This window comes from Candoia aspera, chromosome 4 (genome assembly GCF_035149785.1).
Source record: "Candoia aspera isolate rCanAsp1 chromosome 4, rCanAsp1.hap2, whole genome shotgun sequence".
Taxonomy (NCBI): domain Eukaryota; kingdom Metazoa; phylum Chordata; class Lepidosauria; order Squamata; family Boidae; genus Candoia; species Candoia aspera.
Genome location: NC_086156.1, coordinates 102,642,661 through 102,756,033, shown reverse-complemented (window position 1 = coordinate 102,756,033; position 113,373 = coordinate 102,642,661). Strand labels below are relative to the sequence as shown.

At 42.8% G+C, this 113,373-nt stretch overlaps 4 protein-coding genes across 4 annotated transcripts; 2 read left to right on the top strand and 2 right to left on the bottom strand.

Moving 5' to 3' along the window:
- Window positions 1-5,005: 5,005 nt before the first annotated feature.
- TRIM72 (tripartite motif containing 72) lies at window positions 5,006-15,247 on the top strand. The gene is made up of 7 exons (XM_063301410.1): window positions 5,006-5,108; window positions 8,421-8,848; window positions 10,761-10,856; window positions 11,780-12,010; window positions 12,591-12,613; window positions 13,687-13,805; window positions 14,284-15,247. The coding sequence occupies exons 2-7, from the start codon at window positions 8,444-8,446 to the stop codon at window positions 14,853-14,855; spliced, it is 1,446 nt and encodes a 481-aa protein (XP_063157480.1). The 5' UTR covers window positions 5,006-5,108; window positions 8,421-8,443; the 3' UTR covers window positions 14,856-15,247.
- A 6,047-nt stretch (window positions 15,248-21,294) lies between these two features.
- LOC134496783 (integrin alpha-M-like) lies at window positions 21,295-59,217 on the top strand. The gene is made up of 30 exons (XM_063302495.1): window positions 21,295-21,346; window positions 28,511-28,625; window positions 30,289-30,401; window positions 30,885-30,949; window positions 32,434-32,548; window positions 33,007-33,137; window positions 35,236-35,381; window positions 37,331-37,484; window positions 38,537-38,687; window positions 40,886-40,971; window positions 41,500-41,629; window positions 42,582-42,724; window positions 43,341-43,484; window positions 44,530-44,736; window positions 44,811-44,941; window positions 46,022-46,179; window positions 46,685-46,845; window positions 47,007-47,138; window positions 48,436-48,509; window positions 49,837-49,978; window positions 50,090-50,203; window positions 50,847-50,926; window positions 51,649-51,732; window positions 54,238-54,316; window positions 54,971-55,078; window positions 56,468-56,551; window positions 56,721-56,834; window positions 57,893-57,985; window positions 58,139-58,249; window positions 58,669-59,217. The coding sequence occupies exons 1-30, from the start codon at window positions 21,295-21,297 to the stop codon at window positions 58,783-58,785; spliced, it is 3,534 nt and encodes a 1,177-aa protein (XP_063158565.1). The 3' UTR covers window positions 58,786-59,217.
- A 5,831-nt stretch (window positions 59,218-65,048) lies between these two features.
- Window positions 65,049-67,340, bottom strand: LOC134495772 (cytochrome c oxidase subunit 6A, mitochondrial). Its single transcript, XM_063301423.1, has 3 exons — window positions 67,027-67,340; window positions 65,912-66,054; window positions 65,049-65,272 (listed from the first exon to the last, which is right to left on the bottom strand). Exons 1-3 carry the CDS (start codon window positions 67,112-67,114, stop codon window positions 65,177-65,179), a joined length of 327 nt encoding a protein of 108 aa, XP_063157493.1. The 5' UTR covers window positions 67,115-67,340; the 3' UTR covers window positions 65,049-65,176.
- A 2,807-nt stretch (window positions 67,341-70,147) lies between these two features.
- Window positions 70,148-107,039, bottom strand: LOC134496782 (integrin alpha-D-like). The gene is made up of 30 exons (XM_063302494.1): window positions 107,003-107,039; window positions 105,122-105,227; window positions 104,052-104,155; window positions 103,574-103,638; window positions 100,210-100,324; window positions 98,163-98,293; window positions 96,613-96,746; window positions 96,282-96,435; window positions 93,497-93,647; window positions 92,242-92,315; window positions 91,255-91,387; window positions 90,068-90,216; window positions 88,519-88,653; window positions 87,521-87,736; window positions 85,150-85,280; window positions 84,074-84,231; window positions 82,920-83,071; window positions 82,152-82,283; window positions 80,663-80,736; window positions 78,040-78,184; window positions 77,826-77,939; window positions 77,651-77,730; window positions 76,284-76,367; window positions 76,073-76,151; window positions 73,947-74,054; window positions 73,243-73,323; window positions 72,670-72,786; window positions 72,390-72,482; window positions 72,102-72,212; window positions 70,148-71,383 (listed from the first exon to the last, which is right to left on the bottom strand). Exons 1-30 carry the CDS (start codon window positions 107,037-107,039, stop codon window positions 71,285-71,287), a joined length of 3,462 nt encoding a protein of 1,153 aa, XP_063158564.1. The 3' UTR covers window positions 70,148-71,284.
- Between the last annotated feature and the right edge of the window lie 6,334 nt (window positions 107,040-113,373).

The window sequence follows — 113,373 nt, the reverse complement described above, 5'->3', positions numbered from 1 at the left end:
TGCCACATGCCCTGTTAAGGCACCATGCCCCATCAAGCTGGGAAAAGGGCAGAGGCCTGGCCTAGGAGGCTTACTAGACTGGGGCTGGTTACCAGCAAGTCAGACCCAGAACCCCAACTAACACCAACCATTTCTATATTCAGGATGCTAATTGCTTTGTAGCTACATCATGTGCTACTTGTTCTAATTGGACACAAGGTTATGATGGTAATCTTGCAGACTGAGCTCCTCGCATAGAATTCCATGCCATTTAGCTGGAGGCAACCTGAAGCACGGGGATTGTAGGGTGGAAATCTCTTCCCTGGTGTGGATGGACATAGAGCTGTTGCCCAGCAGTCAGATGCATTCATGTTCCCCTCAGGAAGGTATTACTGCCCACCTGTGCTAGACAGCCAGGTAGGCAAAAGGAGAACCAACACTGGTTCCTTTCTTCCCAGCTTCCAGTGTGTACTGAGGGCCCAGGTAGTCATAAGAAAATTATTGTTTAATGCTTGCCTGCTAGCAGACAATATTAGGTGCTTGTGGTTTCAAGAGGATGTGGGCTGAACAGGTGACTGGCAGCAGGTGGAAGAGTCTGCTGTAGTTGGAAAAAGGGAAGAGTGGCTTTGAGGTATTCAGAAACCACAGAAGGACCCAGTTACAGCACCGCCAGCTGACCTGGCAGTAACCTAAGGGCTAATTAACATAGTAAAACACGCACCCCTAAGGGGGGTCCTAGAAAACATAGAACATGCTAAGGGATATTATGGGATAGCATGCAGTATGTAGAGCTCATGTGCTAAAAGAATTAGCCAATAAAGACATTTTGCCTTTGTTTCCTTGCTAGAAAATGTATAAAAGGGAAGTCAGGTGTGGTGTTTGCCGTGCACAGAAATAAAAGAGAACAAAGGACCTTCCCTCCTCGTTATGGTTTATTGGGTGACAACTCGCGCTGTGTCACGGGCCTTTTTGACCAACAGTACGTTCTAGGCTTGTGTGCCAACCCAATAAATAAGCACCAAGCACTTGCCCAACCTGGGTAGGGGAACAGGAATAATGTCTCCCTGGCAATGGGAGATTCCTTTTTTTTTTTTTTTACAATTTTTTGGGTGTTGTAATTGTCCAGCTAAGGCCACTAGGATACTGATCACAAAAAAGAGAGCTCTTGCCTTTGATGGGAAAAAGGAAACCAAATGGGACAAGAAAAAAAATCTTACTCATAGTTTAGCCTCTAATACAGGGTTTCTCAACCTTGGCCATGCTGGCTGGGGAATTCTGGGAGGTGAAGTCCACACATCTTAAAGTGGCCAAGGTTGAGAAAGTCTGCTCTGATGCTTCAGTTGTTCCACCTTACAGTAGATCCTTACCAGCATTTGGGTGGGAGTGTGCAGAAAGGGTTATCAGCTTTCCCGAAGCACCTGAAGCCTTTTAGTGGCCAACAAGATTTGCAGAAGTCTTTTCCACTTTGACTGGAGGGGGATCTTTTACTTGAAGACTTGATGTAGATCTGGTCCCTGGATTTGAGATAGTGCAAGGCTGGTCTGAAGCTGATGTCAAGTTGCCACTTCATGGCAGCGGTTCATAGTGAAGTCATCTTGAGGTGCTGATCTATCTCGGAAGCCACAGGGTGTCTGGAGAGCGCCAATCCATCTGGGAAGCCGTCGGGTGGGGATGCAGGAATTCTCACTGGTCTGCCCATCAGGATCTTGTGATGTCTGGCCATTTTGGACTGTTCATCCTGGAATAATACAATAATAAGCTTCCATCTTCCCTTTCCCTCCTTATGCCCAAGTTTGTGGGCAAAGGTGCAAAATGTAGAAGCGGGGCCTTAGAAATCACTGGGCATCTCTGGTAGCATCCAGAACACCTTCCTGATAGTGACCACAAAGGGAAGAGGGAAAAGGAAAGAGGGAAAACCTCTAGGAGACCTTTGCTAAAGTGGCATTCTTAGCAGGTCACCCTGAAGACATTAGAAAACTGAAATTCCATCCAGAATTGCAGGAGAAAAGAGAATTAGGGGGAAGCCATGGAGGTCCTATTAAAGAAGCAGGGAATGGCTCAGAGACAAGATATGGAACAAATGGGAAGATAAACATTTGGGAAGCTTGAAGTGCTAACTGACACTGGTATTTAGGAGGCAAAGCCCAGTTTTGTTTACTTTGGTCTCTTCTTTGCACTTAACAAAGGTGGAAATGTGATATTAGAGCTGAGATGGAAACGTGGAAACGTGATATTAGAGCTGAGATGCTGTTATTTTCATCAGCACTGGTGTATGAAAACATATCTTCATTTGTGAGTTTAAATATAATAACCATGACCCTGTGGCTGCAGTAGAAGATACTTACTTTCTGAAACCTTGGTTAAAAATTAGTTTCAGATTTTATTACCTTTTGCTATACCTGTAATGCCCTTTCCTTTTTGCTAGCTTAGTTGAGTTTGTTAGTTTGTTTTGAAATAGAGGCCCTAATAGAGCCATGAGCAATGCCTCCAGCTTCCCCCCCCCCTTTTTTTTTCTTATTTATTTTGAAACTTGGGTTTGGGTAGCCAATGTAAACATTTCTTGAGGGCTTTAATCTAGCAAGATAGGTTTTAAATGCTGCAGAACCTGTTTTATCTGTAGACCTGTCACAACATGGTTTCAGACAACTCAGTTTACGTTTTCAGCTAGAGCATTGGCTACAGGGGCTGAGACTTAGGGAAACCCAGGGTTATGAGGTGGAGGTTCCCAGAGTCTAAAAATATTGTATTAAACAGATTGTGTATGGGCAGTTTTTCTAGCAGTTTTTAGGTCCATTTATTACTGTTAAAGAGTTCTACTTAGGAGATAAGGAGATAGCCAACTTGTTTGTTCTGGTAGTTCACTACAATTGGCTTAATGTTATCCCCCTATTAATGTTCCTTGCTTGTAGCTAATTCATGATGTCCATCAGCAGAGAAGAGAAGGGAAGGAGATGTGTAGCCTCAGGAAACGGGTTTTGTTTTGTTTTGCATTATGAATTAGCCACCAGATGCCACTGTAGGATCCTTTAAGTCAGTGTTTCTCAGCCTTGGCCACTTGGAGATGTGTGGACTTCAACTCCCAGAATTCTCCATGCTGGCTGGGGAATTCTGGGAGTTGAAGTCCACCCATCTTCAAGTGGCCAAGGCTGAGAAGCACTGCTTTAAGTGAACAGCAAAGCTTTCTCACCAAGTTGGAAAATGAGGCATCAAAGTGGAGTAATACCAGCTCATCCATCATGCTAGGCTGTAAAATCCTTTATTTCTATTGGTTTGGTATGAAGGCAGCCATGGTAGTTCATTATCCCTAATTTACAGTTTAGTCGTTTGTGTGAACCAGGCCCCTGTGATTTGTCCCAAAAATCATGGTATGTTAAACTGTGGCTTAGTACATGTGTCCCCAGCATCCATGGGAGGAGGAGAGGATTAGACTACTCTACAAAATTATTATTTAAGCTATTGCCCCTTAGGTATAATACAACAATTCCCCGAATTTTCAGCCACCATGGTTGGGCAAAGTGGATTTAAATCTAAGTTTATGAAGTGACTTTTCCAACAGTTAATATATTAGCCCTCAAAATGCAACTATGGTAGCTCCTTGAGAGCTTTTGGAACTGACTTTGAACCTATAGTCATGTCATAGTGGATTGCACAAAAATTGAGTATTCGAACCTCTCCCCAAAGTTCTATTTTTACTCTCAGGAAAGTGGGGATAGACATTTCTAGCACCTGGATAGCAGGCATCCAGAACCCATTGCAATGACATCAGGATAATAACACATACATGATGATATCGTAATGGAAATGCTGCAATCTCAATGTCTGATGCCAGTACCCAAGTCCCAGCACGGGTGGATGACACCATCATGCATGTTCTGTTATTTGCCCCATCTGTGGACGCTGATGGTTGGGAACTAGGGCCTGGCTCATCCAGAGCTACTGGAAAATGGAAGTGATTTAATCTCGAAACCGCTTCTTCTTCTGAGCAGCTGAATTACAGGCCCAGTTTTCAGAAAAAGCAGCAGCAAATGATGCAATTCAATAAATTTATTCACTATAATGTATAAACCTGACTGTGTATTACTATGTGGTCCCTTGTCCAGTGTATGGGCCGGTGATTATTTGAATCCTAAAAAGGAAAGGATACTGTGTGTGGCACTGTTTTGAAGTGTAAAGAAAAGGGATTGGTCACCCAACAACCAGGTAAGACAACTTCTCCCACTATGCCTCTATTTCAGATTCATTCACCCTGTCAAGAAATAACCTGAATTCTGCAAGCCTGTCAAAGTTTCTCTCTACCACGTCTTGTCCTAAACAAAATCAAGGCAGGGATATTTGGAGTTTCTTTCTCACGTTTTCTCAGGGCTGCGTAATTTTTTCTGAAACGCCTCCCTTGACAGTACATCCATCCCTTCCCCATTCCCAAGGCCTGGCCTACACCCCATCACAGTAGGTGCGGATTCAGTCGTTGTCTCCCCCTTCTACAGTTATCGTGCAAGTCAACCTCTTCATCGTTTCTTGTAAACCAAGTCCATTCATCTGCCACCCAGCTGAATTGTTCATCCCATCCTTAGCCACCTACTCAATTTTCTCCAATTATTACCCCCCCACCCCCCATGCAGCTATGAGCTAGTAGTCCCTCTGCAGTATCATTGGCTGGGAAATTGGATACTCTAGAGCTTCCTTCCCCCAGCTGCTCCAAACACTCAAAAATTCAAAGGCTGTCTTCCAGTGGAAAGGAGTCAGGATTTTCACAGTACAAAGCAAAAGATTAATTCCTAGAGGGCTCTAAAGATTAATTCCTAGAGGGCTCTATCTCTTGAGCAGATAACAGGCTGCACCCCAAACCCTAAGCGTTCCAAAAGTGTGTCTGGTGGGGGTAAGGAATGACCTTATCATACTAACAGTCACCTCTACCCTCTCTTATCCAGAGATGCACATAGAAAATTGGATGCCATCCCAGACTTCCCAGAATTATGATGTATCGTTGGGCTATATATAGGAAGACCTGGGGCGGGACCAAGAACCATTCACTTGCCTTCTGCATCTGTCCTGGGATGGTCACTGATCTTTCAATTCTGCCAACTTGCTCTCTGAACACTGTTGCCTCCCTTGAATCATCTTCTGCTCTAGTAAGGATGTTTTCTTTCTTTCTTTCTTTCTTTCTTTCTTTCTTTCTTTCTTTCTTTCGATATTGTACCTTCTGAGAGCCACTTCTGCCTTATGGTATGGTACTGGTCCTGAATTCTTATTCTGTGTTAGGCACAAAGATGGCTGGGTGACTCTGGGCCTCTCACTCTCTGCTCGAGGAAGAAGGCAGTGGTGAACCACTTCTGAAAATGTTGTCTAAAAACTGCAGGGATTTGTCCATGTAGTCACCAGGAGTCAAGGCTGACTTGAAGGCTAAATTAAAAAAAAAAATTAAAGGTGTACCTTTTCCAGATGCTTGAGGGAAGGATAGCCAGGAGGTCATATTTTGCAGAGAATAGCCATTGTTATAGTCCAGGAGAGCAGATGAGAGGAAGGTCTATCAAGAACCGTAGTTACGGTCAGTAGGTCTGTTCTTTGTAGATAGCAAGGTCTGTTAAGCATGAAGGCCATTGCTGAATGTCTGGCTTGTTTCTGTTATGAGCATGCACGCTATATTCTTTGGGCAGGGCAGTGACAAGCAACCAAGCTGGAGTGAATGCTATAGCTTGCAAAGAAACTGGGAGAGACTTGGGGACTTCCAAATGGGACTATACCTAGAATGATTAATTGTAAGACATTGTGTAGCTATTCTATCTTTCCCTCCTTGATTGTTCATCCAATTTGCCACTTACCTTTAAGTGCAAAAAATGCTGTGGTTTGACTGTAAGAGCTATTCTGTGGTTGGAGTAACTTACTGGTTTAAGGTTGGATCTGATGTTTGATCATTGAGAAACTGAGAAAAGGTTTTGGTGATCTCTTAATTTTGTGAAGCTGTAGAAATAAATTAGTATGTTATAAGACTTCTGAGCATATGCCTATTTGTATATAAAGATTAGACAAGTAAGAAAAGGGTTGACTTCACTTATTGGAGGCAGAATGGTGGATTTGGGACTTCGGTCCAGTCTGATTGGAGTACGTCTGAGGCCTGGCTTACAGATGATCCTAAACCATAATGTGGTCTATTTTGACTCAGTGCTGTGTCAATCCAATCATTACAGTTAATTCATGGTTTGCAGGATGTTGAAATCAACCCAACCCTATCTTAATCAACAAAGCATGGTTTATTATGATATTCAAACCAAGCCTATTGTATTGTCAACAAACCTTGGTTTAGGACAATGTGTGAACTCAGTTTGTTATGTGGCTTGTGTTACAAAACTTTGAGTCCCACAGGGTTTTTCCTTGACTACAAAAATAGAATTCACTGTCCTCTCATTTTATTTTTGTTTAAAATGCATTTTTAACTCAAATACACTGAGAAAATGCAACTGAACTGAAATGTATGTGATGTGGCTCAGCATAATGCAAGTATAGGTGAATCATAATTATACATAGTATGTCACAACCCAAATGATTTTCAAATCTCTGGATGGAGGGTAAGGACTCCCATGCAGATGTGAACTAGACATAAAGTGGGTTGCAATTTTCTTCCTTTTTTAAAATGAGTTTTTAACCAGAGAGACAATCAGAAAAGATTATGATTGAAAAGATTATCCTTTTCAATAAATGGCATGAAAGGCAACATTTTCAGAAAGAACATCTTAACATATGCCCAATATTCTGCACTAATCAAAATTCCATTTGCTATATAAATTTTAAATATCTGTTCTAAATGTGAAATATTAATATTGCATATTAATATACTGTAGAAAGAGTAAGACAGACGTATTTTAAAATATGTTGCAAATTGGGTTTAAGGAGTGTGATAAAGTGATTAGAATGTTTAATCATATCTAAATATAAGTTCAAATCCTGATATAAATCCTCGTTCAAACATGGGGATGTTTGAGTTATCCTCATGTCTCAGCCTAAACTATTTCACAGTGTTCTAGGTAGGGTAAAATGTGGAGCGACCATGCCTGCTTCCCTGATTTTCATTGAGGAACAGCAGGATAGAAAGAGAGAAAGACAGACAGACAGAAAGGAAATCAGGAAAGATAGAAGATTATCTCGCATAAATGCTTTGGTTTGAATTTACAGTATCATGCAGTACAAGGCACTACAAAGCTCAGCATACCTCTGTGTATAGGTGCAGATTACATTAAAATGCATTCCTATGCTGCTGAGAATGAGCAGAAAGAAGGAGGCAGGCATCTCTCCTGACCATGGAGCTGTTTTTCAGCTGTTACCTTCTGAACTATTTATAGACCATCTGCCACCCTCCCTGCAGACAGCTGCTGCTTTGCAGACTCAACATTCCTTTCTTGCTTAAGGCAAACCTAAGTCAGTCCTTGGTGCGATGAAAGCAGCCGCTGCACAAAGGGGAAGTGGCTATTGTGAAAGCAAGTAAAGTACATCTCCCCAAAGTCAGGGGGCCGGGCACACTGGAGCGACTCCTTCTGCGTGGCAGTTTTCACTCTAGCAGAGTGGGAAGCGTAATTTTGCATTGGTCAATAGCTCAATGGCCACTGAAGAAGGCTTGCACCACCACCCTTGTCTCACAACAAGAATGGCACATCACGGGGGTCCCATCCATCAGCCAAAGGAGAAGCAGCTGCCACAGAGCTTACATCTTGCCAGAAAGAACACTCTGCTGGAACAGTTGTGAGTTGACCTCTGATTGTAAGAGCAGGAAGGGAAAGCACATTCTGGCTTATCTACTGATTGGGTGCAAAGGGCTGTTGTGGTGCATTGTTACAACATTTTATAAGCTTATAAGTATATTGTTTATTAAAAACCAATATACTGCATACATTTTCAAATGACTGTTGGATGGCAGCCTCAAAGAGGTGCTGAAAGCAACTCTTTCCCGTCCTCTAATGGACATCTGGATGTTTGCAAACCAGCTTTGATAGCCCTACTCCTTCTGGTTGCGCATGTATCTCTTTCCTCAAAGCAAACCTCCTCTCCTCCTTGCACCTCCACAGGGCCAAATATTACACAGGTTGGGTGGGGGTTGAGCTGCACATTATTATAATGTTCTGTATCTTCCTTGGTAGGGGGCAGCACAGTCAACATTGGCTGATCTCAAAAAGCTAAGCAGGGTCAGACCTGGCTTTTAATAAGTATGGTAAATGCCAGAAGATTGCAGGACTCTAGGCTAGACTGGGAAGTCAAAACAACATCTGGAAGAAAGCTATGGCAAACTTACTTCCCTACTGTTGACAAGAAAACGACATGGAAGTGTCCATGGAGTCATCAGGAACTGAGCTCTTTATTCACATTTCCTATGTTTGGTGCTGGTTTAATAGGTGCAGAAATAGGATGCTAAGCAAATCAGATTCTGGGTTCCCACTGTCATTCTTGGTTGCCAGGTCCCCACCTCTCCATCATCAGCATGTCCAGCTCCCAGCAACACCTCATGCAGGGCATGCACCAGGACCTCAGCTGCCCCATCTGTCTCAAGCTCTTCCAGTCCCCTGTGACCACAGAGTGTGGGCACACCTTCTGCCAGGCCTGCTTGTCCCGTGTGGCCAGTGAAGAGGATGGGGGCAAGGTTGCTCCCTCCTGTCCCACCTGCCAAGCCCTCACCAAGGTGGAGCAACTGCGGATCAACCAGCAGATGGAGCATTTAGTGGAGTCCTTCAGGCAGGTGCCCCGTGACCACTGCGAAGAACACCTTGACCCGCTCAGTGTCTACTGCGAACAGGACCGGCAGGTGATCTGTGGAGTTTGTGCCTCACTAGGCAAGCACAAGGGGCACAACATCATTACTGCTGCTGAGGCCCACCAGAGGATGAAGGTAAGGGGTTGAGATATAACAAAGCCCTTGGAGCTTGGCATCTTGTTCTCCCCATTCCTCTGCCTGCCCTGTATCAGTCCAACAGGCACCCCTGACTTGTATTAAGTCAGACCATCGGTCAACCCAACAAGAACAGTCCACAGTGGGACTGCAGGCAAGGATCTTCCCAGTCTGAGAAATGCCACAGATTGAACCTAGTACCATTCCTGCAAAACTTACTCTCTCCCTTGAGGCTAAGGTCTTTGTCCTGAAGTATGGATGGGCATGTTATTTAGGGCCACAACTAGATGGGGCAAGTGGAGCATGTGCCCCGGGTGCCACACTGGGGTGTGTGTGCCAAAATGGGCACGAGGGGGGCACCAAAATGGGTGCGGAATCCATGTTTGCCCTGGGTGACACAGACCCTAGTTGTGGGCCTGATGTTATTTATTGACTCTACCAAATTATGAAATTATGTGGAAATGTATGGGGTTATGTGTAAGCTGCACCGGCTGCCAATAAGCTCCCGGTGCAACTAAGGCGTTGGTTGTCACCTGTGAAGCCCTGTATGTTACTGTATGTGGCCAGCTAATTGAGGGACCACCTCTCTCCAGTTGTCTTTTACCTGCCCCATTAGATCTGGCAGGAGGGGCATGTTCCAGGTCCCATCAATTACAGAATGCCATCTAGAGGGACCCAGGAAGCAGGCTTTTTCAGTCATTGGCCTACTGTAGAGGATAAAGAGGATGGCCTCAAAGGATAGAGGGAAGTTCCACTACCAAGGCAACCATCAGATGTACAAAACTTGAGCACAGTTCCAGAAAGGGGTTTGCAAAAAAAAGGGAGGAAAGGAAGGACATTCAGATGTGAATGAAAGAGTCTGTTACTATAGTTGTTCTAATTAAAAGTACAGTAGCTTTAGGTCTGAACGTTGTCTGTTTCTTAGTCTGGTCTACCTGATAGAGGTGATACCCCTCCTTTGGAACACCTTCTGTCATGAGTGCCGATGAGCTGAAGACATCAGCACATCGGCACACATGACAAAGACAAGGAAGCAGAAGGAAGGGATATAAAATAAGCATAGCACGCAAAGCCATCACGACACAAAGAGAAGGAAAAGAAGACAAAGACAAGGCGAATCACGAGGCACACCCAAGCTATTAGCAGGAGCGCCACGGAGATCGCCCAGCGGACAGCAATCATCGGCTGAAGGAGGAGACCGATGATGGGCGATCCCGGGGCACCCGCAGGGGCCCCGCAACCCTACACCTACCGGCACGAAAGAATGCAGGACAAAGGGCGGGTGACGTAACCTAAGGAGAGGGGGCGCTGACCGGCGCGGGGTATTTAAACCCCGCACCGGCGCGCTCCCTTCACTCTCAGCTTTTTTCTACAACTGACACTACGTGATGAATAAAACAGAACCTGCTTCAACTGAATCAGTGTCTGTGCTTTACTCAGCGGTAGGCAGTGCATGACACCTTCCCTTCCGAGATCAGATTGGCCCCAACCCTGCCTGCCTTCCAGAAAGCTCTTTAGACCTGGTTGTTCGCCCAGGCCCAGAGGTTGGGAATTTAGTAGAACTTGTATGGCTTATTATTGTTTTGGAGGTATTGCCCTCAGTGGCCATTTTTTCATTTTGCTTATGACTGGTTGGTTTTATTATTGTTATTTACACCATTGTTTTAAACTTGTTTGCTACTCTGAGTTGCCTTGGCAAGATAGGCAGCCATATAAATCTGAATGGATGGATGGATGGATGGATGGATGGATGAAACTACTGTCTCCCTGAGCCTTCAGGATAGAAAAGGGGATTACCAATCCCACTGAATATTTGCTTCAGATCCCATGCCAAATGAAGTATATTCTCTCCTGCTCTTGCTCTGATTTCTATGTTTTGTCTCTCCTTCCCCACCACTTGGCATAATTGCAGAAACAGCTTCCTCAGCAGCAGGTCCAGCTCCAGGAAGCGCAAGTGCGCAAGGAGAAGACAATTGCCCTGCTGAATCGGCAAATAGCAGAAGTGGAGGTACAAGGCCTGGATGTCTGTCGGTGTGTGTGAGAGACTCAGGTGGGTTGGTAGGTAGAAAGACTGCAACAGGCTCATGGTGTTGATAACATATAAGATCTATAAAGATGCAACATTAAAACATTGGCCCACCAGTTGCATTGTTCCATGCTAAGTAGGCACACGCCTACCTTGTGTGTGTGTGAGCATATACAAACACCACACACAAACATACAGAGAGTATTTCACACAGGTATCCTACAAACTTATATTTACCAGTCTGATATGTCTGTGTGTATGTTTGTATATATACTGTATGTATCTCACACATGTATGCACATGCACACAAAGTGTTTCACACACATGCTCTGCAAGCTTATAGTGTTTACCAGATTAATTGCACTTTTCTTAATATTATTTAGGAACTGTAGCTCAGTATAAACCAGCAGCAGTCCTGTATTTCCCAGAATCCTTGGTAAGAAGAAATTACTATAAGCCAAATTAAATCGGTGGTATAGACATGCCCTTTAGGAGGGCATATGCATGTTTTAGAAAGATAGATAAAATCCTGTGAAACATCTTTCACCATGTATTGGGCCCCAGAAAAACCTACTCAGTGTTCTTAATATTTATTGCTAACCTGAAAATTAGAGAATTAAGAGATGTTAAGGATATTTACATTTTCAGGGCTGTTGCTTGTCCTGAAGAAACGGCTTCTCTAAAGATTCCAGTCTTGCAGTCAGATGGGGAACCATTAGCTATCTAGCATACAGCTAAAAATACAAAAATGACTGGGCTGCTATAAAAGACAAATAGAAGACTGAGGATGAGGGAAAGTAACATAAAATGGGGGAGCTTTTGGTGGAAATGAAATGCTGGAGACCAGGAACAAGCTGTCCAGACACGACACCAGAACCGTTCTCTCTTATCCTTCTCATTGCTAGGAAACAGTATCCCGGTTCAAACGCCAAGTATCAGAGCAGCTGGGGATAATGAGGTCCTACCTGGGCGCGCTGGAGACTTCCCTGGGCCAGGAGGCTGAGCGGGTGCAACACCAGGCCACTGAGGCCTTGCAAAACGAGCGCAAAACCATGACTCGTTACCTGGACCAGCTCAAGCAGATGGAGACGGTGCTGGGGGAAGTGCAAGATGAACCACAGACCGAGTTCCTGAGGGTGAGGCACCTCCATCTCCATCTTTTTGGTCCTTCCCAGTCTTGGTGAAACTAAAAACTGCATCAAAGCCTATCATGCTTCGGCATTATATGTTCAACCTTATCCGATGTGCATATGCAATGTATTTCACGCTGTTACCAGAGGTGCCTAAAACAAATTCCAACCCAAGTTTGGTACAGCTGCTCTTCTCTTTGTCCACTTCCATTCAATCCATTCAGTCTAAATCAAGACTTCATCTTCAACAGATAAAGAGGTATTTCTTTATAACATCCATAAAAGAGGTATTTCTTTATAACATCCATAAAAGAGGTATTTCTTTATAACATCCATAAAAGAGGTATTTCTTTATAACATTCATAAAAGAGGTATTTCTTTATAACATCCATAGTCCTTTCAGTTTTATATTATCTGCAGACTGGAAGAACAATATTTCTTTCTTTTTTTAAAATCTCTAATTATGCTGGTAGAAATTCTGGAAGTTGTAATTCAACAATCTAGAGGGCACCAGTTGTCAAAATCTGCTGTGCAAGGGAAAACTACCTGAACTTTGCTAACTTCTGCTTTCTTTTTTCCTCCACAGAAATACTGTCTAGTCGCCAGCAGGTAAGCAACTGTCTATTTAAAACAACCAACCAGTCAACCCTCTTCTCTGAATTTTGCACATCTGGGTACCTCCTTACCAGAGCCACCTTCTTATATGCAAACCAAAAGTGTCCACAGGGGGACAAGAGGGGCAAATAATGACACATATGTGACAATATGACACAAATGACGCTGCCTATGTACTTGCATCAGACATTGGGATGGGTGTACACAATTTCATCGTTTGTGTAGTGATTGACACCTCATCGTTTTGACATCATTGTTACTTGTTGAGGATGCTGCTGATGCAACCTGTAGCTCACTTGCATTTTTTATGGCCTCGAACACTTAATTCCTATATAGTCCTGAAACTACAGAAACAGAGCCTTACTATAATATCAACAAGTAACTAGGTTGGTCTGTTTTCAAGAAAAGCAAGAGGACTGTGCTCCAAATTAAGGTCACCTTCCTGCTGTTCACCAAAAAACCCCAACCCTCCTTACTGTGAAACTAAATAAATGCAGAGGTTTTCTTAATATGTTTTACTCTCCTTCATTTGATACCTGATCTCCCAGAGTTTGGTTTGTATTATAACTGTTTTATTTGGCTTTCATTACTTTGCTGTGATATGTGGGATTAGCTAGGGATTAGCTAGATTACCTAGATGTCTTTGGGATATTCCATTACATTTCTCACTTTCCCATCCAGCTCTCATTCCATTTCCCTGGAGCCCATTCATTTTCCATTTGGCTGTCCTTGGTTCTGTCTTCACACTTTCCCATTTCACGGATCCTTATCTAACTGTTAGTTGTACAACTGGAAACCTGTTCTTTCTCTCACTCTGTGTAATCTTGTAAACAGGCCTTCCCACTCTACAGTAGCTCTGTAGGTAGCAGCACCTGGAGAATGCTTTCTTTATGCCCATCATCCAACCTTTCCCTACCTCATCCTGTTCTCTCCAGATATGTTGGATTATAACTGCCACAATTCCCAGAAAACATGGGAATTGTCTTCAAATGTATTTTGAAGGCTCTTCGTTTGGGAATGTCAGCTGTGATAACGTGTCTTCTCCCCTCCTTTCCTTCTCACCGTAGACTGCAGAAGATTCTGGGGGAGTCTCCACCCATTGCCCGCATGGACATCCAGCTTCCCATAATTTCCGATGAGTTTAAGTTCCAAGTGTGGAGGAAAATGTACCATGCACTAATGCCAGGTAGAGACCACAGCTTGCAGGAAAAGGCTGTGTGTGTGTGAGTGTCTGTTTTTAAGAAGTCAGCACTTTGTAGCCTTTTGAATTCACAAGTTGATGTAGGAGCTGCAGTCTATATATTGCCACTACTCAGTTTCTCTGTTGCTTGACTTTGTCCTTCCTAAAAAGGAGTTAATAGCTTGTTGGGAAGGTTTAATTCAAAAATAAGAGAGAGTGAGGCAAATGTTTTACATTGCCTGTAAGATCGGGCAGCTTAATTCAGAAAAGCAACTTCTGATGATTTCACTATGAAATATCTTAGTGTGTAAGCACCTCCTAAGATTCTGAATATTCTTAGGCCATTGTTTGTAAGCAGTGAGTATGGAAAGACCATCCACTGATTAAACCCTCTCCACAAAAGAAAAAAAAAGGGGGGGGGAGAGAAAGCAATCCTTATTTTCACATTGTTGATAATCTTGCCTTCTTTCTGTCCTCCCGCAAGCTTTGGAGAACCTGACCTTTGACCCAGCCACTGCACAAGCCAACCTTGTGGTGTCAGAAGATGGAAAAAGAGTGGAATGTGTAGAACATAAGCAAGCAGTGAGCCCGGATGACCCACAGCGGTTTGACAAGTCCAACTGCCTGGTCTCATGCCAGAGCTTCTCGCAGGGAGAGCACTACTGGGAGGTGACAGTAGGCGACAAGCCCCGTTGGTCCCTGGGCCTCATCTCAGCTGAAGCTGGACGCAAGGGCCGCTTGCATGCAACCCCGTCCAACGGCTTCTGGCTGGTGGGTTGCAAGGAAGGCAAGAACTACGAGGCCTATGTGGAGCACAAGGAACCCCGGTCTCTGAAGCTGGAGGGAAAGCCCAGCCAGATTGGCATCTACCTCAGCTTCGATGATGGCATCCTTGCCTTCTATGATGCCAGTGATGAAGACAACCTGGTCCAGATCTTTGCTTTCCATGAGCGCTTTACAGGCACGGTCTACCCCTTATTTGATGTTTGCTGGCATGATAAGGGCAAGAACAGCCAGCCTTTCATCATCTACACCCCAGAGCCACAAGAGCGATAACTAACCATGGGCAGAAGTGATGTTGTATCTTCTAGACCAGCCTTCTAGATCAGGCATCCTCCTGATAGCACTGTCCAGCATCTTAGAATTCTAGGCATTATGATCCCAGGGCCTCTGGAGGACACCAGATGAGGGAAGGCTGCTATAAACTCACCCATTACCTGCTCCTTTATAACAGTGCCTGGCAAGGTGTGCAGAGAAGCTATTTCTTACCAAATGTCCCCATCCCCCACCAATTATTGGCCATTTTAACTCCACTGCACACAGACTCCTAAGTCATAGCCACATCCAATTTGACTGAAGAAATGTCCCTGGGCTCACTACAAGTCTGCCATCAAAAACCTGGAATCTTGATTATTTTCTTGGTTTAAAAATAAAGGTTTATTATCCTTGTTGCTTGTTCAATAAAATTAAAGCACCCAAATAATGTCTGCAGAGTTTGGAAGAAGAGGGGAAGACTGGGGCTGGCCAACTTCCAAGAGGATAGAGCAGTGTTTCTCAACCTTGGCCACTTGAAGACATGTAGACTTCAGCTCCCAGAATTCCCCAGCCAGCATGGTACAGCTAAACCTCAAAGAATCCACTGATTGCAGTTTACAATCTAGCTGCTACTAGATCGGGAATCACTTTTAATCACACATTTAACTTTGCTATAGGACCATTGTTAGAGATTTGGAGTAATTTATGCAAGATACTGTAGTTCTCATCAAGCAAGCTCATCAGGTTGTTTGCCCTATATCCAGCCTTTGGTTTTAAGGCAGATGAGAACATTCTGGGAATTCTGGGAGTTGAAGTCCACACGTCTTCAAGTGGCCAAGGTTAAGAAACACTGGGTTAGAGAATGGAGGCTTTGCTAGCCTAAATAGCTCTCTACCTATAGCTGCTTTATCTGTCCCATTATGTGGTCCTTATTCTTCTGTCATTAAAGTCCCCAAAAACTGTCAGTTAAGGTCAGAATATTCTAAATGGCATAAATGCCAATTTTTCATTTTTTTTTAAAAGCAGAAAAGGTTACCTTTCATAATATCAAACACGGGTGTTGCTTGATAAACATATATCTGAGGACAAGGCTGGGTTCAAAGATGGACCATGGTTTCTTTACATAGCTAGGGTTGCCAATAAACGCTCAGAAACTACCAGGCCGAATGGATTCAGAGCAACCTGCCAAATTTCATCTGTTCTCAGATGAACTGCAATCAGTGGATTCTTTGAAGTTTAGCTGTACTGTCTTAGCTGTGGGTTTAGAGCAGTGTTTCTCGACCTCAGCAACTTTAAGCTGGCTGGGGAATTCTGGGAGTTGAAGTCCAAACAGCTTAAAGTTGTTGAGGTTGAGAAACACTGGTTTAGAGGAAGATGTGCCCTCCTCTGCTCAGAGTCTTTGATATTTAGGCAAGATAATGCTGTTCTCCGTGGGGAATATTTATTTACTTTCTAGATTTATAAGGCCATCCAACCCAAAACAATGTGACTTTGGGCAGTGTACAACAACAAAAAACGGACAATAAACTGAGAAAAAAACCCTCATGACGTTAAAACATACACATAAGATAAATATGAAATACAGAATATATAACGGCTACCAAGCGCCATAATAACAACAACCAAATGGGGACTCCACTCAGCTCCATCATGCAGTCTAGTTTTCAAGCAGGGACTTTGATATTTAAAGGAGCTGCATTTCTCAATGTGAGGCAGAGAATCCACAGAGTGGTCTGGTCCTCCACTGAAGAGCCTCCCCACATGTGGAAAAAAAGAAAGACTGTTCCCCCCCCATTCTGCAAGGGTCATTTGCTCTCACAGTGTCCTGGTTTTTGATTCTCTGCTGACTTTGGCTTTGCAATTATCAAAAAGTCAGCATATATTTATTCTTGAGGATTTCCTCTTTATTGTCACTCTTTGAACTTCTGGGACACAGAGAAATTTCTGTTTTTGTATTTCTATTTCAAGAATTCTCTCTGGATTGGGCTGTTTAAAAATCATAAGCACAATGATAATAGAAGTCACAATAATTATTCACAAAATAGGACATATTCCCTAGCATATTCACACCTTCTGTTCAATAAGTATGTAAGACCAACCATTTTAGTACTGGTCAAATATTAAAACAAATCATCCTGTATTACAGTGTTATTTACCTTTTTAATCATCTAAACACAAAACAAAGAAGGATATAATCCATATACAATAATGGTTAGGAACCAAAAGCCAACATTTGACTTTCTTTAAAGGGTTAGAAGTAGCACTTCTCCAGCCTCGGAGAAAAGTCTGCAGGAAGCAAAACGTGTTCTCCCTTTTTGAGAATAGACCTATCAGTGACTAATGCCCATGAGAACTCATTAGCATTTTCCACATTCAGAAGCAGTGTCATTCTGACATGCTGGTGAGACAGCAGCAGGAGTCTTGCTGTCATCTCTATGACCTACTTCATTTGGCAAAGGAACTGAGATTTTGTATCCTCTCTACCCCCCTCTACACTGCTGATCTTTCTATTCACCAACATGGACATTGTGGGCTGCCTTTTACTTTACCAACTACATCACCCAAACCACTGGCATAGGGCAAGAGGAATAATGTATCATCAGAATCCCTGCAGGAACACAAGTTTCCCTCTGCACTCATGATGTTATCTAGCCTGGTAATGAAATGTCTTCAGGAAAACAAGCAAGTTCAGAGAACACCAAGAACCCAATAATTCCACCCTGAGCGACATACTTACAGGACTTCAAGTTATAATACCACAACTTTTGGATAGGTGGAATCCATGACAGTTAAAGTAGAATAAAATCTATGTAATTGTGTGATCAGCATTGACAGAGACAGAGATTAATGGGCATATTCTGTGTGTGCATTATGTAAATGAGAACAATATTCAGATTACCTTCAGGAACCAATGTTTAACCACTAGAAATAGGAAGCCTGAGTATTTTGAAAGAAGAGCTGTGACCAAACCATTTCCTGAATAGGTTCTATTTTGTTTCTGCCAAGATCCACACCTTCTATTTTACAGAGAAAGCATATAGATTTTAAAAAGCTGAAGGCAGGATGATGATGGAAGTGGTATTTGATCTTTGTATCTCTAGTGACATCCTGCTTTGAGGGTCTGTTTTCACATCTTCTTTTATTCAGAAGAGACAGTGGGATTAAAAAAAAGTCTTCTTCCTAAAACCTTGGTTCCATCATACTTAAAAAAGTAAAACTAGGACAAACCCTTGTGTGGTTCACAAATAAAAAGAGGTGCATATTTGCTAGCTGTCACTGAATGAACAAGCAGTGTTGATATCTTTGTTAGAATCAGAGATAGACCAGGGTTTCTCAACCAGGGTTCCGTGGGACTCTTGAGTTCCATGAGAGGTCATTAGGGGTTCCCTGGGAGATCACAATTTATTTTAAAAATTGTTTCAAATTCGGACAACTTCACATTAAAGAGGTAAGTTTCATTCTTTATTTTTAGTTTAAGACCACTGTGAATGCATATACACATGCCTACATGTGAATATAATGATTTCATAACTTCTGGCCTTCTAGGCATGGTGATACTCCAAAACTTTAATCACACACAATGTCTGCGTTCACAGAAGGACACACTTAATAAGTTGAACAATATACTAGCTAATTGACCTGGGTTTGGGCAAAATGCTAAGCTGCAGATGAAACTAACTGCACAAATTAAGCTTGCTAGATTGCAGGAATGCAGCTGCCAATCTGGTTAAGCATGACATGTGAATATAACCATGATGTACCTTGTGGCAACAAAGCAACATTGGAAGCCTTCCCCTGCCGCCACCCTCCCCGCTATCATTTTGCTCATGGATTAGTTATTCACAATTAATTGAGAAACAGTCTTTCACAATTTTGGGTTGGCTAGCCTGAAAATCATTTAGGGAAGGAAACAAACCAGGGAACACCCACACACAAAGCCAGCTAAAGCGGTGGGTGGATGGATGGAGGAATGGGGCTGATAGCTTGTTGTTTTTTAACCACTTGAATGGCAAGATTTAGATGAGGGTAGATTAGATATTGCAAAAAAACATAAATAGAATCTTGATGGATTAGACCCAAAGCCCATCTAGTCTAACATTCTTTCTCCCATAGAGATTAGCCAGATGTGTCTCTAAGCCAGGGTTTCTCAACCTTGGCCACTTGAAGACATATGGACTTCAACTCCCAGAATTCCCCAGCCAACCATGCTGGCTGGGGAATTCTGGGAGTTGAAGTCCACATGTCTTTAAGTTGCTAAGGCTGAGAAACCTTGCTCTAAGCTAACATGGCTAATCTAGAATACACACACACACACACACACACACACACAAATGTATGTATAAATATGGTGCTTATTTTTTTGGCCTGCCTCAAGAATCCAAATGCCATTAACCAGCCCTTCCAATCTCATTTTGAAGCCATTTAAGAATGTGGCCCTTGATTTGTTTATTTCCTGTATTTCTATATTGCCACAACTGTACATCTCTTGGATCCAATCAAATGGTAAACGCGATAAAAACCAGAAATGTGTCTCATAAAAGTCAGTAAAATTTAAAATGGCCCATTGCTGGTCTCCAAAGGCCTGTTGGAGAAGCCATGTTGAAACTGCCTTTTAAAAGGTGACTGATGTAGGGGATAACCAAGTTTCAGCCAACATAGTTCAGAGGGTTGATATCATGCGGAGGGAATTAGCTAGAAAACTTCGCATTAGTTAGTGATTGTATATGTGTCATGCAGGATTCATCTAAAAGTCAAGCTAAACCCATCATTGGGAGTGGGAAATGGCTGATTCTGAGATGCCTGGAAGCAAAGTATTTACATCTCTAGCACAAACCATGATTCACCTTCAGAGAATATGCATGAATCATTATGTTCTGTAAACAATATTTGTAGGCAAGAAAAATGGTTTGAGTCACATGCGCTTTGTATGATCAAAATCCTACCCCCATGTTTGGGAATTTGGGGTTCACCCAAGGGACTCCACATGGATGTGCCTTGGCTTGGAAGCAGTTTCCAATGCAAGCTAATATGTTCCCTCGCATCAACAGGTAATCAAACCTTCTTTTCTTCTCCTATTGGTGTATAACCTTGGAATCTTCCAAATGGCGTGGGGACCTTCTTGGGCAGCACCAAGTACACAACAGAACAAGAAAACTGATTTATGGCTCATTTTATACAATTAATCCCATTTGCCCATTGAGTGCTATGCTATTTGAATAACTTCCTTTCCCTGGGATCATACAACTGTCCCAAGTCAGCTTGGAGGAGATTATCATGGTCCCCTCAACACATCTGTAAGGCTTTTAGATATGACAACAAAAAGTTGGGCCAGAAAGCCTGCAGGGGATCAGCAAAAGTCTCCAAGTCTGGAGGGTGGGAGGTAAAAAAAGTGAAGTTGCTGGCCATGACCATGAGATCAATGCAATGTGTAACAGTGCAACATATACTGATGATGTTACCTAACCTGGTAGTGAAATGTCTGCAGGAAAACAATCAAGCTTAGAGGACAGTAAGAACTCAACACTTCAGCCTACATGTAGTCTCTACTATTGAATTAGTACTACTAATTTCTCCAAAATAGCCTGCAATGTGCTAGGGCAGTGTTTTGCAACCTCAAGCTGGCTGGGGGAATTCTGGGAGTTGAAGTCCACACATTTTAAAGTAGCTGAGGTTGAGAAGCTAGGGTCAGGCTGTATGTGCTAATATCCAAAAAGAAACCTATTCTAGGCAAAATAGAGCTTCTCATCTGGGAAGTTGGAAAGTGCATAACAATCTCTTTGACAGAACAAGAACCCAAATTCAGTATGCATTTTTTTCTCCTGTTTAAACTGGACCAAATTCCCATTTCCCAGTGAACAGTCCAGCTAGATAAGAGACCTGCATGATTCTACCCTCCCCCCCATCTGAAAATTTAGAGAAGGTGTATAGAGGGTCCTGTCCCCTCCCTCAAGAGAATAGGGTGTGGGCCTTTCCCCACAGTAGGACTATTGTGGATTGTGCGGCCTAAAAATGTATGCTTGGTTCTGGCCCTTCTTTTTCAATGAGATTTTGGCCCATAGTGAGAATTTGTGGGTGACCATCCAATGATGGCTGGGTTTTTTTTGTATTGTTTTTAATGTGGGCTTCACCACAGTGTGTTTGATCTGCTCTTTATTGCAGTGTTTTTGTTGTGCACTGCCCAGGGTCTACACTGGGGGAGCATGAAAATCCTGTGAAATAATGAACAGTGTGAAATAAATAAGAAAATGCCATAGGCTATACTTGAATGTCAGTGTTCTGCAACAACTCCAGATCTATCATACCATGAAATATCTTAATAAACATTAAGAAGCGATAGTATGGTGATTGGTTCAGGATTTCTCCTAAATTTTTTTCTCCTCTGTTTCAGAAGCCAACCTAAGATGAGCTGATGCAAAGAGCCATCCATGGAAAGAAAGACAAAATAGAAGGGTGAAGGTAGATGGGAGCTGGCGGTGGTGTGGAGTGCGCTCAGCGCAAAGCAGAGGGAGGAAGTGAGGGAGCTGCAATTGCTTATCCTCTTGATCTGCACCTTTGCCACACTCTTCTTTTGCCTGGCTGACTCTCTTCTGTCCTTGCAAAACACAGCGAGGACTTGTTTCTTCATTAGACATGGGCATTTCTCCACTCCCGTTGCGTAAAGCATAAAAGGGCAAGAAATTGTAGCCCAGGAATAGAGTTAGGACCATGAATATTTCAGTTCTCCATGAAAGGACTCTGCACAAAAGTCCCCATTCTAAGATATCTTACTTTCCATGTAGCTCCTCATCTTAAAAACGACGAAAAGCCACCGTTTTCCACTAATAGGCTATCTCTTATTATATGGAATAAGAATAAGTGATTGCCGTAAACTAACAATATATATACATACATACATACATACATACATACATACATACATTAGACATTTAACTAAATCTAAGCAAAAATGGTTTCCATATATACTGTATGTCATGCAGCAAGGCAGGTATAAACAGAGCAGTGTTTTTCACACTTGGCAACTTTATAATAGCATGCTGGCTGCGGAATAATGTGAGTTGAAGTCCACACATCTTAAAATTGCCGAGTATGAAAAACACTGAAGGAGAGTATGTCTCTAAAGTTTATGTTAATAAATACTGTAAATCTGTTGGAGCACAAAGGAGAAGGGACCGGTTAATATTATATTTTAGATTTGTACACTCCATGGATGTAATGGTATGTGGGAATGACCTTGGGAGACAGGAGGAAGAGCCACAGACTAGACAAAAGTCAAATAAAAGGCAGTTGAGCCCGCAGAAGCAATAGGGATGTGACAAAGTCTCAGAAGGTACCCCCCCCCCATTTCTTGGACTGTAAAGGCAAGGGGGGAAAGATGTACTTTCGGACTTGCAAGATACTGTTAATGTAACCTTACAATAAAGTTAGAGCTAGCACTTCTGGGTGTGCTTCTTGTATAGACTACCTTGCAAGGCTGACAATGGAGCATGAATCAGCCTTGGGGTGGGCAACTAATATCCTATGGACCATATGCAACCCCAAGCCCACTATTGCAGAACATCCTGGACCAGACCACCAACAGTTGGCAGCAGTTCCATCATTTGGTGTTTCTCTTTGGAGCAAAGTGCCAATACAGTATAGGAGCGTTAAGCCTATACGTAACACTCAGTCTGCCCTTTATTCATCCCAGCCAGGGCTGCAACGGGGGGGGGGGGGGCAAGCGGGGCATGTGCCCCAGGTACCGCGCTGGGGGGGCGCCAAGATGAGCACTGGGGGGGCACCAAAATTGGCATGGAATCCATGTTTGCCCTGGGTGACACAGACCCTAGTTGTGGGCCTGATCCCAGCAACTGAGAGAAGGGCTTTGAGGCCCCCGTCTCAATAATACTTGTCTGCAAAGAACTGTCCCAAAGTCTGCCCTCTGATAGAAAATAAGTTTACTCTTACCATGAGCTATAAAATGCCACAATACATATTGAATGTGCAAAGAGATAATGCCAGAAATGGAGATAAGTTTGATGACTCATTTCCTTGAAAAATTAGTATTGGTGCTTTAATATTCTATTTTGGCCTCTCCACCCCAGCCACACGTACCACACTTCCCCCTATGTTTCCCCTTCTCCCAGCAGCCCTGTACAAACCAGAAACATTAAGCCATGGCTGAAACACCCACTTCTTCTGGACAGCAAATGCCTCTCCCCGTTCTCTAACCTTTCTGAGGCGTTGAGGTCGACAGCTGAGGATGGACCCTGTACTACTGCTGTTCTGCTTCGCTGCCGTCACCGGCAAGTGCCTTCTTGTTTTTATTACAGTTATTGCTGATGTTATGATTCTTATGTTCATGTATTATTTGTTCCTCTCTACATTTTTTCTCTTCCTTGCGTTATGCCGATGCTAGATTAGAGGGAACTTGATGAGAGCCGTTCATTGGTTTGCTGGTAAATAGAAACCCAAACCAATACAGAAAAAGAAGGTCTGGGGGATGCAGGATACGATGTTTTGCTTTTGATGGTGGTGGGGAAGTTACCTAAAATACAGCATGGTGAGTATTCAGTGCAGAATTGGGACTGCTTGCTTCAGCCAGCAAGTTTCTATGCAAAAGTTAATATCACTGAGTTCTGTATACTGTATGTAAAATATGCATTGGTGATTTTTACCATTTATTTATTTATTGGAGTAATTTGTATTTGTTACAAATAGGGAAACCTGAGGGGTATTGGGTGCCAATCGGGAAGTCGCTTCAGTGCCTCTAACTCTCCCAGCTTATAAATACTGATGCACTGACTGAGAAGGAAAAAAGGGAGGATATAACTGAAGCAAATCCTATAATTGGCATGATTTGCATAAGGACATCATGGCACAACAACAACACAACAACGCGGTGGCGCTGCGGGTTAAACCGCTGAGCTGCCGATCGGAAGGTCGGCGGTTCGAAACCGCGCGGCGGGGTGAGCTCCCGTTGCTAGTCCCAGCTCCTGCTCACCTAGCAGTTCGAAAACATGCAAATGTGAGTAGATCAATAGGTACCGCTTCGGCGGGAAGGTAACGGCGTTCCATGTCGTCATGCTGGCCACATGACCCGGAAGTGTCTGCGGACAATGCCGGCTCTAAGGCTTAGAAACGGAGATGAGCACCGCCCCCTAGAGTCAGACACGACTGGACTTTACGTCAAAGGAAACCTTTACCTTTACTTATCATGGCACATATGGTGTCTCTGTGGCTTGTACCAGATATCTACGGTAGTGTTCTCACATTATGATAAGCCACAATATGGTTTGTAAACCATGGCTTATGACTTTGCAAACCTGGCCAATTGTAGCTGAGTCAATGAGTCAATGAACAGCGTTTGAGCAATCCTTGGCTTAAAATGATGTGCAAAACCAATTGTAGACTCACTTCCTCCTTTCTGATGAATCTATTTTTGTATCTCTGATCTTTTCTCCAAATAGCATATCAGTTGCTTGGGCAGCTTCCCTGAACCTTCTTTCCTTTTTCCATTTCCTTAAACTGGATATACAATAGAGGACTGTCCTATGTAAATTAAGACATCTGTGCCTCTTCAGTTCATGGGAATTCCACTGGTCAGCCATGTGTATGAGCCATTGATGGGTCCCTCCTGGGTGAGCATGTCCAATCTCCTTTTATGGCCATCTAAGCTATGGCCATCACGTGATCTTTTCTGGACTTGAGTTCCATAAATGAATTACACAAAGTCTGAAAAAGTTAAAGTGCTGTCTTCGATCTGCTCTTTCTGACCAATTCTAGTGGAGAACCTTTCTCAGGGAGAGAACTTATCTCCTTGATGGAAGCAATGGGAGTTGAAGGTCATCTTGCACTAAACTGATGCCCTCAAAACTTCTATAATCCCTAACCATCATAGTTGCATTACAATATTAACCAGTTTGGACAAGAGGTGGCATTTCATAAGTTGACAAAGCAATCTTATTCCAGTGTGCATCCAGCCCTTAGTTTAGTTTGTTTAGTTTTATGGGTGAGTGCCAGTTTGGTGTAGGCACAAAGCCAGGTCCTTGGGCCAGTCCTAGAAAAGGGTAATGGCAAATCACCTTCAAAAATGTTGCTAAGAAAATAGCATGGATTTGTCCAGGTAGTCACCAGGAGTCAAGACTAATTCAAAGGAAGGAAGGAAGGAAGGAAGGAAGGAAGGAAGGAAGGAAGGAAGGAAGGAAGGAAGGAAGGAAGGAAGGAAGGAAGGAAGGAAGGAAGGAGGGAGGGAGGGAGGGAGGGAGGGAGGGAGGGAGGGAGGGAGGGAGGGAGGGAGGGAGGGAGGGAGGGAGGGAGGGAGGGGTGTTTTATGGGTATCCACAATGTTTGCTGTTGACTTTCTTTTGATATTTTAATGTTATAGAATTTTTTTTAAAAATTGTTTACTTTTGCCTTGTTGTAACCCACCCAGAGTCTGCTAGGGATAGTAGACTAGGCTATACATATTGTGAAATAAATAAATAATACATAAATTGCAAGTCAAGGCCCAGCTACATCTCTGTGCAGATCACAATACAGTTACAGGAAGTCCTCACTTAATAACTACCCTGTTTAATGACTGTTTGAAGTTACAATGGCACTGAAAAAATAACTTGATGACCAGTCCTCGTACTTATGACCATCACAGCACATGGGCACATGATCACCATTTGCACACTTCACAGCTGGCTTCTGACAAGCAGAGTCAGTGGAGAAGCCCGCAGTAAAATCGCAAGTTGCGGTCACATAATGTCTTGCTTAACAACCTGCAGTGACTTGCTTAATGACCAAATGGGAAGTGATGTTATAAGTCTGTCACAGTCATGTGATATCTTGCTTAATGTCTGTGTTGCTTAGCAGTGGAGTTGCCAGTCTCAGTAGTGGTTGCTGAGCGAGGACTACCCTGTATTTCCCGAAGTGCACTTCACACCATCCTCATTCTTTTTCAAATGACAGCTTCTGGGCTTTTCAACTTTAACAGCCCATGATTTTCACACTGTTGTCTTTCCACATGTCTCAGCAAAGTAACACATTATTAAACTTATATTTGCCTATCGTTCCCTTGACTTATATGCTTAGAACAATTGCAACTACCATACATTTTATACCAGAAAAAAGGAGGACATGTTGTACTATCATCATGGGGTCTTCAAGAGTAGGCTTATACTATGCAATCACCCAGTATTTTTCCACTGATTCTTCGCCGTTTCTAATTTCCATGAAGCATCCTCTTAAGCAGCCTCTCATCAGGTTTTCTTTTCTTGCTCAAAAGTGTGCAACTTTGGGGGCCCAAGGACATACTTTTAACTGGTGTGCTGGAGGCTAACTCCAAAACGTAAGCAGAGCCAACTCAAAGAATAGGGCTAAACAAAATTTAAAGTAAAGTTGTCCTTGGCTGAACTCCAAACGTAAGGGCCAACTTTAAAAAAAAATTACCTGGAGCAGCATTCTGAAAATCCCCCCGAATTATTAGAGGGGCAATAGAATTCCTAAACATCCAAGAAATTTAAATAGGGAGGAGGCTACCAAGTGACAGTCAGTGATGGGCTGTGGGCATTCTGCTCTGTTGGACATGGGTTGTATATTAAGCCATGACATGCATGCTGAGTTCAGTTTCAAACCTCTTCTGGACAATCTGACAGTGTGGCTTGTGAAATGCCTGCAGCTGCTTATTGACTCACCTGGCAATCCCCACAAGTCATTCCATCAACAAACAGCATTGGTGCTGCTGGCAGGAAGATTTCATGGGACTCGTTATTTGCAGACGTTGCCCTTGTGGATCGAGGGAGTTAGAAACCCTTGCCCATGTCCTCATACTGTGTCCTTTTTATGATGCCGCAAAACTTACTTTGATCTCCCCAATCATCTCCAAATTTGAGCGTCATACTGATAGATTTTAAGTTCATTTCTTTTTAAGGGATGCTGACTCTACATTCACACACCAGGTGGCCAAATATTTTTATCAAATTATATAATTGCGCAAAACTTTTAATTAGATATATCGTTTCACCATCTTATTGTTTTCCTTTTTCTGGACAATGAATTGTTGGATTAAACTACTTTCTTTCATTGCAAAGGCTGGTCAAAGACCATAATAAAGACATTCATTCATTCATTCATTCATTCATTCATTCATTCATTCATTCATTCATTCATTCCAAAAGCAGTGGTGAAAACATTGTGTCATTAAATTTTGATTTAGTTTCAATGATACAACATTAATTAAATACCCTTGATAAAATCATTCCCCATGCCTTAATTTCATTCCTGTGACAGCAAAAATGAAAAACCAATCACAGTTTTTGAGAGGGTAATAGGTGCATGTGTTGGATGTCTGGTAGTTAACATCGGTCCTACACCAAAGGGGCAATGAGAGATTTTGCTGGCCCATCTTTGAGTCTGATCAGGGAGAAGAGAATGTAGCCATGCATCTCAGTTGGGCTCTTGGGCCCGAGTTAACCAGAGCACAGCAGATGATGGGTGATGGGAGAATATGAATATATAGAAATAGAGATTGATGTATATATATGACAGCCAGTGTGGTATAGAATGGACTAGAATGAAAGAGACCCAGGTTCTAGTCCTCCTTAGGCATGGAAGCCAGCTACTATAGGTGACGTTGGGCCAGTCTTTCTCTTTCAGCCTTAGACTGAGGAGTAGAAAATATCTATCTACTACAGATAGTCCTTGTTGCGACCACAACTGGGACCAGCAACTTGGTTGTTAAATGAAGTAGTCACTAAGTGAAACCGCAACTGCACTTACAATCTTACTTTAATTTTCCTTTGCTTTACAGACTTGTGAAGGTGATGAAATTTACAGAAATTCAAGGAATGGTCACAAAGTTACTTTTTCATCACCGTCATAACTGTGAACAGTCACTGTACAAGGCAGTCGCTAAAAAAGGACTACCTGTAGTCTGCACTGAGCCATATTCTATTTCTGATCTACCCAATAGCCAAAGTTCTTGTTATGTAAAACATTGAAAGTGTGTGTGTGTGTGTATAAAATTAAAAAACACTCCGTAAATAGGAAAGCAGAAGCCAGCTCTATTTTCCTGTAGTCATAATGATGACACAATTCAAAGGAATTTAAAAGTCAGTCTTGCTACATATTCAGAGTGATTCTTTTCTTCCTTTTTTTTAAACAGCTCCCCACGATCCCCAGAAAGGTTTTTCTTCTCACATACATAGCTGCTTAGAACTCCAAATTGCCTCAAACAGAAACATGAAAAAAAAAACCCAAACCAAACCGTCTTTCTTGTGCTTCTGGTGTAATGTGGTTATAGCATTTTTTCCTGGAGATTATCATGACGCTCTGTTTCCCTTCCTGACCAGAGTTCATGAGTAAATGACAAAAGGACCCTAGAAGTCAGACAGGAATAGACACAATGCCTTCCTAATAAAGCTGCCATTTTGATTGCTAGTGCCCGGTGGGGATGCTCAGCTGCAAGGCTTCTATTGCACTCTTATGCAGCCATCAAACGTACTGAAGCTCTGATTCCTTTCAGTGGTGGTTGCATTGCACAGAGTTGAACGAGGCTCGTTACAAGCAGCCCCACACATAACATGGCTGGTTGCAAACGGGCCTGAACCCAAAGAAATGGATGTTAGCACTTAACCTGCCCACCTTGGGGTCCCTCCCTTCTTGCTGTAGAAAATGCCTCAAGAAACTCTTTATTTTGTTTCATCCTGCAGTGCTGAGCCCGTGCCACGGATTCAGTGTGGATACCGAACGTCCAGTCGTATTCCGGGAAACGGTGAAGAGCTTTGGATACAGCGTAGTGCAGTTTGGAAGCGGTGCCAATGCTGGGTATGTGACCCCACTGTCTAGAACCACGGACAGCTGCTGTCTTTGTGTCACCCTGTCCTCCGAGGGTCAGGGGTGGGTGAGCGCTGTTCTGTTCAGAGCCACATGCCCACCAAAGAAACCCACCATCAGCCACTTCGACTGCCTGGAGTGGGTGGAGCTAAAGCAAATGCCAGCCAACATTAGGGGCACTTCCTTTTTCTAGCTCTCCTTCCAGCGCTCTGGGCCTTTCCCCGTTACTGGGTTAAAGGGCAATCTGCCTGTCTTGAGTTCTGGATAACAATCAGCATGAAGTTCACCGTCCCATTGCCTATCCCTATCTGCCCTCAGTTACACCTGTTCCCAGTCACTGTCAAAGGGCAGTAACCTGATTTGGGAGGTGCCAGCCCTTGCCACCAAGGAGTTAGGTTTTCCCCTCTGGCTTTTGCCCACCCTTTTCAACGTGTCACCAGCCAGCAGGGGGAAAAACCACCAATCAGGACGCAGCAGGAATGGGGAGGGTCTGACTTCAGGACTCTGGCTGGCTCCTGTAGGCTGGTTCATCTGCTCTTCCTCCCATGATTTGTTTGGGCAACTGCTCCTTTAAGATTTTGGGAAATAAGGGAGTTACCAGGGCAGAGATAGTCCCAGGGATGTGAGAGGCAGCCTCTGCCATCACTGCAGCTAAGTCCTGAAGAGAAGAACTGCAACAGGTTAGCTGCTGTGCAAAGGGAAGTGGGGGTGACATTGACTGAAACTTACCAATACAGGGAAGCTGGCAAGTGATCCCAAACACACACCCTCTTTTTCCTGAAAAAAAAAAATACTGGAGATATTACAGGTAGTCCTCACTTAACAATCATTCTTTTAGTGATGGTTCAGACTTACAATGGTGCTGAAAAAAACGACTTATGTCCAGTTCTCACACTTATGACTGTTGCAGCATCCCCACAGTCACATGATCATGATTTGGGCACTTGGCAACCAGTTTGCATTTATGGCTGCCACAGCATCCCATGGTCATGTGATTGCCATTTTCAACCTTCCCAGCTGGCTTCTGGCAAGCAAAATCAGTGGGGAACTGCGTGATTCGCTTAACAACCACATGGTTGGCTTAATGCCCATGGTGATTTGCTTAATGACTGCCACAAAAAAGGTTGTAAAGTCAGGCCAGATTCACTTAATGGCCACTTCACTTAGCAACCAAAATTTTGGTCCCAATTGTGGTTATTAAGCGAGGACTACCTGTAAATGAATGCTACTTTATACTGGTGTAGGCTGTCACGGACAATATCTGTCGGGCAGTGTTGGGCTTCAGGGTTTAGTGACTGTGGTCTAGAGAACAGATATCCCAACATTTCACTGGCAGCTGTGGCTGGCATCTTCGGAGGCAAAGCAACCTGCAACATAGTCCACAGGCAACTGAACAGGGACTGCCTGGGCTCCTGTTTTCTGATTGGCCTTTAGCTGAGCTGGTTTCCGATTGGTGCAGGTTGGTGAGGGCGGGTCTCTGGTCCTTCGATCATGCCAGCTTCTGATTGTCGTTTTCTGGAGTGCTGATTCCTGATTGGTTCTTGGTTTGTGCTGAGTTCTGGTTGGTTAGTCTGAGCAGCTGAGTCTGGATTGGGTCCTTCTCCAGGCAAGATTTGCCAGGCTACTTTGTCAGTATTTCTCCTCTTTTTTACAGGGTGTTAGTAGGTGCTCCACTTCAGAAGGGGGATGTGAACGAAACAGGGAAAATCTACAAATGCCAGGTGGTATCAAGCAAATCAGGCGGATGCCAGGAGGTAGTTTTCCAAAGTAAGCACAGCACTAAGACCCTTGGATGCCTTTATTTCTGCAAATCTATATTTTGAAGTTTCTTCAATTTCACGAAAAATGGGTGCCCTGGTTACTGCCCCAGAAAGCTTGCATTTACTTAAAAAGTAGACCACCTATTGTAAATGCAGAGTTAATGTTTCTCAGGTATAAAAATTAAAACTTGAATTTCAGAATTACTTGGGAGGTAAATGTTTTAACCAAACAAATCAGTGTTTAATGGCTGGGATGTGATTGTTTTTCCTCATAAAAAAGGATGCCCCTGGCTGCTTTCACATGACCTGCCTGCCTGCCTGCCTGTCTGCATAATTATTGTGAGCTGCCCAAGTCGTTTGAGGACAGGCAGCATCAAACAGGAAGAGAGAGAGAGAGAGAAAGCAAAGTACAATTATAGTGGAAAGTGCAGAGCAAATGCTCTGCTGTTTGTATGTTTTATTTGCTTTAGTATCTTTTTTGCCTTCTCAGGACCCACTGATGCGGTCAACATGTCTCTTGGTTTATCTGCTTCGGCTCATGATTCTCAAGTGTTGGTAAGCAGGTGTTTTTGCCATTAGGTTGGTAGCAATGAGATGGGTCTTTTGGTAGCCGGTAGCAGCACTGCTGACCTTAGGATGTTTCAAAAAGCTAACAGCAGGATTCTGGGTCCTTGGATGGGAGACCACCAGGAATCCCAGGTGCAATCTAATCTGAAAAATTGGAAAAATAGAATCCTGGCTGAAGGCAATGGCCTTCCACTTCCATCTTGTGGCCAAGAAAACTACACAAAGATGTCCATGTAGTCACAAGGAATCTACTTCGACTCAAAGGAGACTTTACCTTTGTCTTTTCAAAAAGATAAACACCCTTTTCAAAAATTGGATTTGTTCTTGGTTATGTACAAATATATGTGTATCATGAATTATAAAGCTGAGGTGGAAGAAAAGTTTATTCCAGCCCTGTGTCTCTAGCTGATAGCAGGTTTAGAAGCAGAGTCTGCCACGGGAGCTGGCTGACCGTGGAAAAGGAAGGTGGCAATAGGAGAAGAACATCTTGAGAATCATATCTGAGCTGGGACTGGAAAATCCCCCTGGGAGTTCCTCTTCCTCATTCCCTAATTGGTCCTTTCCTATAATGTCTTTCTGATAATTTCTGTCCCATGCGGTTAATTTCCAGATTTTTAACAATATACCAAGTCCTAGTTACAAAGAGAGAGTATCTGGCAGGGGCATCGGCAGGGAGTGGTTCCAGCAAGTCAAGGTGGTGGCCACATCCTTGCGATCAAACCCCGGCCTCTTTTCATGTGCATTGCAATGCATGTTAAAAAGATCAGGGCTTTGATTGCAAGGTTGTGGCCACCACCTCGACTTTTTGGACCCCCCCTGGAGGCCTCCCTGGTACCTGAGCATGTGCAAAACGTTTTATTTTTAAACCAGGTGAATTATCAGTGACTGTAATGGAGAGGAGGAATAACCTTGAGGAACAGGAGGAAGATCTACAATCAAGACAACAGTCAGATAAAAGAAATTTGTGTCTGGGGCAGAAGTGTAATTTGAGAAAGCATCTCAGACATGACTCTCCCTAGTACTCTCGAAGATAAGGGGGGTAACACATTCAGACTTGCAAAATTCTGCTACTATAACCTTATAATAAAAGTAGTATTGGTTTGCGTGTCTTTGGTTTCCAAATTTGGTCTACCTTGGAGGGCTAACATCAGTCTTGCAAGTCGGAATGCGCTTCCCTCCTTTATCTTCATGAGAACTAGGAAGGGTCTTGTCTGAGACGCTTTCTCAGGTTACAGTTCTGGCCCAGACTCAGACTTCTTTTATCTGACTGTTATCTTAGTTGCGGCTCTTCCTCCTGTTCTTCAGGGTTATTCCTCTGCCCATTACACTGACACAGCCCTGGCGTACATGAATTTTAGGATCAGGAGTCCAATGGCTCCATAAAGGTTTGAACAACAATGTATTTTAAACATGTTGACCTTGCCAGATTTTCTGTGCCTGGTCACTGTAAGCTGCTCTCCTTGATCCCACAGGTGTGTGGGCCCAGAGTGCACCAAACCTGTGGGGAAAACATATATCTCAAAGGTTACTGCTTCCTCTTGGACCAGAATTTGAGGCAAATCCAACGCTTTCCTGATCAACTGCCAGGTGAGATCCAGATGCAGGAAAAAAAAATGACAAAAGTTAGAGATCAACTATGCGATGGTAGGACAAAAGGAAGGGATCCTTGCTGGCTGGGGAATTCTGGGAGTTGAAGTCCACACAGCTTAAAGCTGCCATGGTTGAGAAACACTGTTCTAATGTATAATACCTTTACATTCTAAGTATATGAATGAATGGGGCTTCTTCTGAAATAAGTGTGAGCAGGATTCTTGCAGGGCTGCACACACAGGGATGAAGACCAACTCATTTCAAAGAAGAACGCAGGCCAATTAAATGTGGGTCATCGTACCTCACATGTACATACTCTCACACACAATCATGCACTGAGATTAGAAAGTGGTTCACTTTTACACAATCAGTTAATACTAGGATTAAGTCGTCTGCTTGACTATGTGCTGTTCTCTCTTTTTCATTTCCTTCTCCATCGGCCTGGCTTTCTCTAGAATGTGCCAGACGTCCTGCTGACATTGTTTTTCTGATTGACGGTTCAGGTAGCATAAGAACCTATCAGTTCTCACAAATGAAGACATTTATTTCTGAGGTCATGAAGCGTTTCCGAAATACAAACACTCAGGTAACTTCAAGAGATCAGACATTGGATGAAATGATAATGTTCAGAGTGGAAATATTGAGTCCCTCGCTAAAATCTACAGTAGTAATATAATCATTATTAAATTTCTTAGTGTATCAAAATATGCTCCTTCTAGGTATGAGCCCTTTGATACTCAGTCTGTGGCATTTTTCCATACTGTGTTTGCTAATCTCCTATAATTTGTATGGGAAACATTTGATATTATGTCCACTTTCATATCTTCCAACAAAAGGAGAATGCTTATGTGCAGTTAAGCCATGAAACTATTTGATTTGTTAAAACAAAACAGCTGAAAAAATCTTGTAGGGGACTGTTTCTGAGCAGGCTGGTCCCATTAGAAAAGTGACAGAGATGTACGGTCACCAAATTCAATTAATCATAGATAGTATGTGCAGCTATTTGAACCACATATTCCTGCACCAATTTATGTGACTCACACCACTCCATTCTCCATCTCCCCCGTCTCTTTTGTATTTTAACTGATTTTAACTTTTAAAAGAAGCAATATTTTCATATATGAATTAAGACTCTTCTGTTTTTGTTTAATGAGTTCATTAGATGTAAGAGTAAATAAAGATATTTTGAAAGAATTTGGGCTGTTGTGAGGAATATGCTAGGCATCTCTTAGATAAAGTCGCTTAGATTCACTCCAGGCTGGACTCTGGCCTTGAGGCAGGTCCATTCGTTCAGTACCATTGTAACTTCAAATGGTCACTGAATGAATGGACATTAAGCAAGAACTATCTGTATCATTAGTACATTGATGATACCCATTTTGAAATCTCAGCCTAAGGCCAACTAAATGATGCAGTGGGGGTTCTGCCATGGTGTCTGGAGGTTGTGGGGCCTGGATGGGGAAGAAAAGGCTTCAGCTCAAGCCTAGCAAGATGAAGTGGCTTTGGTTTTAGGGCATCCCAGATCTTAATCTTCCATTTAGTTATAGATAGGGTTGCACTACCCCAAACAGTTGCACAATTTAAGGGTCCTCCTGGACTTGTGGCTCCTGTTTCAGGAACAGGTGGTAGCCATGCTATGAGGGCCTTTGCACAACTTCATCTTGTGCCCTAATTGCACTCCTTCCTGAATCAGGAGGCACTGCTCACGGTCACTCATGTCTCGGCCACCTCCCAGGTGGATTACTGTACTGCGCTCTACATGGGGCTGCCCTTGAAGAAAATCCAGAAGTTAATTCAAAGTGCTGGTTGTCACCTAACAAGCCCTCCATAGCATGAGGCTGGGTAATTTGCAGGACCACCTCTCCCCAGTTGTTTCTACCTGTTCCATTAGGACTGGCAGGACAGGCACGCTGTGGGTCCCCTCAATTAAAGACTGTCATCTTGCAGGACACTGCCTCAAGATGTTACTGGGCCTGCCTTTTGGAAAATCTAATCTACCCCCTGAGATTAGATTGGCCTCAACCCTGCCAGCTTTCCAAAAAGCTCTGAAGAGCTGGATGTGTTCCCAAGCATGGGGGTGGGAAGGTTACTTGAATCCCATGGGGTGTTCTTAGTTTATCAGATTGCATTTTCCCTTGGTGCTCATTACAGGTCATTATTAAATTAGAATTTCTTAAGCACAAGCCACTGCAGGATATAAAGAAATCTTTATTAATACAAAGCGATCAGGTCCAGTCCAAAGACCACTCTGCCCAAAAGCCTGCCAATGCAGATACAAAAAGCCCCTTGGCCCCTCCTAAATTTCTACAAGCTTACTACCCACCTACCAGCAGCTCCACGCTTCTTCTAATGGTTCTTGATGACACAGTCCTTTTGGCCTTGAAGGTAAAGCACTGCCTAGCTAAGCTATTCAACTGCATTCCTAACTGCTAACCTAAGCGTGCTTGCGATCTAAACTACTACAATTCCCATCCATGCGCTGGCAGGATGCCACATCCTGACAACAGGTTTCCTATATCGGTTGATTTTTTTTTTTTGGCTGCTATTTTGTATGATGTTTTTAATGTGTCATTAGCTGCCCAGAGTTCTATGGCAAGATGGGCAGCCATATAAATTGAACAAATAAAAAAAATAGTTTTTTTTAAAAAAAGAGGGATAATTCCTTTCTTCCCCGCCCCCTCTAGTTTGCCTTGTCCCAGTACTCAAGTAGGTATAAAGAACAGTTTGACTTTCTTCGTTTCAAAAATACCAAAGATTCTGATGAATTGATTAGACCCATCAGGCAGCTGTTTGGAGCTACTTTCACAGCGACGTATATCCAGAAGGTGGTGTAAGTATTCATTGTTTGGTTCTTTTTAATTTCACACTACAATGTGGTGCTGGCTTCCACTCCAGCCACTTAGCCTAGAATGCTCATCTTTTACTTGCATTTAAAAGGGGATCCATGTGGGGATGTCTGCAGGGTATGGTTAAAAAAACACAGACAGAGCTTTGATCGCACCATCTTGACTTTTTTTTTATCAAACCCTGCAGATACCTCCACTCACTTCCCAGAGTTTCCTGGGTTTTGGACCTCATTTGAGGTTATTTTCCCCTCAATTTTAAAAATACAATTTCACTGTCATTTATAATTTGGAAATGAATTTAAAAGCAGCTCCCATTATTTTCTTTATAACTGGGAAGAAGTATTCAACTATCTTCTATACTGAGATATTCCTATGTTTAACAATACTGGACCAGTAAAGGAATGAAATTATTTAATTTGTATTTCCTAGGAATATGTAGAGATAATCTGATCATCTTGGATAGCTTGATCTAGATTTTTTGAAATGAATTAATTTCCTCTTGATCACTCCAGTGGTCATCAAATACAATTTAATCCAGGATCAGAAGCAGATCCTGAAAAGTCAGAGTGGTACCTAGAATGAGAAAAACATACATCTAAAATGGATATACAGGTAGTCCTCGCTTAGCAACCACAATTGGAACCAGCAACTCCATTGCTAAGTGAGACATCATGTGACCGCAATGGATTTATGACCTCACTTCCACTGTGGTCGTTAAGCAAATCATCACAATTGTTAAGCGAGACATCATGTGACAGTGACTTGCGATTTTATTGCTGGCTTCCTCATTGACTCTGCTTGTTGGAAGCCACTTGTGAAGCACACAAATGGCAATCCTGTGACCACAGAATGCTGTGATGGTTGTAAATGTGAGGACTTTTTCAGCGCTGTCGTAACTTTGAACAGTTGCTAAATAGGCGGTCAGTAAGCAAGGTCTGTAAGGGACGCGGTGGCGCTGCGGGTTAAACCACTGAGTTGCTGAGCTTGCCGATCGGAAGGTCAGCGGTTCGAATCCGCGTGACGGGGTGAGCTCCCGTTGCTAGTCCCAGCTCCTGCCAACCTAGCAGTTCAAAAACATGCAAATGTGAGTAGATTAATAGGCACCGCTTCGGTGGGCAGGTAACGACGTTCCGTGTAGTCATGCCGGCCATGTGACCACGGAAGTGTCTACGGACAAACGCTGGCTCTTCGGCTTTGAAACGGAGATGAGCACCGCCCCCTAGAGTCGAACACGACTGGACTTAATGTCAAGGGAAACCTTTACCTTTACTAAGCAAGGTCTACCTGTAACTCATTTTGTTTGCTTTTTGCCAAAACAGGCTGTGATTTGCAAAAAACCTAGCTCATAATGAATGAATCAGACCTGATGATTTGCATAGAAAGTATGCTGGGCCTTGTTCCTTTAAAATCTCAGGAAGCAGGTGACACCTGGAGTGCCTTTGCACAAGTCCACCTGCTACCCCAATTATGACTATCCCTGGATCATGAGGCCTTCACTGCATGGCTCAGGACCTTAATATCTTCAGGACAGCCAATTCTCAGAGGCATCTGATCATCAACAATATCTGGAAAGGAAAGTTCCCTTTGGATTCCTACTCTAAACGAGTGTTCCCATCAGGGCCAGGAAGGTGGGCCGTTTCCATGGCTGTCCCCGTTCTGTGGAACAGCATCCTCCCTGCCTCCTTCTCCTTCCCATTCTGTTTTAAACAGCAAAAGTTGTTATTCGCTTTCCCTTTATTTTTGTCCCATTAACAGAGAAATGGAGCAAACCTCCACTCATCCCTAATTTTTATTCTTAAATCATTTGTACTAAAGATTTGTTAATTTCTCTATAAGATTTTCATTTATTTCTTTACATAGCATTCATCTGTAGATCATGTTTTCAGAAACTGGACAGGTTCAATTTATTATTATGTTTCTCATTTTTCTTTAGGCGTGAAATGTTTCTCCCAGAAAGAGGATCCCGCAGTGATGCATCTAAAATTCTCATTGTGATAACCGATGGGGAGAAAATAGATGATCCTCTGGAATATGACGATGTGATTCCAGAAGCACAAAGTGCTAACATTATCCGGTTTGCCATTGGGGTGAGAACTTTAGCAGAACATTACCAGGAAATAAGAGCATACTATTTTCTTCTGATTGCTCTGACATATAGAGTTGCCAATATGAACACAGGGTAAAGAGGGAAATGTATTGTTTCTTCTCAGTCTATCAACAAAAGGCCTTTCTTCAAAATGTGTTTTTTGAAGTTTGCACATATAGCGTTCAGGACAGTTAACCAAAAGTTAAAACAACCATATAATGAAAACACAATTTGAACCCTAATTTAAGAACATAAAGACAGCCAAGATGCCCCCAGTTCCAACTAAAGTCCACGTAGATGTCAATAGTCTTACTTTATTTGTGTGCTGAGAAATGGTAAGAAAAAGGTTGGGTTCTTGGTATTCTCTGAGCTTGGTTGTTTTCCCGCAGATGCTTCATTACCAGAGTAGGTAACATCATCGGTGCATGGTGATGTTACCTAGTCCGGCAATGAAATGGATATACCTTGATGATGTTACCAACCCTGTCATGAAATATCTACAAGAAAACAATCAAGTTCAGAGAACACCAAGAATCCAACAGGTCAGCTTGGAGCTACACATATTCTCTACTATTGGATAAAAGAAAAAAAGTTGGCCTGATCTCATTGGATAGGGAGTTTCAAATTCTGGGAAGTCTATCTCTAGTTTCCATACCAGATAGACCACTGAAAATGACAGACCCAAGAGACAGACTTCCTCTGGAGGTCTTAATATCTGTAAGACTTGTAAGGGCAGATATAGTCTTTTAGACCCTCTGAGAAATTATCTTTGTAGGGTTTGTTTCAGATATTAGGAGAGGAAGGTGATAGAAGGAGATGATACTGGAGGGGTAGAATAAATTGGGGTGGGGGGGAGAGTTCATCCTCAACCCAGATTACAAGCTAAGGTAGGAAAGAATTAAGGACAAAATGGTTCCTCTACAAATGGAGGGAAAGTTCACTAACATGTAGAATTCTTATTCTGAGCAGGGTAACTGGCCATTGGCCTTCTCTTTTCAATACATTCTCTGTTTTCATCCCCCTCACACACACCATCTCTGGCATTCCACCTAGGTTGGGCAAGCTTTCTCACAAGGATCTGCAAGGCAAGAACTCACTGATATTGCCTCAAAACCCTCTGTGGATCACATTTTCTCCGTGATCAACTTTGATGCTCTCAAGGACATCCAGAGCAAACTTCAGGATAAAATTTTTGCCATAGAAGGTATTACATCCACTGGGTTGCCTTGAAATAATGCTAAGATCTGGGGCTCATAGAGTATTTAGAATACTGGACTTCAGTATCATACATGATTGTCACCTTAGTCAAAATGGCGAGGAGAGACATGATGACTGCTAGATTTTGGATCCTGATACTCCAGCTGCCATGAGGGACTTCCAGGACTGCCTTTTATGAGAAATTTTCAGCAGTATAGGGAGCAGCAAAGACATACGTCTCTATCATCTCTGTCTGTCTGTCTATCTATCATCTATCTATCTATCTATCTCTATCTATCTCTGTCTATATATCTATATATCTATATCTATATCTATATCTATATCTATCTATCATCTATCTTGATTCTGCCAGTTGGAAATATGCTTGTCTGCTGTAACTAGAAGAATATCCATAATAAATATTGACCTGGATCCAGATTTAGCTGTATTTTGAGTAAAACCCCATTGAAACCAATGGGACATAAATTGGCTGTGAATGAATGGAATCCATCTAAATGGATCTGCTTTCAATATGCCTAATTTTGGCTCTTGCCTATTAGATTGATTTTGAAAAATTCTGTACATTTTTCTCAGCCTTTTGAAAGTACCTGTTGGAATCTTTTGCTACATCAGAATGTTTCTCAGGATATTTTTGGATATGGATATACAGTATCAGAATGCAGAATTACCCTGTTATGGACAAATTTCCATTGCCTGAGGGGTACAGATGAAATAATAAACAACTAAATTGTTTAGTTGGCCAAAGTTCCAGGAAATCAAGCCAGACTGCTCACTTGAGGGAATGATATTAAAGGCAAAACTGAAATACTTTGGCCACATAATGAGAAGACAGGACATCCTGGAGAAGATGCTGATGCTAGGGAGAGTGGAGAGGGCAAAAGGAAGAGGAGCCGACCAAGGGCAAGGTGGATGGATGATATTCTAGAGGTGACGGACTCGTCCCTGGGGGAGCTGGGGGTGTTGACGACCGACAGGAAGCTCTGGCGTGGGCTGGTCCATGAAGTCACAAAGAGTCGGAAGCGACTAAATGAATAAACAACAACAATATGCAAGTTAATTGGGAGGTCCACACATTGGGACATCTAGCCCTTTGCAAACAACATACTGCTTTGCAATATGTACCTGGTTTATCTTTCAACCACTGAAAGCAATGTTCTGTTAGATCCATTTTCTTGGACAGCCAAGATTATAAGGTGGCAAAGGGAGACAACATTTGCAAAAATAAGAAGCTTATTTAATCTAGCCTCAGTTTGTGAGTATGCCATGACAGGGTGTTTTTTTCAGATTTCTATAGTAACACCTTCTGAGTAGGAAAAAACCCAGATCTTATGTCTGCAGTCTCCTCTCACACTTCATCTTAAGAATTTGTCCATGTAGATTTCATTTCATCCCCCTTCCAATACCATTTTTTGCCTGATTAAGAGATCTAGGAAGCTCAAAAGCTTGCACATTTTAATGGCCTCTGCATTGGCCTAATTTTCCCCAGTCAAGACACTCCAGCCATTCTTTCTGCATTATAACTTAATACTGAGGCTTAACCTTAAATCAACCAGTCATATAGCTGTGTAAGGGACTTCATTTAGGACATTATCTCAGACAACTTATTATCTTCCAGCCATTATTTCCCTCCCAAGATTGTGAGCTTGTAGGTAGAGACATAGTAGATACTCTTGGAGGAACAAAGTAGAATAATGTAATAAATGCTAAAATCAAAGCTGTGCTTCGTTTCCCTTCCTGTCTTCTTCCATGAAGATCAAAGTGGAGGACCTATCCTGATGTATATTCCTTATGCAAGTCACTTAAGCCTTACCAATAATGTGCAAGCAGTTCATTCTGATGTACAGTTTTTGACACCTGAAAGTCTGACATGATTAGGATGTTAACCTTCTTTTCCTTGTTTTTGGGAAGAAGTTGTAAAGGGTGGATGAGCAGAACTAAGATGACAGACTATCCTTCTGCTCAGCCTGCCATTGTTCTACCATCATCACCTCCCCAAAGCCATTAGGTTGCAGCAAGAGACATCAGAGCGTGTTAGGTATTTCTTTCAGTCAACTTGATGCCATCTTCTGCCCCAGTGGAACCTCCCTTGTTCTGGTATGGTCCACCCTCTGGTCCAGTAGATGCATCGCAGGGACGGAACCTGGCTGAAAAAACTTGGTCTTTCTTTCCATCTTCCTTCTGCAGGTACTCAGTCCCAAGGCACTGGCAGCATCTCTGAGTTCTTCCATTTAGAGATGTCCCAGGAAGGATTCAGTGCCTTACAGACCCCAGTGAGTCATTCTTACCTTTTCCAATGCAAACTAGATTTTGATAAGTAACAGGTCAGGCTGATGCAGAAACATAAAATAGTGACTTAGGAAAAAATGTCAGAATTAAATGCCTGTGGGGATCAAGATTAGTGGGCTGCCTTGGACAAATCATTGGTAGAATGGGCTGTCACATGCTGGCTGGAGAATTCTGGGAAATGAAGTCCACCCATCTTAAAGTGCCTGAGGTTGAGAAACACTGGCTTAGTCTACGTTGACTTCAGTGTCTGAAAGGAAAGAGTGCAGAGTTGTTCCTTGGGACTCCTGATTCCTATAGATGTAGATAGTTTGATCTGGCTAATCCAGAGTACAGGATTTTTTTGAATGCCTGATTGGTCCCAAACATGGTTATTACAGGTGGGCTGTAGAAAAGAAAACTTTCAAAATGCCTTAGTGTCATATGAAAGGAGGAAGACAGCAATCTGCATCTGATGGATATTTTTTTCAGTTGATTGACATCATCTCTGCTTTGCTGGTTCTTTTGTGGTTTAGGGTGGCTCCGTATTGGGAGCAGTAGGAAGCTATGACTGGGCTGGAGGAGTCTTCCTTTACCAGAGCCGTGGTGATCCAACTTTTATCAATATCTCCAGCTCCACTAATGATTGGAAATCTGCTTATCTTGGTAAGATTCCAAAGCGAATGATTGCTCCAGTCCTACTTTTGGTGGAAAGCTGTGGGCAGCTGCTAGAGAGTCTGTCTCTAGCTTCTTTGGAAGACTGCAAAATGCAAAAATTGTGTCTCTGGTTATTTTCCAAAGTACAACTTGATTAGCAGATCACAGGAATGTGGAAGCATGTCTATAGGTTATATGCTACTAATGGTCCTGCCGTAATGTGAAGCCACCTCTTACAAAGGGTATCATGAAGAAGCAGGGGGGAAAGCAGAAACTGGTGCTTGGATTCTGCGGCAAGACATTTTGAAATGTTAACTGGGACAATGGAGTTGAGCCACATTTGCTCAAAATGTCTTGGACTAGTACAGAACTTGTTCTGCCAAAAATTGTCATTGTCGTCATCATCATCATCATCATCATCATCCCTTGAACTCCACCATCAGTCTGCTGTTTTCCTATCCTTTTCACATGCCCACTGACTAGATCCCAAGTGGCTTTAATCTCTGACCTGGCATGTAATGGTGGCCAGTACTAGATAGCCAACTGCTCCATTGTCCATCAACAGCCAATCCATTCCAAAATCTAAAGAACTATTTTTCCATTTTGCAGAATTGTAGGCCCACCATATCTGGGCTGCCAGACTCTGAATGATCACTGCTGTCATCTAAGAGTCATCCAGAGCTTTGCAAGTCAAGTATGGTAGGCCTAGTGAAAGCACGAATCCCAACTCCTCTGTAATTTGAGGGTGTAAGAAAGGAAGACCTAGAAATCGTTCTTACTGCCAGGGACATTTGCTTGTGGCACACGATGGGTTACATCATGCAGGCTAAACATACCCCAGAAGCATCTGCATCACACTTGCTGGTTGAGAATGCCTTTCATAAAATTGTAAGTAAGTTGTGTGCCCTTTAGAGAAACTGTGTTTCATCCTCTTAGTCGATTGTTCTTGTGTCCTCCCCAGGTTATTCAATTCAGGAAGTTCAAGTCAATGGACAGAGAAGCTACGTGGTGGGAGCCCCACGTTACCAACATGTAGGCAAAGTTGCCTGGTTCAGCAAGGAGAAAGGGCAGTGGATGAAGAAGTCAGAGCTGTCTTTAAAGAAGGTGAAAGGGCTTCTGATGACCTGCAGAATTGTTTTAGCATGTTAGTGTGTTTTGATTAGGTGTATGGTCCATCAACCAGAGAAGACTTCTCCCGTTGAAATACATTCCTCAATTCCAGCAAAATATTAAACATTTCAGGCATTTGAATAAATAAACTCATCCTAAAGCGTTATGGATACCTATTAAACCTCAACTGTTTGAGTCTCTCCAGATTTAAGGAGAAGTTTGATCCGCTGAATATATAACCATTCATGAAATCAGAGAGCTGCTATTTAAATCCAGTACAAATGTCATACGGTAGCTCCCAATAAGGGATCCTGAGACATTGAGCAATGAATCTGAGTATTCTTGAGTGGAAGTCCCAACAATTCTTTCTGTCCAAAGAGTTTAAATGCTTAAATGGATCAGCAACTCTGCTAGGTCTGGCTGCAGCATCTGGCTGATAGGTCCTTAGCTCAGTAGAAAGCGGTTTCCTTTCTGTCTCTGGCAATGGAGGCTTTGTTAGAACATCCAGTGGGTAAGGGAAAAAAAGGGAGGGGGCATCAGGCAGCGACATTGGGCAGACCGGGGGATCCTAGGCAAAGGACCATCATCTTTAAAAAATGGAAACTTTAAGTCCCCCCAGATTGGCTCGTATTTTGGGGCTACCCTGTGTGCTGTGGACTTGGACAGAGACAGCAACACTGACTTGGTCCTCATTGGTGCACCTATGTATTATGACGGCACTGCAGGAGGAAGAGTCTATGTTTGCCAAAGGCAGGTAGGTAAAAGACTGGGCTGGGAGCTGGGCTGGGCTGGGCTGGGCTGGGCTGGGCTGGGCTGGGCTGGGCTGGGCTGGGCTGGGCTTTCTACTCAATAGTTTTGGATGTGTTGCTTCAGAGTCTTGGGACCTTCAAGAATAATATAAGCAGGACTTGCATCAATTTTAAAAAGCATACTTCATTCATTCATTCATTCATTCATTCATTCATTGTGCTTTCCTTACAAGCAGCTAGGCTCAGCCTAGCTATTATAAAACTTGAGACCGAGTACCAGTGTTTAGCCCAAGGTCATTTCAAAATACTAGCCAGAACTGAAAAATAGAACTGCCCCAGATGTTGGAAAGTCAAAGGGAGTTGAGAGAGGATTGTGGACATGAACTGAACAATAGAGCGGTCCAGCTGTGCGGTGATGTCCCATTGTCCTGGATATTTGTGTTTCTGGCTGGGTAGGAAGCTAATAACATGAACCGTGGGCAGAGAACCAGGCAAGGTTAGGACCTCACAACACAAGCTGAGTTCTGCCAAGCATTGCAGGAGGGAGAGTAGGAGTGGCTGCAAGATATGGTCAAAAAAGTCAAGATGGCAGCTGCAACAGTACAAAAGAAGCTCCACTTATTGTTTATGTGCATTGTGAACCTTTGATTGCACCACTGCAGCCACACCCTGACCACACCCTGGGGGAGATGAACAGAAATAAACGCTGGGCTGTTACTATTTTCTTCTATGCATTTCCCCAAATTTGACAACAGGGAAAAGGGAACTGTGAGACTTAGCAAGGCCAAGGGGGCACAGAATGCGGAAGAACTGACTGGGAGCCGCCCGGCAAGAGGACCAGATAATGTTAGTGGGAGCCGTGAAGCTCTCTTTTTGTCAAGAGGCCAGTTTTCAAAGTGAAAAGGGGAGGGGACTAACCGAAATCAGAATGCCCATGTTCAGTGAAGCAAACAGACTACCACCACGTGCCTGGTTTCCTCCAGACAAAGTGGCTTAGAGAGAATGCTTTCAGCACAATTCTTGAGCCTCTCCCCCCACCCCATTTCCCAGGGAGAAACATTTTTCTGTGGCAAGGAATTGCAAGGGGAACCTCATCACCCCTTGGGACGCTTTGGAACCAGCATAGCGGAAACAGGAGAAATAACCGGGGATCAGTGGACGGATGTAGCTGTTGGAGCACCGATGGAGGATGACAATCAAGGAGCTGTGTACATCTTCAAGGGGAAGAGGAGATCTGTCAATGAAGCTTTTAGCCAGGTGAGCCTCCAGCTGCCCATCCCTTCCGCCCCTCCGCCTCTCTGTCTTCTTAAGTCGATTTCTCTTCTTCACAGCGCATCAGAGCATCTCTCCTTGCCAACAGGCTGCAGTACTTCGGCCAAGCTCTTGATGCGGGGTCAGATCTTACAGGAGATGGGCTCCCAGATGTAGCTGTTGGGGCTGAGGGACAAGTGGCTGTCTTAAGGTAAGGCTAGTTTTTACGGGGTTTTATTTAAAGCAGTGCTTCCCAAACCTGGGGAAGTTACCCCAAATCGGGTAAAAGTAGTTTTTCTTCAGGTGATGACACATGAACCCTTTACCCAATCACAGCAGGGTCATTTAAATTGACTTAAAGAGTGCCACATGTACTAAAAAGTATTCAAAAATCTCCCAAAGTATTCCTATTAAGACGAAAATCGATGAAATTACCAGTGATAATTTGTTGAAATGACATAAAGATCATTCAAGTGATATTGTTTTTATAATACAGGTAGTCCTTGAGTTACAACCATTCATTCAGTGACCGTTCAAAGTTACAACGGTGCTGAAGGAAGGGACATGAGATGGCTTGGGGTAATGAAGGAAAAAGTTTGGGAAGCACTGATTTAAAGGCTATCTGCATGAATGCACCCTTTCTAAAGTATAGAAGTGACAATTGTCCATTTCTAATGAAGAGGGAGAAAAATAGACCTGTAAATTGAAGGAACTCTTTTAAAGTGGTCCCTTAATTTATCGAATCAAAGGAAAGGAAAGCAGTTGGGCCAGGCATAACTAGGAAAGACAAGAAAGTTTAGGATTGATCCCAAACGTTTTGCTACCTAAGGTGAAAAAGTAGTGCAACTCGTACATATACGTATATGAAAACACACAAAGACATGTGCAAGGCCAATTCACCAGGAAGTTTTGCTATGTAAATTGGCATTCAGGTCAAAGAAGTACAGGGACATTCAGGCTGGGTTATGGTTCATAAGATAAAAGTGCTACCTAGTTCTCTCTGAGGCTGTTGCCCTTCAAGATTTGCTCTGTTAGGTACTTTGGACTCTTGCATAGATTTGTCTTAGCAGGGAAAGTGGAAAATTGCATTTCCCTGCCTTTTGAGTGCAAGGAAAATGCAGTATCTTAAAAATAGATGCATCTCCTTGAGTCTGTGTTGTTTGTGTCTGTGTCTGAAATACTTTGAGTGTCTAAATGACAATTTCTGGCAAGTGGATGAACCCTCTCAGAATGGGTCCAGAATGATTGCCTAAAGCCCACTCCAGTGTGTGCCTATTTATGTCTACAATAGATCACGACCTGTGGTCAGTGTGGTGAGCGGAATGACCTTTACCCCACCTGTCATCCCTATGTCTGCTTTTGAGTGTCAAGGCCAGGAAATCATGAATAAGGAAGTCAGCCAGGCAACCATCAGCTTTGAAATCCAGCGAGACCCACGGTTTACCTTAGGTAGGTCCACAGATCTTCAAAGGTATAATGCTGGCTCATGGACAGCTTCCCATTAAGATTATTTCTTCCCCACAGCTTATCAGGGTCATTCTAAGGTGCACTTCTGGTTTGTGTGAGTCAATAGCAAAGCTTCAGAGATCTCACCAGCACCTCATAAGTTCAGAGGGTTTCACTCTACTGGAATATTGTTCACTGTCTTCTGCAGTGTTCTTCCATAAATAAATTAATGTGGAAAGTTTATCAGGGTATAATTTCAGTGCAGTCCTTCATTAAACCTAGCATCCCTAAAGACAATGTCCTCAGAGAAATCCAAGACAATAGCCGGGACTTCCTAGCTGCAGTGCCATTAATGCTGCAAGCATTTGTTTTACAGTTCCTTAAGGCCGTGAGCACCAGAAATTCACCAGGATTTTGTGGTCTAAGTCTCTTGGGAGGGGAGCTGTACTATATATCATGACCCTTCATAGAATCCAGGTCTTCTGGGTTTTATTGTCATCTCCTTCAGGCCCTGACATTTTGAGCACCATTTGGTACACTTTGACTTTGGACCCTGGTCGACAGAAAGTACGAGCCATTTTCGACCAAGGTTTGGGCTCTTCTACCATCACAGAAGAGATGAAGATCGGTATGAGACCACACTCCAAGACCTACCGCATAAAATTACCAGTAAGAGCAGAGCTTTTGCAGGGGGTGGGATGGGCAAGATAAAAATCAGCTCCAGTTTTTTTTTAAAAAAATGTCTAATCTTTCATGTGAAATACAAGATGCTGTCATGAAATCAAGCGGTTCTTCTTTCGTTGCTTTTCCCTGCTTCTTCATGAGGAAAGACTTGCACAGAAGACAGCCTCACGCCCATAATTCTCCAGCTGAATTTTACCCTGATAGGAGAGCCCATCCCCCATGCCAACAACCTGCGAGCCATCCTACAGGAAGATGAACCTAATCGGCTTAAGGCATCAGTAAGTCCATGCTCAGCATGCATCTGTGTCACCGGGCTGACGTCATCTGGCTGAACAGATGCATATGAAAAAAGCAGGGAGTTGAAGCTTAATATATGGATGTAGCGAGTATAGAAGATGGCCTTGAAGGACAGAGGAAAGATATGCATCCAAGGGAATGATCAAATAAACGAGGCTTGAGCCCAGGCCAAGAAACACTTTACAAAAACACCAAGACAGCCCCCTCCACTAATTGTCATGAAGATAAAATAGGGAGGAAGGGAAGCACATTCAAACTTGCAAGATTGTGTTACTATAGCTGTTCTCATAAAAGTAGCTTTAGGTCTGCACTATGTCTGTTTCTTAGACTGGTCTACCTTATAGAGCTGACAACAGGGAGCTGGATTCTGGCAAGTCCTTGCACTTGCTTGTGCAAATCCCTTCCATCAAAAATGGTGTTGCTGGAAGTTCTTCCTCAGCAACACAAAGTCATCCTGTGGAAGGGCTCTCTGGTTATAAACACTCAGATAGTCAATTAACTGAGTTTAGTTTAACATTTATTTATTCATTCATTCATTCATTCATTCATTCAACATATTTGTATAGCCGCCCATCTCACAAAATGTGACTCTGGGCAGCCTACAATGAAAAAATAAAAAAACAATAATATTAAAAAATCAACCATTTAAAAATATTCATATTATAATTAAAAGGCAAGGAGAGAGCAACAGATGTTAACAACAGTGGAGCCACCTCAACAACTCACCATTCTCTCGGGGCCTCCAAGCTTGATGACATAGCCAAGTTTTGAGGGACATGCAAAAAGTTAATAGGGATGGAGCCAGCCTCACCTTGGGGTGGGGGTGATGTTTCATAAGGCAGTTGCCAGGGCAGAAAAGGCCCATCTCCGGGGTCCTGCCAGATGTAGCTCTTTAGCAGATGGGACCCGCAACATACCTCTTCTGCCGGATCTGATGGGATGTGCAGATGTAACTGGGAAGAGGTGGTCCCTCAGATGACATTGATGCAAGTCCACCATGAAATCCAGTTGATTGGCAGGTGCGACCCAGTGGGTTCTGTCTCTGAAGGTTTGGGTTCAAGATTTTCAGAATTAAATTGGGAGCCATTGCTCTGCCTAAACCAAACTTCTACAGGAGGTGATATAAATTTGATGATAAATATGATATCAACATCTACAAAGGAAGACTGATAATTAAAAGGAATATTGTATTGATTCAACCTCTAGTATCTTCTCACTAGTCTCACCTGTTCATGGAGGCTGATATTTTCTCTCCACCCTCCCCTCATCTCCTCATAGCTGCACTTTGAAAAGAACTGCGGTCAAGATGGAATCTGTAAAGACCAATTAAAAACATCCTTCAATTTATCAGGGTACAGTATGCTTTTCATCTTTATAGCAACCGCACATCAACAGAGTTCACTCATGCGTACTGAAAATTGTCCAGAGCCAATGAACTCCTGGTGTTTAGGTGTTGAATATTCAGAAGATTGTAGGGCTGAACTCTCACTGCATTACCAGAATACTATGTTTGGAAGTTCTCCAATGTGGTGTTGTCCTATCTCATGTTTCTCATGCTGGCTGGGGAATTCTGGGAGTTGAAGTCCACACAGTTTAAAGTTGCTGAGGTTGAGAAACACTGTCCTACCTGATGGGACAGCAAAACAAGTAGTACAAATCCAGACTAATAGGTTAATTAAGGAAGGACTACAAGATCTGGCCTGCAAAAGTCAGGGCAATCATTAGATGGCAGCCAAGACTCTGAACTACCACCTAATAATAATTGTCCAGGTTTTTGTAGTCCAGATCTGGTAATCCTAGTTAAGGATGAAATATCAAAATAAGGTAAGGTTCAAAATTTTGAGGGAGAGTTAGGGTTAGGGTTTTAGGGTTAGGGTTAGGGTTAGGGTGGGGACTTTTCTGCAGGAACGTCCAATCCCTCTTGCAGTCATGTTAGCTTCAAGTGGTGAAATGCTGCCCAGATTCAGCTGGTGCTCATAAATACTTCCTACATGATTCAGCATGGTGGCACTGGCATTATCAGAACCTGGAGGTCTCTTTGTCTTATTATTATTGTTGTTGTTGTTGTTGTTGTTGTCATCATCATCATCATCATCTTATCCCACCTTTTTTATACAGAGCTCAAGCTGGCAAACATACCTAATACTCCTGCGTCCAAACACAGCAACCCTGTGAGGCAGGTTGGGCTGAGAGATAGTGATTGGCCCAGAGCCTGATTTCATGCCTAAGGGACACCTAGAACTCACAGTCTCCTGGTTTCTTGTCCAGCACCTTAACCACTATTCCAAATGGCTGTCATCCAGCCACCAGTCCCTGAGCCAGCCTCTCAGGCAAGGCATAGGCCCCAAGATCAACAGTCTTATCCTCTGACACTGCAGTCATGACAAGTGTTAGACAACGGTTGGGCACCTCATTGGAGCCAGCTCTTCATAAAATCTCTTCAAGCTTTATTGGACAAAGTCTGAGCACCCTTCAACTGCTACACTAAGTGTAGAACATATTAAGCCATAATAAAGGAGCTGAACATGTAAACCACATTCACAATGCTTTTTCTTCTTTGGAGACTCTCCGTATATTTAAGCTAGGTTTCTTCAGGTTAGAGTGGCTTCCAAATGGGATTGTACTTCAAGCCTTCTTGTATTGGAGATAAACAAAAGACCGTTTTCCTCTTTCCTTCAGCCTGAACGAGTTGATAGTTGGCCTGACCCCTGAACTCAATGCAACTGTTTTCATCCGGAATGATGGAGAGGATTCTTACAGCACCAATCTGACGTTCTTCTACCCATCTGCACTGTCCTACCGCAAATTTACACTAGTGCAGGTATGAGGATTAGAGGGAAATCAGAGACATCAGAGTGGAAGGGGTGGGCATGAGCAAAGAGGGTGCTGTCTATCACCTGTAGTACTGATTATCATGTTCTATTCTCCTCAGTCCAACAGGAAATATGTGGTCATTAAATGCACCTCTGTACCTGCTGCAGAGGAGGTCACTGTGAGGAACACCACCTGTGACATCAATCATCCCATCTTCCGGAGCATGGCTGAGGTACCGTCTGTCCATCTGTGACACCAGAATGGTTGACAGTCTCCATCCAAAGACATTCTTATGGTGCTGGCAATGCCCGTCTAATGCATGGAGCCTTTTGCCCAGTTGAACTGGTTGGCTTTACCTATGGAATCAAGAGTTAGTAGCAACTCGAGGCATTATAACACCTGAAGAGGAACACCAAATGTACATTAGAACTCTCTATAAAAAGAGTCCATAATGGCCATTTTGTGAGAGCGTCCATAGCTTGTTCTCAAAATCCCTTATCTGCTCCCTCACCCCAGAGAGTTAGGAACCCCTGCCTGGGCTTGTCACAAAACAACATTAAGATGAGAATGCCTTGCTTCTGTTCTAGTTGTGAGTTCAAGGATTCTTTCACAACAAATAATTGTGTACAAATTTGGCCCTAAAACCTATCTTGTACAAAGGTTTAAAAGTCATCATTCCCACCCCAAAACTCTGAGAATTGTAGCTCTTCAATAAACGACTGAGAAGCTTCCAAGTTTCTCATCACCCAAGTCTCTGGGGAGAAGTAATTTCAGTTATGCTTATTAATGAAGTATAAAACTCAGTTGAATTTATAACACAGCTCTGCTTTAAGCATCCTGGCCCCTCTTATTCTTTTGTGTCTCCTTCTGTTCAGGTGATCTTCATTGTCTCCTTTTCTGTTTCCCAAGATGCAAATCTAGGAAGTGTAGTACGGATCAATGCCACAGCTGCCAGGTAAAGCTTCCTGTGACTTAAAGGCAAATGCTCTCCTATGTAAATCAGATGAGCAGCCATGATGTCTGTTGTCATTTTTCCACTAGCAACTTATAGAATTTTCTAGAGTCATCCCACAACTGTTGTGCCCATAAACAATAATAGCAGTAACATAAGAACATAGTAAGTTCATAAGAGGAGCTTCAGTGGATCAGTGTATAAGCTCATCTAGTTCAATATTTTATGTCACACAGTGATCAGCTGAATGTATTTGGGAAGCTGACAGACCTAGACAGGAGATTGGGTGCACCTTCTGTTGTCACTTCCCAGCAACCAATATTTAAGACCTCTGCCTATGACTCAGAAGGAGGTCAATAGCCATCAGTATTCATAGCCATTGAGAGCCTGGTTCTCCATCAACCTACTGAGCCTTTTTTTCAAACCATCTAAATTGGCCACCATTATCACAACCCATAGCAGCAAATTCCATGGCCATGACTCTTAAATCCCATTGACTTCAATGTGTCTGCTTTAAATATAACATCTGGAAACATCTTGTTGTGCAAATGTGCCTTAAACAAATACAGCTTCACTGGAAAGAGGTTCTCAATTTTTATACAGATGATGCTGAATGGAATATGACAGGGGGAGGGAGGGGACAACACATCGCTCAGTAGTTGTACTTAAGAGAGTGGCATGTGTGATATGTTTGTTACTCTGCCCATCTTTCCTTTTTTCCCCAGTGAAAATGGTGGCACCATCACACAGGACATGGTTCATCAGGTGGAGCTGCCTGTCAAATATGCAATCTATGTTTTCATCAATACGTAAGTAGCTACAAGTATTTGAGAACAAAGGCCTCCCACTGCCTAAGCTTTTCTCAAGTTGCTCTGAAGTGTTAGAAGGATTGTTTATCCAGCCAATGTTATTTTCAAAAGTCTGTTGTCTTCACGTTGTTCTTCCCAGGTAAACTTCCTCCATGAAGAAAGGATTCCAGCAAAAATGGCTTTCCTGTTATTTCATGTTTCATCTGTAAATTTAATTTTTATTAAATCTAATTCAGTTTATTAAATCTAATTCAGTTTATTAAATCTAATTCAATTTAAGGATTTTGATGAGGGAGAATGAGATCCCTTGCTTCATTGTGCTTGCCATATTTTATCTTTTATAGATTTTATTGTAATTTTTTGTTTGATTGTTGTGAGCCACCCAGAGTCATTGAGAGTTGGGCAGTATACAAACTTAATTAATAATAATAATAATAATAACAATAATAATTGTATTAAGAAAAAAATCCTCTGTTTCATGGGGTAAAAACCACAGATGGAAGAGAAGAACTTTTCTCAGCTCATTTTTTAAGCCAGTAACCAGGGTGGGCTAAGTGTGATTCTCCAAACTTCGTTAGACTTCAACTTCCATGACACTTTAGTGCTAACCGTGCTGGTAACAGCTAGTGGGGTTGAAATTACATAAATTCTCAGGACCAGGTAGTTCAGGAATCCAGATTAACAGGAACAACAATTACATGGAACTGATCTGAAGAGGAAAAGCAATTTTTGCAGCAAATAACAGGGTTTAACATCACTGTTAATCCAATTAATTATCTAGAAATTTACTTAACAAAATGTAATAAAGTCTTATGTAAGAATAACTATTCACAGATTTGGGAAAACATAATGGCAGATATTTTAAGATGGAACAAGTTAAACTTGTCCTGGTTAGAAAGACTATCAACAGTAAAAATGAATATTTTAGTAAGGATCTTTTTTTAAAATGTCAAATGATTCCAATAAGAATTGAAGAAAATATATTAAATCAATGACAGAGACAAATAGCCAATTTTATTTGGTTAAATAAAAGAGCAAGGATTAAATTTAGAGTTTGCAAGACATGAAACAATGAGATAGATTGGCAGTACCAAATCTCACACTATATTATCAAGTCAGTTGTTTAACGTGGATTATAGATTGGATCATACTACCATACAGTTGATTTACTTCTATTGAAGGGCACAACTTCCTGAAGGTTTCCGTAAATATCTTTTGCTAGATAAAACATAAATGTACAGTCAATAGAAGATTACTTTATTATAAACAGCATATTAAAGGTATGGGATAAATACGGAAAAAGAATACAGTACGTCCAGATTTATCAGCCTTTGATTCAATACTAAATATTTATTTTCAGGAAGGTGAATGTACAAAAAAAAATTATCAGTAGAAAGATAATAATTCATAGAAACTGCAAGATTCAGTCTTCAATAAATCAAAGAGAAAATCTTTCAAGACTCTCTCTTTGGTCACAACTGCCTCATTGGGTTCAGTGTCTTCAAATAAGTGTATACAGTCCCCAGTTTAAGAACGAGTTCCATTCCCAAGGTCTGTCCTTAAGTCAAATTTGTACGTAAGCCAGACGTATTATTGTATATTACTGTATAAGTCTCCTGCCAACCTAGCAGTTCGAAAACATGCAAATGTGAGTAGATTAATAGGTACCGCTTTGGCGGGCAGGTAATGGCGTTCCGTTTAGTCATGCCGGCCACATGACCACGGAAGTGTCTACGGACAAACGCCGGCTCCAAGGCTTAGAAACGGAGATGAGCACCGCCCCCTAGAGTCGGACACGACTGGACTTAATGTCAAGGGAAACCTTTACCTTTACTACTGTATAAGTAGTATTGTGTAATTAACTCAAACTATTGTATATTTAACTCGAATCATTGTGTATTTAACTCAAATTTTGCTACATTAGGCTCCATTCTTAACTATGGATCATCCAAGAAGAGGAATAAAATATGAGATTTGACCAAATTTAGAAAAAATGTTCTAAGTTTTATGTTATAAAACTCAGAACATTTATTGGGGTTATTTGTAAGTTATTACAATATGATTCAGCAACTGAAAAAGTCAAAGGTGATATGATTAAATGGATGCAGAATTTAATCAGGACAATTGTTATGCAACAATGGGAATACCAATGGAAGACAGTAGATTTACTGTGATTATTTCACTTGAGAAAATTGGTACAATATTTTTTCACTAGTGTACTACTTCACTGCTGATTGCCAAAATTGATAATTCATACCCTAAAAATTGCTGGAGATAAAATAATTACAACCTCAGTTTTCTCTCTCTCTCCTTCTCTCTCTCTCTCTCTCTGAAATGTCTTCTTCTCCTGCCCTTTCCTTCTGTCTAAATGGGGTATTTTCTACCTATTTTTCTTGGTTTACATAGCTAAGGAATGAGTGGAACTCAAGAGTTATCTTAATTAACTCAATTCTGGTCAATCACATAATATATTTTTTCTCAATCTTTCACTATTTTTTTTTCCAGGTTGGATGAGTCAACCAAGTATGTTAATTTTTCGGCTGGCCAGGAAGATGAAACTCGGATTGTGGAACATCGATTTGAGGTGAAAGGGATGTGGATCGCTTTGTGATCAAGAACTTAGAACAGACAGGGGTTTATTCGTTAAGGTGGAGAAAGACTTTTGAGCTACATTGCATGAGAATGGGGCTCATTCACCTAGCGATGAACCAATTCTTACTTTGAGAAGCATTTGCAAGCAAATAAAATGTATCTTAGGTCCTTTCTGCTACTGAGAAATTGCTAGTCATCAGTTTTCTAGAGAGAACTTTCCCCACCGTTCAGTTTAAATGTTCTCCATCCATCCTTGAGTTGGCAGAAAAATATGTTGGCATGAAATTTAGTGTCCCCATTGTTGATCCCTTGCTGGCTTCTGTTGCCTTTGTTCTCAATTATTCCCATCCTCTGGCTTCCCTCCAAGTTAACAGTGACAGATTTCATACCTCTTCAAGATGTCCTTGGCTAGAGTCAGAAGATTAATATTGATACTTATAAGAAGGACTTAAGCTGGTCTCACTCATAGGCCGGGAACAAGGTGATATCATGGGAACTTGAGTAAAGAAGAGATTTCAAGTACAGGATTGTACCTCCCATGTCTAGGTACAAGTGGGGACCCACCTCTGTGAGAGTCAAGTATTGACTGAGTGCTAGGAATACTGGGCATCTATGCTCATTTATGCATCATCTTCCTCCCATGTAGGTGAAGAACACGTATCATCGAAAAGTTCCTATTTCAGTGACGTTTCAGTTTCCTGTGTTGCTGAGTGAGAGATGGATTTGGAATGCATCTTTGGATGTCCCTCTAGAGGTATGTTTCCTCTGGACCTGTGTAGATGAGAGTATAATTGCTTGCCTTGGATTAATAGAACTAAGGTAAGTACTGGGGTAGCAAATTGTACAGTGAGAAATCTACCCACTAAGTTCCAGGTCACACAATAAAGTGTTGGGTAGGGAATTCAGGTTAAACAAAAGAAAAGCACGATGAGAAATTTAGGCATGTCTAATTTGAAACATTTTGATGCTTTTGGACCAAAACCATTCCTGTTATTTGAAAAACAAATAATGTTCAACAGGCATAAACTGAGTTAGCAATAGATTTCTTATTGGCTAAGCAAGTATTAATCCCTTAATAGTAGATTAATATCTAATATTTCAAATCCATATTTCAGATGCATTTTAGAAGTTTGGAAATGTTGGGCAATGTCACTTTGGATCTTTCTCCTTTTCACCCATTCCTTGATATCTCTCTCATTTTAAGCACAAAGACAAGTATGTTTAATAAAAAAGAGTGGGTGGTACATGTTTTTATATAATTATAGGTACTTAACCATAAAGAAAAATCTGGTTAATGGCCAAATATATTTTGCAAAAGGAATGGCTCCAAGTTTCAGAGTCAAGTTTAATTATTACTTTGTAAGATATCTAGATCTCATTAATATACTTTATTTAGTACCAAGAGAATCTCACACTAATCTAGCAGCAACTCATCAAGAATTAACCATGAAGATGAAAGTGTAGTTTGTAAGTAACAGTGCTGTTTGCTAGAATTCCATCAAATCAAGGATAATTTTTCTAGATTATATTGGCAGTTGCAAACGAATTGGGAAATATGATCATCTTTATCCAGAACGTATAAATTCAGAATTCCTACCCATGTCAATATTTAGTCAGGGACTAAGATGGAGACTAAGATGGAGTGACTTGTCCAGGCAGTCTCCAAGAATCGGACACAATTGAATGGATTAAAAAAAAAAAGTGGAGTTAGAACACAATTCATGGGGAATAACCATGAGCAGTAAACAGAACCTTCATGTTTAGAGGCAGTGTCTGATCCAAGAAGAGAATTCTTCATCAGGAATCCTATTAGTTGCTTGTTTCATGCTCACAATAACTGAAACAGAGAGTGGTGAGAATCTACCACCATCATCAAAGTAGGAGAGATGCTTTCAAGCAGCTCTTTTTGTTTCCTCCCTTCGTTCACTCTCAGTATACTTAAGAGACTGATGTTGAATACCTACTGGATGTGCCCTAAACCTCAAATCAACTTCCCCACTTAGCTCTAAGGGGGCTCAATGTTGAAAAGAACACTAAAAACACTACATGATTAAAGGTCTCCCATGACTTGTTCTTCAAGCTCAGAAATGGGGCCTTTATAATCCCTCCTGAATTTGAGATTGTTTCTTCTTTTGTCCTGCAGTTTCCCCAGGTTGTTTGTATCCCTGGAAAAAATACTCCAGGATCGAAAGAGTTTGTGAAGCAACTAAGCAAACAGCCCATTCTGGTGAGTATACCTCATGCTACAGCCAGAAATCTCCTTTTAAAAAGCAGATGGGTTGGGGGGCTCTGGATAAATGGTAACCTCATGGGCTGCCCCTGTGGTCACAGGAAATCCATATACAGTCTCCACATTCCTATGACCAAACTTGACAATATTCTTCCATGTCTTCCAGGACTGCTCTGTAGCCACCTGTAAAACAATCACTTGCAATATTCCATCTTTGGAGCTCCAGCAACCAATTGAGTTCACGATCAAGGGGGACATTGGCTTCAAGTGGTTTTCCCAGGTATGGAGGCATCTGCTGGGGCTTTATTGGGTTAGAGGGCAGGACAGGAATGTCTCTTTTGTGATACAGTAACACGCCATCACACATTTAGAAAATCAGTTGCATTTTAGGGCATTTTTGCACTAGGGACATTTCCACATAGGCATTGGCTTCACTACCATAAGTATTTCCTAACTGCTGCACACCATCTTTCCACTGAGCTGACCAGCACTACTTCTATCTGGCTCATGATATTAAAACACAGGTGTCTCTTGGTTCTCATTCTTGTATTTCCTTCATCATGTTGACTTCATCTTTCCACTGAGCTGACCAGCACTACTTCTATCTGGCTCATGATATTAAAACACAGGTGTCTCTTGGTTCTCATTCTTGTATTTCCTTCATCATGTTGACTTCATCTTTCCACTGAGCTGACCAGCACTACTTCTATCTGGCCCATGATATTAAAACACAGGTGTCTCTTGGTTCTCATTCTTGTATTTCCTTCATCATGTTGACTTCATCTTTCCACTGAGCTGACCAGCACTACCTCTGTCTGCCCATGATAGAAAAACACAGATGGCTCTTAGTTCTCATCCTCATTTTTCCTTCATCATGTTGACTACTTGTGGTGAGGAAACAAAAGACAGAAACAACCGGCCAATATGGGGGAGTGGTAAAGCCTACTCCCAGAACAACAAGGAAGGATGAGGTGAAGGCACCACAATACCTTTGCTTCAAGCAGAGAAGCAATCTCTGGGAAGCTGGGAAGTAGGACAAAGCATCTGATTTCAGACTGAAGACTCCTGCGTATGGAATGGCTCTATAACGTATAAAGGTGAAAACTGTCCCACAGAATTATTATCACCTTCATCAAATAATAATTCATGGGATTCTTTATGGATATTGTAGTAGCTGGATGGGGTTAAATTGGCATGTTACAAAGTGAAGATATGCCAATGGTCACCTGCATATCTGGGTCCACAAAGCAACACCTCCATTCCTACTGTTCCCTCTCTGGTGCAACCTTTCAAGCAACCAGCTTTCCCACCTCTGAGATAGTTTGTGACTTCTTTCAGACCCAGCAGAAGAAAGTGACTTTAGTGAGCTCTGCCCAGATTTCCTACGATGAGAGCAAATACAAGCAGAAAGAGGGCTTTGTGCAGAACCAGGTAATACTATTCTCCTCCAATGTATAACTAAAGGTTGTAATCAGAACTTCTGGATCCATTGCAAGATAAGTACGGTGGTGGGTATGGAGGGAGGAAGCTGTGATAAAAGGACTCTGGCTTCCCTTGTATGATCCAGTCCTTCCTCCCCTCTAGGTGAAGACCACAGTGGAGTTCTTGGAGGCCTACAACTACCTGCCCATCATCATTGGCAGCAGTGTGGGTGGCCTAGTCCTCCTTGTTCTGATTATTGCTGCTCTGTATAAGGTAAGCCTTGAGAGAGAAAATGGCCTGCAGTGAACATTTGAGGACTCATCTTGCCTCCTGCTTATGGGACAGCATATCAAGTTATTGCTTTTCTGTGGTTCTGCCAAGGCCATAAGGATAGAGGCATCTTGGGTAGAGGGGAAAAATCTACTAACTTAGTGAAGGATGTTCATTGTTGTCCAGCCTTCAGTCTTAGCAATAAACCAGTGTTTCCCAACCCGTGCAACTTTAAGATGGGTGGACTTCAACTCCCAGAATTCCCCAGCCATCTTAAAATTGTGGAGGTTGAGAAACACTGCAATAAACCTATTGGTTTGTGGACTCCCCTAGGTTGGAGAGCTTTTCAGAGCTGGTGTCTATCTAATTTGTAACCATTATTACTCAATGCTCACCTGGCTTTTCTTTCTTTTTCCTTCCAGCTTGGATTCTTCAAAAGACAGTACAAACAGATGATAGATGAGGCAGGACCAGGAGATAATGCGGCGGCTGGAAATCCACCAGACCCCAGCACCTCTTCCGCTGCTACCAAAGGATAACCAATTCTCTTATCCATTCCTTTGCTAAGACTCTTCTTGTACCATTCCAATGGTTAGATGGGCCATTGTGCCCTGAAGAAGAGAGAACTGCTCCAGCATGTAACCGAGATGTTTCTTTTCCCTAGGCAAAAGGTGCTTTAATGGCAGGAAATGGCCTGCTGGTAAACTCACCCATTCCCATGCTTGATATTTATGGTCAAGTTGAGAAACTTCATCCAGCTACTGGATCTCAGTGGAATCGAATGCAATATAGAAGGTCACATTCTTTTGTAAGCATGTGTTTTGTGGGAAAACATGCATATTGTGGATCGGGTTCTGATCCCTCTATCCTGGTAAGGAGCAAAATCAAACTTACACTAAAGGAAGGAGAAATGTTTAATTCACGTTTACATGCAAACCTGTCAAACAATTAAAAATTCACAGTTCTCTGAATTTAGCATGCAGCTCTATTAATGTATAATAGAGATAAGACTTTACAAAACATATCCATGGACATGCAATATAATGCAAAGAGATACTATATCATAGGCAATTGTTTGCAAACACTAGGTATTTTAGGCCAGATGGCACAGAAAAAGCCATACCTAGTTTGGGGCAATATGCACCAACTCAAATATGAATTTTAATGTAAGCTTCCTTTAAAAAAATTCTCAAGTTTGATTAACTAAAGTGACTGATTTGCAAATATGACAAGCTGAGGAAATTGAAATTAACAAATTCATCCATTCCTTCAGTTATACATTTATGTGGCATCAGGAATTTGTTGTTTATTCGTTTAGTCGCTTCCGACTCTTCGTGACTTCATGGACCAGCCCACGCCAGAGCTTCCTGTCGGTCGTCAACACCCTCAGCTCCTCCAGGGACGAGTCCATCACCTCTAGAATATCATCCATACACCTTGCCCTTGGTCGGCCCCTCTTCCTTTTGCCCTCCACTCTCCCTAGCATCAGCATCTTCTCCAGGGTGTCCTGTCTCCTCATTATGTGGCCAAAGTATTTCAGTTTTGCCTTTAATATCATTCCCTCAAGCGAGCAGTCTGGCTTTATTTCCTGGAGTATGAACTGGTTTGATCTTCTTGCAGTCCAAGGCACTCTCAGAATTTTCCTCCAACACCACAGTTCAAAAGCATCTATTTCCTTCTCTCCGCCTTCCTTATGGTCCAGCTCTCGCAGCCATATGTTACTACGGGGAACACCATTGCTTTAACTATGCGGGCCTTTGTTGTCAGTGTGAGGTCTCTGCTCTTGACTATTTTATCGAGATTTGTCATTGCTCTTCTCCCAAGGATTAAGCGTCTTCTGATTTCCTGACTGCAGTCAGCATCTGCAGTAATCTTTGCACCTAGGAATACAAAGTCTTTCACTGCTTCTACATTTTCTCCCTCTATTTGCCAGTTATCAATCAAGCTGGTTGCCATAATCTTGGTTTTTTTGAGGTTTAGCTGCAAGCCAGCTTTTGCACTTTCTTCTTTCACCTTCATCATAAGGTTCCTCAGTTCCTCTTCGCTTTCAGCCATCAAAGTGGTATCATCTGCATATCTGAGATTGTTAATGTTTCTTCCAGCGATTTTAACTCCAGCCTTGGATTCCTCAAGCCCAGCATGTCGCATGATTTGTTCTGCGTACAAGTTGAATAGGTAGGGTGAGAGTGTACAGCCCTGCCATACTCCTTTCCCAATCTGAAACCAGTCCATTGTTCCGTGGTCTGTTCTTACTGTTGCTACTTGGTTGTTATACAGATTCTTCAGGAGGCAGACAAGATGACTTGGTATCCCCATACCGCTAAGAACTTGCCACAATTTGTTATGGTCCACACAGTCAAAGGCTTTAGAATAGTCAATAAAACAGAAATAGATGTTTTTCTGAAACTCCCTGGCTTTTTCCATTATCCAGCGAATATTGGCAATTTGGTCCCTAGTTCCTCTGCCTTTTCTAAACCCAGCTTGTATATCTGGCAATTCTCGCTCCATGAACTGCTGAAGTCTGCCTTGCAGGATCTTGAGCATTACCTTACTGGCATGTGAAATGAGTGCCACTGTTCGATAGTTTGAACATTCTTTAGTGTTTCCCTTTTTTGGTATGGGGATATAAGTTGATTTTTTCCAATCGGATGGCCATTCTTGTGTTTTCCAAATTTGCTGGCATATAGCATGCATTACCTTGACAGCATCATCTTGCAAGATTTTGAACAGTTCAGCTGGGATGCCGTCGTCTCCTGCTGCCTTGTTATTAGCAATGCTTCTTAAGGCCCACTCAACCTCACTCTTCAGGATCTCTGGCTCTAGCTCCCTGACCACACCGTCAAAGCTATCCCCGATATTGTTATCCTTCCTATACAGGTCTTCTGTATATTCTTGCCACCTCTTCTTGATCTCTTCTTCTTCTGTTAGGTCCTTGCCATCTTTGTTTTTGATCATACCCATTTTTGCCTGGAATTTACCTCCAATGTTTCTAATTTTCTGGAAGAGGTCTCTTGTCCTTCCTATTCTATTGTCTTCTTCCACTTCCGCGCATTGCTTGTTTAAAAATAATTCCTTATCTCTTCTGGCTAACCTCTGGAATTTTGCATTTAATTGGGCATATCTCCCCCTATCACTGTTGCCTTTTGCTTTCCTTCTTTCTTGGGCTACTTCTAGTGTCTCAGCAGACAGCCATTTTGCCTTCTTGGTTTTCTCTTTCTTTGGGATGTATTTTGTTGCCGCCTCCTGAACAATGTTGCAAACTTCTGTCCATAGTTCTTCCAGGACCCTGTCTACTAAGTCCAGTCCCTTAAATCTATTCTTCACCTCCACTGCATATTCCTCAGGAATATTAGTGAGCTCATATCTAGCTGATCTGTGGGTCTTCCCTAATCTCTTTAGTCTGATCCTAAATTGTGCAAGAAGTTCGTGATCTGAACTACAGTCAGCTCCAGGTCTTGTTTTCACCGACTGTACAGATGTCTGCCACCTTTGGTTGCAAAGGATGTAGTCAATCTGATTTCAGTGTTGTCCATCTGGTGAAGTCCATGTATAAAGCTGTCTCTTAGGTTGTTGGAAGAGAGTGTTTGTTATGCAGAGTGAGTTGTCTTGGCAAAATTCTATCAGCCTATGTCCTGCTTCATTTTGTTCTCCCAGTCCATGCTTACCTGTAATTCCAGGTGTCATCTGACTGCCCACCTTAGCATTCCAGTCTCCTGTGATGAAAATAACATCTCTTTTAGGCGTGTTGTCCAGTAGGTGCTGCAGATCCTCATAGAACTGCTCTACTTCAGCTTCTTCAGCATCTGTGGTTGGGACATATATTTGGATCACTGTGATATTAGATGGCTTGCCCTGAATTCGAATTGAGATCATTCTATCATTTTTTGGATTGTATCCAAGCACTGCTTTAGCCACTTTACTATTAATTATGAAGGCTACTCCATTTCTTCTGTGGTCCTCTTGTCCACAGTAGTAGATCTGGTGGTCATTTGATGTGAAGGGGTGCATTCCAGTCCATTTCAGTTCACTGACGCCCAAAATGTCTATCTTTAATCTTGACATCTCACCAATAACCACATCCAATTTGCCCTGGCTCATAGATCTTACATTCCAGGTTCCAGTGGCGTGTTGATCCTTAGAACATTGGATTCGCCGTTCACCACCAGCACCGTCGGCCGCTAGCCGTCCTTTTGGCTTTGAGCTAGCTGCGTCATCACGTCTGGGGCTAGTTGAACTCATCCTCTGTTCCTCCCCAGTAGCATTTTGACCATCTTCCAACCTGGGAGTCTCATCTTCCGATGGTATACCGACATATCTCTGGTTGTACTGATCCATTTAGTTTTCACGGCAAAAATACTGGGGTGGGTTGCCATTACCTTCCCCAGTGATCGCATTTAGCCTGACCTCTCTGTCATGACCTTCCCGTCTTGGGTGACCCTTCATGGTTTAGCTCATGGCATCATTGAGGTGCTCAAGCTCCAGCACCAAGACAAGGTAATGATCCTTTGCTGAAGGGCATCAGGAATAGGTAGCTTTATATTTTATTTGATCACTTATTTATTGGTTGCACTCAATTGCAAGCATTATAATCAGGGGCATCGGGGGGGCATTGAAAAGTCAAGATGGTGTCCACAATCATATGATCAAAGCCTTGCTCCTTTTATGATGCACCTAAAAATGGGGAAGGGCTTCAATCACACGATCATGACCTCCTCCATCTTGACTGTTTATCCCTTCCCTGGAAGCCTTCAGATACATGGATTAGTATGTGTATAATAGCCACAAATGTGAGCTTTTTTTTTAGTTACGATTATGTGATGCAAACATAAGCAATTTTGAAAGGAAGGCAGACCATAAAATTTGCTTGTTGCAGGGCTGAGTTCATGCTTTTCTTTCTTTGCACTGGGTTATTTGAAACTGGATCAAACCTGGAGATTTTTTCAACCCTGGGACTTGTGGGTGGTCTGTTCTTGCCTGCTAGCATTTAGGTGCATAGAAGTCCTCAATCAACATCTGCTGCAAACTATGTTAGAGTGTAGGCAATCACATTGGCAAACCCAGTCTTAGTGCTTCCAGTCACAACTTCATACACATAGAGACTCTATCCTGCAGTCTACAACCAGGTTCTAAATGGGTGTCAGCTTTGCGAGGTAGTCCACACAAGAAGCAAGCCCAGAAGTGCTAGCTCTAACTTTATTGTATGGTTACATTAACAAAATCTGGCAAGTCTGAAAGTACTTTTCTTCCCCCCTCACCTGTACAGTCCAAGAAACTAGGGGGAGTCCCTTCTGAGATGTTTGCCATGTCCCCGTTCCTTCTGCGGGCTCAGCTGCCCCTTGTCTGACTATTGTCCAGACTCCTCCTGTCTCCCGAGGTCATTCCCACATACCATTGCGATGGGGTAGCACTGCCTCAGGCAGAGGGAGTGCACAAGCTGGGAGTCCGTTTGAATTTACTACTCCAGCCCGAAAAGCAGGTGGCAGCCATGGCTACAGGGGCCTTTGCACAGCTTTGGGTTGTGTGTCAGTGGCACCTATTCCTGGACCAGGAGGCCCAGCTCAGGGTCACTCATGCCGTAGTGACCTCCTGATTGGACTACTTCAAAACGTTCTACATGGGGCTGCCCTTGAAGAGAAGCTTCAGCAGAATGTGGTGGCGCAGGCAGTTAATGGCACAAGTTATTCGGTGCATGTGACACGGTTGCTCAGTGAGCTGCATTGGCTACCAGTTGGCTTCCAGGTGCAATTCAAGGTGCTGGTAATTACCTTTCAAGCTCTACATGGCTTGGGGCCAGGTTACTTATGGGACCATCTCTCCTTGGTTGTCTCTGCCCATCCTATTCGATCAGGCAGGAGGGGCATGCTCCTTGTTCCATCAGTTAAGGAGTGCCAGCTGGTGGGCCCCACAAGGAGAGCCTGTTCTGCTGTGGCACCTGCTCTCTGGAATCTCATCCCTCCAGAGATTAGATTGGCCCCAACCCTGCTGGCCTTTCGCAAGGCCTTGAAGAACCAGTTCTGTGCTCAAGCCTCGGGTCCCTGGTGTGTGACGGAGCCCATTTCCTGGTTGTGCTAATTGCAGTTTTTATGGTTTTTCCCAGCTGCTGTGTGTGTTATTTTTTGCATGTGTTTTTACCTATTTTTAATATTGTTAGCTGCCCAAAGTCATGTCTTTGAAGTGAGTGGCCATATAAATTGAAACAAACAAACAAATAAATAAATGGTAAAAAGTAATGGAAAAACACCTGGTTACAAAAAGGCCTCCCCATTACACTTTCCCCATCATGACTAGCAGCTTTTTTTTTTTAAAGGAGAAACAGAAAGAATCTCAGCCATAGGGAGATGTTCCATTCCAAACAGCAACTGCATGAATAAGTGTATTTATACTGTAGAGGCAAGACAAATGCAGACAAAATGTTCTGAATGCATGGGAAGGGAGCTACGCTCACAATTTGTTTTGTGTGTGCGTGTGCGTGTAGTGTGTATGTCTGTGTGCAGTGGTGTACTTTTTATCTCTCCTGTTAGTCAGCTGGAGGAGAATAGATTGACACATTATCTTCTCTGCCTCTGAGGTCAAAAGAAGTAAATAAAGATCGGCTTTGTAGTGGTTTGCGTGCAAACAATGAAAATGGAAGTGGCCCCAAAGCCCCTTTTTTTTCCAGTAACCATCAGATTTCTTGTAAAAGGGATTTTGCATCCCCTTCAGCAGAACCCAGAAGTCCTAGATAAATGCTCTTTTATATTCAAAATTGGCAGTTTGATAGAACTACCTATAAAACCCCTTAAAATATCAGGAACGTGCTACGTTCATTGAAATACATTTTATTGACTCCAGACACAGAAATCTGTCTCAAAGAGGCGTAAAACATCTGTAACACTTTCTCCTCACTCACAGAGAGGAAGCTAGTAAGGAGAAGAAAAGAAGAATATGAGTTCAGTGATGGCTGTCGATGTCTTCATAGCCAGTGGGCAACGGGTTGGTGTGGGGATTGTGAAAGAGAGAGTGATTTCCATCACCCCACGGGAAAGCCTAAAATAAAAGAGAGAAGGAATACAGAAAGAAAGCATACCCGGTGACCACAAGGAAGGGATGTCAAAAAAGTTAAGATGGCAGTCATGGCCACGTGATGGAAGTCCCACCCCTTCCAATGTACACCACACATGTGATGAATATTTTAAAAGGGGTGGGGCTTCCATTGTGTGGTCATGACCGCCATCTTGACTTTTTTAACAACCCCTCGTGAATGTTGTGCCACCAACCCACCCAACTTGTACCTGCCCCTGGATCTTGTTTGAGGCATCTATTTCCTGTTATCAACAATTGCTTAAATATCCGTACATTAATTTAAAAACCATCCTAGCACAGCAAGATGTAAACCACCAATTAAGCATATGAAATAATTCCACTCACCAGGAAAAATAAAAGGGCCTTTCACTGAGTGCTTCAAAAGCTGGGGTCCCTTGTGAGTGTTCCACTGCAGAGCTCCAGAAGGTGAATATTTAGGGCCAAAAAGTTGTCAGCAACTGTCACCAACCTAGCTTTGGAGGACTGGGACGTGGGGAGAACATCTACTCTCAACTGTATTGTTAGCCTCAGAAGCAAGAAGTCCTTCAAAAATCAAGATGAGGGGCCTAACCAATTACATTCCTTCTCCTGCTACATTTTTACCTTTGTTCGACGCCTCAGGTGGGGGTATGGGATGAACTCAGGACGTTCATGTGGATGTTCTTTCTTCTTCAGCTGCGCGTTCAACCAGCAGATGGCTACTCCAGGAAGTGCCACCACAAAGCTCAGAATCTTCCATGTCCGAGCTGTTTTGCAGAAGGGAAAGACGGGATAACCAAGGATGCAGAGCAGAAGACACTAGGTGGCTGCTAAGTTACATAAAAAATAGGACATGGGCTTCCCCTGGGTAACAGCCTCCTAGTGTTACCTTGAGTGATAGCACCTTTGGTTCTCAGGAGAGCAGCAACGAAGGTCATTCTCAAGGTTGCTTGTTTGTGGGACAGTGCCTCAAAAGCCAAAATGCTGACATCTTTCCTAGAGGGCAAATGCCGGGCCAGGCAATCCATGTCGCATTCCAGCTAATCAAAAGGCACTCAACAACCAGATAATGAAAATGTATTTCATTGGAAAGGCTATCATCTACACCCATCAACATAACCATTTCCTACTGCAGGACTACAGCATGTCCATTAAAAGACAGAGACTTTCTTTCTTTCTTTTTTTTCTTTTATACGGTCATTTATTTTCTTCTTCAAATCTTAAAATAAATTTAAATGAAATGAAATGAAAGACAGAGACCTCCCCTTAAGTAAACTATTGGCAGAAGAAGAGACGGGAGCAAGGACAGGAAGCAAAGGACAACCTAAGCTGTTAAGGTACATGAGGACAGATTCTACAGGAAAATAAAAGGTTCTCAGCATTAAGTATTAAAAGGATATACTTCGTTTTTGCTTAAACAAAAGGCATTAATTAAACAGGGATGTGGTCCCACAGAGGTACAGAGTTTTTCTATTGCTGTTATTCTTACTATTATTCTTATTTTTTTTTATACATCAAGGAATAACACTGTACAAATAACAAACAAAAAGAATCACATTTTGATTCGTGTTCCTTGGAAATTCAACCTCCAGCCAGCTACCAAGGACTTTCTGTAGATCAGATCTCTATTTTTTATATTTTTTCCTATGCTTTTTCCTTGATTTTGCTGTCCCCAGGTATTGCTGAGATTACTATTTTCAGTAGTAGTACTAGTCTTGTCTTTTATTGAATTCACTTACCACTGGACCCCTCTTCATGGCCAGCTACTGCTGTAGCAAGATTCCTTCCCTGGGCCACCAGTCTAACAGTTGTCCACCTGGGAATCATTCCAGAAATCCAGGGTTCCAAGGACCTTTGTTTGGTAGATGGTGCCTATAATGGAGACCTTGTATTCTTCCCTGTGGCTGGTCACTGTCTTTGCTGGATCAAGGCCTTCCTGCCCAACTGCTCTTTTACTCCCTCTTCTCCCTCCTCCTTGGACCTGACAGTTATATTCATCTGACCCTCTTTGGCCAATGAAGTTGAGACAGAAACATAACCCAGCTTGGAGCTTCTCTAGCAAGGCTGCACGCAACCCCTGATGAACAGCCAACTTCGTACTAAGATTGGCATGAGACCCAGGAGCTAACAATCCTTCCCTCCCTCCAGTGGATTCCTGGGTCTATTTATAAACGAAGCTGAAAGCAAATGCAGAAAGTCCAGTCTCCAAAGGGAATGTATTATTAGAGTAAGTGCTTAAAATATTCTAGTAGACTGTGCGTGACTTTTGCAGCATGTGGCAAGCAAAGCTTCATATGTGTTAACATTCATTGGAGTTCTCTATCAGGTAGAAAGTTGCTTTAGTCTGATGCGCTCCCTTTCCATGCCTGTTTCTCGTCACCACATTTACTTGTCTATAATGTTTTGCTTTTCGTTGTCCATCAGCTCTTAGATCCTGGTCTTTCTCACAGTGAAAGAACCCCAAGGGTTTCTATTGCTAGCTCCAGATCTTTCAACAGATACGGTAACAAACAGCCACATCTATTTTCCTACACACGTCACAGAGAGGTCGTATTCCACAGAAATGTGACATCTCATCAAATGCACTCATGCAGCAGTATCATTGCCTAATAACAGTTGTCATCCAGAACCCAATCAGCATCTTCTTACGCTACCAATCAGAAATCATGGCAAAGTTACAACGGAAGGTCTTTTATTTGACCCTGCACCATGAAACCCAGTCTTGGAATACCTTCTGGGTTCAGCTGTTGACCTTGTTCACACATAATGCTGCTAGCCTTAGTGGAAGGATTCTGCAAAGGTATCCACTTCCAGTTAGCATATGCCTGGCTTTCAACCTAATCTTCGTGCAAACCAGTATGTATGCTGGGGGGCTTCTTTCTTCTCACAGCTTCACTCTGGACCAAAGAGGAGGGAGGTTGTTCCCCTTCCCTGACTAAGATGGGTTTGCAGCTATGGATTAGTTACACAACGATTGCTTCAATCCCTGTTAGGATGAGAACCAATGTTTACAGCTAAGAGTCCTTAGAGTAGAGATCAGGATAGCCTTGGGGGATTAACATGTCAGGTAAGAAGAAGAGAAGGAAGGTATCTTGTGCCATTTCTCTCTGTTTACTTTTCCAATCAGCAAACTACTGGTCTACCCTCAGGTCTACTAATGTGCTTAAATGCTTGGTTGATTAGTAATAACTTTGCATCCATGATTTAAGTATGGGTGAAAGGACCAACCTGCAGAGATCCCTGGGCTGCAGAACTGGTCAGTGTGAGCCCCACTGTGTAGACCAGTGTTTCTTGGGAACTTTAAGATGTGTGGACTTCAACTCCCAGAATTCCCCAGCCAGCCATGGGAAATTCTGGGAGTTGAAGTCCACACATCTTAAAGTTCCCAAGGATGAGAAACACTGATGTAGACCAAACCAACAAACCAACTCCAAAGGATGACTAAAACTATTTTTACTAATATTGGCTACAGTAACAGAATCTGGCAAGTCTGATTGTGCTCCCCCCGCCTACTAATGTGAATTATTATGGAGGTGTCTGTCTAGGCTGCTTTCACATAACGTCTTGTTTTGGACTTAAGGCTTTTCCCTGGGTCTCTTTGGTAATGGATCTGGCCTATCTCTGTCAAGGTCATCTTCTTTACTCTCTCTATCCAGAAAGCATAGGGGGTTAGTCTAATCCAGCTGTGCTCTCTTACATTGTTGCATAGCACCAGAATAGGCCAGAGAGCGGGAGTGGCTGCAGCATTGAAAAGTATGTGGGGATGAAAAGAAAATGCAACAAAGCTTGAATATTTTACATTCATCCCTTTTTAAACAAATGGAGGAAAATGTTAAGCTTCTTAGTTTCTACAAGGATTCCTTTCAAAGCTTCTCCCCATAATACAAAGGTAAAGTACCAGAAAAAGGAACTAAAGCTTCATTTGACCTGAAACATAGGCTTCCATACCAGTATTTAGTCAACCAGTAATATTTAAAGTGGCTATTGCTTTGGAAAAAAACAAATGTCTTCTACAGTGTTCCAGCAATGATACCCAACAGATTTGATTTGGTTTGGTTTGATTTGATTTGATTGATTTGATTTTGATTGATTGCCCTTTTTTGTACAGGAACTCAAAGTGGTGCACATGGCACTTCTCCTATTTTTCCTAAGAACATCCGTGTGAGGTGGGCTGGGCTAAGAGAGAAAGTGACTGGCCCAGAGTCACTCATGATCTCTCTAGTGTCAGAACCCTGCCTGGGGCATTTTTATCAACTTCAGAATAGTTGGATGAAAAGTCGTCTCTTGCTTTAGCATTCTCTGCGTTGGCTGATTTCATAGGCAGCATTTGGGTTGATGATTTTGGGTATGAACCTGAGACATTTAGGGTACATAGAGTTGTGACTGCTTCATTGGTGGTCCAAATTATCTCCAGAAGAATTAGTGCCACCTCGATGTTGACTTACTGGATTTTTTTTTAATGTACTTCTTTTTGCCTTTTCTTATTTTTCTTATTACAAGCAGGAGAGATTTCCCTTATGATAGTGTTTTTCCCCTCTAAGTAGTTCAGATAGGTGTTTAATGAAATCTTCCGCCTGTTACCATATGAAAAGGTTTGTCTGGGAAATAGAAGGCTGGCTGCCAAGAATCCAGAAATGCTTTCCTCCAGTGCTGCAAGCCAATTGCAAAAAACAAACGTCAAGGTCTGGATTTCTGGTTTGTACAGCTTGGTTACTTAAGAGGCAATTGTTGTGTTCTGCTGACCCCTGGGGGTGCAACGTGGTTTTGCCCTGTGGCATAAAGCAATAGTGTCAACAGTGTTTCTCAACCTTGGCAATTTTAAGATGTGTGGACTTCAGGTTGACTGGGGGGATTCTGGGAGTTGAAGTCCACACACCTTAAAGTTGCCAAGGTTGGGAAACACTGCCCTACTCTAACAACACTTTGGGTATCCCGCTGGCTACTTTCAGGCATTACCAACTGTATCCACTAGCTGTGGGCACTGCCATTCCTCGAAGCAACTCTTAGCCATTTGGGATATTTGGGAGCTGGGATGAAATTGCCAAGAATTCTGCCAGTTTCCCCTTCTAGCACAAGTAACTCAAGACTAGAGAACCTGCTTACCAGCCTTTTAGAAGAATGGCAGACCTCTGTGGAAAAATAGCTCAACCCACTGGCCTTCCTTCCAGGTGCCACTCAGTCTCGTCCAAGCCATCCACCACACTTGAAGGAGAATGACTGGTGGAGGCTTCTCCCCCTGGCAGCTGGCCCTGGGTGGGAGCAGAAACAAAGCCTGGGGAATCTACCAATCACTATCCTTGGATTGTCCCAGAGTAAATCTGCATGGACAGGACCCATCTCAAGCCACATTCCCGATGAGGCAGTTTGCATGGCTGTCAGTACATTTCAAAGTATACTAGTCGTTTTTTCTGCCAACTGATTGACTGCAGGAATGCACCTTACTGCTGTCATGAGGAAGAACCTTAACCTGGCAGGGCTTCATCAGGAGAAGAAGACCAACCACCTTTTCCATGATTTCTTGCCTCTCACGACCAAATAAGAGGAAGAGGCATGTATGTTCTCCATTCAAGAGAGAAAGCTTGATTTCAACCAGCGCGCTCAAAACAAGTTGTTACCACTTCTCAACATGGGTGTCAGAAGCTGGATCTTTCCAGTCAAGGAGAGATATCAAAAGATCTCAGGAAGACAGCCATCAGCTTAGACAAATTTTTAAAGGGATATGAAACATACATGTAGGCAGGGTCTGTCAATCAGCCCAAATCAGCAGACATCTTGTGTTTAGAGGCAGGGAATACATATCAGTTACTGTGAGCAAGAAGAAAGGATGGATTCTGCTTTAGTTCTGCCTTCTGGGCTTTTCTGAAGTATCTTGAGGGCACTGTAATAAATTGGTTGATGAACTCATCTGGCACACCTTTTCTTAGGTGCTCAAAACAGAGCTCCATCTGAACATCTGAAAAGACTCAGCAGGATTATTAGGAGGAGACAAGGTCTTTGCTAGGAGGACTCTATATTTGGTGAGGATGGACCAACGGCTTCATTCTCAGCTCCGGCCTCCTCCAGCATCTGCTTGTATTGACGCTTGAAGAACCCAACCTAGAGAGAGAGAGAAATGGAAGTAAGAGAAACAGAAAGCAAACACAAGATTTCTCTTCAAGCAAACAAAGGACACCAGCCCTTACGGGTAGTGCTTGCTTAACGACCACAACTGGGACCAGAATTTTGGTTGCTAAGTGAAGTGGTCATTAAGTGAATCTGACCTGATTTTATGACCTCTTTGCGGTGGTTGTTAAGTGAATCACTGTGAGCATTAAGCAAACCACATGGCCATTAAGCAAATCATGCAGTTCCCCATAGCTTTTGCTTGCCAGAAACCAGCCGAGAAGGTCTAAAATGGTGACCATGTGACCACAGGGTACTGTGACAGTCATAAATGTGAACCTGTTGCCAAGTGCCTAAATCATGATCATGTGACTGCAGGGACGCAGCAATGGTCGTAAGTGTGAGGACTGGCCACAAGTCGTTTTTTTCAGCACTGTCATAAGTCCGAACCATCACTAAATGAATGGCTGTTAAGCAAGGACTACCTGTAGGCTTAAGAGAGCAGCCAAGGCTCAGAGGGCTATGAAAATCACATCCTGTCATTTGGCCAAGAAGGGCTGGTGAAGGGCTAAGATAACTCCTTTGGTGAGAAGCCTTTGGAATGTGCAGGCTTAATTGCCGGTTTGCAGTTCAGATAAAACAGCAGGACCTGATAGGGAAGGGTAAGTAAGATTCTGTTCTGTGCCCTTTCCCACCCCAGATTCGACTTCACCTTATACAAGGCTGTAGTTGTGAGAACTAGAAGGATTAAACCTCCCAAAGAGCTGCCAATGATAACCGGGAGGCTGTTGTGGATCTCGATCTGCTCCACCATTGTCTGCGCCTGGGAACAGTGGGGAGAAAGATGACAGAGAGGTTGGGCACAGTCTGACAATCCAGGCATCCAGGTGTCAAGGACCAGTTCTAATCCATTGGCCATCACCCCCCTCCACGGGCTGGGGAAGAAAGCCCAGAGGCTCAGCTTCCAGTCCGTGCCTCACGTCATCCCCTTCTTCATTACCTGAGTTTGTGGAAAGCCCTCCTCTTGCGTGTATTTTCTCTTGTCATAAGAAATCTGTGCGGAGCTCACCAAACTAACTTTCTTCTGTTGGATCTGGAAGAGAGATCTGTTATCTCTGAAAGATGACCACCTCTTTGCCCACAGGTTCCACCAAAAATGGGAATCAATAAGGCAAGTAAGGCAGGAAATCCTCCTTCCCAGCACGGAGACTGTTCTAGCTCTGTGGTGGAGCAGGACCACCTGTGAATATCTCGCAGTTCAAGAAACTCAGCCTCTGTACCTGAGACGTCCAGTGGAAATTGATGTCTCCTTTGATCCTGAACTCCAGTGGCTTTTTCTGCATCTTCAGTGACAAAATGTCACAACAGATTATTTTGCAGGAGGCAACGGAGCAGTCCTGGGAGAAATAAAAAGAGATCCGGGATAAGGCCAAAGGGGGAAATCATACAAGGGCAAAATGGTCTTTGACAAGCTACAAGTCTGCACTTCCAGTATTAGTTATGGAATTGAACATCCTGATAATATCCACTGTTTCCTTCTTTCTACCAACTTCCTAGTTTTCATGGTTGTGAAGGGTATTTATTTTTTAAAACTTTCCAGATTATAGAGTAACTGCCTTAATAGATTGTAGATACATTATGTGCCTTAGACATAAGATGTTTTGGAGACCCCTGTGAGATGCTGATCAGCAAGCTAGCTAAGTATGGATGGCATGATAATTAAGTGGAGCGGCATTATTGTTTCAAGACGCCTTAGTCCTGCCTGAGGATTCTCATAAATCGATATGTATGACTTCTCTCAGAAAGAGCCACAGAATGCAGTTGGCCCCAAAAAGAAGGGCCAGCATGCTCACCAGCTGGGGATGTGGCTCCTTTGCCAGAAGATTCTTGGAGCCTGGAGTTTCTCTCTCCAAGTCACACTTGGCCACTTCAGGCTGCAGAAAAAGAGAAGTCAGTGTTTCTCAACCTTAGCAACTTTAAGATGGGTGGACTTCAACTCCAATCATTAGTAGCAGAAGGTGATGGATGGAGCAGAAGACAAATCTTTTGCTTCTCCTCAGGGAAGGCTGTAGTGGTGGGGGGCTTGTAAGGAGTTTGTATCTCCAAGTCCTGGTTCCAAGTGAGTTCCAGATGCTGGAAGAAGGATCTTCAGTTGGGTTCTGCAGATCCTCGAAGGGTTCTTTTCTTCAGCAGAGACTCAACTAAAGCATCCCTTTGAAACAAAGCAGGAATCTAGTTCTCATGGTTGGGGTGGAGCAGTTGTACTGATTCAACCTGATCTAGAAAAGGGGCTTCTGCAAATGCGCTGCGCACACGTGCACACACAGAACCCCCTGTTATCAAGTCAAAGCAGGCAGGTGAGTCAGATTGGCCCAGCCTGGACACTCTGGTGAGGTGGGCCAAGTCACATCCGAAGATGAAATGCTTCAGTGAAGTGCATTGCAGGTGGCTGGCCCACCTAGGCTAAATATCTCCAGCACATATTTTCCCAGCCAGGGGGGTTTTCAGTGGAATTAGCAGAAAGCCACAACAGGATAGTCCAAAATAGATAGCATACCTCAGAAGGAATGACTTGAAACACGTTCCAAACAGGAATCCCTTTCAGTTTTACTGGTATCTGAAATGTCACCCTGAAAGGGATGCTTCGTTTACGAAGATTCTTCACCTGAAAAAAAAAAACAGATTCTGATCAAATGTTTCCACTCTCATCTCCACCTCTTTTCTGCCAGAAAGATATCCTCCCTCCCTTCCAGTGCTGTTCTGTAAGAAAGTGAAACGAAGTGGTAGCACCCAGACGTCATAAAGTAGACCATGCCCTTGAAGTTGCAAGCAGGGAATGATAAGGGAAGGGGCCTTAGAGATCATCAGATCCAACTCCTTGCTCAGTGCAGGAACTACTACAGCACCTCTGGCCATAATCTCTCAGCCTCTCCATCAAGTTCCTCTCAAGTAGATCAGTGTTTCTCAACCTTGGCAACTTTAAGATGGGTGGACTTCAATTCCCAGAATTCCCTAGCCAGCATGCTGGGGGGGACCATGCTGGCTGGGGAATTCTGGGAGTTGAAGTTCACACCTCTTAAAGGTGCCAAGTTTGAAAAACACTGCTTTAAAGGAATACAGAGTCTTTGCATTCCACTTCCCAGGGTTTCTTAGTATTATTGTTCAGGACAAGGTGGGAAGGACAACCAAGGATCTTCTGGGTCACAGAGCAACCCCGCCCAATCCCAGGCAGAATGACTTGGTTGCCTACAATCCCACCTTACCACTGGGAGGGCATGGCATCGCGACCTATATTTGTGCCAGTGCTGTTTTACACTTGAATGGAAATGCTATATTCCTCTGGTGAGTGCTGCTTCAAACACAACAGTGTCATTGCTGCCTTGTGTTTGAAGGGGCAATCTGGGCTCCCCTTGGTGAGGATTCTGGTCTTTCTAAATTCCCATCAAGCAACATGCTGGCATCCTGGGGCATCTGCTGGGGGCAGGATGGGGTAAGAAAAGTCAAGGGACCAGTTGTGACCCTGCACTGAAGTCCCACCCTCTTTTACAACACACATAAAAGGGTGGGGCTTTGATCACCCAGTTGCAGCCACTGTCTTGGTCCTTCTGGTGTGCCAGCATTACAGGGCACTGTGAGGTAGAGCAGTGTTCCTCAACCTTGGCAGCTTGAAGCTGTGTGGACTTCAACTCCCAGAATTTCCCAGCCAGCATCGCTGGCTGGGGAATTCTGGGAGTTGAAGTCCACACAGCTTCAAGCTGCAATGTTGAGGAACACTGAGGTAGAAGACAACCAACATTTGCTGTAGGGATGACTGGGAATGTTTGGAAGATGTGCTTTTTAACAATTGGCCTTCCTCTCAAATTGTCAAATATAAGGAGAAGGGAAAGCTTATTTTTTCTTCTTTCGGAGAAGATGGGGGAGAGATGCTTGTTTGTTCACAGGGACATCTATGAGGAGGGGGGAGTCAAAATGGCAGCTTCAATCTCATGGACAGGACCACCATCTTTTTTGAGCCCCTCCTCCACAGACACCCCTGGTGGTCCATTTGAAATGATAGCAAGCAAGCACTGATTGGGGAACAGTTGTGTGCAAGCTCTAACACACATACAGACATGTTATAGCATCCCAGTGTGGGAATAAATCTGCAAATAGTCAAATCAGCTGAAATCTTTGGTGCATTTTAAAAAGACTGAGAAGAACTGGGAGATGGAAAGGCTTATAATCCGGTAGACCTCTAAGTAACAATCCTCATTATCCCTGATTGATTGATTGATTGATTGTTCACATTTATATGGCTGCCCATCTCACACAAGGGAACTCTGGGCAGCACACAACAAGATAAAAACAATGAACAAATAAGAACAATCATTATAAAAGAATAAAATAATTATTTAAAATATTATCACAAAATTATAAAATCACTATAAAATGTACCACTTGAAAATATACCACCAAATTATCACCTGGATTCTTAGTAGGAGCCATGAGAAGTACATTGTTCTATGAAAACCAGTCTAAGTTTACTGGAATTTTGTAAACTTACTTTTAATGTTTCACTTGATGGCAGTGTTAGGAGAAGTCTCACTTTTGCCCATCATCTCTCCATCAATTTTTCCCTGTGATATCTTTCTCCTCTTCCCACCAACCTCTGGGCTACACTTTCCTATTCCTTTGGCCCTTCACCTCATATCGATGTTCAACCGTCTTGCGTGCTTCTTCCTGGCCTGCGGTGAAGTTCACATACGTGGTAGACTCATCGACCCTGAGGAGATTCAACAGAGAACTTTGGAAGAAATGGAAGGTCCCAGAGACCAAATCCTTGAGAGAGGAATGAGCTTTGCAGAGGGCACTGTCCACATTCTATCTTCTTTCTAAAATATCCATAGCCACTTACGTGTTGATAAGGAGGTACACAGCGTATCTGACAGGCAAGGTGGCTTCATAACTGATGTCCTTGATGGTGGTGCCCCCATTTTCACTGGACAGGTCGAAGAAAACATAGTAAATTAATCAAGAAAATCTCAAACAACCTGTACTATTCTATCATGCTATGCTTTTTATATCACAGTCCCCATCATGCTCTGCAGCAAAAATGCTTTGTCAAGATATATAGCATGAACCTTTGGCTCCATTTTTTTTTTTTTTTGCTTCTCAGTCTTGCCTTGTCTTAATATGAATCTTCCCTCATTGCTCCCAAGGGCCAGTATTCTTGCAAATCACAAATCAATTTTATTTCTAAAATGTCACGGCCCTGGGAGAAACACCGTGCAAGACGCCTACAGAATTAGTACGGACGAGTTAAAGATTAAAGCCCGGGATGACAAGAGTGCTCTACTATGCAGAAGTGCACAGTGTTTTTGGTCTCCTTGTAAATCACTCTTTTTCAGCTAATATTCTTTTCTCCCGCCCTCAAAAGAATAAAGGAGGCCTGTAGAGTTTTACCAAAAAACATGATTTACATTCATGTGTTTTCAAACATTTGGCTTTTGAAGGTCATAGCCTACTTGAATTTGCCTTCTGCCAAGTACCAGAACTCCACTGAGGACACTAGAACATGGCCTTACATATGACACCGGGCAACCTTTAAGGTTTCACTACTTTTGTTCGTAAGAGCCTCGTGGGGCGCAGGGTGGCAGGCGGCAGTATTGCAAGCGAAACTCTCCCCACGACCCGAGTTCGATCCCAGGGGAAGCTGGATTCTCTCTCGGGTAGCCGGCTCAGGTCGAGTCAGCCTTCCATCCTTCCAAGGTCAGTAAAATGAGCACCCGGCTCACTGGGGAAGGTGACGACTGGGGAAGGCAATGGCAAACCACCCCGCTCTATAGTCTGCCAAGAACACGTCATGAAATCAGCATCCCTCCAGAGGGTCAGACATGACTCGGTGCTTGCACAAGGGACCTTTCACCTTTCACTTTTGTACATACTGCAGTGAATACTCAGCTGTGATGGCTACACTGTCCTCAAGCGACACTTCTCTTCTGTTTTGATTTTCCTAATGAGAAATCCCTAATAAGTCTTCAGAGAAATTCCAGGGCACCCCAATGAGGCAACTTCAAAGCTGCTGCAGTACAGTATCTCACACTGCAGGGTTGGCTCCCAAATAACTCATATCTCGAAACAGTAATTTCAGTTACACACACACACACACACACACACACACACAGTTGTGGCCTTTGTGTTGGCCACCAGCCTCCACCATCAAAAGCAACTGAATAATGTTGGCTTCTGTTAACCCATAAGACCCAGGAGTGGGGATGTTACCTGTCAGCTTTGACTGTGATCTGCAGTGTGTCTCCTAGATCAACATGCGGGGAGACATCAAATGTGGCAACAAAAATAGCCTGAAACATGCAAAGATGGGGAGAGTAAGTGGGGTACAGCTACAGTCATCCTCCATCGTTGTGGCAGTGAAATACCCAGAGGAAACAGATCCCACCTCTGCTCCACTCCAGAAAATAGGGTGGTTGACACTGCAGGTGGAATTCCGGCAGGCCTCTTCCTCCCGGGCAGGGGCTGAGTGGCACTGGACCCGCGCCACCTTTCTGCTGGCCTGAGACAGGGGTGCAGACAAAGTTTTGAGGGGAGGAACATTGCAACCAAGTGGGTCCCACCCCTCCTCTGCACCTCTGCTGGCATCCTTTTTCACTCACCTGTTGCAGCAATGTGACTTTGCGATAGGACAGCCGTGCAGGGTAGAAGATGCATAAAGTGCTGCGGTAGGAATCCTCCCCGAGGTTCTGAAGGGAGGCTGTTATGTTGAACTTGGGAGTCAAACCCACATCTAAAGTTTCCAGGCTGAGTGGGAACCAAGAAAGGAGTCTATGTGTCTGGTTAGAGGTCTCAGATTCCAAGCTCTTACACAGGCCACAATATTTGATGAATCAGTAAAAGAAAATCAATAAACTCGGTACTTACATTTGCATTCAACGATGTGAAAGAAAAACCACCCCTTGCTGTTCATCACTGCTGAATTTGTTAAGTATCCCATTACAAGGGTAAGATGTCAGGGATGTGGGATTAGCATGGTTTTCATACACTTAGAATACATTAATAGCTGATTAGGAGTCAACTGACCATAAAACATGTAGAAAAATGGTATTCTCAATCTCGAAATTTGAGAACTGAGTTGGATTCCAAATCAAGACGCAGAAAAATGCATTCCTGGTTACACCCACATTTCTTTACTTCTAGAGTATAATTTAGGGTAGGGGAGAAAGGAGAGCATGATTTTGTTTACAGTTTCAATGAAACTCTCTCAGCAAACTACCCGTAGATCCCAGTTACCTTCTGCTTTCTTCCTTTGTACACTATTTGCAATTACTAAGCTCAGCTTCCGCAAAGTGTGTTTGGAAGCTCGGAGGGGGCCCTTGGGAATATGGAGAACATGTTACACTCGTCTTGCAAGGCTTGGGAGCGGACAATTACCAAACATCTTTATTTTTTATGTTGTATTGATTGTATTGTAATTTCTTTGTTTGTTGTGAGCTGCCCAGAGTTGTTGAGTCAGGCAGCACGCAAGCTTAATATATTATTATTATTATTATTATTATTATTATTATTATTATTATTATTATTAAATATTTATATAGCAAATGGTAAACAAGCACTTGGCTGCTCTAATCTACCATTTTATTTCCTAAGAATACTGCTGGGGTCTACACAGGGCCCAGATCCATTGTTGGAAATACAGGTTATGCCTCCTATTCATTTCTTTAACTAAAACAATTTGGAAAAATAAAATTAGATAGTGCTTGGGATAGGCTCAAGGGAAAGTGTAGCACATACACTGTTGTCCCCAGGTATCTCATTAGGATTATTCAGGTGCTTCAGAGGAACAAACTCCATTTTTCAGGCAGTAAACCCCACTGCAACGAATAGAACTTACTTCTGAGTTAAAATGTACAATCTTGGAGAACTAATTGGTTCAACCATGTTCCATCTGAAATCAGTGGACCTTAACTTTGACATGAGCAGTGTCAGCACCTGATCATTTGAGCATTCACACTATCACAGTCAGTCGGCTGGGATTCCTTTAACTGTTTTAATGAAGCGTAATGAACAGTACAGAAGGCAAGCTGCGAATAAAGATTTCCACTCAAACCTAACTTAAAAACTACATTCTCTTAGTTAGTCCCCTTTCCCATGAAACCATGTCAACCCCCTCCCATCCAGATGGTATTCCTGGCATATCTCAACCCCATGTCCTTGATGTCCTCCATAGCCATAATAAACCACTTCACACTCCAACTTCATACCCCCTCCCATCTGGCGACACGGATTCCATTCCTTATAGAAGGAAATGATGGTAGATGCTCCGATAAGGGTTTCTGTGAAACCTTTGATCGGGGGGATCTGACAAGCAGCTTCCCACATTCCTCTCAATGGATTTCAGCACATGTAACATAGAGGGACGCAGTGGCACTGCGGGTTAAACCGCTGAGCTGCCGATCGGAAGGTCGGCGGTTCGAAACCGCGCGGCGGGGTGAGCTCCCGTTGCTCGTCCCAGCTCCTGCTCACCTAGCAGTTCGAAAACATGCAAATGTGAGTAGATCAATAGGTACCGCTTCGGCGGGAAGGTAACGGCGTTCCGAGTCGTCATGCTGGCCACATGACCTGGAAGTGTCTATGACAACGCCGGCTCCAAGGCTTAGAAACGGAGATGAGCACCGCCCCCTAGAGTCGGATTCGACTGGACTTTACGTCAAGGGAAACCTTTACCTTTACCTAACATAGACCAGATCCAACCCTTTCTCTTTATTTGAAGATTACCTGAATTCTTATGAAAAATGCTTATTAGTCAAGGAATTCTGAATCAATCAATCCTATTAACGTTCACAAGCCGAGCTTATTCCATTAAAGCAATTAGTTTGCAATGTACTTTCAAACGTGATTCAAGCCATCTTATGTTTTTAACTTATAAGGGTTCCAAGCAATATGGTTTGATCTAACAAGCACAGTATTTGAAGAGATTAGGGGTAACATTGTACAAAGCACTAGTATAGATATAACCAATCAGAGTGAAGGAACAAGTGGATGGAGGTTAACTTTTAAAATCTCCATGGACTGGTAAGGCCGGGGATCTGTCCAGGGGCCGGATGAATCTATAACCACTTTGCACAACAGAAAGGACTGGAAAATGTCCTTGTCATAGAAACCTTCCCAAAGTCGTCAGAAAAGGAAATCTGGTAGCGTATTCAGGATTTTGTCAGCTGAGGTATGCCATAAATAATAGAGATGTAAGGTAGAAAGTGTGGGAGATAGTATTCCTCCTACCCTGAGAAAGTAAATGAGGTTTGCAAAATGTCTTCACATTGCCCGTCACTGCCACAGTTCTTCTCAAAGGGGAGCTACAAAAAAAGAAGTGGGGGGATTAAAGTACACCTCAGCTTTGATGACTTGGCTCTGTTCCTCGAACGTTGCATCAATATTCATTTCTTCTGTCAGATTGGTTTCCTTACCTATGACAGACATTTATTTTCTACTGGGCTTGTACAATAACTTAAAGGCAACTCAAGATGAAAATGAATGGCATTTACTGAGCAATATGGGGCAACCCACAGCCCATTTGCATCTGACTGGGGGATTCTGGGAGTTGAAGTCCAAACCTCTTAAAGTTTCAAGTTTGAAAAACACTGTCACAGAGCAATGTGTGAATCCAGATTGATTGTGCTTAAAAGTGTGCTTGCACACCTTTATCAGTGTGAGGTGAAGCCTGTGGCTTGGAGAGAAGGAGAAGGAATGCCCCCTGCCCCCACTGCTCTGCTGTAGCCACACTTATGACTGGCGTGTGATCTTCTGTCCAATAGTTGTTGCCATGTATGGTCCTCAAGGGCAAATAAATCATCACTCCGGCCATGCAGGGAAAAGAGAGAACACTATAGGGAGCAGTGCCCACAGGATCTTGCCATCTTGAGCAGAATCATGAAAGCAGCATTGTGATGTTGCAGCACAAGCGCCTCCTGCTTTGTGGGCATGCAAGTGAGGTTGCAACACACATGGAAAAGGGTACTGCTTTTGTCAGTCTATAACCCCTTGCCCCCCCCACCCCCTGTGCAATGGACTGTAGAAGAGGGGGCCTACTTGATCACAAAGGTGGCTAACAAGTTTTGGCAGGTTATTTGATTTATGGCCTGCCTTGTGCTTTTACAGGAGTGCAAGATGGCCTACCTAGTGCTCCCTCCTCTTATTTGTCCCCCCAACAGCAACCCTGTGAGGTAGGTTGGGCTCGTAGAGAGGGACTGGCCCAAAGTCACCTAGGGGGATTCCATGGCTGAGGGGGGACTAGATCCTGGGTCTCTCTGCTTCTACTCCAACACTTTCACCACTGACCCACCTGGTTTTTGGACTAAGAGAGAGAGAGAGAGAGACTGGCCCAAAGTCCCCCAGGGACCTTCTGTGACTCATGGAAAACTAGAACTTGGGTCTCCCCACTCCTGCTCCAGCACCTTCTCACTACCATACAACATTGGCTTTTGGACTGAGAGCGATTGACCCAAAGTGCTTCAGGGACTTTCTGTCTGAGGATGGAATAAAACCTGGGCCTCCCTGCTCCTAGTCCAACATCATAAGCACAACCCTGCTGTGGCTTTTGGGGTGAGAGAAAGGGACTGGCCTAAGTCACTTACTGATCTTCCATGGCTGAAGTGGGACCAGAACCTGGGTCTCCTCCCCATTCCTAGTCCAACACCTTCATCACTCTACCACAATGGTTCCCACTGTTGCTGGCTTTGGCTGTACCACGATAAACCTTAGGGATAATCACCTCAGCTGTGTAGTTTTGCTTTGACCGTTCGCTCAGGATGGGCCGGAGATCTGGGACTTTAGTGATGGATTTCCCCATGAGGTTATAATTCAGCTCTAAGGTGATGGGTGTCAAGGTATCCTCGGTGCCAACCTGAGAGAGGCAACACAGAAAAAAAAAAGTATCTAAAAATGCACAATGAGCTCCTTCTGCAGAAAGGATGAACTACTTTTTTAAATCATACCAGGGAACATCTGTTCTTGAGCTGAACAACAGAGCCAAGAGTGCAATCAGTATCCAAGTGGACACTACAGATATTTTTTGATGCATCCAAAGCCTCTCTCTGCCAAGCCCTAAGTAATAAAACCATGCAGGCCAAATGAAAGCTGCAACTTCGTTAAATAAATGTAATCCAGATTACATGCTCTAACGATGTTATAAGTTTCTTATCAGGGTTTCCATGCACTGAATGGCATAACACAAGCCTGTTATGGAAAGACTGCATCAGTTGATTTTCTGCCTTTCAGGCAATCTCCAGCCAGGAAACTGAGAGGATAGTTAAAATTCAGCAGTGAGATGTGTGCAGCCAGTCATGAGTGGAGACGGGTCTTACGATTCATAAAGGAAGGAGAGAAGAGCTTGCTATCTGAGATACAGATAGTTTGAGGCTTCAGGAGGATGAGGCCCTCTTGAAGACAAAAGGCAGAGGAATTTCGTTCTCTGACCACAGACCTTCGGTTCTCCCAGAGGTGTCTATGGGAAGACCATCAGGACATAATGCCAACTCACAGGCAGCTCAATCCAGTGGTTCTGGCACTTCTGCTCAAGTCCAGCTGAAAAGTTTGCTTGCAGGACAGGAGACTTGGAACTGAAGGAGGCTCGAGCGTGTGCTCTGTGAGAATCCAGGGCCAGGCTGTACCAGAGCGCACTACGGATTTCATCTTGGGGGAGAAGAAAGGAGAGCGTCAAATCTTTACTGATGGACTGCTGTCCTGAAAGCAGAAGAATGACTAGTCTCAGCAGAGGGTGAAGATTTCACTCTGCCAGGGGAAGAAGGGCAGGGACTCCCTTCCCTCCACCTGCCCCAGCCCCAGGTTTCCGTACAGAATTTCTTGATAAAGGGTGGTGTCAACACCTCATCTTCATTTAATAATAATAAATAATCTGAGGGCACAAAATGTGACCATCTTGCAGACATTAAGTCGAATATAGATGGTGGTGGATTATCCAAGGCCTACAAGAAAGAGGGAAGCCACGCTGTGAGTGGGGAAAACATTGAAATGAACAAAGTAAATGAAGAGGTAAAATAAGACGTAGTGATAGCTGACATCACTATCAGCTGTTCAGTGCAGGGGGAGGTGTGGGGGAGGTCTTCTCAGTGAGTGTAAGTGCTAGAAAAGGAGCATCAGGGACAAGGTGTTGGAAGCAGGAGGCCAATAAGAGGGCTATACCACATGCCTCCTTGTACATTCAAATCAGCCAAGAGTCTGCACTGCATGTGTTTGAGGGATGCTGCCTGGTGTAGAAGGACTACAGGTACTCCTCACTTAACGACCACAATTGGGACTGGAATTTTGGTTGCTAAGCGATGCAGTTGTTAAGCAACTCTGACTCGATTTTATGACCATTTTTGTGATGGTCATTAAGCAAATCACTGCATGGTCATTAAGTGAATCACATGGTTCCCCACTGATTTTGCTTGCCGGAAGCCAGCTGGGAAGGTCGAAAATGGCGATCACATGACTGCAGGATGCTCTGACAGTCGTAAATGTGAACTGGTTGCCAAGCACCCGAATCGCGATCACGTAACCGCGGGGATGCTGTGATGGCAGTAAGTGCGAGGACCAGTTGTAAGTTGGTTTTTTCAGCACTGTCTTAAGTCCGAACCATCACTAAACAAATGGTTGTTAAGCAAGGATTACTTGTACAGCATTTCTCACCACCTAGGAAATCCTGAGTGATTTTCGAAACAGTAAAGCACACTTCTGCCATGCTGCCCACGTTCTCCAGAGGCGTTGTCCTCTGCCACTGGAAGACTGAGGTGGGGATGGCAGGTGGGCGGAACGTGATGGAGACTTTCACTTGCAGAACAGGACGGGACCTGGAAGCAAGGAGAAAAGGGGAAGGTCATTCTCATTAGGATTCCCTGTGATCAGAAAACGGCATTCAACATGAGCCAGCCCAAAGCCTGGCAGGTAACAATCTGAGCTGAGGGCACGTCACACAGCCACTGGCTTCACCGCCCAGTCCTCAGAAGCACATGGCAAGTGACCTCACCAGTACCAACCGTGGGGTCAAACAATGCCCCCTCCAGCAGCAACAAGGGGGTTCAAAAACTGGCTTTCGGCCAGTGCCCCCCTCCTCCAGTTTCACTGTTGTCTTGCTGGGTTTGTTTCTGCAGTGAGAAAACCACCACCAGAGACTGGCTGGTTTCAAAAGCAGAGGGCCATGAGGTCTCGACTCCTGCAGGAGGGACCGAACCCAGGGCCCCAGGAGCCAGGATGAGTGAGAGGGTCTGCCAGTGGGAAACTGCCTGATTTGTAGCTCAAGCATTCATGCTGCAGGACCATCCTCCAGGGCCATCTGCAGAAAGTTAAAAAAGTCAAGATGGTAGCAACAGCCACATGATCAAAGCCTTGCCCACTTTTTTTAAGCATGCGTGGCACACGAAAAACAGGCAGGGCTTTGTTTGAGTGGTTTGGCTGCCATCTTAACATTTTTTACACCCCCTCAAACCCCCTATTATTATGACAGCATTTGCTCCATCTGGCAGCTCCGCATTAAGTTCGTCAACTCAACGGCAGAGTCAGATCCACAACAGGAAGAAGAGGGACTGCCTATGGAGGAACCCTGAGTCTCTATGTTAGGGTAGACAAGGAATGTAAACACCAGGTGAATACATAAATAGAATCATGCCTTAATTGAAAACATCTCTTTTTACTGAGTATATAGGCTGGATTATGCACATTCAGGTACTCATAAGAACTGGGAGGAAAACGGGGCTGCCTTCCCTCCTCACCTCATCAGCAAAACTCTTCCTTGTTGTCCCACAATGATGTCCTGCAGTCCATCCCCCGTAAGATCTGTTCCTCCACTGATAGCTTGGCCAAAATAAAAGAACCTTCCAGAAAACTTCTGTCCTTCAATGCGCTGTGGAAAGATCAAGGGAGGTAAGCTAGGAAGAACGGGGATGAGTCTTGGGTGCCTCAGGGTTCCTGTGATTAATCAAAGATTAAATTAATAACAAATGAGAAGACCAGGGCTTTGTTTTCTAAGAGGCATATGGATACTCCAGTTGTTTGGGATTGCAAATCCCAGTCTCATTAACTACTGGCCATAATGTCTGGAGCTTGTGGGAGCTGTAATGCCAATTATTGGGAGAAACTCAACAAGGAAATCATTTGGGAAACAAATAGTGTAAAACAAAATCCTAATGTTTCCTGCAAAAATCATGGGCAATTTTCTCTACTCGCATGTGCTGTTAGGTTTCTCTCCTGGGTCAAGTTAGGGCCTTTTTCCACCGCTAAACTTCTCCCGCTTTCAAGTGAACAGAAGTTGGGGAAAGTAGATGGGACAATAGTAATAAATTATTATTTTTAATCCCCCAAATAGCATCATTGTCCAAATGTATGTTCTTCTTTGTTGGAAAGGAGACTGATTTTATTTCATTAAAAAAAAAAGTTCGGCACTATTTTACTAGGCAAAAAATGAAGACAAATGAGGGTGGGGGAACTAGCAATTGATGCCTGACATAAGCTGAAATGCAGTTGAAATTCAGGCAACTATTCAAGAAGCAAAGGAAGAAAATCGCCTACAGAAACAGAAAGAAATGGGATAGACTGAATCTATTGGGGGAAGCTCAGGGATAGGGATAGGGATAGGGATAGGGATAGGGATAGGGATAGGGATAGGGATAGGGATAGGGATAGGGATAGGGATAGGGATAGGGACAGATCAATTCCAGGCTCTCTTGTCTTGTCCATGTATGATTTGTTCCAGTAGCTCACTTACTGTCAGATTGTCCCAGTTCCCCAACATCTGACGTGGACCTTGTTAATCCAGGCAACGTCCAAGCCAGCATGACTCTCTTAGTTCATATCACTCTCATATCCGAGGTAGGCAGGTGAAGTGTTAAGGGGTCTTTGCTCAAGGACCCCTACGGGTAAGGTAGGTATCAGCCGGGATTCAAACCCTGGCTCCCTCATCAAAGGGTGGCGTCTAACCACTATGCTATCCAGCCGCCCCAAAGTGGTCCCAGTGGTGGTAGGGGCACTCAGGGCTGTGACCCCCAAGCTGGTAGAGGGGCTCCAACAGATCCCAGGAGCAACATCAGAGCTCTCTGTCCAGAAGAGAGCAGTGCTAGGAGCAGCTAAGATCCTGCACAGAACCCTCAAACTCCCAGGCCTCTGGTAGAGGACCCGAGGTTGAGGAAGATACATACCACCCACAGGGGTGAAAAGAAGGAATGTATGTATGCATGTAGGGATAAAAATCTAATCAACATCACCATCATCATCATCATCATCATCATCAAAGACAAAGGCCATTTCTTCTTTAGAGATTTGTTGCAATTATGGCCTCATCCAGTCACGGTCGTAGCAATACAGTAAGATAGTAAGCAAGCCTGGGCTTCTTACTATCAACTCTACACAGCAACGATGTGGTGATGCCAGAAGACACGATGATGGGCATATCTACCTGCCTCCTAACTCCTCCCCTGGAGTCGCCTGCTGTGGGCAGTGGCTGAAAGGCGGGTCATGCGGGGGTGGGAAGTGGGGGAGGATGCCTCTTTGAAGTCATATGTACTCAGAGCTCTCCCTGCACACCTGGGTAAGTGGTACTGCATAGAGTCTTCCCAGTAAATCAGGAGGAAAGACCCTGGAGCATTCCCAGCACCTGGGTATCCATCACCCCACCCTGTGGTTCATTTTTTTTTTAATGACAACGCAGAAACCACTGCAGTGTGTAAGCACATGGTTTTGAGGCTCTGCAAAGAGGAAGCGACCAAGATGTCAATTGTGCCGAGGCACCTCTAGATGTCGTGGGAAGGAAATCAAGCCATCCCACCATGCAGTCTTCCTGCCGTAATCAAGGCAAAAGGTTAAAAATTCCAATTAGAATGGGCTCAACACAAAGATTAAAATGCAGCGGGAAACGCCCATCTAATCGGGTGGATATTCCTTCCAGGCTGAGCTTAGCGGGAGGTCTCCTTGATTAAATAAGGAAAGATTCTTTCCTTGAAAGGGATTACTGTTTCAATCAGCAATTCTGAAGCAGTGGAAACTGTGATTCAGCAGGGTGCCTGACCGCAGAGCGCTCCCTCTTGGAATGCAGGATAAGTGCACTTTCTCAGAATCCCTTTCTTTCGCAAGGCCAGAGGCTTAGCTCACCTGAACATAACAGGGCTGGATCGATGCCCTTTCCCCTGAAAATATATACACAGCTCCCGCATTCTCATCCTCCAAGGGAGCACCAATGGCCACATCCGTCCATTTATCCCCAGTGATGTCACCCACTTCTGCAATGCTGGCCCCAAAGCGGCCAAACGTGTGTCCTGGCTGGCCTTTCAAAGCTGTGCTGCTATCCGTGCAAGAAAATGCTTCATTCTGTAAAATGTAAGAAAAATACACTGGAATGCTGCGATCCAAAAGAAATAACTTCCCAGATGGCAGCCCCTGCGGTACAGCCTCTACAAATATTCCTAAAAGTTCTAGATTCTACTTCGATCTATTTTATTAAACATCCCTGGACATATCTACATTATGATACAATTTTAGTCCATCGTGGACTGCCAAAATTCCGCAAAGAATCCCCAAGCAAAATTGTCTGACCCAATTTCTGGATTGTTTTTCCCTTTTCCTTTGGACAGTACCCAGCTGAGACAGGGAGAAACCAAAGGAATTCTGGGACTTGTAGTTTAGTGAAGGTTCTGAACTTCTAGCCTTTCCTCTCATTGCAGAAACCATCATTTCTAGGATTCCCCAGAGAGAAGGAAATATGGTACTCAACCCATTTTGGGTTCATTGCGTAAATGGATCTTCGGTGTTTCACATCTCCGGACACACATACAGTTTCTCTCTCTCTTTCAAAGCCCCGACAGAGCCAGTGTTTAAAACACAGTTTTCCTCAAATGCAACAAGTGGAAGATTCCATTGCCAAATTAAAATGCTTATATGAAGTGTCACACTCATCTCAAATATAAGTTTGCAGTCTTGGAGCTCAGCCTTCCAAAAATATCAAGAAATAATAAAAGCAAAAGTGTCTCCTCAACCTTATCCATAAACTGGGAATTGCTGAGAGGATGCTGCAGATCATTGAAACTTTAGAGCTGTCCAACCACCATTTATTCTCTGTTCCATAGACCCAGAAGCCTCCCCTTTCCTCTTACCTTAAAAAGACAGATGTGAACCCTTCCTCCTGTAATGGCATCGTAGTACATGGGAGCTCCAACCAGAACCAAATCTGTGTTAGTGTCTTGGTTGAGGTCCACTGAGCATAAAGTTGCTCCAAAGTAAGAACCAACCTGTTGCATCAAATAACCACCTCTTAATTTCATTCTGCAGGTAGTCCTCGACTTACGATAACAATTGGACCGGAACTTCTATCGCTAAGTGAGGTGGTCATTAAGTGAGTCATGCCCAATCTTACAACCTTTTCATCATGGTCATTAAGTGAATCATGTGGTCATTAAGTGAATCCAGCTTCCCTCATTGACTTTGCCTGTTGGAAGGTCACAAATAGCAATCATGTGACCCCAGGATGCTGCAACTGTCATAAATACATGCCAGTTGCTAAGCACCTGAATTCTGACCACAGGGACACTGCAATGGTCGTAAGTGCAAGGACCCGTTGCAAGTCATTTTTTTCAGTGCCTCTGTAACTTCGAACAGTTGCTAAACAAATGGTTATAAGTTGAGGACTACATGTACTTCAAAAAAAAACGGAGCAAGACAATCATTTGCATGTTTTATGTTCAGACTGCAGAAGCCGAGGGATGTTACCGCTTGATGCAAGTATTACGCTTTTGTTTCTGAAGAGTCTAATCTTTAGGACTGCAACAATATGTTGTGAAGCATACAGGCAATATCAGGCACAGTTTCAGAAACTCAGGGCGCTTCCACTTGGTTTTTTGCAGCTCTCTAAAATCAGCTATCTTGGAGTTTGGCAGCTGAGCCAACTTATTTCTGGCTCAGGGCACTATAATCCAAAACAAAGTAAAATTATCTTTATCTTTCAGCCATGAAGCTCTCTGCAAAGCTTGGGAGAAATTCCTTTTCCCATTAGCAGGAATTCTTGCCTCTCTTGAAAGAGGTCAACCAGTGGAATGATCAAAATCTGAACCTGAGGCCTAAAATCAAGCTATGGGAAATATCTAGTGTCTTTACCCAACCCGGTGGGTCCACATATTTTGGGATACCAGTCCCATCATCTCCCCCCAGCATGTCCATCCTTGATGCAGTCAAGGAACTTGTATATCAACACATCTTGAAGGTATAAAGGAGTGATCCAAGGAGACATGCCAGGGAGACTTATTATCTATGAAGTATTCATCTATCAGACAAAACTTGTAAAGGGTATCTTACTTCTGCGTAATCACTGTAGCCTCCATCATGCGACAGCTAGAAGAAGCAAGGTCAGATGTAGAAAGAGACTGCGACCAGACAGGTGCATTACATAATAACATCTGAACATTACCAGCTGCCCCTTCCTCAGAGAGGTGATCCACTCTCAGTCCATTGGGGCACACAGACAAGAAAAAGAGACGTAAACTTTGAACCTGAAGATATATGTGTACGTATTCAACCTGTGCCCTTGAATCTCTGCCTAACAACCTTCAGGTCTGAGTAATAGTCTAGATGAAACCTGATGCAGACCCTCCTTCAGAGGTTTTATCTGTGGCCTCAATTCTGTTGGAGCTTTTTTATCTCAGCTCATACCTGTTCTCCTACTTCCTCCATCTTCGGTCGCCATTCCCTGCTCAGGGGTTCATTCTCAAAGTAAACAACTTTGCCGATGTGATCATAGCGAGGGGCTCCCACTACCAGACCATTCCTCCCATTGAACTGGACAGGCTGAGAAGAATAGCCTAAAGGGGAGAGGAAACAGCTAAAATAAGTCATATGATGATACAGGAACCTAGTAAACTTTCAGAAGTTCAATCAAGCTTGGGATGCATTCATTTGGAGGATAATGATCTAAAAATCGTGTCTCAATCCAAAGTCAAATTGAGTCTTTTTTAGGTATCCCATCTCACCCACGAAAAGTAAAGTTTGCCAAAATCTAGTTACTGAGTGTTCCTTCATTAAAACTGCAGCTTCTACTTCCCAAATGCTTGAGGTTGTAGACCAGGGTTTCTCAACCAGGGTTCTGTGAAACCCTAGGGTTCCATGAGAGGTCACTAGGAGTTCCCTGGAAGATCACAATTTATTCAAAAAAATATTTCAAATTTGGGCAGCTTCACATTAAAGAGGTAAGTTTCATTCTTTATTTTTAGTTTAAGAACACTGTCAATGCATATATATAGGCCTACACAGGAAACGAATATAATAATTTTGTAACTTCTGGCCTATATTTGAGCCTGAATGTGCAGGGGTTCCCCGAGGCCTGAAAAATATTTCAAGGGTTCCTCCAGGGTCCAAAAGGTTGAGAAAGGCTGTTGTAGACAATAAAAAAACACATGAAAGCTCATCATAACATCAAAGAGCAGAGCTGCAAAACCCATCAAGTAACATTCCAGAGTGACATTAAAATTAGAGAGAATTAGAGCATCATCTAACAGGATCCTGCGTCTTTTGGGACCAGGAATGCATTCAGAATTTTGACAGTGTTACAGGCGTACTCTCAAAACAGTTGCCATGATGGGCATGATCAATTGCAAAACATGCACCGTATTTGAAGGCAAACTAGTGAACTTGCTTCCTACCATTGAACTAAATGGAAAAATGTAGTCTAACCTGGTTAGAAGAAAGCTTTGTATATCCCAAAATAACAGAGATAATGTAAAAGAGCCCAATCATAATAATTTCAGTAGAATCCCTTATTGGAAAGAGTTGTATCTGGGGGAAATGCATACCGACAGAACATGATGGGACGGAAGGGGGAAATTTGGGGTTTTATTTCTTACCAAGATATGAATTACTCATATCTTTGAGGGTGCTGGAGATATTAATAAATGCTGGGTCCTGGTTGCTGGTTTGATATAAAATCACCCCTCCAGACCAGTCATAGGCTCCCACAGCTCCAAGGACAGGGCCTTTCTAAATCACAGCAAAAAATTAGAGTAGGAATATAGTCAACATTAAGATCAACTGAAAAAAAAAATAAAGATCTGTTAGTTTTAAGAAAAGATTAAAAACTCCAAATTCAGCTGTTAACTTATTGCATAGCACCTCCTACTGTTGTGGGTTGATATTACATTCATACTGGAAGGAGAAGGTGCCCCCTTGTTGGGACTGTTGCCAAATATAGCTGTAGGGGGAGGTAAAAAAGTCACAATGGCAGCCACAACCATGTGATCCAAGTCCTGCCCCTTCATTATGTGCATCGCATGGCTTTATTTGTGCATGCTGCAGCCATTTTGTAGAAAGTATTCCACCTTGTAGAAATCCCTATTTATTATTTGGGCTCCGTTTGATTGTCTGGGTTCATCCATACTACCAGTTGTCCTTAAGGCTGTGGGTAATGCTAGCGATTGGCACTGAATTCAGCATCTGGGGAATCTGCTTTCTGAGTTGTTTTTAAAGCCTGTTTCTGGTTTTCATGACTGTTCATCAGTTATATTAATATCCCAGCTTTCTTCCACAATGGTGATGCATATATCCTGCTTAGACCCAGCAAGGTCACTGTCTCATATACTAACACAGGGGGATTTAGGAATACTTTTCCTGGCCTTTATTTCCCTCCATTCCTCTCTCACATTCCTCTCTCCCAGAATAAGCATTGAAAACTTTGGGGAAAAAATAGGCATTTTCAAAATACAGTTCTGCAAATTTCTGCTAAGCTACAGTATCTCTGGCCATTTCAGCAGCATAGTTCAATCTGGGTACAAGTCGTTTTGAGCACTGTCCCAATACTGAATCTACTACTTTGTGCTGGGACTAAAATGACTCACCGGGATCAGCAGGGCACTTAAACCTTCCTGGGACATTTCCATCTGGAAGGAACTGCTTCTCTGGAACTGGGTGCCTATGGGAAGGCACAGGGACAAACAGGAGAGAATGCCATCAGTAAGGTTACAGTAAAATTGCATCTTGTAATCCTTGCTTCAGTCCAGAAAACAAACAAATGGGTAATTGAACAAATCAACCCAGAGTTCTCACTCTAGGCACAAATGGCTAGGCTCAAACTATCCTATGAACACATTATGCAAAGGCTGAGGTCTCTGGAGAAGTCTATAATTCTGGGAAAGGTAGAAGGAAAGAGAAGATGACCAACAACAAGGTGGACTAGGTTGCAGTTGCAGTGGGTACATCGCTGGAAGACCTGAAGGACATGTTGGAGACAGGTCCTCCTAGAGCAAATCTATCTATGTGGTTGCTAAGCGTCGACATGAAACTAAAATGATGAACCACCGTCTTTTAAAATCCTCCCCAGAATAACTAAAACATTATACCAAGCAGCAAAGTACCACACAAAATTGTGCACAAAAGTCTAAATCAAGCAGCTGGCCTTGCCAGTGACTTCTGCACCAATTCATAAATCATCCGAAAGAAGAGGTTGCAAACTCTTGCTATGCCAGCAGTTGATTCCTTCCAAGTACCAGTTTTTCACAAAACCCACAACTTTTTCCATCAGGAATCAGTTGGCTGAAGTTTAAGCCCTTTTGTGTCTCATTTTGATTCACCCCCAGTATTCTCTACTGTTGTCCAAAATGAGTGCCATGTTCAGAGGGAATATGCCACTCTGCCAGAAAATATCAGGGCAGGGATAATTAAATAAACCACAAAAACCAAATTAGCCAGTCCTAAGAGGATACTGTGCACTCTTTGTCTATAGTGATTCATCATTTAATTTCCATTCTTCTGATATATTGAGCAATTTTACTGCATCTCTGCACTATGCTGGGTTGGATCATCTAGCTACTTCCTGTGCATAAATGGGGAAGAATGATTTGGTTCTGGAAGTCAATGCTTGTCACATCTCTGCCTGAGTCCCTGTTTTAGGACAGCCCCCAAATCAGAAGCTTGTTCAGATCAGTAATACTCAAGAGCATATGGAATGGCTAAGCTCTACTGCAAGTGGATCATTCTCAGAATGATACATCTTCCTTCAACCTCATTTCAGGAAAAATTCTGTACATGAACTTGCCTCACGAGGAAAGAGAAGAAATAGTTCCTAGGTTTGCTTCCTTAAAGCCCCAAGATTACCTTCAATGGCAAAGATTTTGTTCTGCAACTGGTCCTGGATGCTTTTCAAAGCGTTAAAATTATTGACTTTGAAAACGTGGTCATCATCTGGCTCAGATGCAATGTCTTTCAGTTCCTGTTGGACTTTGTCTGTTGAAAAAGCACTGCCAACCTTAATGTGGGAAAAGAGAGGAGGACATCTCAAAATGTGCCCTCTGGTTCCTACGGCCCTCATATAAGTTCATGCCACACAGCCGCTGCATTTAGCAAATGTTCAGCACGGCAGAAAAAGATTGGCAACTGAAAGTGACTGAGCAGTCACTTTCTATCTCCAAGGAAACTTGGAGGTTATATACACCATGATTATATGCATTATGATTCCCAGGTTAGTTGCATGAAGTCCCAACAGTAAAATCTAGCACAAAGTCAGTATAAATGAACAGTATAGGTGGAAAGGAACATGCTTTTAATAAAAAAAGAATTCATTGTGCTGAAAGACACATATATACACAAGTTTCTGAATTTCCTAACTTGAGGCTGGGATGGAGAAGATAAAAGGACTTGAGGACCCCCCCACCCCAACATTAAACACAACTGAAATCAGCAGCTGGTTCTTCAAAGATCTCAGAGAACACCTAGATATGCCCAAGTAAAAGAACCTCCATGTCCACAGTTCAGAAGAACTGTGGTTAGTTGTTGGTATGGGTGTGAGGAAGAGGACAAGTCCTACAGCCAGAAAAATAAAAAGAGGAATCAAATAAACATTTCGCTTTCAAACCTCCCAAATTCAGAACTTCTGAATTTCAGCATTTAGAATATTAAATTTTAAAATTAATACCTCTGTAGAAAGAGGTACCAATTTACTTCAGACAAGGAATTTCTGCTGATTGCCAGACAAGCAGAACATTGCATGGGAAAAGGAAAGCAAATTAAATTCTACTCGTTTCTGGCCTGCTCTCCTAGGATGTCAGATATTTTTAAGCATTGAAGGTGACTCAGAACCAAACCACACATTACTCTGTGTTTCATACTTCAAGTAAAATAACAAAAACAAAAAACAATGCTTTTGGCAGCATCTGGCCCACAATCTGGCTTACATTTGGAAGCTAAGCAAGGTCAGGCCTAGTTAGTTTTTAGATGGGAGACCATTAGGAATCCCAGGGCTGTAGCTAGATTGGGAAGTTGAATTCTACTCCACCACCACCACCACCAATTGGCTTCATCGAACTCTAAAAACATAGAGAGGTAAATGTGGAGTTTTGCCTTCACATTTACCACCATCTATTCCTGGGGAATAGCCTTGTGTGGCGCAGAGTGGTAGGCAGCAGTACTGCAACTGAAACTCTCCCCACGACCCGAGTTTGATCCCAGCAGAAGCTGGATTCTCTCTCGGGTAGCCAGCTCAGGTCGACTCAGCCTTCCATCCTTCCGAGGTCGGTAAAATGAGCACCCGGCTTGCTGGGGAAGGTGACGACTGGGGAAGGCAATGGCAAACCACCCCGCTCTATAGTCTGCCAAGAAAACATCATGAAAGCGGCGTCCATCCAAAGGGTCAGACATGACTCAGTGCTTGCACAGGGGACCTTCCACCATTCCTGGGGGGCAGTGGGGGGAATCCAGGAGTTGCTAGAACTGATTGATAAGACAGTACTGACAGATCCATATGCACAGAAACATTCACACAACGTGTAGACAAGTAAGCTGCTTCTGAATGAGTCATGTGAAATAGAAAAGCACATCCACCCTTGGAGCAGTAGGATTTATCTATTTTTATACCATATTACTGGTTTCATCCTTACTGGGTTTGAACCCTTTAGAATAACATCTGGCTACCTGCACCTGATGATTCCTAGTATGGATGAAATCAGTAATATGGTGCCTCCTAGTAGTCAGTATAACTGAAATACCACACAAGATATACACTGGGTAAAAATATTGGGGGTGGGAGGTGGGTGGGGCAGAATGGAAGTCATGTAAAGCCCCATACATGGAAGCATGACATAAGATAACATCTGTATCTCTCTGCTCTAACAGCTTAAGAGAAGATGCAGGGCCACAACTAGGGTCTGTGTCACCCGGGGCAAACATGGATTCCAAGCCCATTTTGGCGCCCCCCCAGCACTCATTTTGGCACCTCCCCAGCGCGGCGCCCAGGGCACGTGCCCCGCTTGCCCTCCCCTAGTTGCGGCCCTGAGGAGATGGACTGTATCTACCAATCTAGAGAGCTTCTAAATCAGGGTTTCTCAGCCAGGGTTCCATGAGAGGTCACTAGGGGTTCCCTGGGAGATCGCGATTTATTTTAAAAATTATTTCAAATTTGCGCGACTGCACATTAAAGAGGCAAGTTTCATCCTTTATTTTCAGTTTGAGAACACTGTTAATTCATATCTACAGGCCTACCCATGAAATGAATATACTGTAATAATTTTGTAACTTCTGGCCTATATTTGAGCCTGACTGTGCAGGGGTTTTCCGAGGCCTGGATAATATTTCAAGGGTTCCTCCAGGGTCAAAAGGTTGAGAAAGGCTGCTCTAGATGCAGTATCTCTTCCTGCAACTACTGTAGTGATTCCCAAAAGCTGGATAGCTCCTAAAGCTAATGGACTGTATATAATCTAAATTCCACAGGGCTGTGGGTTCAGTTCTGGGTAGAGGGTTTGAACCCCACCAAACAACATCTGGCTACCTGCATGTGACCATTCCCAGTAAGGATGAAGCTGGTAACATGGTGTCTCTTGGTGGTCAATGTAACTGAAATACAAAACTAATCATATTCTGCCACTGGGGCTCCTTAGAAGATCCTTACCCCGATAGCATAACGGATGATCCCGGCTTGCTCAGCCTCTGGTATCACCTGCCAATACTGAGCAATGTCGTTCCTCTTGCTTCCATCGGTTATCACAATCAGGATCTTCATCGCCCCATGCCGGGATCCCTTTTCTGCAATAAACAGTTCCCTCCTAGAGTCAAAAAGGGAAGGAAAAGCGAACTGTGATTCAGCTCCTGTAATATTTTCCAAGAATACCGACCAGTGGAAAAGAGGGGGAGGAAGAGAAAGGAGAGAGAGAAGGAGAGGGAAGACTAATAATGAGAAGAAGCAGAAAGCAAGGATTTTCAGCGGGAGGGACAGAACCTACACAACTTTGCGGATGGCTGAGGCTGTTTTGGTCCATCCATGCAGCTGCTCCACTTCCATTACGAGGCGTGCGGGGTTTTGACTCTTGAAATTAAAATGTTCCCTGAAGTTCCCTGAAAACTGCATGAGAGCAAACTGGTGCAAGAAAAGAAGCATATGGTTAATATGTCGTGTTCTGCATGAGGGTCACTCAGAAGGATAATGGGGGAATGGAAACATACTGTTTCAGAACACTTTTCTTTTCAAGTTATCAACTGTGGCAGGTCTATTCAGGCCACAGGCAAATGTAGTCAGCTTCCCCAAAATCCAAACTTGAAATGCCAAATTTAGATGTAAACAGAAGGATCCTTTTGAAAAGACCTCTTATGCCCTCCCAATGCTTTTTCATAAAGGAAATTATATTGACTGGTTGAACTCAGCACTCCACTGCCTGTGGTTCTAAAGCACTTATCATCTGAGGTTTTAAAAAATTAAGATAAAATAACATCTCACAATTATTGCTAATAAACATCACTTTAAACCTGACTGAAGCCCTAGTCTTTGTATTATAAATGGTGTAAATGTATTGGGTTTTTCCCAGTGCTTCGCAGAATAGCCAGAGACCATCACTGCCTGAGCAGTAAAGACTCAGAGGGACTTAGCAGACCCTTGTCAGGGTTACTCAAACCAGCGCCTTGGATGTCCTTATCTTGAATGCACCCAGGCCAGAACATCACTGGTGAAAGACAGCTCCCCCAAACCCTTATTTTAAAAATGTGTCAGCAACTATCATGAATAAAAATAGTAATCTACTATACAATCTATCTTCTATCTAATCTCCACACTTAACCATTTTCTGTGAGTGACTTTCCCAGCATTCTACTCTGAACTCTGCCACTGATCATCCATCTATCCATCCATCCATCCATCCATCCTTCTTTCTGTTCCAGAAGCTTAGGCAGACAATTTTAGCTTCTTAATGGATGTATATGCATTATGCAGGGCTTAAATATATGCAGAATAATCACATTTAAGGAGAAAGGATGTAGTCTTGCTGGGAAAGTATATTGGCCCATTTAGCATTTCTATTTCTATTCTATTTCTATTCATGACCCTCATCTTGATTTTTTTCAACCTTCCCCCATGGATCTTTTCCACCAAGTGCCATTTGACTTTTTAGATCCTGGAGAATGAACCTGCAGTATTCTTCATCATGACATTCACTCAGCCACAGAGCAACTTTTCTCCTGTTTCTATGTGGATTTAACAATTGAGCAATAATTAACAGACAACTAATATCCTGCAGAGGCAGAATGTCTGGAGAAGGGTGTCAAAATTGGCAAGAGAATGGATGGGGCTTGCATTAGGCATTCAGTCCACCATTCCACCCTAACCCTTTAATTTAATAGCACTAACAATAGAAAATGTTGTTAGCAACCACTGCAAATGACAGGGGCACACATGGAGGAAGTGATACTTCGATAGCAATGGATTGGGACGTGACTTGGCCCAGATCACTGGAGAATTGGGCAAGGCGGGCCTGCAGCATGGCCCTCCCTCCATGTCCATTACCAAGCTATCTCTGCCAGACAGATTCTCGATGACCTCAGAAACAAATTGCTTCATCTTTTCAAAATCTGCCTTCTGGATGCTGCTTGAGCCATCAATCAGGAAGACAATGTCAGTTGGATGAGGGGTGCATTCTGATGATAAATATATGGAGAGAGAAGCACAAATACATTTATATGACCCATCATGCTATTCCCTTTCCAGGCCCATCAGTATCAACCTCCATTGCCCACCATGGCATTGGTCAGTTAAGGCTTTCGCATAACACTTTTTATTAAGAGAAGGAAAGAACAGACTTAGTTACCAACCTTAGTCATATCCATGCCTGATGCAGAAGTTACTACTAACTGTAAAACCAATTTGGCACATTTTGGCTGATATGCCCCAGGTACAATCCAAGTCCAGATTTATCCATGCATGCTCAGACTATTCCATGCAAGATAGAATCTCTAATTTAGAGATTATTTTGGAAGCCACCATATTCATATGCCACCAGTGAGGAAGTCCATGCTGTGTCATGATTTCCGCAGGAATCACATTTTGGGGGCTGTTTAGAAATGTGGCTTCCTTACGTTGTTTTATATGCTTAGTTTCCCCTTATTTATTATTAAGGGCACTGGTTTAAATGTGAATAATTAAATGGCATAATATGACACAAACCATCTTTTGAAAACATACACAGGAGATGTGTGTTTTCCTGGGCTTTTTTGTTTTCCTCCTTTCTACTTGTTTGTGAGGCAAATAGAAATTAAGGAAAAGGGAATTTGAACAGAGGGACAGAGACATCAGGGTAGTTTCCCAGGGAGTTAAAAGGAATTGAAAAGAGGAATCTACATTTGCAATGCATATATTCAGTTCTGTTTTGCTTAGGTAAGGGAGCTTTTCCTGTTTCCTATTGCCAGTGTTTAGTTTCTCCAAAACAGTGAAATCAGAAGTATACAAGTGTGCAGAGTATCGGCAGCGTTGCCTCGTTCAAATTGGAGAGAATAAAAACGATTAAAATAAGCTGCTGTCCATCTCTGTTTCTACATCTGGGAAGAGGAATCTCAGACCATACATACATATATACATTTATACATATATAAATATAGTACCAGATGTGGCAGTGCTTCAGTAGACTAGTACTTAATGACCTTCACTGATCTCAAAAAAGCTAAGCAGGGTTGAATCAGGACAGCACTTGGAAGGGAGACAGCAGCAGTAGTCGGGAGTGGGACATTAAAAAAAAATCCCAATACAAGGCAATGGTCAACTACTTCCATCTTCTTGAGAGAAAGCTACATAGAGACTAGGAAGCAGGAGTTTAGCAGTGCATTTTCCAACAAACTTTATTAGAGGCAGAAGCTTTTGTGAGCTGTAGGTCACTTCATCAGATGCATAGCCTAACCCAGTGTTTTTCCACCTCAGCAACTTTAAGATGCGTGGACTTCAACTCCCAGAATTCCCCAGCCACTGGCTGGGGAATTCTGGGAGTTGAAGACCACGCATCTTAAAGTTGCACAAAAGCTTCTGCCTTTTAATAAAGTTTGTTAGCCAGAAAAGGTGCTACCAAACTCTTTCTGATTTTTAGCTACCATAAACGAACGCTGCTCTTCTCCTGCAAAGTAGTCACTGTAAATAACATACATTTTCATTGAACTGTGACTCCTCGGGGTTTTTTCCCAGCCAGTCATTGCCAGCTTAGACCTATCAAGTTATGGGAAGTTTGGATTTTTTAATTCTAATAACTATCACTTGTTTTCATTGAACTGATTTCCAGTTTTAATGCTCATTCACCCAGCTTTGAGATTCTATTAGAATTTCAGGGTCTACATGCAGGAAGTATGAATATTTAGGTTATATATTAACTTTCACACTCCTAAACTATAAGAACGAAAAACCTACTGTTAAAACAAAAATAAAAAGAAGTGTGATTCCCCAAAAATTATTTATTTATTATTTATTTATCATATTTCTTTGCCACCCATCTAGTAGTGCAATGACTCTGAGTGGTTAAATCTCTTTTGTCCCTCCCTCCTTCCTTCCTTCCTTCCTTCCTTCCTGATCTTACCTGGCAATGATTCTGGAAAGCGTTCCTTTTCTTGCAGATTTTGATCCAGCAGAAAACAATAGCCATTTGCATGCATATTTTTCCCACAGGCCCGGTGCACAGTGGGGCCACACACCTTAAATAAATAGAAATCACTGAAGACAAAATGGAAACCAAATTCTCCATACTTGGCCTCCAGAAGGCAGGTCAGGGGCAAGCAGAGGCATCTTTGCTGCTTGAGGCAAAGTAGGAAGCCACACCCCTTTTTCCCTCCCAAAGCTATTTTGGCACCTGATGCAGATAATCAGAGCTTCTCCTTGGCCATAGAAATTCAACAACTATAATAGTTATTTTCCATCCTGTTCTAATATTTCAAATCAAGGAACATCTGGCCAGTTTAAAATGCTATCCTCCAGTCCACAGGGTGGTATCTTGTATACACTTGTTCTGTCTACGTAACTGGTCTCTACAGGTAGTCCTTGCTTAATGACCACAATTGAGACGAGAATTTCAGTTGCTAAACAAAGCTGTCATTAAGCAAATCCAACCTGATCTTACCACCTTTTTTGTGGCAGTCATTAAGCAAATCACCATGACCATTAAGTGAACCACATCATCATTAAGCGAATCACACAGTTCCCCATTGATTTTGCTTGCCAGAAGCCAGCTGGGAAGGTTGAAAATGGCGATCACATGATCATGGGATGCTGCGACGGTCATAAATGCAAACCAGTTGCCAAGTGCCCAAATCATGATCATGTGATCACAGGAACACTGTGATGGTTGTAAGTGTGAGCACCAGTTGTAAGTCAGTTCTTTCAGCACTGTCATAAATCTGAACCATCACTAAACAAATGGTCATTAAGTGAGGACTACCTGTACTTGGCCTTGTCAAAGAGGACAGGTGAGGTCCTGACAGTTTATGGTAAAACAAGTTCAGGTACAAAGTTATGTGGGAAGATTTCCTGCCAGTGGGGGAAACATCCCACAGCCACTCCCTGGCTATGGGCAGGGGATGAAAGGAAGAATGTGTTATATGGAAATTTCTCTAAAGAACAGTGAGTGTGGCATCTTTGAGCCAAAACGTGGGGGATATGTGGATATGCTAGTTCAGGGACAGTCATGGGACCAGAATTCCAGTTTTACAAATACCTTTTACAGATAAAAATTGTATCTAGAGAGAGAGAGAGAAAGAGGTAAAGATGTTCCCAAGGCAAGCTTGATTCCTGGCAAATTCATTTTCTTGGCACCAGCAGAAATGTTTTCTTCCCGGATGTTTGGTCTTCGCAGCCTAGCCTGCAGCAAAACTCTCACCAGTTTTTCTCAATCTCAGCAACTTCCAGCACTTCAGCTCCCAGAATTCCCCAGCCAGCCACATCTGAAAGTTGCCGAGGCTGAGAAACACTGACACCCAGTGAGGCAATACCTTTGTGTCTGACAGCTTATTTCACACACACGGCAGATGTCAGCAAAACACCGTATCAGCCCTTGGTTGTCCATCTGAGAAAGTACATTAATTCTATTTTTAGCTCTGCTTTCTGCTTCTGAACTACTGCTTTCTCTCTTATTTTGGCATTAAAAATAAACTTTTTGGGAGGTGGGGTGTTAGGCTTTAATGGTATGTCATATTAACATCCCTTTCCTTGCCAAAGGGCAACTTAAGAATAATACTGTAATAATTCCTGAGCTAGAATTTTATTATTGCTATCCTAGGTTTAAAACACAACACTTCCATAAATAGAGAAAGGGACTTGTTCATTGTGGAGGCCTATTGGTGGAATATTTTCCGCAAGGGACAATAAGTTTCCACAGCTGTGAATCATGAAATTTTCGGTGCTGGGTAAAAGAACTTTTAGCTGTTGCTTTGTTTTTAGGTGAGATTTAAAAGCCATCACTTAATTGTGAAATGATTCTTTTGTGAGCTGCCTTGATAGTATTTATCTTTAAGGACCCAGTGTCAATATACCTTCCTTCCATCCTCCCTCCCTCCCTTCCTCCCTCCCTTCCTCCCTTCCTTCCTTCCTTCCTTCCTTCCTTTCTCCCTTCCTCCCTCCCTTCCTTCCTCCCTTCCTCCCTCCCTTCCTTCCTCCCTTCCTCCCTTCCTCCCTTCCTTCCTTCCTTCCTTCCTTTCTCCCTTCCTCCCTCCCTTCCTTCCTCCCTTCCTTCCTTCCTTCCTTCCTTCCTTCCTTCCTCCCTCCCTTCCTCCCTTCCTTCCTTCCTTCCTTCCTTCCTTCCTCCCTCCCTCCCTCCCTCCCTTCCTCCCTTCCTCCCTCCCTCCCTTCCTTCCTTCCTCCCTTCCTCCCTCCCTTCCTTCCTTCCTTCCTTCCTTCCTCCCTCCCTTCCTCCCTCCCTCCCTCCCTTCCTTCCTTCCTTCCTCCCTCCCTTCCTTCCTCCCTTCCTTCCTTCCTCCCTCCCTCCCTCCCTCCCTCCCTCCCTTCCTCCCTTCCTTCCTTCCTCCCTTCCTCCCTCCCTCCCTTCCTTCCTCCCTTCCTCCCTCCCTTCCTTCCTTCCTTCCTTCCTCCCTCCCTTCCTTCCTCCCTCCCTTCCTTCCATGCACTCAAGGCATCTAACACTTCTCCTCCCTCCAAATAATATAAAACAGTAAACATAAAATCATATAAAACAGTAGCTAACATAAAATCATATAAAACAGTAGCTAACATAAAATCATATAAAACAGTAGCTAAAATCTTCATACTTCATCCAACTTAAACAGCCTCGCTGAAAATTTCTTAACAGTCTTTGAAAATTACTGTAATTTCCAGTTTAGTTTGCACCTAGCAAACTCGCAGTCAACCCCTATTTCCAGATCAAAGCAAGCACACACACCATTTAGTACAGCTAGCAAAAAAAATAGCTTCATATTTATTTATTAAACACCAGCAAACATTAAAAAAAATAGTTAATTGGCAAAACAGGACAAAGGCAGGCAGGCAGGGAAAGAGATATGAAAACAGGCAATAATTTACATCATCCATATATATCCACATATATCTACTGTATATTGCAGAGTTTTTCAAACCTGGCAAATTTAAGATGGTGGACTTCAACTCCCAGAATTCTCCATCCAGCAGTTCTGGGAGTTGAAGTCCACGCATCTTAAAGATGGCAAGTTTGAGAAACACTGCTATATAGCAAAAGGCCCAGACCTTTTCAGAGTCTTTGGAAACAATATTATGGGTAATTAGCATGTACAGTCCCAAAGGGATGGTCTTTGGTTATTCCAGCTTTAACCTTTTAATTTACATAACAGTAGCAAAGATGGAAAGCAGGACACCAGGAGTTTCCCTCCTGTATTCTGCAGTATTAAAGAAATAATCTCATGGAAAGAATTATGTATGCAAGTTCATTTCACAGACTAGGAGTAGGGCATTTATATACCTACCAGGACCTGATCATTCAGAGCAACCAAGGACAAACCAAGGGACATATTGAAAGCATCGCTTGGTCCTGTAAGAAATATACACTGATGAAGATGATACACTTCCCCAGTGTACTTGGTACTTCTTCCAGCATAAATCCCTATCAGCTAGGAGCTTACAATTTTAAAAATATCCAGGAAGGACTCCAAATAATTCATTTCTACAATCCTGAACCTTGTGTAGTTCAGCCAAAGCTTAAAGTCTTTGTTGTAACTAGGCTCAGCTCCTGACCATAACGTGCCACCCTTCATGGAACTGGTCTCACTCTCCATTCTTCTGAATTTCCAATCAGATGGAATTTCTTTCCTCTGAAAGATACCCAGGAATGTGGCCAGTTCCTTCTCCAGTCCTTGCAAAGGGGCAGAATTCCAATTCCCAACCTAACTCTTTCCCTTGAACGCAACCACCCAGGTAGGAAACCAAGGGGGTCTTCAAACCTACGTTGGATGCTAATCTCTTTACAGTCACCAAAAGGGTAGGTGCACTGGTAGAGTTTGCCTGTTTCGTTCACCTTTCCTGTCTCGAATGGGGCCCCGATAAGCACCCTGGGAAGAGAGAACAGAAGGATGATTAAGATTTGCACAACCCCTTCAACATAGTTGGCTCTTGATGATGCAGTATATACAAGATTAGTGGTCTCTAGCGAATGGAGAAGAACAGGAAAGAGAGAAGCCAATAGGGTAATATTGATGTATTGTCAAAAATACGCAGAACATATTATGCTGATCTGGGGGAAAACTATGATAGATGGTAGATGGTAGATGATAGATGAAGAGAGAGAGAGAGAGATGCAGATTTAGAAATAATACCGTAACATAAACAGAAATACAAAGATTTTCACACCCACTATTTTATTGATGAAGTGACTTCTGGGAATTGCCAGGTGCATCGATGAACATGCACTAGTATTTTGCTAGCTGCGCTGTCAGATTCTTCAGAGCAAATCTGAAACTGAACTCAGCATGAATGTCACGTCTTAATAGCCTCCTCCTTATTTAAATTATTTGGAACTGCATGAATTCCGTTGCCTCTCTAACAATGTGGGGATCATCTGTAATATTGCACCAGAATGTTGATATTCTCCAGGTTCATTTTATGAACTGGCCCTTGGAATTGCTGCAGAGCTAAGGCTGTGCTTTTTAACCTAACATTCCCTTCGTGTACTTTAATTAAAGTATTCTACATCAGTCTGGCCATGCTCTGCATCTGATGAAGTTTGCTGCAGCTCACAAAAGCTTAGGACTTTTAATAAAATGTGTTAGCCAGAATAGGTGCTACTAGTCCCCTGATTTTTTGCAATCCTGGGCTGAATTTCTTTATAACCACTGGAAGACTGCTGGCATCAGGAAGGCCCACAGGGAACAGCATAGGAGAAATAGTAAAATAATGTAGAGTTTTCAGCTTCCAGAAACAGGAACTTTCAGGCAGGGAAGAAGTAAGGATAGAACACGAAAGTTAGATCAAGGCATCCTGAGCTTTGTAGTGGGTCTCAAAAATCACTTTCCTCTTACCTATTCCCATTCTGGGCAATACTTATCCCAAAACTCTGGCTATGCCCTTGGAAGATAGTTGGCGTATCCACATCCACGCTGAATCCATAGCACCATGGCACCAATACTGTTGGAGATAAAGCGACTTTGACTGTACCTCTTAAGTTCCACATTTCTGCTTCCCCAAACAATGAGGACACAAACACAACTTGCTGTTTCTCAAGGTTCAGTCAGAGGCATTGGGCCAGAGGTGCCTTTATAATCTTGGTCTTTTGCTGTCACCATTAAAAGCTCTTATATGCTTTAGAGAACCATAAAGTCTCTAAAGCAGTGTTTTTCAGTCTTGGCAACTTTAAGATATGTGGACTTCAGCTTCCAGAATTTCGCAGCCAGCATGCTTTTCTTCCCTTTCTTGTACTTCTTTCTCTTTGATTTCTTTCTTTTTCTTTTCTTCTTCTTACTTTATATTAGTTTGTATTAGTTTTTCTATATCTATCTATCTATCTATCTATCATCTATCTACCTACCTATCTATCTATCTATCATCTATCTATCTATCTACCTACCTACCTACCTACCTACCTACCTACCTATCTATCATCTATCTATCTACCTACCTATCTATCTATCATCTATCTATCTATCATCTATCTATCTATCTATCTATCTATCTATCTACCTATCTATCTACCTATCTATCTATCTATCTATCTATCATCTATCTATCTATCTATCTATCTATCTATCTATCTATCTACCTATCTATCTATCTACCTATCTATCTATCTATCTATCTATCTATCTATCATCTATCTATCTATCTATCTATCTATCTACCTATCTATCTATCTATCTATCATCTATCTATCTATCTATCTATCTATCTATCTACCTATCTATCTATCTACCTATCTATCTATCTATCTATCTATCTATCTATCTATCATCTATCTATCTACCTATCTATCTATCTATCTATCTATCATCTATCTATCTACCTATCTATCTATCTATCTATCTATCATCTATCTATCTACCTATCTATCTATCTATCTATCTATCTATCTATCTATCATCTATCTATCTATCTATCTACCTATCTATCTATCTATCTATCTATCTAATCTGTCATCTCTAATTTCTTCCCTTTGGCTAGCATGTATCTCCTACCATTCATTTTCACTAGAAGAATTCATTTTGTTCGGTCGTGAATAAGTTTACACACTCCTATCCCATTCTCTTTTACTTAGCTTTATTTTAAATAATCAAAACCACGCAGAGTGACAGTTTTGACATCTACTGCCTTTTCTAATCAGCTTCTTTTAAAGCAGGCACAGTAGTAAAAATGGATACTTTTCACAACCAGGAATCAGGAAATCAGGCTCCTTAAAGACCAGTGCTTTTGAACTCTAATAAATGACTTGGAGAGGCTTTAGCTAAAAAGCACAGCTCCAACTTAAAACAATTACAAAATGTACTCTATTCTTGTCTTAAAGTTACCAGTTTCACATTTCTACTCCCTTGGCTGGATGTGGCATCATGATTTCCCCCTTTGATAGGGAGAAGCAAGGAAAGTTGTTATAAATTGCTTTGCCCTGAGCCATTGTTAGCACAGGAAGGTTTGTGAACCTGGTGGTGGAGCCACAAGGCAAGGCAGCTTGTAGCAGACAATGCAGCTAGTCGGTTTTAAAGGGGTAGGATCAAATAATCTTTTTAAATGACTGCTATGGCAGAGGGGAAATGCTAACCTTCTGGTTGAAAGTTGCTGCGTTTTGCAACTGGACTTTACAGGTCAACGACACACTTTAGTTTTAGGACCTTAATTAAGGCAAAGAAGTTCGCTTGTTAGATAGGGACGTGGGTGCCCAACTAATGCCCTGATTTCCCTTGCTTGTCACTCACCTGTGCCCAGGTAGAAAAGCATTGATGGAAGATCCATGCCTGGAAGGATAAAAATTTAGCCTGCAGTCAGCTTGGTCCCCAAGGAAAGAAAATAAAAACTCTGAGGCCGCCTTGCAGGGAATTTGCTGTAAGGGCTAATCAGAGAGAGGTTTTATTTTCATGCTAAGAAGAAAGTCCAGCCCTCAAGGGATGGGAGGGGAATGGGAACCAGCACTAAAACAGGTTGAGAAGGCAAGAAATGCTACAGGAGGGGAGTACAGAAAAGATTATTGCCAAAACTAGATATAGAATTAGTGTGACTAAGTTAAAACAGGACACTTCTTCTTCCTCTTCTTCTGTCCCCTAGTCTCTATTCCCTCTCTGTTTCCTGCCCCCCAAGACCTATCTCAAATCAAAACCAGTTTTTGGTTTGCAAAGGCATAGATGTGCTTTGTTTTAGTTGCAGCAAAAACCATGAAATGTCCAGGAACAGCTTAAAGATTAACAGGTTTCATGATGTCAGATTTCATGCACAGCATCCAGGCAGGCAGTGAAAATGTCAGAGATAGGTAACAATAAGGCTGCCAGATTGGAGCTGCAAAACTCTGCTTGTCCACCAGGTGGCAGCAAAGAGATAGCTAAAACTATAAATCTTTACTGCCATCTAGTGGGCAATCTGAGGTTTGCAGTCCTCATGTGGTAATCTTAATTTTATGAGAATGCCTGTGTTATGCTCTCAAAACTCTGCTTGTTTTTAATTTTTTAGCTGGTTTTTATGGCCGCTCATCTTAACCAAGTAACTCAGGGCAGCTAAACATATGAATAAAAGTAATAAGGGAATACAAAATTTAAAAGTGAGTGAAAATGCTTTCAAAACTGTCTCAAAATACAGAGCAGAACACAGGTCACTGCCATGTTGCTCTTCTACCCAGCAGAATCATAAACCAGGGTTTATTCTTGGCTTCTGATTTTGTATTACTAGGTAGGAGCAAACCAGGTTCCTGATATGGATGTAGCATTACACAAACCATGAAAAACAGTTTCCTGGTTTTTAGCTAGTCTTTCTGGAAGAATGCATCAAGGAAAACCAATTAACAGTTTGTGCAAGAATGTTTTACATTCCTTATACAGTAAACCGGAGTCCTGGCTAACAAACGATGTGGGAATAATTTAGTGAGATTGCTCTTGATTTGCTTGCCACCAAAGACAACCCTGAAAAATGGTGGATATAGTGAGCATCAGAATAAATCTTTATTTCTTAATGCTAGTTTGTATTTGCTTCTTCTTTTGACTTCTTCCCACTGTGGTGTTGCCTCTGGTGTTCCATTTGCTAATTATAAGCAGAATACTTGAATGAAGGTGTTTCCCAACCTTGGCAATTTGCAGATGTGTGGACTTCAACTCCCAGAATTCCCCAGCCAATAAGGCTGGCTGGGGAATTCTGGGAGTTGAAGTCCACACATCTTCAAGTGGCCAAGGTTGAGAAACACTGTCATAGAGGAAAAGAGCGGCATATATTTTATCCATAGCTTCTGATATGATCAATGTTAGTTTTATGGGGCACAAGATTCTCTGTAAGGCAATGGCAAACCACCCCGCAATAGTCTGCCAAGAAAAGGTTGCGAAAGCGGCGTCCCCCCAAAGGGCCAGACATGGCTCGGTGCTTGCACAGGGGACCTTTCACGTCACAAGATTCTTTGTAACTTTCCACCACGTACCCCAGGGGCACCTCTGCTTTTAGCAAGAATTATATGATTGCCTCAGATAGCAGATTTCAGCAGTAGTAAAAAGCAACAAATTAGTATTAGGCTTTTTTCTTTTTTTGCTGCAAGGTGCTGACATTCTACATACCCAGATGTTATTTCTTTTTATGGTAAACCACAGATGTGTTAGTTCACTGTTTTCTAAAATGACTCGAGTTGGTCTACAGGCAAAGGGGAAGAGACTCTAGGTGTGAACTGCACAGCGAAACAGCAGTGTAGATTGACATAGGAAGACATTCCTCATCTGAGACCACACCTGGACTTCTATATACAGTTCTGTGCATCCCCTTTCCAGAAGGATATTGAAAGACTAGAGAGGGTTCAGATGACAGCAAATATGATACATGGGCCTGAAGACATGGCCTGTGAGGATAGGCTGAAGGAACTAGGTATGATCCGTCTGGAGGAAAGAAGACTGAGGAGGGACATGATAGCTGTGTTCAGGTACATAAGCGAAAGTTACAGGGAAGATGGCCCAGAGCAATTTCTGTGGCAGAGTGTTGGAAAGTGTTTGGCCCGAGAGATCAGAAAAACACACACCAGGCATTTCTATAAAAATAAATGTATTTACAGAAAGCATAAAACACATTTACAAGCTCATACTTAGCTGGACTGGAAGGGAGGCTGCAAAAAAGGAAATGAAACAAGTCCAGGCAAGCTTCCTTCAGGCAATCAGCAGCTTTTTCTTATATGGTCATCTTTTCACACCCAAACCTGAGGATACTTAAGTTTGACCTTCTGACTCTGCCAGAGTGATTTGTTACCATAGTAACTTAGTGGCTTGCTACTTGCAAACAACCAAATACCAACAATTTCTCACGGCCACAGAACCTAGATCCAGAAGTAATGGTTATAAGTTGCAGTTACCTAGATTTCATTTAAATATAAGGGAAACTTCCTGACAGCAAAATCTGTACAACATTAAAACAGTCCAACTATGGAGATTGTGGGTTTTCCCTCTTTGGAGGGTTTAAAGAAGAGGCTGGATGTCAACCTCCCATGGATGGTTTAAGTGTTTCCTACACGTTGCAGAAGTCATCCTCCTGCTCCCTTCCATGTCTACCTAGTTCTAGAATTCTGTGACTTTATGACCTCCTGTTATAACTTCTATTCTAGTCCACCTACAAAAGTATTAACAGAGAAAATACAAAATAGAAGGATTTTGTGTTCCCTTGCCCCTGTCCTTCTCAGCGGCTGAGGTACTGCAAAATTCTATCTCCTGAGCATTGCAGAAGTCCAAAAGGCCTATCATCCAAAGGGAGAATGCATCTCCTATAGAGTCAAGGATGCCACACTCACTTCAGAATTTTCTACCATAGAAGCATAGAATGAATGAGTCAGAAGGCACCCTATAGCATGTCTAGTCTAATTCACTGCTCAGTGGTGATAATCCATGAAGCCATCCCCAACAGGTGGGCATCTCACCCCCATTTGAAAAGATGAATCCATCACTATTCCAAGCAGGCTGCTCTACTGCTTAACCCTAACCCTAACCATCAGAGTTAATTCCTCTCAACAGTCCACCTGAATCTTCTTCCTTTTAATTTCAGTCCATTGGCCCTTGCCTTGCCTTAGGTTTCTAAGAGGTCTGCTCTGCCCCTTTGCAGATATTAGCCCCTGAGAGCTCAGCTACTCAGCCAGTAGAAGTGACTTACTTTTGGACCTACCTGTTTACCTTGATCAATATAATTACATCATATTTATGTAATCAAGGTATAAGCTTCCTCAGTTGCCAGCAGCTTTAGGCAATATACAGCAATGTAATGAATACAGTTTAAAACAACAGCAAAGAGAGAACAATAAAATAATTATAAATTTGAAGGCCCTGGATCTGGACTAACCCAAAGCAGATCAAAGTCACTCTGAATGATTAGTCATATAGACAGAACAAATAGTTTTAAACCTACTCTATAGGGAGAACATACATTCCCAGTTAGAATGGAGCTTGGTTTTTTTCCTAAATAATTTCTGATCCCTTGGACTGACCTAAGTGGGGCAAGCTATTTCTGGAACCTTGGATCCAGTCTTGGATGGTTTCTATATAATCCTACATTTTAGCTCTCCAAGCTTCCGAAGAGTTCTTATCAACCTTTGTGCCCCAAAATTTGTAAAGGAACAATATCAACATCGGAAAGGTGAAGTTCACACCCATGAAGGAAAATGTTTAGAAGAACAGTAATCAGGTTCAGAAAAATCAAGGCTGAGCGTGTAGAATTTTGGAAAATTGCTGAGAAGTATTCACTGTGAATAAAGCAATGTCATGCCCATGAACTAGTATGTAAACTAACTAAAACCCAAAATTGTACACAAGAAGAGAACTGAGGTTTTGGGTGACACAAATTGTATCACTATGTCCACTTGTGCACTGAAAAGGAAAAAATGCATCTCCCAGTCCCCCACCAATCACTGATTTGTATTGTATGTGCATCTGCTCATAGATATACACACACAAAAAATGGTATCTATATTTAGATACCATTCCTATCGAAGCGAATATTTGTAGCTCAGGGTTGAACTGTGGAGTCCGTGGTGCTCTCTGAGCCTGGTTGTTTTCTTGCAGACGTTTCATGGCCAGGCTAGGCAGCATCTTCAGTGCGAACAGTGCGCGGGCCTTGCTCTCTGTTGATATACTGTCTGGCTTGTGTTGGTGGGGGTGTGGTTCTCTCCTTGGGAGTTCCTTGATTGGGCTGTTGTTTGTTGCTTGGTTGGTCGACTGAATTAATAGTTCTTTCCTCCCTGTTCCCACCAAGGACTCCACAGATACCATTCCTGGGCTGCAAATCTCCAGATGACCACTAGATGGCAGCAAACAGAAACAGAACACTCCCTTTGCTCCCATTTAGTGGCCTCCTGGATTTTGCCGGCAAATATAGAATATTTAGATGAGACTGATCCAGTGACCTCTGTGTATCCTAAAGGCCCTTCAGGTTTCCTATGGCTCATTTTCTTTGAAGCCAGGCATAAGCTAGAGATCCATTCCAACAGAACTATCAAACCCTTCAAACACAGAATGGCCACTTGGAAAGTAGGAAATCATGTCTGACTCATGTGAAATGGTGTGTTTTTTATATAATTCCTTGGCAAAGAGGCATGTGTTTCATACCATAGTATTTGCATCAGATCATAATCTGATTATCCCGTTCCTAGCATTCTTAAACCTTTAGCTTGGAGAGGACATGTCTCCTGGAGAACCAGGTAGCAATTTACACTCCAAGCAATTAACAAAGCATAGATTTTTTGATTATGTATCATCAAGTAGGTGTCAACTCTTAACGATCACATAGATCAATTTACTTCATGACAATCTCTCCCTATGGAGTTCTTGGTGCTCTCCGAGCTTGGTTCCTTGCTTGCAGATGTTTCATTGCCCAACCAGGTAACATTTTCAGCACTGATGTTACCTACTTGGGTAAGGAAACATCTGCAAGCAAACAACCAAGCTCGGAGAACACCAAAAACTCCACAGTTCAACCCTGAGCTACCAATATTCTCTTCCATTGAAATCGCTCCCTAATCTGGTCCTTCAGGTCTTCCAACAGGATATTCATCACCTCTGTATCTTGCTGCTGGCTGTCCTCTTCTTCTCTTTACTTCCACCTTTTCCAGTGTCGAGATTTCCCCAGAGAACTAGGTCTTCGCATAATGTGCCCAGAGTATGATAATTTGAACCTGGTCATCTGTGCTTTGAGTGAGAACTCTGGCTTGATTTATTTGGTGATCTATTTGTTTATTTTCTTGGCTGTCCATGATACTTTCAGGAGTCTTCTCCAACACCCGTGTTCAATATATGTATTGACTGAATAACTGTTGACCGCACACTGAAGTATATAGTAAAAGAAATTCTAATTGGAGCATTTACTCCATTCCTCCAATACTTCAAATATGTAGAAAGAAATGTTTGAGTTCACTTCTACCAGGAAATACATCTATTACAACTGGGATGACATTATCCTAAGTGACACCTGAGAGGAACTTTTCTTTTAACCAAAATGAAAGGGCCTTGAATTGATCTGAAAGAAACCACCCACGCTGAGAAAAGAACCACCTTACATTTTACAGCTTGCTTACAGCCATTGTTGTGGTGAATTCAAGAACGCTGCCCCTTTTCCCCTTACTGTTCACACATTTTAAAACAGAACTTTGCCTTTTCTGTATTTTAGTTGTCAAGAAAGGTGTGAAGGCACAGCTTTGGTCTGTTTGTTTTTTCTCAGATCAGCACAGGTGACAAAGTGGTTATTGTGGTATTAAAATTTGATGACAGGAATATGAAGCACACTACCTCAATCTTCTGGCAGAAGGTGGGATATAAAGCTAACCAACAAATAAACATAAAGAGCAAGTGTCCTGACTGAGCTGCAAAACTGAATTTCCTCTAGCATTTCAAAACCATTTCTTGTGACATGATAATCCTGGGAAGCAGATGTTGGCTTTCTCTTATTTTCTGAAAGGGATTTCTCTCTGAGGAATTCTGACCTTAGTTTATCACCATCATAAGCCCAGCATCTAGTGAGTTTGCATTTATAATAATCTGCAAAAAAATGCTCTTTGGAAATTCAGGAAGTACAGTAGGGTAGCCATCTTAAAACACATGAAGCCAGGCATCTGCTGGAGGGGGCAAAGAGGTCAAGA

What these genes read in the sequence shown, in the direction of transcription:
- TRIM72 (XM_063301410.1), top strand. Translation starts at nt 8,444, where the DNA reads ATGTCCAGCTCCCAGCAACACCTCATGCAGGGCATGCACCAGGACCTC. An exon ending in TACTGTCTAGTCGCCAGCAG is followed by an intron (nt 12,614 to 13,686) that starts GTAAGCAACTGT and finishes TTCTCACCGTAG; the next exon opens with ACTGCAGAAGATTCTGGGGG. An exon ending in GTACCATGCACTAATGCCAG is followed by an intron (nt 13,806 to 14,283) that starts GTAGAGACCACA and finishes TCCTCCCGCAAG; the next exon opens with CTTTGGAGAACCTGACCTTT.
- LOC134496783 (XM_063302495.1), top strand. Translation starts at nt 21,295, where the DNA reads ATGGGAGCTGGCGGTGGTGTGGAGTGCGCTCAGCGCAAAGCAGAGGGA. An exon ending in TTGTGGAACATCGATTTGAG is followed by an intron (nt 54,317 to 54,970) that starts GTGAAAGGGATG and finishes CCTCCCATGTAG; the next exon opens with GTGAAGAACACGTATCATCG. An exon ending in TAAGCAAACAGCCCATTCTG is followed by an intron (nt 56,552 to 56,720) that starts GTGAGTATACCT and finishes CATGTCTTCCAG; the next exon opens with GACTGCTCTGTAGCCACCTG.
- LOC134495772 (XM_063301423.1), bottom strand. Translation starts at nt 67,114, where the DNA reads ATGATTCCCAGGTGGACAACTGTTAGACTGGTGGCCCAGGGAAGGAAT. An exon ending in CCATGAAGAGGGGTCCAGTG is followed by an intron (nt 66,055 to 67,026) that starts GTAAGTGAATTC and finishes TCTGCAAAACAG; the next exon opens with CTCGGACATGGAAGATTCTG. An exon ending in ACCTGAGGCGTCGAACAAAG is followed by an intron (nt 65,273 to 65,911) that starts GTAAAAATGTAG and finishes CTTTTATTTTAG; the next exon opens with GCTTTCCCGTGGGGTGATGG.
- LOC134496782 (XM_063302494.1), bottom strand. Translation starts at nt 107,039, where the DNA reads ATGGATCTTCCATCAATGCTTTTCTACCTGGGCACAG. An exon ending in AATCACTCAGGATTTCCTAG is followed by an intron (nt 83,072 to 84,073) that starts GTGGTGAGAAAT and finishes TTCTCCCCCAAG; the next exon opens with ATGAAATCCGTAGTGCGCTC. An exon ending in AAGTCACATTGCTGCAACAG is followed by an intron (nt 77,940 to 78,039) that starts GTGAGTGAAAAA and finishes CCCCTGTCTCAG; the next exon opens with GCCAGCAGAAAGGTGGCGCG.